General features: G+C 41.3%; 8 protein-coding genes across 10 annotated transcripts; 3 read left to right on the plus strand and 5 right to left on the minus strand.

The window, feature by feature from the left end:
* Positions 1-10,407: 10,407 nt before the first annotated feature.
* Positions 10,408-24,165, minus strand: duox (dual oxidase; the record flags this gene model as incomplete). Its single annotated transcript, XM_080027446.1, has 33 exons — positions 10,408-10,530; positions 10,635-10,763; positions 10,966-11,121; positions 11,247-11,405; positions 11,512-11,744; positions 11,879-12,032; positions 12,135-12,262; positions 12,355-12,404; positions 12,493-12,592; positions 12,715-12,945; positions 13,060-13,238; positions 13,729-13,770; positions 13,911-13,980; positions 14,083-14,258; positions 14,351-14,444; positions 14,554-14,779; positions 15,285-15,470; positions 15,763-15,965; positions 16,130-16,243; positions 16,344-16,481; positions 16,572-16,690; positions 16,824-16,999; positions 17,095-17,267; positions 17,524-17,626; positions 18,581-18,671; positions 18,857-18,953; positions 19,323-19,386; positions 19,787-19,953; positions 22,353-22,548; positions 22,719-22,906; positions 23,654-23,818; positions 23,915-23,998; positions 24,099-24,165. 33 exons carry the CDS (start codon positions 24,163-24,165, stop codon positions 10,408-10,410), a joined length of 4,581 nt encoding a protein of 1,526 aa, XP_079883572.1.
* Positions 24,166-25,242: 1,077 nt separating this feature from the next.
* duox2 (dual oxidase 2) lies at positions 25,243-27,683 on the plus strand (the record flags this gene model as incomplete). The annotated part of the gene is made up of 7 exons (XM_080027210.1): positions 25,243-25,389; positions 25,629-25,686; positions 26,004-26,138; positions 26,330-26,537; positions 26,652-26,866; positions 26,985-27,175; positions 27,571-27,683. 7 exons carry the CDS (start codon positions 25,243-25,245, stop codon positions 27,580-27,582), a joined length of 966 nt encoding a protein of 321 aa, XP_079883336.1. The 3' UTR covers positions 27,583-27,683.
* A 1,209-nt stretch (positions 27,684-28,892) lies between these two features.
* On the minus strand, positions 28,893-35,563 carry apba2a (amyloid beta (A4) precursor protein-binding, family A, member 2a; the record flags this gene model as incomplete). Its single annotated transcript, XM_080027518.1, has 11 exons — positions 28,893-28,964; positions 30,691-30,831; positions 31,012-31,131; positions 31,556-31,768; positions 31,945-32,124; positions 32,275-32,460; positions 32,566-32,652; positions 33,143-33,288; positions 33,393-33,432; positions 33,665-33,769; positions 34,301-35,563. 11 exons carry the CDS (start codon positions 35,561-35,563, stop codon positions 28,893-28,895), a joined length of 2,553 nt encoding a protein of 850 aa, XP_079883644.1.
* A 6,333-nt stretch (positions 35,564-41,896) lies between these two features.
* Positions 41,897-47,798, plus strand: fan1 (FANCD2 and FANCI associated nuclease 1; the record flags this gene model as incomplete). The annotated part of the gene is made up of 15 exons (XM_080028552.1): positions 41,897-42,576; positions 42,700-42,847; positions 42,953-43,100; positions 43,191-43,331; positions 43,853-44,054; positions 44,448-44,681; positions 45,074-45,205; positions 45,299-45,407; positions 45,820-45,939; positions 46,042-46,206; positions 46,313-46,475; positions 46,561-46,664; positions 46,755-46,949; positions 47,429-47,557; positions 47,661-47,798. The coding sequence occupies 15 exons, from the start codon at positions 41,897-41,899 to the stop codon at positions 47,796-47,798; spliced, it is 2,808 nt and encodes a 935-aa protein (XP_079884678.1).
* A 1,131-nt stretch (positions 47,799-48,929) lies between these two features.
* On the plus strand, positions 48,930-64,859 carry LOC307250989 (disintegrin and metalloproteinase domain-containing protein 10-like). Its single transcript, XM_080028281.1, has 16 exons — positions 48,930-49,078; positions 51,621-51,771; positions 53,835-53,953; positions 54,099-54,257; positions 54,837-54,937; positions 56,149-56,298; positions 56,692-56,784; positions 56,880-57,063; positions 57,546-57,709; positions 57,822-58,005; positions 58,408-58,558; positions 58,656-58,839; positions 58,950-59,058; positions 60,131-60,351; positions 60,450-60,576; positions 61,740-64,859. Exons 1-16 carry the CDS (start codon positions 49,012-49,014, stop codon positions 61,934-61,936), a joined length of 2,361 nt encoding a protein of 786 aa, XP_079884407.1. The 5' UTR covers positions 48,930-49,011; the 3' UTR covers positions 61,937-64,859.
* Positions 64,860-67,745: 2,886 nt separating this feature from the next.
* On the minus strand, positions 67,746-71,818 carry aqp9a (aquaporin 9a). Its single transcript, XM_080027605.1, has 6 exons — positions 71,629-71,818; positions 71,230-71,356; positions 70,054-70,191; positions 69,840-69,958; positions 68,831-69,048; positions 67,746-68,349 (listed from the first exon to the last, which is right to left on the minus strand). Exons 1-6 carry the CDS (start codon positions 71,728-71,730, stop codon positions 68,139-68,141), a joined length of 915 nt encoding a protein of 304 aa, XP_079883731.1. The 5' UTR covers positions 71,731-71,818; the 3' UTR covers positions 67,746-68,138.
* A 70-nt stretch (positions 71,819-71,888) lies between these two features.
* On the minus strand, positions 71,889-86,158 carry LOC307250876 (cingulin-like protein 1). Of its 3 annotated transcripts, none has more exons than XM_080028141.1 (19): positions 86,025-86,158; positions 83,587-84,612; positions 83,425-83,480; positions 82,412-82,517; positions 82,207-82,302; positions 81,972-82,120; positions 80,448-80,589; positions 80,121-80,333; positions 79,521-79,727; positions 79,290-79,394; positions 78,854-79,006; positions 78,432-78,602; positions 77,663-77,815; positions 75,940-76,029; positions 74,562-74,645; positions 74,031-74,155; positions 73,628-73,736; positions 72,949-73,112; positions 71,889-72,506 (listed from the first exon to the last, which is right to left on the minus strand). In XM_080028141.1, the coding sequence occupies exons 2-19, from the start codon at positions 84,583-84,585 to the stop codon at positions 72,428-72,430; spliced, it is 3,201 nt and encodes a 1,066-aa protein (XP_079884267.1). In that variant the 5' UTR covers positions 84,586-84,612; positions 86,025-86,158; the 3' UTR covers positions 71,889-72,427. The 3 variants fall into 3 exon arrangements, with proteins under 3 accessions (XP_079884267.1, XP_079884268.1, XP_079884266.1); XM_080028142.1 differs by having other exon boundaries at positions 82,454-82,517; positions 83,425-83,507; XM_080028140.1 differs by having other exon boundaries at positions 83,425-83,507.
* A 1,620-nt stretch (positions 86,159-87,778) lies between these two features.
* LOC307250397 (transcription factor 12-like) lies at positions 87,779-98,026 on the minus strand. Its single transcript, XM_080027469.1, has 13 exons — positions 97,871-98,026; positions 95,223-95,322; positions 94,213-94,361; positions 93,796-93,901; positions 93,618-93,682; positions 93,141-93,237; positions 92,954-93,027; positions 91,857-92,033; positions 90,810-90,921; positions 90,527-90,680; positions 88,990-89,219; positions 88,276-88,453; positions 87,779-88,171 (listed from the first exon to the last, which is right to left on the minus strand). The coding sequence occupies exons 1-12, from the start codon at positions 97,940-97,942 to the stop codon at positions 88,311-88,313; spliced, it is 1,479 nt and encodes a 492-aa protein (XP_079883595.1). The 5' UTR covers positions 97,943-98,026; the 3' UTR covers positions 87,779-88,171; positions 88,276-88,310.
* Between the last annotated feature and the right edge of the window lie 6,256 nt (positions 98,027-104,282).

Consider the following 104,282-nt stretch of genomic DNA (forward strand, 5'->3'; position numbering starts at 1 on the left):
TTGATACACTGTTATACCCTTCCTTCACAGCATCTCCAAGGTGCAGTAGGATGCGGGTATCAGCCTTCTCATGTGTGAATGGTGCAAGACCTTCTACATCTCGAGGCTGAGTGCAGAGGACTTCAGCATGATGGGTGCTAATCACTTGTTTTTCAGTGTTGAGGGATTTCAGGGTAGCAAGGAAGGAGAACAGTTCAGCCTTGTTGTCATCAATGCGAAAAAACTCTGGCCAGTTTCCAGGAATGGCACTCGACGGCTCAACTCTTCTACAAACTCCCCTTCCTCTCTTGCTGCGTGTTTCAGGCCTGTAGACTGTCAGGGAACTATTGATCCCACACAACATCCACTCTGTTGACATGCTCCAGCTTAGACAGGATGTATGGTGAGAACACCTTCTGTGCATATTCAGAAAAGGTCTCAGCAGCACCAGGTCGTAGCATGTTCACGAGAGCAGCCCCATCAAGTATGTTGACCTGTACTATGGAGTTGGATTTGTTCTGTTGTGATGGAATCAGGTTCTCCAAACAGCCCACCAAGTCTTGGTTCCAGTTCTTAGCTTGCCCATTTGTTACGATGCCGGCGGACACGCCTGGTTTTCTTGCAAAACAAACTCAACCAGACTTCCATCACACATCTGGGATACAATATAAAGCTGAGAGAACTGGGAGCAGTCACTCTTCAGGGATGAGAGCTGTTGGGACCTGGACTTCTCTCGGACTGGAGGCCGGCTGAATAAAGGGAGGCTGTTCCTTTTGATGGGATCTTTGACTGCTAAAGTAAATAACCAAGGCACGATCTTGGTCAGGGCATCTATATAGAGCTGGAAGTTGGCCTCTCTTATTGATCAAACATATATATCATTAACTCTATTTCCAGCTGCAGGACAATGGACCAGAAGCGGAATGGGGGACATGACAAAGCTCTTTCACTGCACCAATCTTCCAAGGACATAGGATTATTTCCCTCCTCCTGGTCATTTATGTAATCAGTGCAAGCCCTCTGCAGGAGAAGATATAGGCTGCTGGCTGTGACCTGATGAGCAAGGCGGGTGGGTGTCACGTGACAGGCTTTCAGAAAGGAATCGGCTGTCCCTGTTGTAGCAACTCCAGCTTGCAGAAGTGCTCTTGTCCACCCGCTACCCTCCAAGATGTGTCATCTTTATGTGGAACCCACCAAACATGAGAATAAAGTTATCTTCACCATGAGTTGCTGGTCAAGTCCACTGGATTTGTTTTGCCACTGCGTACAGAGGTTGATCCAGAGTGTTGATTGTTACCTGACCAGGACTAAGAATCTCCACTGCCTTCTTCACCACATTCAAAAATGGCGAATCATGGCGACAAGATTTGGCTTGGTCATAGAAAAGGGGAAGTAGAGAAGTGAATGTGACACTGCTCTTTGGTATTGCATTTGGTAGTTGAAGGCATGCGTGGTATGCAGCCCATGAGATGGGTTCATCCGCTTGGAGGGTGTCAGTGGCCAGCACAGTTTTCATCTGCTCGAGCCACTTGTGAAATAAACAAGTGCAGTGGGTGATGCTGTATTTATTCATTAGGGCTGAAGTAGTTTCATTAGTGTGATAGTAGTCCTTGTGTTTAACGGGCACAAGCATACTAGTAAAATGTAACATACCTGTATTCTTTCTGCATGGCTTGAGGCATCAGCTGACAGTCTACTTTGTTGGGACCCTCAACCTTTGGTATAGGAGGATCCTTTCTGAGCAGAGCAACAGGGGGCACATTGGTGTAAGTGTCTGGCAGTTGAGATGCCTTTCTCTTGGGACCTCTCTGAGTGTTGTCTGGATTGGCAGCAATATTCCGCTGAATCCCAGTGAAAGTGTTGCTTGGATGTTGGAAGAGGGAAATCCCAGTTCCATGGAACTAGTCGTGTGCACTATAAGAACTGCGATTGTGGTCAATATTGTCCACAGCAGCAGTTGTAAACAAGCCACCCTTAAGTTGAGGACGACAGACAACTTTTTCCACCTCATAATGATTACAGATCATGTTTCCAAGTTCTGTGGAGATGTCAACATGGTTGTTGTGCTTTAGTATGATTGTTGTATAACATAGACATACCATGTAGAACACCATTTTAAACCCCTGTTTGCAAAACCATTCAGCTAATATAGACAGTGTGAGATCAACTGTGAAGATCCCTCTCCATTGATGGCGAGCGTCCCAGTGTGATCCTTCCAGGACGAGGAACCGACCCATGAAATACTCCACATGTGGTAGGGCCGTACCAGTCGCCAGGATACACACATCCATTTGACTACTTCACACATCCTTTCCAATAACTGTCACAGGACCAGTTACAGACATTTTAACGGAGAACCACTGACAGTGGATTGATTAACCGGAAGTGATCACAAAACAGACCGACTAAAAGGACTATTGACAACACTCATTTATTTTGAATTGCCCATATTTTTATGTTCAAATGATGAATATATGTGTTTTGGGTGTTACCTACAACTTTATGAGTAAAAGTTGCTGCTTGCAACTTACCTTGCCTGGTACTTTCATTGTGTTAATTGTTTATATCACTTAGCTCCTTCGGAACCTAGAGTAATGTTGACTTACTCAGAGTGGGTTACACGGATAAAATAGCAATTACACCTATCAAACAGGCTAAACCGATGTATTGGTCAGGCTTTGAAATAGATATTTACTTGTAAGCATATAAGGTCAGCACACAACTCATGAACTGATTCTGTATTTCATGAAAATATGCATAACTCCGCTACTATTTGAAGGTTTTACCATAATTTTGTTCCCTGAATGCCAGATATATGAAGTTGGGCACTTTCTAGCATGTTTGAAATAGCACCACTGCCTTTTTCATCCTTGAAAATGTAGGATTAGACACCATAATCAAGATCCTAGGTGCTCTACAACCCAAGCTACTGATACTATAACAGCAAATGGCGGCCATTTTTTAAAATGATTGCCATAGCAACCATAGGATAAATGGGCGATGGCCCGATAGCCAAAAATCTTCCTTAGGGCATGCTCTAACAGTGTGCCAGAGCTCATGTTTGTATCAAAAAAAGCTAAATGCATTCAGATATCTGCTGGACTAATAGGGCTCCCTATTTGTCCATTCTATCCACTCCATTCTATTTTGAAGACTTGTGCTGGTTGCACAAGTCTAATTTAAGGCTCATAATCACCTCTCACAAATAAATAGTATGGGTATATTATACATTTTCTGAATCATCACAGTGCCTTGAGTACTGAAGTTGTTGAGTTTTGTGTCCCTGGTGTTCTTTCATTCAACAGGAATGAAAGAAGGCATACTGTTTCGGCGGAACTTGTGAAAAAACGTGTTATATTTCTGGTTTAAAGAAGTCATGTGACCACTGTGTTTGTCAGACAGACCCAGTACTGGGCTTAAATGAAAGCCTTAAAGGTCCCCTTTCCAGTGATACCAAGCATCATATTATGAAATATCAACAATATCCCTACCATGAGACTAAACCAGATATACACTGGATTCCAAAAACGCAATTTATCTTAGGGGGTTAGTAACTTCATACGCTGAAAAAAGTGATTTCGCTACCAACCCGTCACTGCTATCGTGATTTTTCTAGTACTAGGGGTTTATACCTTGACAAAAATCAGTATGAGCCTTTGTCCCCAAAATGATACCGATGGCCCAAATTTGGGGCCCTGGCTCATGGACTAAAGCTGTTAGCCAGTATGTTGGTTCTGCTCTTCAGGCTCCTGTACCTCCTACCAGAGGGCAGTAGGCTGAGCAGGTGGTGGCTGGGATGGAGGTGGTCACGGATGATCTTCTTTGCTCTTGAGAGGCATCGAGAGCTGGCGATGTTATCTAAGGAGGGCAAAGGAGAGCCAATAGTCTTTTCAGCTGACCTTATCACCCTTGATATGACTAACTCATACTGCTGAAGCTTTATACTACTATGAGGATTGTGGATCCCATCTGTTCCACTGGGATCACTACAGGGCCAGCATAGAGTGATTCCAAACGTCCAAAAATGCTAAGATATGAAGGAATTTATATTATTATTCTATATTATTTTATTTTATTCATAGATACCGAATAACTTGTGATGGCGAGGGTGGAAGTTTACAGCATCAGTAACCCACATTGCATAAGGTACATTTTCCTAAGAATTGCTGAATCACAGAAGTTGAACTTGGCTCTTGATGACATTCTTGTGGTCCACCTTTACTCCCATGTTACCTCATTTGTGGTCTCCTCCTTTTGTCCGTGTGCTAAAAGTCCTTGTACGTGCTGTTTAACCAAAGAAAGAAAGTTTGGGTTTGTCTTCCATGTTAAATTTAACCAAAGCTCCTTATCTGCTTGCCGTGTCATTCCTTAATATTGCAAAGTACATGACAAGGATTTCGTATCAGTTATTTGATACATGAGAGATATCAGAACTATGTGCGTGTCTGTCTGGTTCAGTGTGTCAAAGAACACAGACATGATGTGAAATAATAATCATGAAAGCTGTTTGCTAGGTCCTTGTTTATTTCAAATATCACTCCTTATTTTCTATGGCATTAATTATGAGAAGCACATTTATTCTAATTAGAAGGTGATATAAGATGCCTCCTCTCCCTCAGACGCTATCGTAACACAAAATGAAATGGAATATGTTCAGTGACATTATTGACATAGTTCATTTGGTTTCAAGGTGTTTGGCATTGATCTTCCATAATATTGGGAGACCTCTACACCATTTCTATGAAAATCTTGAGGTACTAAATTGCTAAATGTTCTTGAATGACTTAGAATTAGCAAGTGGACAAACTTTCACAATCACAATGCATCTAAAGTTGGAGATTTTGACTAAAACATTTCCTGGTCTGGATTACACACTACCGGACACCACAAGTGACACAAACAAATGCCATGGGCTTGCCAAAAAATAAGGTGGTCCGTTGAATATAATGTTTTTTTATTGAATGCACTCAGCCATTTTTGTAATAGTTGACAGACCAACTGTCACTTCTCCATATGACTGTAATTCAGGTGGTTTTCTTAGGGGGAGAGTTACTATTAATCAACATAATCAATGTATATCAATGTATATAATATATATCATCATCCAAACATAGAATAACAACAGGTTTGTGATAATGGTTAATCTGCATAAAATTAAGGTTTTCCCATTTATATCTCGGTTTAAGCCTTTTTAACTTCACACTTTTTTTCCTTTGCACTAACTGTAGATAACTGATAGGCAACACATTTAAGTTCAGCACCTCTAGGTTGTAAACATTCCCAGCAGACACCCTCTCATTATGCCAAATGTCAGAAATCCTAAGAATATTTTTAACTGTTAATGTAAATGTGAATAAAGTATCCCTTTGTTATCTATATAGATATTTATTTAACAAAACTAGCCTTCACTGATAAAACAAACATCTTTTCAATTATCAGTAATACATTTTGATATTAAAGATTGTGACTTCATAATCAGGATTGATACATATTGGGTAGATAAGGCTCTCCTATTTGCTATTATGAACAGGTAGATTCTGTACCCGTACCAGTTCTCTCTTGCTGTGAGCGCCAGCCCAGAGCATTTGTATAGCAGCTATACTAATGTTGACATGATGCAAGACAAAGTGACTAAGCTAAGCACTATGCTAATGCAGAGGCATGTCCCGTGCTAGGTGTACATCTTTATATAATGGCCTAATTGTTCTTTACGAAACAGTCATACATTTACCAGACCGAATCATAACCTTATTTACTTATTATTGCAACATTCTTTTTCTATCAGAGAACAAAAAGGGATGATAGATTAGATCAGCTTTTGGTCAAAGGAGAAGGAGGAGTGACCCAATTGTATAATTGGGTCACTGCATGAAAGAGTTGCATGCTGATAAGAACTGAAAGAAACAGATCATACTGAAGAAAACACAAGAAATAATTAGCCACGTGCGATACAGATACAGCCTGGGTTTTTGTGCTCTGCCCAATCATTCAGATTGCTTGACAGATGCCCAGTGACATTACTTGATAACAATTTTACAGTCGTTAAATACTTGCACGCAATTTGCTGAAAAATGCATGTACAAGGAAGTGGATCCTAGCTTCCTGTATTTTACTTTATTAAGTAAAATATGTATATAATATTTAACAAAGAGAAAAAACTAAAACATAGAGTGCCACATCCCCCTTCCTCCAGGCCCTTTCAATGTAATTTCCCATCCATCAACCAAGTTACCTTGGAATCACCCTCCTGATCACCTCACTGACTCACCCATCTCCACACCTTTTCCCACTAACCTAATCAGCTCTGAATCACTTGGCCTTCCCTACTTACGTGACAGCAAGCCATTCTCACTTCAAATAAATGACTGAAATCAACCTGCTGCCTGCAATCAAACTGTCTGCATTTAGGTACCTCCCACTAATTACGAGAATATACAAACATGTATTCTTTATATAAATCTTTCTGTATAAATCTATCCTTTCCTGGCTGGACATTGCTTACTTGTAACTGACAATTAAGTGGCCCATTGACATAGTTTGGATTGGCTTATAGATTTTATTTTTATTTCGTTTTCTTATTGACTGCCAAATTGTAATGCATATATATTATCCATACCCATCAAATTCAAGAAGCCCCTTTCAAGTTCCTCCATGACAGCTACATTACTGAAATTTCCTCATGAGTCCCATAATAATGCTGCATAAATAGACATCTGTGCAGGACTAACTTTATCACCTAAGTGCGTTAGGCAACAGGTGTGAAGCCGTTTGTATGCTGTTGGAGGGGGATAACAACCACATGTACTATCTGGACAGGACTTTAATGACTGGATAACAAAAGCAATACCATACTACCTCCCCTAGAGAAACAAAGCCTGTCCGAAGAGCGCCAATTTTTTTTTTTTACAGCTTTACTGCATACTTGAAACAAAGTTGTAAAGGGCCTTTAGTGGGTTTAGATGGAGCAGTGTGAAGTGTGATAAATTGCCTCAAGTAATGTCACTTGAGGCAGCTGCGGTTGTGGAGGAAGGAAAATTGTGGGTGTCTATTTGAAAGAAGTGGAGTTCCCAGAATTCTGTGAGCCACTTCTACACTCTGCTTGAGGCTAGAGTCTTGGGTTAGGCCGACATTAGCTGAGACTAGCATACCACATCACAAGGATGTGTGAAGGAATGCAAAGATTAAGAAAGATTATCTTTGATGCTCTTTTTGTACTTAAACTGTCTATCGTTTGTCTAAAAAAAATTTTGGAGTGCAAAGCTGAAATGGCTCAGTTTTCTTGAATTGCACTTGTGTTTATATGTCATGATTTGTAGTGTAACAGAATGGGGACATCATCTGATTAATTGGGCTTGTGACAAGGTCAATAGTTAAACCAAAATAACTTTAAGTCAGTGCTGTTAATCTTTCGGCCTTTACTCAGAAAAACGGCGTTGGTTGCAGGTTGATGAAAGAAGACGCAGTTTGAGGCAGATGAGGAGGTCTTCAGGAACAATTCTTTTATTTAAACAACAAAACTCATCCTGCAGTCAAAACGAAGCCAATAAAAAGTTAAAGTGTTGTAGCCAAAAAACGAATAGAGGTACATGCATAAAAGAAAAAGCTAAGAATTCCTGTAAGCTAAAAGACCTGTCTTTCCCTGAATTGTGTCCGTCTTTGGGCACACTCACACTAGGGCCGTTTGCCTGTTCCGTGCTGCAGGAAGATTCAGCACGATTCACCCCCCCTCCCCACTCTCCCCGCTGGCCCGTGGTCACACTGCTCGTGGCGTGGGCACGATTGCACCTTGCCTACGTCACCGTGCGCGTTTAGGATTGGGAGCGTAGTCTACTTGTAGGCTATACGACTGTTTGTGAATATTTTCATCCGGACAAATTTGCATCAAATATTCCACTTCCAAATTAGAGCAACGATAATCCTTAATCTATTGTTTTTTTTAAATGTAGCCTTGACGTAATAGGTCGCGATGGACAGTCTCATATTTGTGCAGCACGCTGTTTATTATTAATATAACGGCCCGTCATCAGACCATACATACCGGATGGTTTTATACACATCGATCGCTCCATCAAGTAATCCAAGTCAGAACTTTTTGTATGGGCATGAGATCGTTTTTAAGTGTCTTTATAAAGTTTCTTGTTAAACCTTAGTGTAGGCTACTGTTTCCTTATCACCGGGCCGCGGAGTCCCGTTGTGTGTTGTTTTGTGTTTCTTCTCCACCGCCATGCGTAAAGACAGTATTATGACAGCTGACGGGAGGAAAAAGAAAAAAATCATCTGACGAACGTGAGTAAACACAAAAACCTTTTTGCTTTGCTTTCTGCGCTCACCTATTTAGCTCTCTCCCTCTTTTATTAGCCCACACCTAGGCCTACACACACGTTAATTCTCACACATTTTATGTAGCTACAGTCCAAATGGTGGGCAATTCTGGTGCCGACTAGAAAGGCAGCGGACCTTAACGGACAATGCATCCTTAATAAATTCACGTCAGGAACGCCGCCTGTGCGCTTGCTTGTGCGCGTGTCATCTCATTAGCATCTGTACTTTGGCCACGGCACACCTCTCCCAAGTGTGCCGTGGCCAAGGGGCTGTTCCGTGCTGGAATACGGATGGCGTGGTCACACTAGCCAAACGTTTTAGACTTTAGTATGCAAATGAGCTCGGGCACGGGGCCGCGGCCCTAGTGTGAGTGGCCCCTTTAACCTGCCAATCTAAGTGAGCTGATTGGTCCTTAGGTCAGTAAGCTCCGCCTCTCCTAACTCCTGATTGGTGGACCCTAACTAACTCCAACCTATACTGTTCAGAGGACATCTGTTAATCAATCCCTGGAGGCGATATCTCGTGGGGCGCCAATAAGTCTGATTCAGTAACTTTAGGACAATCCCTTTAGCCAGGGACCAATAAATTAGCAGTTAACTCTTAACCAGGCTGTCCTAAATTGCCCCCCCACAAAGAATCATCTCGGAGTCTCCCTTTGTGTGCAATTTGAATGATCTACAGATCAGCCTGCAGGCTTCCTCAACTTAAGCAATCCACATTCCTAACTCTGGTCCCTGCAAGATGGGACCAACTCAGTGTGTGTCTTCCTGAAGCAGTATACCTTAATATAAAATGTTTAGTAACATAATACACTACATCAGGGAAATGAAGCAGGAGCACATGCCCCTCACCATAACCCCAAACTCCACGCTGCTCAGTGGCCACCAGATTAGACTTGAACTGGGCATCTGAAGTGAGTGAAAACATAACTGAGTAAACAGAGCAGGGCGTTCCTGAAAAAGAAACCATTGATTCCAGTGTAAGTACCCTGTGTAAATAGCGGAAAAACTGAGTTGTCAATTAGCAGGTTGCTTCCAGAAATTGCAACTGGCATTCCTGTAATTGCAGTCATATCAATTTCAGAATGGATCTTCCCCCATGTTCTGGTAAATGGTAAAACTTCCTGGTGGCTCTGGAGCCACTGGTGGTTCAATGTCTTAAAGTACAGTGGATGTTTTTAACTGATAACACACACTTGCACACCCAGTTGAATCCATATTCTTGATACAAATACAAAAGGTACCTTTGTGGTGGAGCTAGCTGTTTTTTTAGGCTGCACAAAGTTTAACCAAGCCACCATGATATTGACCAAGTTCATATCTGCATACACGTTTCATAAGTTATCTTGAATGTATTTGATAGGCAAACAAATATGTGCAGCGCATTGTTTAAGAGCTTTGCACTAGAATTGCATTTGTCAACTGCACTGCACAAATATCAAACACGTGAATATTGAAGTTTAAAAAAAAAATAAGAATGATAGCCCAGATAAATACTTATAACTGACGATGATAATAATTCATAAATGATGTGGCTCTTATGGGGGAAGGAGCTGTCTGGCACATCACTCAACCAACAAATCAAATTGAAGAGTTTGTGTTTATTCAAGTGTAATTTCAGTCCTAGAGCAAGAAGCAACAGAAGGAGCCAACAGCAGAATTGAGTGAATTTTCACTGCACAGAACCCAACAGTTCCTTACATAATCTTATGTCCTGCAATCAAGACATAAGGTAAATTCCTTCTGTCATGACAGTGTCACAAATGTATAGTAAAATATTAATTTATTTGTTTCAGATATTTCACACAAAAGCAAAACAAGTCAGTATCATCAACGCAAATACAAATTCACAATTATTTGAAATAAAAACACATCCTGGAAATGATATGAATTAAAATGTCACATTTCAGATAAAGTGACATTAATGTAGAAAATAATATTCATGATTAGAAAAAGACACATAGAGATGGAAAGAAAAATACATATTCAATTAGTAGGAAACAAAATATATTTTTTTTACATAAAATCAAATCTTCCATATTGGCTCTGTGATTGTGAATGGAAAAGTATTTCAGATTTTTCTCCACTATACAATGCCGTGGACAAGCTAGAAGTTCTCATAGTGGTGTATAAAATGGGCCTGGTCCCTCTTGTTTATCTGCTGGCAAGCTTTCTCCACGTTCTTGGTCAGTCCAGGCGGTCCACAGCTGAATACACCGATTTTACCAACCTACAGAAAATAATAGAAAGTTAAAGTAATGGATTGAGTTTGTCCAGGCTGGTGATCTGGGCAAAGAGAAACACGAGGTAGATGAAGATGGATTGAGGACTGACCTCGGGGTGAACCTCTTGCAGCGAGTTGAAAAAGGACAGAAATGGTGGACGTCCGAAGTGGGTGACGGAACGTAGGCCAGTGAAGAGACTGCGGTTGCACACCTTCTGAAAGTGCCGCTCACACACGTACTGTCAATATGGTACAAAGACAATGGTGCAGGGTCATTAGTGCGTTTCATTAATATTTAGTACTATTGCATATTGCTTTCTTTTTGAGAATTAAATGAGAAGACTAATAACACTCTGATCTGTATGCAAAAGTTGAAGATACAGCCCAAAGACAGTTAGCTTAGCTTGGCAACTATTTCAGTAATAGTGACGCAGATCTCACCAGCATGGTGGTGCGAAGGTCGAACTTCTCGGCTGCCTGGGTGATGTAAGTGTGGACTGAGACCAGCTCCTGAGTGTCCATCTCCTCCACCTCCCTGATGGTGTCTGACACCCACTCAAATTGACGCTGTGTTCTTGTCACCCAGATGAAGTACACCTTCAAAATAATCAGCGAACGTTGGCAAGTGATTGTTTATAGAGAGAGACTTTTGCACAAAACATATAATACTTCGGGGAGTGATAAAAACAATGCAATGTACGTGGTTTTATTTTAATCAGCACCTTTTTGCACTGCATCTTGGACTTTATGGATGACTTCATAACCAGGTCTTTAAGAATTGAGGTGAATGGGGTGACTCCAATTCCTCCTCCAACCAGAACAGATACCTCAAAGTCAATCCACTCCTGATGGCCTTCACCAAACGGGCCATCTAGGTACAGCTAAAAATACAGGATGTAGAAGTATCCGTGTCATGAATGAAAAGACAAAGAATATAGACGCAGATGAAACTATTTACACACACAAAGAAATAATGCTTGAACCTGCCTTTGGATAGGCTCCAATCTCAAGCAGGCTTTCTTCGGTGTAGAGCTCCCGGAGCAGGCTGGTCCAGGGTCCCACAGCTCGGATGTGCAGACTCAGTGTCTCTTCGTGAGGGGCTGAAGTCAGTGTGAATGGGTGGTATTCATCTGTGCCCAACATAAGGCTCGCAATGCGAACCCACTGGCCTGAACGGTACACAAAGCCCTGTGGTCGCTTGAACTCCAGATGTGTCACACCTACAAGTGTAATTTCAGGGAATTAGACTTAGAGTAGGAAAACTTAAATGTAATTACTGAAGACCAAACTCAATGATGGACAGAAATTAGGGTGACATTTCAAAGACTCTATTGTGATTTTTAAGAAGTGTCACCTGAAGGCAGCAGCTCAGCTCTGACCACTGGGATCTCCACCTTTTTCCTGCTCAAGCTGATCAGTTTGTCCAGCAGGAAGAGCAGCGCAGGTGGAATTAAATATATGTAGAAGCGGGGCTCTTGGAGGAGGGCAAAACTTCCATGAATAACCGTCTGTTGAATAAAAAAAATGTATTTTTAAAACTGCCTCAAATCCTGAAAGCCAGCTCACTGCGGGGGTTGTTTTGGGTACTTTATAGTAAGACAAGTACTTACTAGAATGTACACAACAATGTAGAGGTAATGCGTGATCCAAAATCCACGAAAACTGATGCGACGGAAATAGTGCGAGGCAAAAACATACATAAAAGAAAAAGCAAAAAGGAGCAGGACACCGGTCATTCCTAGGAAAAGGACAAAGCAGAGAGAATGTCAGAATGATAGCAAAATATAACAGCAGTAAACGTACCGCTGAAGGTCTAGAAACCAACGTTACCTGGAACAGTTTGAAAGAACCACCACGACCACTTTAGAGGAAGTTCGGACCTACAATGAAAAGGCACTGTAAATCAGCATCACAGAAAAACAAATATCACAAAATATACAAAAAACTGTCAGATATTTCAATCATTACCCGTTGTTGGGTAAGACTTTGGGGAACAGACAAGACAGGATGTTGAGGTCGCTGATGGAGAAGATGTAGATGTTGACCACATGGCCCAAACTATGGACGACTGCAGTCACAACAGAAATAGGAGTGAGCCAACACAAATGCAATGCAAAGACATCAGAACTTAGCGTTCCTTCATCACACTCTATCTATATTCCATAATACATTCTCCTCTGGTCTGCCAACCTGAAAGGATGATGGCGGTCATGGCCATGAAGCGATGGAAATCAATGGCAGCATCAAATGGGATGTATCGGTTGAGGAAGGTCTCTCGGCACAGTGTGATGAGGTTGCGACACACGGTGAGGAGCATGTAGGGAAACAGAAAGGAGATGGCAGCCGCCGAGCCACGGGAAACCACAACCCCCACCATTGAAGTCTCAGGGAGGCCTGTAGATTCGGCCTGCAACCCGTAGTCTGAAAAAAAAAGTTTTTGTATCAATCATAAAGGATCACGCCAGAAAGAGGCTCACTATTACCATACAAGTAAGATGCTGAAGATGCACATAAGTGTGATGATTTTCTACTCACAGTAACATCTTTCAAGCGTAACGCCAGCTGTGATGCCGTACACGATGATGAAGCAGACGATATGACGGCGGTAATTCTCAATGAAGCGTTTGAACTGCTGGATCTTCTGTTGGACTGGGTTCCTGATGTACTGGTCACGCTTGGGCTTCACATATACATTAGGAGTGTTGACACCAAACCTGAAAATATTTCATATTTCTTTATTTCAGTTTTTCAGTATCAAGATACTCGGTCTCAGACCAAGAGGACCTTGATTTAGTTTCAAGACTGGTCAAGACCACAACTGCTGGGTGTATCCAGCATTAACATCCACCATACCAATAAATGTCTTCCACCCCCCAGCATTGTGGACTCGATATACTCTGGTCTTGTTCATGACTTGATCTCAGGTTTAGGTGTCCTTGACAACAACCCTAACGTATTCACTGGATATTGTTTGATCAGTCCATCATTTAGCTGTGGAGATTCAAACTACAGAGTGGTTGTACAAAGTTTTTGGTAAACCAAAAACCGCCATGGCTTTCTATACAACCACGGTTCAAACTGAGGGATACTTTTCAGTGAATACTGTAAGACAACAATCAAAACTACAAATCTGTTTAACATATTTATGGTGAAAATATGTCAATCATCATTTGTCTAATCCGGAAAATGAAAGAAGGAACCAACTTTTTCCGTCTGCGTATATCTGATCCCTCTGTCTTGATGATGCTGCAAACAAAAAAATTAACACGATTGTAAGCTGGGAAGCAATGGGATATAGACATGAAATTAATAAGTGAAAAAGCCATTGTGGGTCATTGTTTTTATTGATGCAACAAGCAGTAGTTGTTACATTGGTTATTTCTTACCTGTTTGCTGGAAGGATGAAGGACACTCTCTGATCTCGACTCAGCCTTTTCTTGCCCTGTTTCTCCATCCCTGCACACACAGCAGACAACGTAATCCATCAGACAAGGTCGGAGAAATGAGGATTATAAAAAAAAGAAAAACAAATATCTTTTAGACCAAACTTTCTCCAACCTTTGACATTGAGCTGAGCAAACTGGAGCTCCTTCTCGTGGTCCCGCAGGAGGAAATGGAAGTCCTGCCACGTGATCTTCTCCTTGTCATCAAAGCCTGCAGCCTGCATCATGGCCTTGATGCCATCTTCTACCTGGCTCTTTGATAGAGTTACGTTGGAGATTTCAATGAAAGACCTGCAACACATGAAACGAAAGACCAAGATGAATCATGAGACAGGCGGAGAAAAATAAACACGGAAAAGAAAGAAGGAAAAAAACGATCAGACCTGAGCATCCGAGCAAATTCTTCTTTTGATAAGAAACCAGTTCCACTGAGGTCGTTCATGGAGAACATGAGTTGGGATTTTTCCTCAGGAGACCCTGGTTAGACAGACATATGATCAATGACATAGTGTAGTGTTGGATGTATGAACTTACTAATGAAAATCGAAACAAAATACACAAAACAGGCATAATATTTTGGTGTCACCTTTCATAAAGATAACCATGACATCGAGAAACTCTTGGAAGGAGAGATAACCGTTCCCGTCTCTATCAGCTAGTGTGAACATGGAGTCCACAAAAAGGGAGTCAGACTTTAGGCCCAATGCATCAGCAAACTCAGACGCAGTCAGCTCACACTGGAGAACCTCTCTGGCTTTCTTGCGGGAAATGCCGCTCATGTCCCCGGCGTCACTCTTGTCTATTTCCAACACCTGAGCAACAGAGGGACAGAGTCATTATACTGTACATCACCATACAGTCATCAGTAATATCACTGACCTAAGCTGAGGTCACCATCAAGACTGACAATTAGTGTTTCTGGCTGGAGGTCCGAGCCAATTTGACCTCAAACAAGGGTTGACGACATTTTGTGGCCGAGCTTTAAGCTGCTGCCGCTGGAAAATAGTAAAGAATGAGGTAACCATCCAGAGGCTGACAGTATAAACTGTCAACTCTCTTTAAGATTTCAATGTTTTCATAATTTTTCCTGGTTACTCTGCATGGACTCTTTTAAATTGAAATTGTGTAATGTGAATTGCTTTGCTTTCATTTTGGTCCAATAACGTTGTCCTCTTGTGTTTCTTGTCTGTAACCTATGTGTTTTTATTATGCTACTGCCTGTCTAGGCCACGTCACCCTTGAAAAAAAGATCTCCATTTAATTTCCATTGGATTCTCCTGGTTAAATTAAGGTTATAATATAATGATAAATAAAAACCTTAGAGAAAGCGTGTCGAATGAAAGTCTCCACAATCTGAGCCCTCTGGTCTTTGGTTAAAGCCTCCTTCAGCAGTTCCTCCTCTCTCATCTCCGTCACTCTAATCTCCTGGCCCACATCCGTCACCCGAGGGCGCAGATGCCTGACAAATGCTTCACGTTTGCTCTCGTCATCGAAAAACAGCACCTGTATGTGCAGAGAGAGAGGGGGGGAGCGCACAGGAGAAGATTAACGGGATGGGAGGGAGATAAAAGTGATGAAGATCAGGCACATCTGCAGAATCATGCCTGCATCAATGATTGGACTAGGCAAAAAATAAATAAGAGTGGAAGCAAAAAAAGGAGATAGGTGGATAAGCTTAAACAGCAAACCATCGTCAACGTGAACACGGAAATGTGGTTGTTTAAGCTTTCACAAGATGCTGCAACAGCAACACAGCAGTCAGTCTGCAGCTGAGGGGGGCAAACCAGCTACTCACCAGGTCATACTCTTTAGACACTTTGAGCAGCAGAGCTTTGTGGTGACGGTCGTTGGCGAGGAGGACGTCTAGGTAGTCCTGGTTGGCCAGCTTGAGGGAGCGGTGAACGGAACCAGATCGGTCGAAAACCTGCAGCCTTCTCTTCTCATCCACCTCCACACAGACAGGATGCAGAGGTTTTTTACGGCCCTGCCACTCATAGGCTGGAGAGCAAAAGGCAGAATGGGAAGGAAGTACGAGACCAGAATATTAGTGGAGAAAAAAGGAAAGGGAATGTCAACTATCATTTGAGTTTTGTTACTGAAAAAATATAAATCATTAACCATTAGTGTACAGGAGGACCCACTGTAAATAACAGATTGCATACCAGTGATTCCCACAGCTGGCTCCTCTCTTGTGTCACCGGCTTTTGTTCTTCTCTGGAACTTCCTGTACCTGTGCTTGCGGAGATATGCCACCAGACAGGCCACTAGAAAACTAACTGTGAAAGTAAAAAAAAAATCAATCCTGATTATCTGTTTTTACAACAAAAAAGCATTGGTGTGCAAAAAGAGATGGATTTTTTTAAACATGTTACCTACCAACAGGGAAGAGGAACAGGACAATGATGAATATACCAAAGCCAGCTTTGCTGCCGTCAAAGTAATTCAGGTTGGTAGCATTAGTGCAGGGATGAAGCATTGATGCATTCAGCTGTGTGGGTTGAGGACAAGGGTCACCTAAGGTAACAGAGGGAAACAATGTTATGCTCAATATACTGTAATGACAAATGTTTGTTTACAAATCCTATACAAGAGACATGTTTTTACCATCCTTCCAGAAAAACACATTATTCTGCACATCAGTGGCTTCTGCACTTGTGACCGCGATAATGACATCGTGAAAGGTCACGCTGCGGATCATCTGGATCTCCTCATCTGTGAACAAACTGTAAAACGCACAGCTGTAGTAAGATGGCTGGCATGCGTGTGAATCAGAAGAAATGTTATTAGATCGATCAGGATTAGACACAATGATGGCTATTTTCCGGTTTTGAAAAAGCCCTACAAAGGGGAGCTTACCCGTTCTGTTTGTTCTCAAACCAGAAGCGGTCTCCATTTCTGATGCGCTCAAACTGGTCCAGGATTATGGTGGAGAAAACTAGACCGGGACCGTCGAGAGACTCCAGCAGGCCCCCAGGGAAGAGCTCCAGTTTGGAGATGTCTCCGTCGTACATTTCTGCAACATCGCGGAGCAACTGTTGGAGCAGAACAACAGACATGCTTAAATTCACAGAACCACCGTTCAGCTTTTTTCTTTTTAATGCAGAGCCTCTTGTTGTTGTTTTTTTACCTGTGGGTTGGTGCTGTTAAGCCCAGGATTTATTTCTTCAAATGTATTGACAGGAGGCAGATCCAGAGCTTTCCTGACCTCAGTGTAACTACGCAGGCCGAAGTCTCTCCCTCTCTGGATGGTCATGGCCACCAGATCTGTGCGGGTGAATCTTAATGGTCCGTACATATAGTCTGTTAGGGTTCAAATCAGATCAAAGTAGTTATAGTTTGAAACTTGAATACATGTTAATGAATGGTATTATTGTATCAATAATAATGTTTATTTTTATTTTTGTGTGGTAATTTTTTCTTTTTCTCTATGTTTGTATATCTTTCACTGTTATTCACCACAACACAAAGGAAAATTCCTTGTATGTGTAAAACCCACTTGACAATAAACTTGTATCTGATTTCTGATACAGGCAGTGAAGAAAAAGGGTTTACTCACCTCTGAGGTCCTCCACTACAATATGGTCTTCTCTCTCTGCAATCTGGGAGGCCATTCCCATGACCAGCTCATCTACATCCTCGCTTGTCGTCACTTTGACGCTCTGGAAATGACATAATCATTCATATTTAATATTCAGATTAATATGTAAACAGCTCTGTGCTCAAACAAGTGGCAAAAACATTGCTTTTCTATACAGGAATCTACGTAAAGGGATTTTTTATTTAAAGGTGCTCCGAGGAACTCTCAGTTTGTGTTAATTCTTGCACCCCCCTTGGACAAAAGCAGTAGTGTTTTTGCTACGCCAGCTGTAGTTCCTGGGTTACTGTACCCATGACAAAAACATTAGGAAAAACTAAATAAAAATAGGGTTCTTTGCACTGATGGTCTCGTTTGCTGTAACATGTCATTTATGATCATCATAGGAAAAATTAGACTGTTTCAGAAATATTTAAAGGTTCCTCGTAGCACCTTTAAAATATTAGTAAAATATTTGGTAACACTTTATTTTGATAATCCACTGTTGACAGTTCTGTTGAATATCAACTAACTCACTGTTGACATGCAACACAAAATCTACAATAGTACAACTTATAGTTAACTGACAGTCAGTTGAATGCATGTTTCTTATCTGTTGAAAGAGTTCTGTTGAATATCAACTAAACATCTACTAATAGTGCAACTTATAGTTAACTTACAGTTAGTTGAATACATGTTACTTATCTGTTGAGATAGTTCTGTTGAATATCAACTAATTCACTGTTGACATGCAACTGCATATCTACTGATAGCTTGTTGAGTGTCAACAGTGGACTATCAAAATAAAGTTTTACTAATAACTGTAGCCTACTGAATGTGACATCACTTCCTACACTAATTTTTAAAAAGTCTGTCTTTATACTGCCACTCTCACAAGTCAGGAAATCATTATGAAAGTAGGAAAGACTCGTGATAGAGAAAGGACTTGTGGTGATAAACACATAGAATATTTAAATGGGCACACAAATCTGTTCACTGTACAATTCTTCCTTGAAGAAGTATGATGATGATGATGTACCTGACGCTTCCAAAAGCTGTTACAAAGACGCATCGCTGGTGACAAGCTGCCATCCATGTTGACAGTATTCCTAAAATGGCATTTTCTGTTTCTGTGAGAAAAAGGAGAATGAGCCAACATTTGGGGTTTGATTACATATGGTTGGTACGAACTCTATTTCAGATTGTGTTCAACACTGTGCAGTGCAGCATTTGATAATATTACACTGACAAAGTGCCTGCTTAATGTTATGAGCTTTGATTTTTCAGAACATGCAGGGGAATAAAATAATAATACCTCATGTAAACACCAGGTGGTGCCGTAGTGATGCCAAATCGTATGGCAGCAGCCTGAAACTCAGGAGAGATCCCTGGATCGACAAACTTCTGGAAACCTGCACGCATATAAATCAGAAGAACATAATACTGGACAATAAAATAACTAAACGGAACAAAAGAAGCAGAGTTAGAAGCACTCCTCGAGGATTCAAAAGCACCATATCGTCATCCAAATTGTCAAAGTGAGGCAATGAAGATATAAGGCAGTTAAGGCGATGGGCTTGTGTGAAAATTGTCCACTTAATTTTTTCAGCTGTGGGTGCTTATTCAGCAGAACAAGCAGAGACTTGGGTGACGCTTTTGCTGATGGAGCACATATTTTCCAAACACCACCAACGATAGGTCACCTCACCGCGGCTTGTGGTCACCGGTGCATGACCTGTTCTCCTCCACTTGTACACACACGCACTCTGGATGATTCTTACCTGGGTAAGGAGGAAGCTTTTTGTCTCCAAGATATGCAGGCAGCCATTCGTAGAGAGCAATATTCTGAGGTTGGAAATAGAAGGGATACAAGTTAGAGCAGCTTGTTTGCGGCCACACTTAAATCAGATTTTATGATTGAAACTTGCTTGTTTGGATATGATATGACTGACAGAGTTATTCAATTGTAAGTAGTCGGTTAACTATTGTTTTCAGTAAAAGAAAAAAAGAAAAGAAAAATTAACTAGTTTGTTGTGAGTGTGTTGAGGCCTTCTCATGCAGAGGACAGACTCAACTAATCAAACTGAACTGAAGATGATGCCCTCAACCTTAAACTAAAACCCTCAATTTCATCCATAAAATCACGACCACCTTATGCTGATGCAACCTTGTTTTTTCCAGATTGCAAATTAAATCAGCACCTGCACATAGAGAGGATAACGCAGATACTTTTTTTTACTTCTACCTGGAATGTGGCCACAATGGTCTTCCTGGCGTTTTGAAACACCTTTTCGTCTGACCACTCTGGGTGTTCCGCATGAAGCTTGAAGGCGACATAATTGTGGTAGCGAAACCAGATAATCCCCTCTGCTGCCGTGAACATGTTCTCATTGGCCCAGGCATTTCCCAACACTGAACACAAAAGATTGCGCAAATTATAGACAATTCTGCTATTCCATCATGGGATTTACAGTTTTTCTCAGTTGCTTTGGTGCTTTTCTCAGATCAGAATGAAAATTCTCATAACAATTAGTTCAACCTCCGCAACATTTAGTAATTTGAGCACATCATAGTAGCAATTTCTCCTTCCTCTGAACAAATTGCAAATGCTTTTGGACATGTATCAGTTGCTTTCATACAATTCTCTGCTGTTATAACATTGTCATTTGCTTATGTCATGTCAGTCAAAATGAACTATACTTATGGATGCTGAATAGTCATTCCCAATAAAACCAATAGTCTTCATTTCATTTCTTGAGTCATTACATACAAAATTGTTGAACTAGTTATCAAATTCTGTCAAGCAAATTTTATACCTTTTCTTTATCATAGATACTTTCCTCGCTGCATTGCAAGGGATAATATCCGTTGTGATGTAGATGAAAATATGTGGCCAGAGAGACAGGAACGTCTGGATGTGCCAGAATGATTTACCTATATATGTTCAGTTACAATATGTCCTGTTATATTGTTCACATTTGTGCACATCTCTACCAAAAGGTTTATTTTTATGTTTGTTCTAAATAAGTGACTGAAGTGTATTTTTCTTTTGCACAATGCTGTAGAATTGCAAAGAGCATATACAGTAAACATGTGAAACATACGTATTCAGTGTCTTGTACTCACTTACTCCCCTAACTACAGCAATGTGTAACTTTACTGTAGTTTTCAAATGGCTGTACAAGTAGTGTATAGTGCTGTCTTGAGCATTTTCAGGTAGTGTCACCGAGTTCTGACCTTTTTTTTGCATTGGAAAACACTGAGAGAATAAACTGTCATAATGAAAACATGACAAAGCCATTTGACTATCTTGTTCATAAACGATGGTGTCAAGACTTCTTATTTTGATGACACTGGCAGTTTCATTGACATGAATACTTGCTTTTGAGGAATAGACTATCCATTTTGAGCAAGTGACGTACTTTTGCAGGTTATCCACTAGGTTTTGCAGTTTGCACTAATTGTTTTGAGAAATGCACTAAGTGCTGTGCAAATGTTAATAGTGATGTGAGAAAAGCACCAAAGCGACTGAGAAAAACTGTAACATCACTCAAGCAGCTACACAACAGAACAAATAGACAACAGGTTGTTTATGTGGCATTGTATTGACATTGTAGTGATATTATTGCTATTAATTATCTGTACGTCATCGGTATAATTCCACTCTCCCATTTGTTTATTTGATTTATTGGAGTGTTCATTTATTTATTTATTTGAGGATGAGATCAAAGCAGTAACAACAGGAAAAAAGTGCACACCTTTAACAACAGAAGCAATAAAATACTACTTTTGTGACACCAACAGAGAAAACTGCTATTCCATTATGGGAACTAACATCACCATAGTTACAACAGAATAAACAGGGAATGGGCTGTATATAATTATGTTCCCATGGGTTTGATTTACGAGAATATCTGATAGCTAATAATTAGTGAAACTTTATGTGTTTGTTTTTGAGGAGCAGTGACAACAGGAGAACATTCTCTGCCTCTCTGCCTCCGCCCAAAATAATAACTGCAGACCACAAAAAACCAAACAAGGGTTTTGTGATCCCTGCACGTACGGCATCCTCTATGCTCTAGAAAGAGGGATTTGCAGTGGTTAGCGTGACAAGCCATATGTTAGACATAATTAAAGAGTCATAAGGCAGGTCGACAGGGAGGGCCTCTCTTGACTCAACCCTGATGAAACCAGACCTGAAATAATATTTGTAAGAAATTCTTACTGCTTGTTTTCGGATGCTCACAGTATCGATTGCCACACGCAGTGTAGAAAACAGATGCATTTTAATTCAAGGTATGGCTCAGCCAAACAAACACTTCAACATACTTAATCTTAACTCTGCATCCGAATAGTTTTAGTGTGATTTTATGAGATTTTGAGGTCTATTGTGTTTTTAATACGCGGGAAAATGTATTACTGTGAACGATTGTGTATTTCCACTTGGTAAGAGACATTGCTGTGCAGTTTTGGGGGCTTTAAAGTTCATACATTAAATGCCACTGAGCCTCACTGCTTTGAGTCTTGAACCCCAGCCAACATTTCCTCAATAAATCACACTTAACTATTTGGTTGGATTAACTGTGCTCATATAAATGGAACCTCATGTCTGATTGTGCCTTTGATTGACCTGTCCCTTTAGATAAGGATATACAGTGGGAGTCAGTTCAGGGCAGTTTTCTGCAACTAACCGCTTCCATGACCTTTTTATAAAACGCTGTCTGGTACTAATAAACAATATAAAATGAATTATTTGCCCATAGTGTTTGGTGCAGGTCAGATCTGAACGTATAAAGTACAAAACGTATTACCAAAAAGGCCTGTGGGTCCATGATCGCCAGTAGAGGGGTCAGGTGCACTCCACATGCGTCCTGTGTTTTGACTTGGCATGTTCCACTCAGAGCCTGAAGTCAAGAGCCCTCCATAGAAGCTTCTCAGGGAGTCAGACCAGGACGTGGAGGGGCCATAGATGGAGCTGCCATCCATCCATGCGGTCACCAAGTTCACCTGCATGTGTCGCATTTGTTTTTTCTCAAAATACTGCACTTTGGGAAAGCTAAATCTGGATAACAAAGCCTACTTAATCCAGTAAAGTTATTCAATTCATTTTGACTGCAGTGTGGCAAAAGCCTTAAAAAACATGTTTATTCATATTGATGAAAGGCAATAATCAGCACCTGGGTGCGAGGGTTACTCGGGCTCTGGCCTGAGTCTTTGTCCCAAGGTCCCCTCTGGAAGGGCAACAGGACTGTTCCTGTGGATGCAGGGTCAAAGACAGGGTCTCCTTTTGGGACTCGGATGTTCATAAACTCAGGTGGACACCCAGGAGTTCTTGAGTCAGAGATTTCAAAAGCCACATGATAACCTGAGAAGTAAAGAACAAAAAAAAACAATATGATTAAAAGGCATACCTTGAATTTACCATGGTTCCTTAAATATAAGTGTTACTGTAAATAGCATCAGCTTTAAAAGCAACATGACTCAATATAATTTTATGCAAGATAGATGGATTGATGGATAAATAAATAGATAGATAGATAGATAGATAGATAGATAGATAGATAGATAGATAGATAGATAGATAGATAGATAGATAGATAGATAGATAGATAGATAGATAGATAGATAGATAGATGGATGGATGGACGGACGGACGGACGGACGGACGGACGGACGGACGGACGGACGGACAGACAGACAGACAGACAGACAGACAGACAGACAGATAGATAGATAGATAGATAGATAGATAGATAGATAGATAGATAGATAGATAGATAGATAGATAGATAGATAGATAGATACTTTATTAACCCCTGAAGAGAAATTGTATTTTTTCCGTAGGAAATATGAAAAACCAAATGTTCAGTTATAACGTTTAACGTGCATATAGCACACATTAATAGGCCTATCTTTCCGATGGTCCAATATTATGCATCTCGTTTCTAGTTGTTGATCAACTTTAATATAAGCAACAATAAAATGAATACCTTAAAATTAAACACGTTTTGTCTGCATTTAACAAAGACATAGGGGAACCTCACTTTTGCCAACACATTTGATAAGTTCTGTTTTCTGCACTTCAATGCAACAGCATGCATTTTATAGTCACCAAAGAAGGTAGAAAGCACGGTCTGGTTGCGTGTTGACGGCAGACCGGATGGGCCACGGGCCAGCAGGCTGCTCAGTCTGCGGGGGTTTGGCAGTAAGGGCTCGTGGACAGGATGGTAGACTCCATCCGAGTAATGCGCGGGCACGAGGCGCACAAGGTGTGAACCTGCACGAGCGCAAACACAGTGTTGCTGGTCAGGTATATTGGCAGGCAGCTGGCCGTGGCACAATGCTGCTGCCTCTGCAAACTTTGCCAACTTACCCACAGCTCCGCGTCTGGGGTTTCCGAGACTGTTGTACCAGCCGTCACAGCGAGGGACTTCCCAGGTTGTTTCACACCGTGAATCTGTTCAAAACACGTCGAGCACATTTGCAAGGCTGTCTCACTGTAAACTACTGCTGAGTGAGTTGACTCTGAATATGAAGCACACCTGCCGCCTACTTACGTTCACTGAGACAGAGCACCAAGCCAACCGCTGCACAGATACTCCAAAGCCGTTTACGCAAATCCATTGATGCGGAAAAAAATGCTCCTCAGGTCAGCCTTCAGACAAGAGGAGCAAAGGACTTCTGAAAAGACCACGAGAAGGTAACTGACATTTACTTTGCAAGATGTTAGATGTATGATATATAGCTTACTTTGTCGGTTTAGCAGTGATTAGAAAGAAAAGCAAATAAAGTCTTAATTCTAACAGCTGACAGCTTTTGTCTTCTTGAATGAAAAGCAAAACTTTACAAAATGTTGCCACTGTTCCTCCTGGTCATCAAGTTAGTAGAATGCAGGCATCTAAAGACAGTGTCATGAATGTCTCGATCCCATCACATTTGATATAGGAGGAGAAGAAATAGGTGAGACTTACCCAGGTCAGAGGCAGGAGATGTAGTGCAGAAATGTTGGCAGGAGCAACAAGTACAGGTGAGTTATGGTGCAATACTAAAGCCAACATGTGGTACAAGGCTTATCACAAACTGCATGTGACCTGTGTTGTCCAGACGGGAATGGTTATCGCCCATGGATCACACCTCTTTTCCACAGCATTCCGGTCAATGCATCCTCCTCCTCAGTGACAAAAGGGACCGGGTGTTATAAAAGAGGTGTACGTTCCCTCAACATTCACACTTTGCCCTTTTCTTCTTCAGGACTCGTCTTTCAACTCTCCAGGTAAGACGCCTTAACCCATATTCTGTGTCATTGATTGATTTGATTTAAAACCTTTCACTTAATTTAGGTTCCAAAGAATGTATTAAAATCAGGATGGTCAGATCAGTCAAGAGCACTTCTTTGAATTACACTTAAGTGGTCACGTGGCTGTGTAGAATTGCATGCCTTAGCTTAGTGCATTAAAGGAGTCCATTTGTTTCATTGCAGAAAAGATACAAAAGTGCCATGGAATGTTTTGATGGTATTACATATAAGTCACACAGGGCTGTGTCAATCATGTGCTATGTTACACGGAACTAATAAAGTGCCATCCCTAATCTACTGGAAGGAACCAGAGCTGTTATCTGTGTATCTGGAGGAAACTGAGAAGCCCGCCACTAACACTGTCTTCTCTGTCACAGCCGTGTCCGTAAAGATCCCCAGCTAAGATGACTTTCTACGATGACATTTACCCATTCTACCCGCTACAAAGGACCTCCTTCATCTTCAGTGGCAGCTTGCTCACCATTATCCTGGTCTTCGTTGTGCTCGCAGTCAGCCTCCTTGTCATTCTGCCCGGGATACGAGGGAAGTCGGTGAGTACAAGCCATCAGATAAACTATTAGTCACTGTAGTCATAACATGGCAAAACCACATAATTGCTGTCTCCCTCTGTGCTTGTTGGGATCGGCTATTGGAAGTGCAAAATGACAGTGACAGCAACCCATTTCGCTGCTAAAACAATATTCACCTCTAAGTTTTTATATATATATATATTTTTTTTTTTTTTATGCTCCTGAAATAATTCCAATTCTGCTCTTTCCCTCCCCGTCAGAGGCTGTTCTGGATGTTTAGAATAACCATCAGCTTGTTCATTGGTGGGGTGGTAGTAGGTGAGTGTCACACTGCTGTTGAATAAATCACACATATTTCCTTCTCCTGCCACCATCATTCACCTTTGTGCCCCACACCCACACTATCAGAGCTCAACCTCAAGGCAATCTCACGCATAGCATTAACAATAGCACAAGACAACACACACCCACTCAACTGCCATTTCCCCAGTCTGCCCTCTGGTATAGGTCCCTGAGGTGCAGGAGGGCTTTCTCTTTCATTAGCTGTTAGCGTGCTGTTCATAACTGCACTGTGCCATGAAAAAGAACTTCCCCTTGGAGACAATAAAGCCTAAAGTCTCATGTCTTCTCTGCAGCGCTAAACTTCACCAACGACTGGGCTGAGGCCAGAATGACCACCAATGCCACCTACAAGTCGTTCAGCAACATGGTGGTTAACGCAGAGGTCGGCTTGCATGTTGGACTCTATGGCATTAATGTGACACTAAAAGGTGAGTCACCGATGCTACTCCTGTGTGTTGATTTAATGTTTGAAACGCTCATGTAATTTAATATTAGCTTTAAAAGCTTTAATAAACAACTTAAAACAACTTTAATTGAGATACTGTCATGCTACTCCTCTGCATAATCCTATACTAATCCTATAGTGTATAAATACATTTGCCTCTGTTTAATTTCTTAGGTCATCCGGTGGTACAGTTCAATGAGACCATTGACTACAATGAGATGTTCAGCTGGCATGACACCATTGACGAAGAGTATGAGGAAGCTCTGGAGAAAGGTTTACCCAACCCCATCCTGTACATCGCTGAGAAATTCACCCTAGGCAGCCCTTGCGGACTCATCTTTCAGTACAGATACTCCGGTCGCTATGCCTCTGCAACCCTCTGGTAACACAATAACCTCACTTGCTTATACAGTTTGAAATGTGTATTCATGCACGGTCAGTTTCAGCAGATGGTTGTTTTTTAAAAGCAGACTTTTTTTCAACATGACTCTCACAGGACGGCGTTTTGCTGCTGGATACTGGCCAACATCCTCTTCTCAATGCCGGTCATCCTGTACGCCGGCTACATGATGATGGCCACCGCTGCCTTCATTTTCTTCTCCTTGGCTTCCTTCTCCACCATCATGAACGTGCCACGTTGTGTTTTCTCCATAGGAACTGACTCCTTTGAAACCCAGTACAGCCACTCGTTCTGGCTGGCTCTGGCTACAGGTGAAAGATTAGAAGAAGCTGCACATTCAATTTGACCATTTACCATACTTTCAACAAGGGCATACACAGGCTGCGGAAACGGTATTGATTTTGACTAACTTCAAACATAATTTCCTAGGTGTGCTGTGCACCATCATTGGGATTCTGGTGGTGATGCTTAACTTTTTGGTGCCGGAGAAGATCAAAGAGGCTTTCAGCGTTGGCGTGGACAGTTATGAAGACGAGGACGTTCCTTACGGGGAGGGCTTCCTGAATACAGTTTTCCTTGATGGAGTGACCATTTCACCACAGTCATCTAAAGTCACGGCGGTAAGTTGTTGACGCTGAGAGGGTAGTTCTTCCTTTTGACACTTTTAGCAAACATCAAAGTCACAGTTTGCTGCATATAAAACGGATTAGTTGTTCATTTACAAGCAGCAATGGTGCATTATTCATCATCCTTTTCGTGAATTATTTAGAAAACTTGACTTTGATATACAGTAATGTTGCAAAATACATATTCAGATCGACTTCTGAAAAAAATGTGACCAATGCAGTATTAATAAGGCCGAGTGTTAGATTAAAATAAAATGAATCACCGCTGTTATGGCCAGCTCAGCAAATAAATCCTGAGTGCTGCACTTCAATTTTCAAATACCATTTGAGGAACTTATTTCCTCCTTTGCTGCTTGTTGATTGTAATTATTGTTGTTTGTGTGTTTCAGGAACATACATGAGGGTGTCCTGGTTGCCCCGAGGGAGCTTTTTCCAGCCTATACTTGAAAATATTTAATGTGTGAAGGGTCTAACCTGTCCTGTTTAAAATGATCAATGTGAGCCTGTGAGTGTTAAGTGTTACAAACGATGTACCTGTAAATACTTTGTATTTGTAATGTTTATTGTCATGTTGCAGTAGTTGTATATAGCCTACAAGATACTGTATAGTAGTATGGGATCCATACAATGTGTAAATATGCTGATGTAAGCATGGATCATAGGTCTTACTTTCCTGTATGTTCATTTCACTTTGATATTTTGAGTATATCTTGCAATGCATGTGTCGCCATGGCAACAACAAGGTTTTTATTTTGAGCTCAGCATGTGAGCAGTTCCATTGGTCGAAGAGGCCATCTTTTTCACAGCTTCCAACAACCGAAAAAATGTGAAAACACAAAGAGGAAGAGTGAATACCAAAGTGCTTAGATGAGTACAGTTGGTTTCGTCTTTAATGCAGACAAATGTACTTTACGTTTTGTGTGTTTGTACGTTTTTTTTGTTGTTGCGGTAACACTTCAATAAATTTAAAACAAAAACAAGCATTCAGCTGTGAGATTGTATTCTTGGGGTCTTGTGACATTACATTCATTCAGCGATGTATATTGTGATACATTCTTCTTGTACTGTACGCTCTGGTAAAGGTAATGATTACCCATATTGTATGACTTTGAGAAGTAGGTGTGTCTTTGGCCTTCAGCATCCCCATAATACACATAGTTTGGTGCCTTTGTACAGCGTATTATTATCGTCTTTTTAATACTTACTGTTATAGATTATCATGTCAGACTGTAGAATGAATCCCTGGTCAGTAATTCTTTATAACATGCATATTATACTTGTAGGAGTAATATGGCCTTCCCAACCAAGTCCTTGAGTAATCCAAAGTATTTACAGTACAAGTACAACCCCACACACATTATAAAAATGACTAAATAAAAAATAAATGTACTAATTTATCTCTTCATAAGAAAATAATCATGACCTTAAAGCTAACTTCTCTTCGACACCGGAGACTCACATACAGTACTACAGACATAGAAGTGTTCACATTGTAAGGCCATTATGACAATGTAATTCAAGATAAAACCTGAAAAATGAGAACTGGATGTTCTTTACACCGTTGCAAGCGAGAGGCCGAAAATAAAAATAAACAAAATTATAGAAAAATAAATTATCCTCGCCACCACCTGTCCCTTTCATCTGTCCAGACACTTTTTGCACAGCAGCCAGACATGCAGAACTACAGTGGGCTGATCCATGCAGGCTCTCTCTATATGTAGATGGGCGTCTCCTGCCCAGTCAGCAGTCTGAACATCACGGCCGGCATTGTCTTCATGTTGATCTGGCAAGGGAGAGGCAAGAGATGAGAGCAGCGGGCGACATTTACGCTGTCAACTTAAGAGCCCATTTACAGAGGCTGCACTCCTAATCACATCACTTGAATCCAGGCCTAATTTACTCCCCTTCTGTGCCCCCAACAGAGACAGGAGACTCTTGGATCCATTACTGACAAATGATAAGCTTTATGACTCTAATGGAGATATGATGTATAGCCTCTATACTAACACACAAAAACGAAAATCATAGTATATGTGAACAGCTGGCGAAATGTGTAGCTAATGAAAACACGAATGGTTTATAAAGAAATCTTACCTGGCCATAAACTAACCATTTATAATTAATTATTGTTTATGAGAAACTGATTTATTTCTTAGGACTTTTGAATCTATAAATTAAGTGGAACAGTTTTATAATTTTGTCAATAAACATATTCATTTTCTTAGAGTTAGATGAGAAGATTCATACCACTCGTGTGTGTGTGTGTGTGTGTGTGTGTGTGTGTGTGATAAATATCTAGCTGCAAAATGTAACCCATCACTTGTTAATTGCAGTAGTTGTGTGTGCTATAATGGATTTATGAAGTGTAAAGAGGAGGCAACTTTAAGAATAGGGAACCTATGCGGGTTAATAAGTTCCAAACTAAAAGTGAAATAGTTATGAACAAGAATGGGGAACCTGTTAGTTGGACACTGTTCACCGTGGTACGTTTAGGTCTTGTTAGGTAACTAAGAAAAGACCATATTTATTAAGTGTAAATTAAGGGAGAATTATTTGTCTTGTGGTACTACCACCTTGTTAGACACATACTCAGTAAAGCTTATTAAGAATGTTATTCATGTACAAAAACTTCCTTACCTTATTATAAACCAGTCATTAGGATGTAATTGAAAGACAATTCATAGTTAATGGCCTAGTAGATGTAGAACAAGGTCATATAGAATAAGCAATTAAAAAGTGCTTTCTTACGACTAATTACGAGCAAGTGCTAATAAGCAGCTAGTTAATGGTGAATAGGTGTACCTTAATTTAAAGTGTTACCAACAAAAACAGTGTGAGAATGAAATAATGCGTTTTTTTCTTCTCTGCCATGAGCCGTGACTTCTATGCTGGTTGCCTTGGAACGTCACGTGACTGCTCACACTTCTTAGTGGCACGGTGATAAGTTACTGTGCTGGGCCAGAAAAAAGTCTGGCACATAACCCCCCATACACTTCAGTGCAGACTTCACAATTAGGATACTGTATAACGTGTTGATTAGTGAGCTTTAGAGGTGGTTTGTAGGCAGACCTTGTTACCTTTGGGTATTGATCTCCTCATCTATTTCTCAGCAAGAAAGTGAATCAGCATATAGCTCAGCTGTCAACTAGGATTTTAAAACAAAGCGTCCATTTTTGATTAAATAAGGATTTAGGCTCTTTCATTTATAGATCTGAACTCAACGGAGTGAATTGGTTTCATAGAATTGGCGGTTTACGATGAATGGAAATTGCTTTATTTCTGGTCCCGGTAGGTTCCAACAATCATCCCTCATCTGCTGCACTACTCACAGTTGATTTATTAAATGCATTCTGTAGTACTGCACGTAACCACTGATCCGGGCTCGGAAACAATGTCAAACTACAATCTCTTATCCGTACGTATTTCTTTATAAGGTCTGTATGCAACAGTGATATGCGTGGTGCAGTAATTAGTGAAAATTGCTGTCTTGTGGCAGGAGCAGTTCTTACCTCACCCACTGACACAGACAGGGTTTGAACAATCTTCTCGTGTGCCATGGCAACAACACTCTGACCATTTATTTCAATAATTCTGTGTCCGACACGAACGCCGCCCCGCTCAGCGATGCCCCCTCGCATCAGGCTGCAGATCTGAGGATGTGAAAAATAAAAGTTTTAATTCAACTACATAGTACAGTATATTACAGTATACAGCACACCACTCACTCCTTAAACACAGCAGTTATCTTCAAATGTTGCCAACCATTCAGTTTGTGCCTCAACCTAAAGTTTAGTGTTTTTTGTTTCTTACTAATAAGGGGGCTTACTCACAATGCCATTCTGCACACTGAAACCCAGCTGGAACTTGAGATCAGGTCTCTTGATGAGGACGGTGGTGACTGGGGGGCAGCTCACAATACTCAGTTTTACCTTCAGCTGATTCTTCAGACCCTGGACCATGTATGAAAAACCATAGAAACACACACTACATGAATGGATAAAGATGGTGATATTTAATTCTTATTGTCAAAACATACAAAATAACTCACAAAAAGACCACAATCAAAAGTGAATGAAACCCACTCACAAGAATTAAAGCCTGACACAGCTTATTGTACTTGCCATAAAGAAACATGTAAAAAATTATATTGATCCAATCCCACTTACGTACATCCTTTCTGGTGCAACAAATACACATTTAACTCCTGCTTGAGTAGCATTTGCCAACAACTCGGTTACTTTAGGACTTAATTTGTAGTTGTTGTGTGCCACCCACTAAACAATAGTGCCAATTTCCTACATATATTTCCATATCTGAGTGAAGACTGAATGATTGCTGAATGTGAATACTGGAGGTCCTTGACATGCTCCCTACCTTGATGATGCCCTGACAGGTGGCGAGTGGCAGCCCCACCAAGCTAGTGTCATTGATGGACATGATCTGGTCTCCGACGCTGAGTTTTCCGGAGCGAGCTGCAGGGCCGCTGTTCAGCATACTGGCCAGGATGACAGTGGGCAGGATGGAGCCCCAGCCAGACTCCACGATCACCACGCCCAGGCTCTCCCCTTTCTGCTTCTCCACATACAGCTGGAACGCAGAAAAAAAGAGCATCTATTTTTCAATTCAATCTTACATGTTCATGTTGATATGCCCGAGTTTAGGAGATGTGTGAGATTCTGGTACAGCCATTGATGTGAAGGGGAAATCAATCAATCATTATTCCACAGTTCCCCTGCAGCCTATTCACCAAACAAATGTCGCACCTCTTTACAGTTGTCTGAGTTTGAGAAATGGACGAGGTCATCGTGGTACATTTCCTGGGAGTTGATGATGTCACTGTATTGTTTCTGGCTCAAGTCGGTGGGGTTGATGCCATTGGCCCGCAGGAACTCTCTGTAGGCCACGCTAAAAGCTTGACCGATGGACTGTGCAATGAGCTGCGCCTGTGGGAAAAGGGAAAACCAGTCAGTACAAAGGCCATCCCATTTGACAACAGCAGTCCCAGTGTTTTAAGTCACCACAGAAAGAAAGATCTGAAACAAAACTGCAGTGTAAATTGAAAACTAAACATGAGTGTGCACTCAAACACATACATCTTCAGACTCAAACACATAGCAGATCATCCTGTACTGATTCTTCCCATCGTCGGGAGAGTCAGGTGATTCTGAGAAATCCTCTGATGAGGCCTGAGACATGCGCCTGCGGGCCATCAGAACCACAATACTGCCAATGTCGGCGATGTACGAGATGGTCCGCAAGGCACTGTCCATCATTGTCTCCTGCATGGCACAAAAAAAAATAAAGACAATCGTTACTCATCGGGTCTGAAAACTGATTCACTAAAAATAATCAAACACACAAAGGGTCCAGGAGTTACCACTGACCTGTGTGTCAGCGTTCAGCACTTTGACAGCTTTAGTGGAGATAAACAGGTCCACTTCGGTCATCATTTGAGAGTCTTCATCTTGGCTCTTTGAAATACATATGGTTTTAGTGTTTTGAGTACTTCAGTCACACAATGCAAACATTCAGCTAAAATGCAGGTGAGCAAAAATAGGCATGCAACAGCTCCATCATGTGGCGAGAAAATGTTTTTGCAATGAATACAAGTACATAAACACTTAAAACTTAAAATCTAAAGTAAAAGGTACTTTGGGAGCTTGAGCTTCTGCCAGTGCTGCATAAGTGCATAGCTGTTATACCCAGAGACATAAATCGTTCAGTTATTTAGATCTGCAAAACACACCCTAAGGATTTGTTATCAAGCCTACAGTATATCTCTTTTAGTTTGATGGCTTAAGCTTGAAAAAGGCTATTTTTCCAATGGCAAAAATCCCACATCCAGATCACTATTAAATCCAGACACAGACACAGGTTTAAAAAGGGGTTCAGTTACCTCTTTGATTGACTTAGAAACCAAATCAACTACGATGCTAAAGAGTAAAGTCCACAGTGAATTACCTTGATCCGACTGACAGCTTCCTGGGCCTGGGACATGCGGACAGATTTGGTTGGATTTTTATCAGACAACACCTGAGTGCAGCCAAGGTAGTTAGCAGCGAAGATGATTCCATCGATCAGATCCTCTGGCTCACAGGGACCTGGGACTGTGTGTAAAGCAAAACAAAAGGCTCTTGTTGTAAAACACTGCAATGTGACGCAAAGGATAATGAAAACTGTATGAAATGTAAGAATATTGAGTGATAATTACCATCCTCAAAGCTGGGGAAAGCAGAAGCTTCCTGTGTTTTCTTTTGAAATAAGTTAACATGGCAATAAGTTAGACTTCAGGGGAGAATCAGCAATATTAAATATCATGGAAAATATTTGTACTAGTAGTATTGTGGCCTGCAAATTCTCTTAACTTTAGTCAGAATGAAAAACACAGAATATTAAGCAAAAACAAAACGGTCACAAACTTAAAGCGGCCTTTTCACATTAGATATTTTGTCTGAAAGCTGCTGTGGTGTGATATGTCTTCACCTGGGGTGAGTTGCTCTCCTCTGCAGGGACCAACTCCGGACACTGAGGTGTCCTCTGTTGCTCCGGCACATCCTCTGGTGTCCCTGCTCTGCTCGGCTTCTCACCCTGTTGTATACAAACATCTGCTTTAGCCTTGTTTTATATGTTTTCTGTTGTCCAACGTGAAGGATAACCCCATGGGGGAGAAGAGGGCAAAGACTATTCACTGAAAACTTGCAATTAAAATCGTACTTAACGGTGGAGTCTAGAGAACCCTTGTTGTCAAATTAACTTTTTGTCAAAATCAGTGAGTATTTCCTTACGATTAGCTACGTAAAAAAAATCTGATGTAAAAACACAGCTTAGACTGGCATGTAAATAAATGGTATGTCAACAAAGTGGACCCAACGTAGCTACATACCTGTTTACAGAGCCTAGGCTGTGTGTATTTACACACAGATAATGGATCAGAGATATTCACTGCTTTTGATAAACCAAAAGTAAGTAATTTTTGACAACAAGCGTTCTCCGGAACTGCTGACTCCACCTTTAGTTCAGTCTGGGAAAGTGATGCTGGATTGTGCAGGAACATAGGAAAACAAAAGCCACAGGGGGTTGGATATGACAAAGACCCTGCCCTCTGTTTTCATTGGTTACCTGCTGCTGGGGTTTCTCTGGTCGGTTTCTCTGCCTCTCCTCAACAGGCTCTCTCTGTGGTTCAGGTGTGTGATGAGGAGCCAGCGATGGTTTGATAACCCTGGGTTGGCTCTCCCGGCCGTGGGCAGAGGTGGGACTGGGTCTGGGAGCAGCAGGGGGAGTCTCCCTACGAGGAGGGCCCTTCTGGGTGTCTGCAGTCGCCGCCTGACCCAGGGAATGACGAGGTGGCGGAGGAGGATGCGGCCGACTTGAAGCGGACCTAGCCTTGGTCCTCACTGCCACTTTTTTGCCTTCCTTCGTTGCAGTCTTTGGACGCTGTTCGCCGCCGTTTGGGGCGCTCCCTTTGATCCCCAAGACAACATGCTCCGCGGTGTCCTCTCCTATCCCCCTCCTCCCTCGTCCTTTACCTTGCCTCTCCTTTGAACTGACGTGAGGTGGCTCACCCTTCTGACTAGCTCCGGGGATATTGTGTTTCCTTGGGACTCGAGTGTCATCTTCTCTTCCCCTTTCATCGCCTCCCTTTCTAATTCTTTCATTGTCATTGTCCTGATAAAGGCTAGCAGTCGGCCTTTGAACACTGTCCTCTGCCTCCTCTAAATCCTCTATAAATCTGGCCCCATCCAGCACCTCTTCTATGTCATCTCCGTCGCTGAGGAAGAAGTTGTTCTCCTGGCCCTTTTCTTCCACTTCCCTCTCCACTGCTCCATTCCCAGCAGCAGCAGCCGGAGCACAATGCAATGACCTCATTCGATGGCCCAACGTCTTGTGAGGCTGAGTGTCTGACTGTGATCCCTCACATACTATCTCCGGGCTATGTCGGCTAGGCCTGGGAGTAAACTGGTCGTCGGCGCCGCCGTTGTCGTTAATGTTGTCGCCTACTGCATGCTTTATATAGCCAGCATCCTCGGGACAGTACTGTTTGTAGTACCTGGTGTCCACCACGCCTTCTTGGTTTAAATGCAGCACCTCGTCGTAGTCCTGCTCCACGTCAGAGCCCACGTTGTCGTACTCAGAGCAGGTGTCCTCCATGTCCTCTGTACTGGGCTCACAGCTGGAGTGATAGTGATGTTTTAGGGGGACGGGGACCGATGGAGTCAGCTGCTCTTTGTTGTCATCCTTTGCGGTACACAGTGGTTGCTCGGACGACGCCTCCCTCACCACACCTCGCTGCCCTTCTCGGCTCTGTTTTCCCTGACCGGGGCACGGCGGAGGGCTTTGAGCCAATATTTTGGATATGGTTCCTGGACTCTTTCCATGAGCCATAACTGGCCCTTTAAGCCCACTACCATCAACCCTGTGTGAACATCAAAAGATAAATTCAAATGAGATACTTTTGAGATGCTTGCATTGTCTCTTACCACAACACCGCGAGTGCCCCACACCGTTTCACACATTAAACATTAAGCACAGAAACGATACCTGCTTCAAGGACAACAGTAGTCACTTAATAATTTACTTCTACGCCATCCGACACCCACACTCGCCATCTCATTCTCTTTTTTCCATGGTTAGTTATCTGTCATCTTGCTTTGTAGAGTTTGCTCAAAATTTCGTCTTGACGTCCTGCAGAACAGGAAATCTGCTGCAAAACAGTTTTTTAAGTGAATCAGACCGGCAGCATGCATTTTCTTATGTAAAAATCATCACCTTTTTCTACTGAAAGTATACCCTCACTTACAAACCCATCCCTGAAACATTTATATGATCTGGTCAGTGCAGGTGCCCTTTTTTATGACCCATGACATCCATGACTTATGTCCCCTGGGAAAACTGTTTGTGGAATAGTACATCATTCTGCTGGCATCTGAACAGCATCTCTAAATGGATACATACAAGGCACAACCATAGACTGTTGGTTACATATGATAACATCCTAAACATCCCATGTTTCTCTTTCATGTGTCTCCTCTATGATTTTAGTTTTTTTTTTACAGGAGCCAAACAATGACAAGAAAAGAAAAGATACCAATAATAACACTGTTACACTCAATCGTACTAGGTCATATTGTACAACAGAACTGAACTGACTAACAGGAATAAATGGTTAATTCTTCACTCATGTCCAAGCTCAATAAAATGTGAACATTTTAGGTTTCTATGATAGCCATTTCAACTTATTTGAGTACTGGACTGTTGGTCAGACAAAAAAGGAGCTCAAAGTCGTCACTTGAGCACTGAGAAAACTGGATGGGATCGTTTAACTGTTCTCTGACATTGTATAGACTAATGAATTCACACAACCCAGAAACTAGTTGGCAGATTGACTGATGATCGAAATAAATAGCTAGTTGTAGCCCTACATTTCATAGAAGATATGGAACATAGCCTACAAATGATATTCTAATAAGAATTCATCAATTCAACAAAAAATTCCAACACATTTTGCCACAAAAAATAAATCTCTATTATGATTTCAAACAAAAGGCAAATTGTGTTGTCATCCTGGTTTCAACACTTGTGATTAGTGACGACTGACTTTACAGAGCTGTCACATGATGCTCGCCGAATATCCAAACATGTCAACACCCTCATCTCAACATGAACCATCTAAGCTGCTGGAGCTGAGGGAAAATATGAGCTCCAGTGCGCTGTTTGGGCTGAAGCTTGTATGGCCATGATTTAGATTTAATCACTAAACACAATAAATCACCCACCGTTCAGCGTTGATCAGCTGATCCTGCGAAGTGAGATTATGGTATTATGAGTAGCCTATAGGCTATATTCTCTATAAACCTAATCCTCTCACATCACCTCCAATACCTCGCGGATCTAATCGTGACCTCTCCATGGTGCTGAATTGGTAATTAGAAAAACAATCAGGCTCATAATAAGCTTCAATAGAGGCTCGGTCTTTTACATTTCACGCATTTTGCACTGCCCTTGACGTAGGTAGCCTATTTCGTGGAGGCAATTTTATTATTATAAAGCCATTACGCTGAACTTGCTGCAGGAGTGGTTGTTGTGGTCAGTCCGGTTTCCCCACTGGAGTGCACGCCGCATTCCCATCCGCTTGAATATCGATACGATAATCGGATATAGCCTATGGTTTATTCCTGCGCACAGAGCCCGCAGTGATGGACCTGCCTCCCTCACACTCACAAAAACGCACGCACTCACACTCTGTTGGTTTCGCCCTTTTGGAAACAATATTATCCTGCTGCTGCTGCAGATTCACATCGACCTTGATTTGAAGCATCGAGATTGCACCATGCTGACATCCAGTTTACGGGCTGATGTTGTTCCAGATGAGCACAGCCCAGCATTGTCTGTAGCCCCGTTAACGAGAGCAACATAGGCCTTTGTGCATCTCATAAACATGTTTTAATGTTATTTTAATTTTGCCTGTATTTAACAATTATGCTTAGATAATTCAGTGTGGCACTTACCAACATCGGTGCTGTCGGCGGTCCTCCCTGTGAAAACGCCCGTGTGCTGATCAGATCAGATTGCTCTCCGGAATGGTGATTTTTGAATAAAAGCCGCACAGCAGCCCAGGAATCTGTGTAGAAAATACACCCCCCCCCCCCCCCCCCCATCATGTGCTCACCGCTCTGCTCCCCCAACAAATAAAACAGTCGTTGAGAGGCATAATGAGCACACAGTCAAGCATGGCATACGCCCGAATAACTGTCCTAAATCATCTTTATATTATAACACGTAAACAACAATAGGCCTACTTTTTTAAAATTTGTGTTAAAGGATGTCACATGATTATTATACTTTATCCATTGTATTATTATTTACTTACAAAAAAAAATACGCACACATAAATATTGTATGCAGAACAAGATGTTTGGTTTATTTTACCTTGGCTTTTTGCCTTTACGTGGTTGAGAAAATATGGGATCGATTACTACGTCCTAAAATGCGTTCTGCGCTCTGCTAGTCGAGTCTGAGAAGCGGGATTGTTGTTGCTGTGCAGCTCCTCTGTCACCGGTATGTTAGCTAATAGGCCAGGCAAAGTAACCCATTTTTGGGCCAAAAAACAGACAAATTGTAAAAGAATTTTTTTCAGCTCAGATAATTTCTATGAGGTGTCCAGAACAACATACTAAAAGTCCTAAGAAATCCTAGTTGAGGAAATATGTTTAATTCTCATCAATCCGAGATGTGTGCCAATAAGGCGAAACACCAATAAATCCCAATAGGGCTATTTTTTTCCCTTAGTCCTATCAAAATGAAACTTTACACAATGAAAGTATCCATGAAAATAAAAAAAAATTGTATTACAAGTTTCTTTGAAAATGGATTTTAATATGCAAATGAGCTATACACTAATCGTACATGCCCAAAATAAACCCAAATAGGCTTAATTTTTTCCTTTACTCCTACCACAATAAAACTTTACATAGTGAAAGTATACTTGAAAAGTCACTTTTTTTGTATTACAAGTTTCTTTTTAAATGAATTTGAATATGCACATCAGCTCCACACTTATTGAATATCCAATCATCCTACTGCCAATGGGTGATGGCAATGCTGCTTTTAGACTGGCCTCAAACCTGAAAAACTGCCTGGCTTACCTGCCAGGGGTGCCTCTCATGAATTAGATTTGTCTCTTCAAATGCCACTGCACGCAATTTGATAGCACTACAACCAATCAGAGCAATGAACAATGTGCCGTATTAAGCCCCGTTCATTTAGCGAACAGCGGGATTAACTGTTAAATTTAACTTTTGCCGTGGTCGTCTGCAAAACAGAATATTCCTCTTACTTGCTAATGAAAGATTGAGTGCCGTCTTCCAAATTGTAAAGGGTCGAGGCCAAAGCCGTCTCAAACTCAAACAACATATCCGCAGCTATCTTTGATGTTTACTATCACGGCTTCGACGGTGCACTGTCGTCATCCGTTTACGTCCGCCCCAGAGCACCATACATAGGGCTCTGGCCCGCCCATATCAGATAGAACCAATTGAAATGTAGCTCAGGATTTCTTGACATATTTAATGAGCTTCAATGGAGAGTGCCCAGACCAACAGGCGCAGCACATTTAACTTGCCAGCGCCTAGTGGCAGGTCTGGATTTCCAGGCTAGTGCCATTCCCTTTCCTATGCCAAATAGACGAGACGTAGAATCACAGCCTGAAATGGCATGGAGAAAGAAGAGATTGTCACACACCTTGGGACCAAGTAACTCCTTTGTCTACTTTATGCACCATATCCGTCTTGTTTTTGTTGCTTTCTTTGGTTCTTGTGCCATAAACGGCTCCTGTGCATTCAGATCAGCATGATGCAACAAGAGTTCTGACAAGTCTGTGTCATCACCTACTGAGACTGTGTCTTTTGTTCTGGCAGAGGCAATAGCAGTTTGGACAATGAGCACATCTGCATCGTGCTTTGCATGGTTTGTGATATTCCATTTTTATCTTTGAAAATTGATTTTAATATGCAAATGAGCTATACTCTAATCAAATATAGGCTACCCAAAATATATTCGCATAGGCTTCATTTTTTCTTTTAAAGATCCAAGTGACTGCTGCAGATATTGCTGCAGTTGGTCGCATACACATTCAGTACTTTATGATTCCTCCTATACGTGAGCCTATTGTGTATCAGCCACTGGCTCTGTTGCCAGCAGATAACAAAACATCACAGCTGGATGTTTTGTGGAAGACAACCCTCCTCCTTCACTCTCAAAGGCCATCATGGTCTGGTATGATGCAGATCCTGCATCTTCTAGATGAACACCCTGGGAGAGCTTCAGTAACATTCCTTCCAATGATTGATCTTGATCCCAGTGATTAATCCTGCATATACTCAACATTGAGGTTTGTGGCAACTCAAGCTCTGCAGTATGATGTGACCCCTGTTCTGACGTTCGACCAACCCCTTCTGGAAAGCCTTGACCATTATAAGTTAACTTCTAATACAAATGTTTTACTTTTCATGTAGACTTTCATTGTGTAAAGTTTTAATGTGGTAGGAGTAAAGGTTCAAATTAAGCCTATGCGGATATAATTTGGGTAGCCTATATTTGATAAGTGTATAGCTCATTTGCATATTAAAATTCATTTTCAAAGAAACTTGTAAGACAAAAAATGGTGTTTCACAAACCATACAAAGCACGATGCAGATGTGCTCATTGTCCAAACTGCCATTGCCTCTGCCAGAACAAAAGACACAGTCTCAGTAGGTGATGACACAGACTTGCTAGTACTCTTGTTTCATCATGCTGATCTTAATGCACACAAGCTGTTTATGGCACAAGAACCAAATAAATTAATTGATAGCTGTCCCCAGACAAATGTGCAACATCACATCTCTCTTCCTGAGATCCTCTGAGATTGTCTTTCCCTTTTGGCAAGTCTGATCTGTATGGGTTCACTTTGGTGGGCCTACACTGACCTGGTTTGATCTCTGTTTTATCTAGTGCCACCCAATTTCTTTATTACATTGGTCCATTTCATCACAAATTTGGCCCACCTGATTACCAATGCAGCTCAGGGTTCACAAAAGTTGGCAAATCATTTTTTTAAATCTGTTTTAACAATTGATTTCTGGAAAAGAAAAATGTTTAATTGATAAACAAAAATCTGTTATTTCATATAAAAAATACTGGTATTGATAAATAAAATTCATAAAGGCTCAAGGGGTTCACATACTTTCAAGCAGCACTGTATGGTGCATAAAGTAGACAAAGGAGTTACTTGGTCCCAAGGTGTGTGACAATCTCCTCTATCCATGCCATTTCAGTCTCGTCTATTTGGCATAGGAAAGGGAATGGCACTGAAAAAGTAAAAAATTACACTAGCTAAGGGAGGGGTTAATCTAATTCATGAGAGGCACCTGTTATACCCCTGGCAGGTAAGCCAGGCAGTTTTTCAGGTTAGAGGCCAGTCTAAAAACAGCATCACCATCACCCATTGGCAGTAGGATGATTGGATATTCAATAAGTGTGGAGCTCATGTGCATATTCAAATGCATTTAAAAAGCAACTTGTAATACAAAAAAAGTGACTTTTCTAGTATACTTTTACTATGTAAAGTTTTATTGTGGTAGGAGTAAAGGAAAAAATTAAGCCTATTTGGGTTTATTTTAGGCGTGTACGATTAGTGTATAGCTCATTTGCATATTACAATTAATTTTCAAAGAAACTTGCAATACAAAAAATGTTAATTATCATGGATACTTTCATTGTGTAAAGTTTCATTTTGATAGGACTAAAGGAAAAAAATAGCCCTATTGGGATTTATTGGTGTCTCGCCTTATTGGCACACATCTCGGATTGATGAGAATTAAACATATTTCCTCAACTAGGATTTCTTAGGACTTTTAGTATGTTGTTCTGGACACCTCATAGAAATTATCTGAGCTGAAAAAAATTCTTTTACAATTTGTCTGTCGAAAAACGCTATTTTGCCTGGACTATAAGGTTTTGAGCCATTTACAGTCTTTGTGCGAATTGTTTGGCCTTTTTCTTAATGCACGTGTGAAGCGCCAGAAGCTACACACGTGTGACCATTTAAAATTAAGTTTTTCCTTAAAACTGAACATTTAAGTGACCTAAACAGAGTCATAGTAGCCTATCAACCCATGTCGAGTGTGTAACAAATAATAGGCTTCTTAAAAAACGAGCAAAACTACTTCAATCTGCACAATGACCGAGAGGGCTAACAAAGACGAACTCAAGCGAAGATTGTCATTGTCCAAGAACAAGAAGAAAGGCAACGCCAAAACTGGGAGCCCTACCACCACCACCACAACACCCATCACCTCCTTCTTCCGCAGCCAGCCTCCGCCTAAGCTGGCCTGCCCCCTGTGTGGCCAGATGGTACCGAGATTTAAGATCAATGAGCACATTGATTTGCAATGTCAGAACTTTGAGAGGGGAGACAGCAGTGCCGCCTCAGCAAGTAATAGTGTTGTGCCAAGCAACCAGCTGTCACCCAGAAGGAATCCCCCAAAGTCCCCAGAGCCGGATCCGAACAGGGGAGAAGAGGTCAAAAAAGAGAGTAAAAGCAGCCCTTATTTTAAAAAGAATAACTCTCAGCTGCAGGCACCTCAGGAGATGAACTGTAAACGTGTTGTCAGGAAGATTGATCTGGGAAGTCTCTCCTCCAAGTTATCTAGGAAATGTCATAAGGTATCTGAGAGGGAACACACGGACGATAAATGTGCACATACCGATTCTGAAACGGCAATTCATTCTTCTGAGACGCTCGGCAGCAGCTCACAGAAAGAAAATCTTTTGATTCAGAGTTCAGAGGACAAAAAAAAAGATTGTGTTACAGTCATCGACCTGACAGCTGACAATGCAGACACTCCAACAACAGCAGTGTCAGATGTGTTGTGTTCAGACAAAGAGCATAATCCTACTCAGCACAATGAATCTAAATGTACCCAAGAACTGACAGCTCCAACGCTGCGCTCTTCTTCTTCTTCCTCCAAACTCACAAAAAGAAAAAAGGAAACAAAAACTCCCACTGTCCGGGGGTCTGGCTTCGGTAAGAAGGTGAAATATGAGGGCAGCAGCAGCAGAGAGCGTCGAGAGGACTTGACTAGTGAAAGTGTAGCAGAGATGACTGATTCGGACCTGCTTAAAACCGAGGTACCTAATGCTCCTTCTGACCCCCCTTTGAGTTCAAAAACATTGAATACTAGTTCTTCACTTGCTGATGATCCTGGTGCTGAAAACCCCACAACTACTGAGCAGACCGTTCAAAGCTTTGATCCAGCACGGCTTCCCTACTACCTCCGTAACTTCCGGACCGTACTGCAGGCGGTCCTGGAGAACGAGGACGACAGAGCCTTGTTCGACCAGGATGATATGTCCCTGGTACATGCGTTTGAAAGCCTCTCGGGTATGTTGAAACATCACCCATTCATTCTTGTTTCATTTACTGTATGTTAGGCCTCGTTGATCACATTGAATTCTTTCCCCCTTCTCACAGTCATGGGGCAGAAGCTTTACGTGAGACTCTTTCAGAGGAAACTCAAGTGGCTCCAAGTGAGTAGACTGGATTATGGAGAGATCTGCAGTGACCTGGGACCTGTTGCTCAGGAGCTGGTTCAAGATGGTTTTCTACAGTCAGGTAAATGATCTCTATTAATACATGTTGACGCTGTTTGTAAGCTACTATATAACTGACAACAATTGGAACCCAAGGGCCCTCAAACTCTGGAACAGACATCTTGAAATTTGTCTTTCTACCTCGGTGACCTTATGTCTTGGAGGTATTTTTCTAGCTTTTAATGTTTACATTGTAATGTGGTTTAAAAAGAAGATGTGCATATCCATGTGCAGTTGCTGGTTCTGAACAAAAATGAGGAAGGCCAAATTGTGTGTGTGTGCTTCTGCACTATAAAGTATTTTTCGGAGCATTGAGCTGTTGTGCGAATACACTTTCTTACATTGTATTGTTCCAATAATTTTTTGCACCATTATTTTTGTGGAGCACAAGATTATTTTCAAAATGTGCTATACAAATGTAGTATTTACATGTGTTAAAGAATGTATATTATCCTACTGAAACACCACATCTCCTCAAACATGAATGTTTTTCTGGTTTTATCCTCATAATGCCGGCCCTGTATTTGGTTTTCTACATCACAGAGAACGACCTTCAGGACTTAGGGGAGGCTCTGGATCTCTTGCCCGCTCCTGAACTCAAAGGCCTGGCTAAGACTTTCCACCTGGGTAACGCAGGGACTCAGAAGCAACAGCTGGTGGACGGGCTTCTCCGTCTGAGCAAGCAAAAATCCCTCTTCTCTCTGACCCCTGCTCAGAACAACATCGGGGCGGTCATCCTCAAACGGTAATATGATCACGTCATTGCTGTAAATTGTGTTTATTTGCAGCAATACTAGTTTTGCATGCAGTTATCTCACACCTGTGTTCTCTATTGCCTCACTCTCCGGCTCAAGAAAAGGTGTATAACATAATACATTTAGAACTCATCAAACCGTGGTAAATAAACAAGTCCCAACAAGCGCACAGGGGCATTTAGTGATTTTGCAAAGTGTATCTTTACACCTGCTCCCCATGCCTACCAGTGTTTGAGCTAAGCTAACCTGGATGAGTAACCTTTACAAATGTTTCTATATCAAAAATGCACGCACAGTTACAGGAACTGTTTCTGTCACCTTTTCTTGAGCCAGAGAGTGAGGCAGAAAGCTAAAAATATATATTGTTCTATTCCTTTAAAAAGGGCAAGGCAGCTGGCAGGCTCCTGTGTGCATCTGTGTCGTGGTCCTCGGGCCATCTTCTCACGCATCCTCCTGCTCTTCTCTCTGACGGACACTATGGATGAGGAGGAGATGGGGGCTGGAGGGCAGGGCCAGCTCTTCACCATCCTGCTGGTCAACTCTGGACGCCTGGCCTTCCCCGACTACACAGTGCAGCGTGCAGCCAAGGTGTTTATAGACAGAGAAGATCTCATCAGGTGAGGGTCTGGTCTGCCAAGAGAGTTAAAGGTGGAGTCAGCGATTCTAGAGAACGCTTCTTGTTGTCGAAATCCATTTCTGTCAAAATTAGTGATATCTCCCTTCACGATCCACTACCTGTCTGTACTGTGTGTGCGCGCTAGTGAAATACACAGCCTAGGCTTTGTAAACGGGTATGTTGCTAGCTACTGTGGGCCACCTTTGTTTAGCTTCCCTTTGTTTACATACAAGTAAAGGGAACGATGGCGGTGTATTATTAACACCTGATTTCTTTTTCAGCGTGCACACACTACAGACATGTAGTTTAAACCTTTAAATTAAATGTATGTATGTATTTTGTCCATGCGGGATAGCCAGTAATAAATGCTCATGATTCCATCCGTCACACCAGATATGAGGCATCCATGCGAGCCCTGCAGGAGATAGTCTCCGCTATGCAGGGAGGTCAGTGGGAAGAGGCCATGGAGCTTTACACTGCTGCCAAAAGTGCCTGGCAGGAGCTGAGGGAGAACTATGAGCTCAGGTGACATAAATCTTTCTGTTTGCTTCTGTCTAAAACAAAGACACGGAGTCTGTGGACATTGTTCAATGTTAACATTGTCATTGTGTTGGATAGTCACCAGGAGGAACTGCCTGTGTTCCTGCGCAGCTTCACTACAGGATGGGCTTACACTCGCATCTTATCCAGAGGGGTGGAGATCTTGCAGAGGCTACGTCGCTACGAGGTTTGTCCGACCGATACCCCGAGTTGTGGCGTTTGCATGATGTTTCAGGGCAGCAAAAAAATGTCTGAAAGAACGAAAGCAGTGTCAACAATTGACGGTAAAAAAAATTATACTTGTCTTTATTTTGTCCATATCATTTATTTAAAAACAAATCAAAACGTCAATAGCATACCGGATGATGCACATTTATGTTCTTCATTCTGCTGCTGAAGCACAAATGAGCTCTATACTTGCTCTTGGTGATTAGACATCAGCCACGACAAACAACCTTAATTCTCACATGTACTCAGTTTCTGACCTGAGTAAACACACACACACACACACACACACACACACACACATACATAAAAGTTAGGCGTACATACAGTTTGTCACAGTTAGAGATGTCACAGTCTTACTTTTTGTGTAACAGGAAGCCGTAGAGGAGCTACGATCCTTACTGCTGCAGACCATTTACTGTCCCGACAGCCGAGGGCGGTGGTGGGACCGACTGGCACTGAACCTTCACCAGCACCTAAAGAAACCAGATCAAGTGAGCAACAGTATCTGTGTTATCACGTTTGCCTCTTTTAAGACATTTCCATGTTTTATCTACTTGTGTCTTTGACTGTGGTCGTTCTCCCATCGCCCCAAGGCTATTTGTGCGATCAGCAACGGGCTGTCGGACCGCCTGGTGCGAACTGGACATAAACTTTCTCTTCATCAGAGAGCTGTTAGGATGAAAGAGTCTGCCAGCTTCAAGAAGTATCGCCTGCAACTTAAAGACCTGCCCACTGTCCAAGTACAAGACGTCAGACATGTGAGTTTAGTAGAATAAGTCAGCATTTTTGGTTTTCTGAGATTTTTTTTTGAATGTTTGAATTGTTCTGTGTATGGAAAATAACAGATGGCACTTTTGTCTACAGGTGACCATCCGTGGACAGCTGTTCCCTCATGAGGGGGGAACGGGGAAATCGAGGTTTCTTTTACCAGCAAATGGAAAGGGGGAAGAGAGTGCCAATGCCACTGTAATATGCTCTGTTGAAGAGCTGTGTTTAGCACATTACCGCCAGCTAGGCTTTGACCAAGGTAAGCAGTTTTGCATGTAGTAAAAATATTTCGGTCTCCTTTTACCTCCGTCCTTACCATTGTCTTTACATTGATAATATTATAGGGATCCATGGAGAGGGATCAACATTCTCTTTATTGTTTGCTCTTCTGCTGTGGGACATCATTTTTATGGAGGGTATTCCCGATGTTTTCAGAAATCCATACCAGGTAAAGGAAGCTCTATGTGCGCAATATTCTTGGGATGTGTGTGCATCTTCTCTACCAACTTGTGTAACCAATCTTCTCGTCTCCTCACAGACATGTCCACTGGATCTTTACACTGACTGTTTCTATGAGAACAGGGAGAAGGCCATCGATGCTCGTGTGGAGTTACTGAGCGAAGCAACTGTAGAGACTTTGCACGACATGTTGGAAGATGTTTGGTCTGCCCAGGAGGGTAAAGTGTGTTCAATGGTCAACTGGGAGTGTTTCTCATCTCTCCAACATGCACAGGTATTTACTGTCACTCTTGTAAATATAAAAACTCAGTTGCAAGTTTATTGGGTACACCTGTAAAATGTAATGCAATTTAGTATGATTTTTCAAGCCATAAATTCTACACCACTGACAACTAAAACCTGAACCAGTCAAACCTGGACATTATAATTTTTTTGACTGATTGAAGTTAACTTCGCTAAAATATATTAGAAACTCATTTCAATAGAATGCAGACCAGAACAAAAAAAAACCTATAACAGCAACCTCAATAATAAACATGAGGTCAGTATGTTTGTATATTAAATATACAGTACAAATGTTACAAATGTAAAGCAATGTGTTCTCACATTTTACCATACTACACTGGGAAAGATATTTCAGACTATGCACTAATAGGCTTTAATAAATAACGAGTATTAGATGTTTTTTTTCTACATGTGTTAGTGTAGGTACTAACATTGTTCTAACATAACCTCCTTTTACTCTGTTTTCAGTCTCTGGTGTCATGCTTGGGTGGAGCCTTCTTAGCAGGGATAATAGCACGAATGTCCAAAGACTACAGACACTGTCGTGCAGGTTTGCCTGATCTGGTGGTGTGGAATACCTCAAACAACACCTACAAGGTGAGATTAAACATTACATCCTTGCTCTTTGAATATGATGCCACTCCTTGGCATCTGACTGTTTGCAGCAAGCAATGTAACTTGGGATGTCTTTTGGTTGTAGCTGGTGGAGGTGAAGGGACCCACTGACCGGCTGTCCCAGAAGCAACAGATCTGGCTGGATGAGCTGCAGAAACTGGGGGCTGACGTGGAGGTGTGTCATGTGGATGCTACTGGAGCCAGAGGAGCTCGTCTGGAATAAAAACACAAAGAAAACTGTTATAAGACTTTGCTGCTAATTTATTTGAGTGTTGTCAACATTTAAACATCAGCACACACACAAATCTGGGTAACTTTTCTGATTCTGGTCATCCTCAACAAATGTTTATGTTTATCTCAAAAACTCAATGTATTTACGATATATAATAAATGTAATCCTGTATCAATGTAAAGAATGTAGTGGAATCATCAGGGAAACAGGGAATGGAAACAGGAAGAGGTGCATCATGATGATGATCATCACTGCCAAGATCAGAAATAGCTTGCTTACAGAAAACCAGAGCTGGTACATGACAGGAAATAGATCTAGCAACACCTCACTGATGGTGTTGCTGTTTTCTCAGGGTCTCTGGTTGCAACGAAAAAATACAATTCAGTCGGCTGCTTATAAATGCTTAAAAATAGAATGACCAATCTGTTATGCAAGTAATTATTTTGGCCACTGCTCTTCCACCAAAAAAAAATCACGATTTTTTAAAATAAACACAATAAAATGTATAATTCTACCAGACAAAGTTTTGAATCTGAAATGTATGATCTGTTGCGAAATAATGGTGTTGACATTGGAATATTATAAGAAAATCTTGGTATTATTTTTCTGTTTTTGGGCTGGCATACATTACATTACACCTAGTATGGTGAGTGGTTTTCGGACTTGACATCATTTGAAAAGATAAAATAAAGATAAATATAAATAACTCAAGGAAGGAATCGTCCGTGATGTCCATCGCCAATCAGATGACAGCCCCCCTCACTTATAAAGATGCAGAAATGTATGTAAAAAGCAAGGCCCATTTCCCCTTTAAAATGGGTTAAAGTGCAAAGTTAAATTACCAGAACTATACGTGAATAAACTAATACATTTAGTTAGCTAGTTTTAATGTATTTGTTTATTTTGCTGCATTTAATGGCATATTAATTCATTCATTGAGTCATCCCTTCATTTATTTCTTTATTATGCCAGTTGCAGTAATGTATGCCTGGGCGTGCAATAATCGGCAGTAATGTATGCTGGGCCTGGTCGCTGGATAGTGGGCGCATTTGGGGGAAGGGATGCCAAGCTGTGCTGCGCCTGACGTCATGACGTTGGACAGAGAGGAGGCGATGAAGAGGAAGGTGCAATAAACCAAACACACAGGGCGTCTGCGCCTATCTAAGTAGGACAATAAAGTGACAACGGCATCAATGCTTTAACAATGGATTTGGCAGATATGCTTCTTCTCAAAGTTTTCCTCTCCGTGTGCTTGCTCAACTGCACCCAAGGTGAGTGAGGCGTCTTCAGAGAAAACCATAACAAGTTGCATTGAATCCGTGAAGCAGCAGCAGAAAGGCAGATGCTAGCCAGTAAGCTAACGGAGGGGATCAGCGGGGCCTGCTTGTTGTGAAGAGGACTGCACCCTTTTTGCCGTGTTACTTAGCGACATCAAATAGGATGAAACATCTTGGAATAGCACTGTCCGATTGAAATAATCCTATATTGCTGAGTTATTTCTGCGTGTTGTCACTGTTTTTATTGTCAGATTCGGGTCGGTTTTGTTGTTATCGCCCGAATAGCGCCGACAGCCATTGTTATGAGGAGACGGGGACGCCGACTGGGTTGCCCACCGTTAGCTCTGTGCTAGCTGGCTTTAGCCACTAACGTTACCATTTATGTCACAAAAGAATTAAAGTTAACCACTGACATTGTGTGACCAGCATCATGTCAGGTTTTCTAAATTCATATGACACAAGTTTTCACGTTTATTGGTAGGCTATCATTTCGCTGTGTGTGCTGGTCACAGGTCAATTCTGTGTGTAATTGCAATTCAATATGATTGAAACCACAATAAAAAAACACTTTATTTTATATTTTTAAAATAATTTACCTTTTTATATTTTTGGGGTGAACGAAAATAAAATGCCGTTTTGTCTTATGATCATATTGCATCGTACACCTGCCGTATGCCTTTTTAAATGTTGTACCAGGAGAATACAAAGCTATTTAGGACTCAAATGAGGGTTTCAACGAGTCGTTAACAAGTCTCAAATCCAATTATCTGTGGATTTTGAAGTTGAAGATAGTTTTATGAAGTTTAATTCAGTCTTTTTTAAATGTGTTCTGGAGAGAAATGTTTATTGTTAGCCCTGTAACTAAACTACAAAACCAACATCGAACCATATAATACATTGGAACACAAGTAGCCTACATCAGGAACTCCAATTTATAGCATTTATAATGATCTTGAAAAGGTATTAAAAACTCTTCAATTTAACTTGTTAAAACCTTCAGAAACCCTATGGAATGTACTTGTATTGAAGTCTGAGTCAATTGTGGGATCAATGTTTATCTTTTGCAAACGTAATATTTTTAATTTCTTGTCAAACTGTCAAAAGTAACATCACAACTTTTTCACACAATAGCTCTATTTCGCAAGGGGGAATTAATATTAAAAGATGCGATTGTGCCTCTAAGTGCATATACATATGTCTTATGTGGTTTTGTTTGAGTTTTTGGATGATTTTGAATGTTTTTTTATGATCACACAAATGTATGAATGAGAATTTTTGTTCAGTGTTTATCGGTAAAAATGAATATAGTTCAGAATAGTCATGGCCTTCGCTTCTCATAGTCACCTCAATGAAAAATGTAATGGTAGTTCCTGAATATTTCATACTGCACATGAACAGAGAACTAGCTGAAGCCTGCTCTACTTACTTATCCATCTTTAGTAACACTGAATCCTGTAATTTTGAGCTCTCTAGTAGGCGGGGATGATTACCTGTCAGACAGTACTAATTACATATACTGTAATTACTGAAAAAAAAATGCTTTCTTTTGGTATATATGTTATGGGGCAAAGATCTGATATTACAGATATGCATGTATGCTCGGTGTGCTGTCTAAACATAGAAAACACTGTCACGTTCAGATGGGCTTAAATTGCCTGAACATAATAATTACTATGTTTTCTTGAAATAGGAGTTTGGCAGACTGCTTTAGAGTGTGAAGCAGTTGGTGAAATGGGTGGAGGTACACGCAAATCCTGTTCTCTTCAAAGCCCACCACCCACTCTTCTGGTGGCGAAATAATAATGCCGTGACGCTGGGGGCTGTTGTTGAGCACAGCTTCACAACTGGCAGCCACTTGACTCAAATGGATTTAGCTAGGATTTTAAAAACGCAACCCTTACTGGTTTTTGCTGTCGGTTTCCATCATTTTAATCCTGCCTGTCAAATATATCTGCCTTATCGTCCATTCTCTGGCGACTGGATTATCCTATCATGCACCATGCCTCAGTTATTTACTGTAAAACCTAGCTGTTTCACACACGTATATGTCACATCAAAAGACCAAAATCAGAATATTTAATGCTGGAAATATATTGACAAACATACAGAAAAAGGCATTTCAGTTCATCTGCCACGTGCTAAGAACAGCCAATGTGAGAAGAACACTAGGCTGTTGCAAACCTATGGACAGTTGGAAGTTAGTATTTTCCCCCAGCATGGTAGTATACATTTTTTTTCTTTTATTTTGTATATTTTTATATTACTTTATTATAATCTTCTTCAATAGAATTGCTGTGTAATAATGAGCTCAGGCGCATCTCTATTACACATTATTTTTGGTTTAGTTTTGTACAATGCCTACACATAAAACCACTAGACAATGACAGAAACATGGTGTCCAATACACCTGGCAGGGATGGCTGTGTTATCATTTCCTTTGATTCTATACGGATATGCATTTTATGAAGTTTTTATAATGTTTTGTATTTTCCTTGTTTTTGCTGATGACAGGACTTCCTCTGTTCCTTTCACACAGGACACTATAGAAATCCCTTGAACAAGTACATCCGTCACTATGAAGGCCTGTCCTACGACACAGAGCTGGTGCACAGCAACCATCAGAGGGCCAAAAGGGCACTCTCTCACGAAGACAAGTTCCTTCATTTAGATTTCCACGCCCATGGAAGGTTTGTCATTTCTTCCAGATATTAACCTGAAGGGAATGTATGTCTCGATCTGTCTATTTTTATGTCTCCTCACCCGCCTCTTATTTATTAACCTTTCTGTTCATATATTTATATCATTTCAAAGCTCATCTCATTATGCCTACATTGGTTATGTAGTTGTCAGTTGTAGCAGAGATTTGCAGTTTGTTGTTGAAAATGATTTACATTTTAAAGTTGCTCCGAGGAACTTTCAGCTTTTGTTAATTCTTGCACCCCCTTTTGACAAAAGTGGTTTTTACTACACCAGCTGTTGTTCTTGGGTGAAGAACCCATGACAAAGGCATTTAGAAAAAATATATAAAAATAGCATTCTTTGCGCTGATGGTCTCGTTTGCTGTTACATTTCATTTATGAGCATTAGAGTAAAATGAGACTGTTCCAGAAATATTTAAAAGTTCCTCATAGCACCTTTAATCCTGTTTAATGAATCCATAGATCTGGTCAGAGGATGTTCAAATATCAGCCATGGTTCTTTCGGTGGTAGTTTCAAAGGTCTTCATTAGAGCTAAAGCAGCAAATCAATCGGTTGATCAACAGAAAGTCACCTCTGCAAAAATAATTAGACATTTCTTTTTCCAGCTTCTCATTTGTGGGAATTTTCTGCTTTTTCTTTGTCTTATGTGATAATAAAACTGATTATGTTTGGGCTCCATACCAAACAAGCTTTATGAATACATACATTTGGGCTTTAGATTATTACTGTAGGTATTCTTTTTAAAAATCTGTAATTTTATAGAACAAACAATTAATAAATCAAGAAGATTAGTAGATGTCCTAGCATTTGCAGCCCTCGTGTGGGTTTCTGCTTGTTTGTGTTTGTATTAGTTGGTCCTGTGGCGGATCTGCTGTCTCCAGGGTGTGCAAGTACACTTGATATTCCTGGAAGGGAACCCCCTTGAGATATAGAAGAAATATAGGATCAGGATATATAGTCCGTGTCATGGTTGTTCTTCCAGCACTTAGAAGAGGTGGTGTTGCTTGATAGAAGGTGTCTAAACTCGCCCATGACAAAGTCTGGACCATCTGGCTGGGAGCTTGGGCGAAGGCTGTTTTTTCGTCCTGCTCGTAGCTAGGCCGGCTGTTTACCAACTCTGATGTTGCTTAATAGGGAAGAGAACGATGCTGTGCAAACAAACACAAGAAGAAGGAAAATGTCTGTTCCTTTGAAAGCCAGGGTTGTGTCGGCCTCCTTTTCCCTTTGAATTAATGACAAAGCTGCAGACACAACTCAAATACTTTCACTTTTATTTGCAGCAGCCGCGTTCGCCTTGCCGCTTTCGTGGATGAACGTGTTCTCGGATAGAATTTTAATTTCACATTCCCTCCGCCTGAGATTTAGACATAACGGAAACATAAAGGTGGTTTAATAGGTGTTGCTCTGTACAGGACCTGATTTCTTTGTGTGCCTTCCTGTCAAGATCGACCCATATTTCAATCTTGATTCATAAAAATTAAACAAGGATATATACATTTATACACAATCTATTTATACATTTAACTCCTGTTCCTGACTTACTGAACAGTAACACAATACAGGCGACAATACGAAAATCATGTAGGTGTTACATGAAACCCAAGGGTAACTGTACCCTCTTTGTTAACCTAACATGTTTGAATTAACAAAAAAACAACACTGTGTTTCAAGTTGTCCTGATTTCCAGTTCCCATTCTCACAAGATGAAAAGTGCCGTTTCCCTTGTGCAACAGAAAAGCGGCATAGATGTTTTTCCTCTCTTCCAAACAATGCACTTCATTTCACCCTTTTATTTTTACCCCTCATTTCCATTTTCCTTTCTACTCAAAAGCTGTGTGAGTATTGCTTGCTTCCCAAAAGTGAGTTAAATTCAAAATAAATCCACACCCAAACCTATATGCTCACACTCAGAGGTGAATAATATCAGCAGAAAGATGGGGACAGAAACCATCCTCTTTGCAAAATACATAACACTGTTATCCCAATTTCATAACCTGTGTGATCACTTTTGTGTTGTTATTACCCATTGTTTCACTTCTTTTGATTTCAGGCATTTTAATTTAAGGATGAAGAGGGAAAACAACTTGTTTGCCCCAGATTTGAAGGTGGAAATGTCTGGAGAAGAGGTTCCTTATGATACGTCTCATATCTACACTGGAGAGATATATGGTGAGACTCTTTTCTCATTTGAATAAACCAGTTCTAATGCAACACTGCAATCATGTGGTCAGTGTCATTTTTTTCCAAACCATTATTTTATGTCTACATGATCCTCTTGACACCTTATACCTTTTTGTAATTTGTTTTACCCCAGGTGAGAAAGGCACCCTGACCCATGGCGCCATTGTGGACGGTAAGTTTGAGGGCTTCATTCAGAGCTACCATGGCAACTACTACGTGGAGCCTGCCGAGAGATACCTGGGGGCCAAAGACGTGCCCTTCCACTCAGTCATCTATCACGAAGACGACATACGTAAGTAACCCAAGCAACTTCATCAACACAAACGCTTTGACACTGCATTTTCACGTAGCATGTGTGTAATTGGATGCAAGTGTATCATGTAAATATGTGATCGGCAGAGTGCAAGGCTAGGGCAGCTGAGCTGATGCAGGCAGACTGGTGTGATGATCTGCCCTCCAGGGAGCACACAGATACCCGGGGTGCTCATTAGCAGAGTAACACGATCTTTTCTCTCAGGCTACTGGCTCATTTAAGCATTCTTTTCTTTACACATGTTGGTACTGATAGTGAGCTTACTTTTTTTCCACTGGCACCTCTTTATTTCAAGTCATCTTTGTAAATATATAAATACACTATATGCAGTGTGTTTCTGAGAGGCAATTTACACGGAAATACGAGAGGAATCGCTAATTGAGGGAGCGTCGGAGAAAGTTGCGGCTCACATTGCAAAGCTAGGCTCAAGTGGCGTGTAAGTACAGCCATTAGCCGATCATGAATAGCGCCAGAAATAGAGTGACTCACGGGGGATAAGTAGCTAACATTGTCTCCCTTTTAATCCTAACAGTGTTGTGTCTGCCTCTCTCCGCTCAGACTACCCGCACAAGTACGGCCCAGAGGGAGGCTGTGCTGATAGCTCAGTGTTTGAAAAGATGAAGAGGTATCAAGCCTCCGCTGTGCAGAAGCCACCCAAGGTAAACCTCACCTACACATCACAGTAAACCGTGACAGTATTATGAAGGGATATCTTTTTGGGAAACATTTTTCCAACTTATTCTGGGTTACGAGATATCCGATGGATTCTTCTTCTCTTTTTGTATGTCTCTGTGTGCAGTTTGAAGCAGTTTTGAGCAGTGAGATTTTCCCTTTCTCAGCTCAATCAATGAATGTCTAAACGATTAATTACTTGACATCTCAGTAGCGGGGGGAGTTATTTGTTGAAAGTTTTATAATTAACTTTAAATTAAGATTGTATGGAAAGATGTCTGGTTTCCTCTTTTGAGAATCTAAAGAGTAATTAGACCCAAGGCTGAAAATAAGTGTTTTGCTTGAAAGTTTCAGACCCGTTTTGACAACACTTTGGTCTTGCAATGTTAGCAATGTCCAAAAAAGCATTCTCTCTCTACTCCCTCTCCATCATTTGACAATAACCTTTTCAGGTTGGGCTCAGTGTTCAAACTTACACAAAGCATCCCTGGTTGGGGGTTGTCAAAAAGGGAGGGCCTCTGTTGCAGTGATGTCACATTGTCTTAAGTACACCTGTACATTGTTGCAGCAAAGTTAAACTAGTAAAGCAAAAACAAGATTTCCACGGGGGTGTTAAGTTAAAACAAGACGCCTGAAAATACACAAAAATAGCAAATGTCCAGTTCAATATTCTACTGATGGAAGAGTTTTTATGTTAAAACGCGTAACATTATCAAAGCACTTAACATTTAACAAGTAAGCTTTGGTAACTTCATTTTTTTTACTATTCAAACATTTGTTAAAGGTGACAAAATAGATTTCTTGTAACCTATTTTTCAAGTTGTACCACTTTTTCTAATTCAAACAAAGATGCTAACTGGAATGAACTTGTTCTTTTTTTAATTATGTACTACTTGAGCCAATAGTAAAATACATTTTATTAGCTATATTAAAAATAAAAATAAATGTTCTCTAAACCAAAAATTCCTTTTTAATTGTACATTCAGTGTGCTTAGTTTTTTTTTCTACTTTCTTCATACTCTTGTATGTGATATATTTACAGTACATGTTCCTCAGCAGAGTTGCAGTGCATGAACATACTGCAGCTGCAAAAGCGCAGCCTAAAATACTAGACATTATTTATTTAGCCACTGTTTGGTTACAAATGCTTTATGTATGTTTTATTCAACCGTGTGCTTCCCTGCTCTCCCATCTCCAGGAGCTCTACAGTGAGGCGGGCTCTAATGACCCGGTGCTGCTGAGGAAGAGGAGGATGGCCCAGGTGGAGAAAAACACCTGCCAGCTCTTCATCCAGACCGACCACCTCTTCTACAAGTACTACAAGACCAGAGAGGCTGTCATTGCTCAGGTAACACACATTCACTGTCACTCACTTGGCACATGTTTACTGTGATGCATTCGATTTACACAGTATTTCTTGATGTTGCTCTTGTTACTTAAAGGGTGGTACGAGGAACTTTTGAAATATTTCTGACAGTCTCATTTTCACTCTGATGATCATAAATTACATGTAACAGCAAGCGAGACCATTAGTGGAAAGAATGTTATTTTTGTATAGTTTTTCTTAATGCCATGTCACGGGTACGCTCAACCAGGAACTACAGCTGGCGTGGTAAAAACACTACCGCTTTAGTCCAAAGGGAGTGCAAGACAGTGAAAGTTACTCGGAGCAACTTTAATATATTTCTCTTTCATTCAGTTGTGATTTATCCATTTTTTATGTTATGTCTCACTCTCTCAGATTTCCAGTCATGTCAAGGCAATTGATGCTATCTACCAGGGCACAGACTTTATGGGCATTCGCAACATTAGCTTCATGGTGAAGAGAATCAGGGTGAGTCCTGTTAGCTACCGAAGTCTTTGTTTTGATTTCAAGTGTACATTTTGCATTTGGTCACTTTTTCTGCGCCTCATCATCCTCTCGTGTAGATAAACACGACCAGCGACGAGAGGGACCGGTCCAATCCGTTCCGCTTTGCCAACATCGGGGTGGAGAAATTTCTGGAGCTGAACTCGGAGCAGAACCACGACGACTACTGCTTGGCTTATGTTTTCACCGACCGAGACTTTGACGACGGGGTGTTGGGTCTGGCCTGGGTCGGAGCCCCCTCAGGTACTGAAAGTCAGTCCGTGTGTGTGTGTGTAATTTGTAGTCAGCAACTGCAACAAAAAAAACAACACATCATATTCTCTGTAGACCTGTTGGATGCAAAAAATCACAGGAGACATCCAATCTTGGTAGAACATGAAAATATTCTAGGAAAGCATCTTTGATTTACAGTAGAAGTTAGCTGTCCCTGTTTTTTTGGAATTGCATGTGCTTGTTGATATGATGATTCCCAAGTGACGTAGCAACTAATATGATTTCTGTGCTACATTATTCATTTGATATTTTAATGGAAAATGGGGTAGGGACTGATCTGGATTTCTTGATTACGTGTTGAATAATAAAGCTCAATATGTTTTGGGCATTATTTTATGTGCATAAAAGACAGATTGTCCCTCCTAAATAAGTTTTTAAAAATCCTTCAGGTTTTTTGTAGCTGTCGTCTGGAAGAAGGTACTATGATCCGACCTGTGCTTTTTCATTTCCAGGGAGCTCCGGGGGAATCTGTGAGAAAAGCAAGCTGTACTCAGACGGGAAGAAGAAGTCACTCAACACTGGTATAATCACTGTACAAAACTACGCCTCCCACGTTCCTCCAAAAGTCTCCCATATCACTTTTGCACATGAAGTAGGACACAACTTTGGCTCTCCGGTGAGTTACTTAGATGTAGCACATTTATGCACGGCGATAAGGAATGGATTAGGTTTATACACTTTGTCCCTTCCTCTTATAACCTGTGAATTTGTTTTTTTCTCACTCTCAGCACGACTCTGGATCTGAGTGCACCCCAGGAGAATCCAAGAGCCAAGACAAGAAAGAGAAGGGCAATTATATCATGTATGCCAGGGCTACATCAGGAGACAAGCTGAACAACAATAAGTTCTCTGTCTGTAGCGTGCGCAACATCAGCCAGGTGCTGGATAAGAAGAGAGGCAACTGCTTTGTTGGTACGTTTCACTGTTTTTGTTGGGACTTGAGACATACATCTGAACTGTCCAGCTTGAGTTTCTTATTTTATTTTATTATTTTACTGATTGAATGTTGGGAATTAAAATAGAAAATAAATTCTTTTTGAAGCCACACAATTACTTCAGCATGCCTAAACAGCTTAATATACTACATGCTGTTGTTCAAAGTCTCATGCATATCTGTTGTGCCGGATAATAAATGCAGAAATATAAGATATTAATGTAGGCTTTCAAAAAGTGTCCTTCTACACCCATATTACTTTACTTTTGTGCCTTTGCTCGAACAAGCTGATGGTCCCAGCACGAGAAGTTAAAGCACGACACATCATGCTACATTTTTTGGGGACCAAACGTTGTTTATTTTTCCTTTCCTCCAAACAGAGTCTGGCCAGCCCATCTGTGGCAACGGCCTGGTGGAGCCAGGAGAGGAGTGTGACTGTGGATACAGCGATCAGTGCAGGGACCTTTGTTGCTATGACGCCAACCAGCCCGACAACAGGAAGTGCAAATTAAAGCCCAGCAAAGTCTGCAGGTAGATAGTGGATGTTGTTGTTTTTCTCGATTTTGTTTATTTGGTTTCATAAAGAAGATCTGATTTCTGGACTGAACACTACTCTTTTTGCCACCAGTCCCAGCCAGGGTCCTTGCTGCACTCCTGAGTGCTCTCACAAGGGCCGCAACGAGAAGTGCAGGGAGGAGTCGGAGTGCGCTCACCAGGGCATGTGCAACGGAGTCAGTGCCCAGTGCCCCACCTCTGAGCCCAAGGCCAACTTCACCGCCTGCCACGGAGAGACTCAAGTCTGCCTCAACGGAGTGAGTTTCCAAGGACTTCACACCTGGAAGAAGTGTTTGTCGTTATGGCAGATCTCTATTCATACCAGTCAGTGTCTGATCTCGCCTGTCCTCATGCTCCTCCCCCGCAGGGCTGCTCCGGCTCCATCTGTGAGAAGTACGGGCTGGAGGCCTGCACGTGTGCCAGCCAAGAAGGCAAGGACGAGACTGAGCTCTGCCACGTGTGCTGCATGGAGAAGAGTAAGCCATTTCCCTCTTTTTGATATGATTTTTTATTATATATGTATTAGTGCTGTCAGTTTAACGCGTTATTAACGGCGTTAACGCAAACCCATTTTAACGGCGTCAATTTTTTTATCGCGCGATTAACGCTCTTCATGGCCTAGCAAACGTTGTGGTTTTTTCACAACTGAAACACCACAAACTATTCATATGGCTCGCCATTAAGTTACTGTTAAGTCAACCGGAACATGTCCTACAGCGTAACTTCACATTAAAATCATTTAACTGGCAAAACGGCTAAACGTCAAGTAAATTTTGACTTTTATTTTGAAGCAGAAACCGGAAGCTAGCACTTCCTAGCTCAGCAACGCGACCTTCACTAGTCTTCCGTGTGTGACTCAGGGACTACGCGGAAAAAGAACAGAAAAGAAAGCTTTTCATTTGCAAAAGTCCTACTTATAACCCTGCGCCCCCACCAAAAAACTTCATGAACGTTAGTGGCAGCCGCCAGTCATTCATTTTCACTTCAATTTTCGCTATCAAGGGTGACTTAAGCCTCGGCTGCAGCAGCGGCATACCAACCAACCACCAGCACTTAAGTGTATGGTGTGTCCACTCCACAAACAGTCTGAAATAAGTCGCGGATGAACGACTCCCAAAACATTTAGGCAGCAACCACATTAATACTAATTTGTTTTATATAGGCTATAGCCTATGTTGTTATATGGTTTGGTTTTTAAATAAAAAAGGAAGTTCCAATTATGTTTGTGTGCTGTTCTAGGGGTGGGGGGATCTACATTGTTGTCTATTTGCACTGAATTGGAAATTATGATATTTTAGAAGAAATACACTGAATTACAAGGGTGTAGAGAATGGGTGTGAAAAGAGCATTACAATGAGAAAAAATAATGGGACAAAAAGAAATCAAGGGACATTTAGGCTAGAATAGATAAAAATGTGCGATTAATCGCGAGTTAACTATGACATTAATGCGATTAATCGCGATTAAATATTTTAATCGTTTGACAGCACTAATATGTATATCTTTCATTTGAATTGTGTCGACTGTCTGGGATTTTTTCCTCCACAGTGAATCCCAACACGTGTAGCAGCACAGGATCGGAGCGTCTGACTCGTTTCTTCAATAAGAAAGTGACCACGCTGCCCGCCGGCTCGCCTTGTAACGACTTCAAGGGCTACTGTGATGTATTCATGAAGTGTCGCCTGGTGGATGCAGACGGACCGCTGGCCAGGCTGAAGAAGGCCATCTTCAACCCTGAGCTCTATGAGAACATCGCAGAATGGATTGTGGTAAGTGTCAACCTCTTTATTCTTATTGGAGGATTAGTTCTCCTGTTGTTCCTGTTGTTTTGTATTGATTGTGCTTGATTGGTGCTTCTCTCCTCTAGGCCCACTGGTGGGCAGTGTTACTGATGGGTATTGCCCTCATCATGCTCATGGCTGGCTTCATTAAGATCTGCAGTGTGCATACACCGAGCAGTAACCCCAAACTTCCCCCTCCCAAACCACTTCCAGGTGAGTCCAGAGATCTACAAAGACACTTATTTATTTGTAAATATTGACATAGCTTTAGAGCCATGTGTGCTAACAGTTAACCTCTTTACCTGATTTCTTTATCATTGAAGAACCACCTGCTATTCGAAAAGAATTGTTGTTCTGAAGGTGTCTGTGATATTTCTTACATTTTCAATTTCCAGCAATCTTAGGGATTACAGCAGTCAAAGTGTTTGTGAAACTCAGTTAAAGGCAAAAGTGTCAATTTAGGACCAAAAAGACAAATTGTACCTGCTGCGACAAACCTGCTGTTTGGAGTGTGTCATTTTGTGAAACGAGACAGAATACACCTGTAAGCTACTTTGCCCTCTTTTACACTAGTGGATGCACGCTATCCTCCACTCTTGAGGTTATTTGATGCATAGCTGTGCTAGCACTTTGACCATAGCTGTTTTTATTGTTTTGTAAATCGTGCAGAAAGATGACAATAGTTAATGACATGCTCTGCGTGTAATGATTATATTGTGGTGCTGTGATTCACCAGGCTTTCATCCTATCAGACGTCAGGCCTTTAATGCCCCCGTGAACCCAAATCCACAAAATCCTTTTAACTGTTATTTTAGGGAGTTAGTTGCATGATAGTCAGCATCCGAAAAGAGTTATTTAAAGGCATATTTATCAATCCAAATTTAAGATATTATATTATATATAATTTTTATAAACTTTACTGAAATTCGGTTTAGATGAGGCAGGCTATGCTCTTGTTCTGGAGTATTCTGAACCAATCGGCAGTCCCTGAGTGAACATTCTATGAAAACAATGACTGTGGCCATGGAGAGCGTTCGATAGCGCCATGCCCACAGTCCTGACAAACGGTCTATACATTACTTCTTTTTTTTACCCTAAGTTTTAAAATATTTATGAACAATGATGAGGCACCCAACTGTGATATCATACATGATTTTTTACCATTTAAAACCCGAGGCTTTAAATTGATAATGTACAGTCTGACACAGAATGTGAACACAATTTTACCAGACTCACTTCTCACAGTGTTTTAACGCAGCGTAGGCACCAACAGTGGTACCAGTAGTGTCTTTCAGTGTAGCTTTTGGTCTGGAGCAAAAATCAACCATCTTGTCTGCTAACGAGCTCAATTAACCGTCTCCTCCCCCCCTCAACAGGCACTTTGAAGAGGCGGCAGAGAGCGGCGCAGCAGCACGCTAACTCCCAGGTGCAGCACCAGTCTCAGCACCCGCACGGCCACGGAGGCGGTGGCGGTCAGCGGCAGCCCGCCAGGCAGCCGGCGAGGCAGGCACAGCCACAGAGGCACCACCGTCAGCCCAGAGAAAACTATCAGATGGGCCAGATGAGACGCTGATGAGAGCCCACCTGCATCCCAGCCACTAGCCCCCCCTCGTCCCCCCAATGCCTTGGCTCCTCCTTGTGCCTACAGTGGGAAACAAAAAGCGTCACTCCATCCAAAGAAAAAGCCTCTGACATGGTTGTTAGTCGTCATCGTAATCGTCCTCCCATCGACAGACAGAAAAAAACAGACACGTGATCAAAAACAGAAAAAACACTAATCTAGCAACTCGATTTGGCTCTTTGTGGAGTGGACTCGGACCATCAGCCATTTCCAAAAAAAAAATGCAGTGTGATCTAGCATCTTTTTTTTCCACCAGTTTTCTTTTTCTTTTTTCTAAGGAGTGCCAAGGAGTAAAAGGAATCATGTGTAGCTTTAGTACATTCTGTGATGTGTTTTTTGGTTCTATTGCGCAACGTCTTCTTGAGTGACATGCCCGTGGCTGCTGGTGAATTGTCCCGTGCTTTTTTTCTTTTCGCCATTCTAGCCAGGAATGAGAGACACTCGGTTGAGGATTTTGCGGCACTTTTGTGATTTACTCATGTCAAACTGGCAAAAGACACAAGGCTCCGGTCTCTGGTGCAGACAGTCCTCTGCATGTCACTGTAAATATTTAGTGTATCATAAGTGAAAACAAACTATTTCTTCTACTGTAAATGTGTAATTCTTCACTTTCTTTTTTTTCTTTTTTTTCGGTTAGTGCTCTCAGGACTCTTAACACGTAATCGAAGGAAAAATGATGGTTGTGATGAGTTCCTTGGACGTTGCTTGTTGGGGATTTGACGCCACCAGGTTCTCTTTGCAGTCGTCCAGTCAGGTGGATCTCATTCACTTTTCGTTAGATAGCTAGATTTGAACAGCAAGGTCACCATATCCCACTTTACAGGCTTTCTCCGTTTTTTTTTTTATTATTTTTTTATTGTCTCACTAACATCATGTTTTGCTTATGTTGTGTAACAAGCTACAGGAAAGAGAAGATCAATTAGTTTGGCACACACTGTATTGTCTTACTGATTTGTTTTGTTTATTGTTTTGATAATGAAGAATGAATAACCACTAACTGAAGCTGATGGCGGTTCTACCTGTTGGGATATGAAGTCAAAGGAAATTGAAGTCTGCCGTGGCTTAGTTTAGCAGTGAGGGTGTATCATGTTACAGCGTTAGTATACATGAGTGTGAAAAATACATTGAAAAATGACTCCGGTGTGGATGTACAAAGAAAAAAAAAATTGTAAGATTAAATCATTCTATTATTCTTCAGATAGCGAATCTAAGAACTTTTCAATGTGGGCATGCAGACACATTTATTAAATGTGATTTATTAATTGACCAAGGTCTGTAATATGTGTATGTCACTCAACACTATTTACTTTTGACAGCTATTAATGCGAGTCTTAAAATCAAGTGGAAGGACCAGTATAACGCAGCAGTAATGTCGCACGATTCACACATTCCTCAGTGTGTTCACTAGTTTCACAGGAGACAAAACGGCTTTTTATTTATTTTATTTTTTCGCGTTTCTAAATAACTCACCTGCAGTTATCTCTCCCGGTCAGATCTCATCATCCCCTTAAGAGCCTATGGGTGCTGTCCTGGCCTCATTGTGCGTTTACATCAGCGTGCCATAAAAACCTTTCTACGGCTGATCTTTTGTGCACAGCTTTTATAAAGATACAGGAAGCAACCTGTAACGTTTCTGGAGCCACTTTAAAATGGAAGAAATGAAGGAAAAACCTGATTGTCTTTGTGTGGGATTGTTGGACCTCAGGTGTTTTCCTCCTCCTCCTCCTCTTCGCTGTAGCACAGTGTTAGGGGACACTTCGGAAAAACAATAACGTGAACACTAACCGAAATGGATTTGGTTATGGAGTTGTGCTATGTTGGGGGCTAAAATCCCAGGATTTATTTTACAGTGCAAACGTTTCACCCACCATTTGGATTTGGAACGTGGGAGAAAAGTTATGCAATTATGCATAACACATAAGGCAGAGGACATTTTCTTTGTGCTATGATTTTATTTTATCCTGGCATTATAATTTCTAAATGCATGCAACACTAATCAAAACTAATATCTTACAACACTGTCCTGATGGTTGTAATAATCACATGTGCTCTGGAGGGGACATTTAAAAAAAAATGTCTCAGTCAACATATTATACATGGCAGATGAATTCAGCAAACAGGTCGGTCGGTTGCTATAACTTCTCATGTCTGTACAAAACGGAGCTCTTTTTAAAATTCCATCTCCGAGGCTGGATCACAACTGGTAAGCCTTGAGAGACTTGTAAACTTGTACAGTACTTGGAAAAATTTGCATTTCATTTGAAAAATGGAAAAAACTTACATTTTGATACATTCTGTTTCATTTTTTGTATTCTAATTCCAGAGTAAGTTGTTCAAAGATGTTCATATGTGACCAACTTTCCTTTTTAATCTAAGTTATTTATGTTCTTCTATGTGCTAGTTGAAAATGGGAGTTTGCTTCTGATACTCTTCTCCACCATCGTCAGTGGGTAAAAACTGTTTTGGGGTGATTGGAGTTAAATGTTACATTCTCATTTTTGTCTTCGTTATCCTGTGGCATGGTTTGGGTAGAAGAGCAGAAGAATAATGCCTGTAAATTTACTTTTGTTTTAATTTCGTAGTCTTGGTAAAATAAAAGAAAAAAGTTTTTAGATAAACGTGCACTGAAAATGTCCAAATTGAGTTGAAATGTTGTAGGTGATGTAGGCCGAAAGAACACAAGATTAAAAAGTAATACTACTGTCGGATTTTAATGTTCACTGTGTTTTATACAGTATCGAAATTTTTTGTTCACTTTGAACATTTTTACTAAAAAAAAAAGGAAAAAAAAGATTTCAAATTGTATTGTGCAAAGAGATGTAATTTTTGGAGTACTTGAAATGCATTAATTAAAAGACTCGTTCAAAATAAAATAGACCCCTGTTTACTGTCTGTAATGTGTGCACTCTTTGGCTTTTTCTATTGCTTTGGGGGAGTTTCAGTTGTAAAATACTGAGATGTGATACATATGGAGATCTGTTCACACATCACAAGTCAAACATGTACCTTTGAACATAACATTTGACCATTTTACAGTTTCTCCATCCAGATCACTGCTCAATGAGTAAAGGTTTGCCAGAGGTGCTGGACTGAGACTCTTGAGGCTGAAAGAATTTCAGTGGAGAAGCAACGGCACGCACGATCTGTGCGTTGATAATTTTTTTGGGGAAAGTTTCTCAGATTCTCAAGCGTCGACTGTTAAACTCTGACTACTAACGTGCCTCATAAATGAATTTTGCATGGATCCGAGTGTGTGAATTATATTGCTTCTTTAAACATTTTGAGATTTTTATATTGTGTATTTTAACTTGTTTCTATCATATAGCTGATTAGATAATAAGGTTCAAAGTTGTTAAAAAAAATTACATCCCTCAAATCTATTTATCTATTATTCATCTATCTAGTTATGGCATCCTCATGTTTTTATAATGTTCTGTTTGTGTTTGGATGGACTGATAACAGTGTGAAGAAATTACACAAATCTCCTGTTTGCTTGTTGATCTGCCTTTCCTCTAGTGTTGCATCCGGAATTTTGTATGTGTTGTAATATAAATTCCTCTATACTATTGTTGTGGTATAGTGCCAGTGTTTCCCCTGCTGTGAATGCAGTAGATGAGCATTCACAGCAGAGGGAGCAGCTGCTGTGTGGGGTCAATGTCTGGCCAGGGGTTTTGTCAGTCAACAACATTAGCGCCACACACTCTCATTTTATCCAACCTGTTCCATAGAACAGTTTTTACAGATTACAGCCACAACCAAGGAACTCAGTAATGCTTTGTTTATGTGTGTACAGTTCACAGAGGGAAATTCATCTGCTCAGACCTGTGCTGCACACAGAAGCAGTTTATTATCATCACAGTATAATCCATGTGTTTGTTATTCATTGCCTACTTGCTGATTACCTTTTGTTCCTCATTAGTGTTTTTGATGATGTAACAGTCGGATGAAAAGTGTATTTCAGGTCCCGGAAAGCTCCCCGTTTGCATGTGCAGTGGAATGTGGCCTGCAATTGATTTTCAATGTGGATCATGAGCTGCACTTGCCCACAGCGAAGGCAGTGTGAGTTCAGGGTCAATATCTTCTACATAGAACAGGCGGTGAGCTGCATATAATGTTTACATCGTTTTGTATTAGTGATACTGCATTCTGTTTCCCCACAGTTCTCTTCAAACTGATGTCACTCAGTGTGCTAGCAAAAGAGGGGACAATGTTACCCAACCCTGGTCAATGTTGTGCATTCAGACCTTCAGCTCTGTGCAAGGAGCTGACGTCATAGCAGATGAGCGAGCAGTACTATAGGCCTACACCTTTTGTCTCTCCGTCAAAGCATGATTGTAAAAAAGTTTCACCGTCCTGAAAGCTGAATAGAGTGGCTAACAATCGTGTCAAGGAGCAGCTGAAACACAGAAGCAGCAGAGAATACAACTGGCCAGTTCATTGTCCTGCATCAGATTAGGCCCAGTAGATTTTCTGGGCTCCTACAGTTTGTCTCATGAAATTCTGCAAAAAATAATATGACTATAATCATCACAAAATCATTTCATTTTATCTAACCCTCTTGTGCCAATGTTGAGCTGCAATGCTCCTTTTTAACTTATGTTTTGTGTCTGTGTGATGTCACAGGGAAGAGGAGAAATGCACTTTAAGAAGTCATGCTGAAATTTCCCGTCAAAGCTTTTTCAAAGGCTGGCCTACAGGTGAGGGACGAAATAGAAGAATCACATGCAAGTTCACATGTTCTCGTTATTGAGCAGCCAGTCGCTCTATACAGAGTGATTTTCCCCCCTATCGTCCGTAGATTCGATCATACAAACTGACATGGGCCCTGAAGCCGATGTCACAAAAAGTCGCCCCACAGCTCTGTAACTCGTCTGTCAGACACCTCTCTACTCCAGTGCTGTTTCTTCCTCCTAGCAGGTTCAAAAGCAACTTCACCCGCGGGTTTGCTGGTGTCAGTGACCCTCACTGTCTCTGAAGCTTGCTTAGTATTATTATTGAGGTGGCGATTTGTTGCATTATTTGGCCTGCAGCCACAAATGATGCCCGAAAACAAGTGGTGGAAAGTAATTAAGTATATTTACTCAAGTACAATTTTGAGGTAACTCTACATGAATATTTCCATTTTAAGCTTTACACTTTATACGTCTACTCCCCTGAAGATTTTTATTTTTTTTTGCAAATTAGGATTTTAGACGTTAAACACATAATTAGCCTCTAAATGAAAAAGATTTGTGATGGACTAAATTGCAATCGCAACAGTAAAATGCTACAGAGATGTTATTACTGTAGGCTACATCCCACCCTAACAATTCAATTAAATGATCCATCTTGTGTCGGTAATGCTGTAAATCTCAAACTATAACTAAAAGATTCACATGTGCTATAACTGTCCTCTTTCATTTCATCAGAGTATTAAAGCCTATTCGGCATTTTAAGGGATGTGTGAGTAAATATGGAGTGATGGTGTAAATGCCGAGAGGAAAACTGCATTAACAAACACAGCTTAACTGCAGTTTTCATGATAATAGAGTCTATTATGAAATCGATATTCGTAGAAACTTTATTGTAGACAAAACAACAGTGAGTAAAATACAAATATGAATAATGAAAAGGGGTTTTGCAAAATAATAAATTAAATATAAGTTACAATATAGGTAACAAAACATACATTTTAAGTGAATATACAGATAATATCACCACAACCAATGAAGGAAATGGGAGAGAACGTAAAAGGAGACCTGCAGGCATGTTGAAATCCAGTACAATTAGTTTAAGCCAAGTGAGGGGTAATATCTATAATACAGTATTTACAATGTCCTGTATATATGAAAAACCACTTGAAGCACACAGGCTGACTGAGATTCCCATGTGTTTAGGAAACATAAAACCTAAAAAAAGTTAATTTGCAAACGAGAACCTCCAGTGTTTGGTTTGGACGACTGTTTCAGTATTTGCTTACTTTCTATATTTCTACTCACTGCACAGTGCACAGACCAAAAACAGTATCCCGAGTGCTTAATTAGCTGCAGCTTTTCTATCAAAATCTATCGTACAGATGGAAGCTGTTTGCTGGGTGTTGGTCACCTGACTGACAGCAGAGCAGCTGAATGTGACCAGTTTAGCCCTGGAGGTTAATGTCTCTCTTTTTTTTTTTTTAGCTCATGTTGATCATCTCGTATTTGTCCTTCAGACTGAGGTCTTCGTCATCTTCGTCCTCCTCCTCCTCTTCCTCCTCCACCTCATGGGGTTTCTCTGGCTCGTCATGGTGGTGATGCAGCTGAATGAACAGGTAGTAGATGACTGCCGCAACCACTCCCCCCACCATGGGCCCTGCTACAGGTCTCCACCACCAGTAATCCGCAGTGCTGGAAGTATAGAAAAAAAAGTAAACGAGAGGAAAGAGCTATTGTTAATGGTATCTCTGGCAGTCACACAAGCAAGCTGACGCAAAGGCCACTGTGGGCCACCGGTGCCATCACTGGATCATTCACAAGTATCGACGGCATCTGCCAATTGCATGTGACATTATATAACACTGTGGTCCGTGTTAGATGGATTGCAATTTATGACTTCACACCTAACATTGTGTGCAAACTATCCATAGACTCACATAAATAACTGGGTAAGCAATAAACTGTAGGTTGTTTTAAAAAAAATATGATGTGTTCTCTTCACATGTGAAATATATTTGTTCTGTAGTTCTCAGTAGTTCTCATAGTATACATATTTCTTGGTTAATAGCTTTTTAACAACAACCTCTTATCTGACTTTGTACAATTAGACACAAGGCTTTGGCACAAGACCCATACATAAACTTAATGTAAGGTTTTCCTGCTGTACAGGTACCTGAAGACCTCTGTCCCGTATCCTGCTACAAATGTAAAGAGTCTGGGCCCCAGGTCTCTGGCGGGGTTCAGGGGGTAGCCGCAGTTCAGTCCCATGGACACGCCAATGGCCATGATGATCAGACCAATAGCCAGCGGCTCCACGCCTTTGGGGGCTCCGATGTTTCCACCATCGATGATCGCCAGGATACACAAGACCAGCATGCCTGTCCCTATGACCTGCAGGAGTAGAAGGTCCTTGTTTTAGTGAACTGCAGAGTTTGACGATAAACTACCAACACAGGTGACTTTAAAAAAAACATCATAACAAACCTTGGTGACTTTTAAAAAATATATATATTTTCTTTTTCCTCATTACCTTTATCTGTTTTTCCTTTTGTTTCACTTGCCTTACTATTGTAAATGTGAATGTGTTTGTTTACAGCCTATTTTAAAGTAAATATAAAATATGACCTGTATAGTAATGTATTGGACACATTGCAATAAAAATGTTTAAAATTTTTACTGTAATCGTTTTATCATATGACTTCTTCTAACTGTGCGATCTTGATTCGTATCACTGAAACAAATTAGTCAAATTCTCTGTTTCACTGCTACAATGTATTATTCAAACAAAAGGTTTTAAGCTGCTGCAGCTTGTACAGCCCAAGTATTACACAGATAATCAAAAGAAAAACATCTTCATAATAGGATCAAACTGATTAGACTTATCTCTCTGGTGTTCAACAGTTTTAAGCTGTTAGACGTGTGATTTTTGAATCGCTCCACCGACTTAAAAAGACGGAAAATGGCTTCAGCTATAGATTTGGCCTTTCCACTGAATGCCAGGAAATGGGTCATTAGACCCCCAAAACCAAGCAAAAGAGGGGGTGTTCTGAGACTAAATGGGGCCAATCAATTCTGCATTAGCTACATTTGCCTGACTTTGCAGTGTTTAGAGCCTGAATGGGAGCGGCCATGCACGATGGAAGGAGGGGAGGTCATTGGGTCAGGAGCAAACCAGAGCCCACCTGATCGATGAAGCCGCCGAGGACTGACAGGTGTCTCCCAGGGTAGGATGCAAAAATGTGACCTGTTGCATTGATTCCCGTCACTGACAGAATCCCGCTGGTGAAGTCCATGATAGCATCTGCGAGGAATAAGACAAATAGAAAGCGTATTAATGTTTAATGTTTCCGGTTAGATATGCATTTGTCAGGGGACTAAAAAGTCAGGTGTACTCACCGTAGTACAATCCAAACACAGCAGCGGCTCCAGCAAAGGCACCAAGGAACTGAGCGAGGACGTAGATGGGAAACTTCCAGATCTTCAGTTTGCCCAGAATCACCATGGCCAGGGACACAGCAGGGTTCACGTGGCCCCCTGGAGACGGAGGGGACAAAGCGGAGAGAGGGAGTGAGAGAGAAGGGTGTGTGGGTGGGGGTGGCTGGCACGTCATCCTCTCCATCATTAGGGTGAGGCTGGCTGTCACATTTACGAGGGGCAGCAGAAGGAGAGGGGCCCCCGGGGCGGTGCAGGGTTTTGTTATGCACGTTCACGAGCAAAGAGGCAATAATAATGGTCCCATCTTAGAAATTCAACCAAAAAGTCTAAAAACCAAAGGGAGCATTATTCTGTTCCCCTTTGAATCCAGCTGTGCTCGCAACCTGACAGATTTAATTCTTTTGAAAACCATGTAAAAAATCTGTCAGTGGTCTGTCTCCATTAAATCTTTTATTTAATTTTGTCTCCTTTTGATGTATAATTGGAAGAAGCTACTGCTCGGATGAGGCAAGCATTCTCGTTTGGACTGGGGTCTGGTCTATGTCATGGACAGAGCCTATGATCAATGGACTTTGCAGGACATTTAGTGCCCAGGGTTATGTATGACCGCAGAGAGGCTGTGCACTGGTGCTAACAAATCAATGCTCGGTACACATTCATCGAATCTGGACAGAGAGCTGGCACGTTCTTGCTGACACTGACGCAGAGAAGGTGGCACGCGGCCCCAACCAGAGGCCGCAAAGTTATATTATCACAAGCTGCAAGCCTCGTGAGTAACAATGTTGTCATTACAAAGCAGGCTACGTCAGGCTGTTTATTATTTTAATGCATCATAGAGCCTGCAGTGGGAAACCGTAGATAAACCCAGCAAAAAGGGCTGAATATGCAAACAACAAACTGCTTAAACAACATTATGGAAACAGATATTTTTCAGTTGATTTGCCAAGGTGACAACACCCAGTTGATCAGGAATTGATCTCAACAATATCCATTTAAAAAAAATACATTGAATTCTATGGAAATGAGTTAAATTCAAAGCAACACATCAAACGCCACTGGTGGGCTCGTGTGAAATTAGTTCTGCTTGAGTGGAAATACACGATTGGGTGCAAAAGTTCCTAGAAAAACCTTGTTTACCTGACACTCCTCCGGCCACGTACACAGCCATCATCAGTCCTACGGAGAAGCCAATGTGGATAGTGAGAGGTTCACCCAGGGTGTTTCGACTGAGGGTGGTCTGAGCCACTGAGCCGCAGCCAAACAGCTGACAAACAGAGAGGGAGAAAATTCGATTTTTTTTTTTACATACTGTACATCTGTTCAATCTCCTTTCAAATATCACATCAGAAAAAGGCCTGATATGGAACTAAAACATTAATGAACATAAGATTGACAAGTCTGGAGCTCAAAACTTAACCGACTTATTTAAGCAAGTTCTCCGACTTTAAACTACTTATACTATACTAGAGCAATATATATTATGTAAAGTGGAAGAAAAAAACACATTCTATAGGCCTACATCAAATTGCTACTTACAACCAAGACAAACGTCCCCAGGAATTCTGCCAGGAATTCCTTGAATATTCCATGTTTTATAGCACAGCGTTGCCTCATGCTTCTCTTCTGTTGTATTTCCATGTGTCACTGTGCCAACTGTGCTGCCTGAACGACTAGACTTCCAGCAGTGTAAAACCTCTGGAGTTGATCAGAGCCCTGGTGTCATATCTCCACCTCTTATCATCCACAGCCATTCACTACACACCATTGATCCATTCGCACAAACCATCACACGCCTCTGCAACCTCGACAACACACAACGTTTCACAGCTGAGGGGACTCAGGGCAGGCAAAATGATTGACAGGGACACATTTGTAATGTTTCTCCATTAAAACGCAAATTAAAATCTGAATACATTTTTAGGGAATGCATTTTTATAACATTTATTCATTAGTTTAACATGTGCCGTTTGCACCACATTAACTCACACAGCAAAAAGGAATAATTTAAGGGACAGAAAAAACTATTTGAGTACAGGTAAATAAGCCAGTTTGTCTATTGCACAGTAAAAAACAAAACAAAAAAAACATCAGTTTGTCAGATAGTGTAGTAATAAATGTCACCACAAGAGGTCAGCCTTGGCAGCAGCGAGGTGCCCTGCTATTCACAACTAGAAAACATTAGAAAAATCACACCTGAGAGCCGTTAATGGGATAATGTTGAATTATGATATAGAGCATATTCTTCACAGTGAATCCTTAGTACTGTCCACAAGGAGCTGACAATGGACTGCATTTTGTTTTGTTTGTTTTTCATCACACGTCAGATATCAGTCAGTCAATCAGATCCAAAGTCGTCCGCCTCGTTCGCATCGTCCTCCAAAACCCTAATGAGAGGAGGGGATTTCTTCCTACGCCTGTGAATACCAAAAAATAAACAGTTACTAGACAACCTGATAACATAGTGACACTGTAAACCAATCACAGAAAACTCAGAACACAGGAGTAGAGAGTGGCTCAAAGTCAAGTCAAAGTCAAAGTTTTTTATTGTCAGTTCTGATATATGCAAGACATACATCAGAATCAAAATGGCGTTTATCACTAGCCCACTGTGCAATAGCAACGATAGAAAAAAATAAAAAAATATCTAGAGTAGAATGAAATAACCATAACCTAAACAATATTTACATTCGATACATTCTAAATACTAAGCAGTGCAAAGGATTATTTTTTTGTACAATATAAAGCAGTATGTATAAAATAGAATAGAAAGTAAAAAGTAGATAAGTTAAATTGAAATGTCCAATGTGCAATGTGATAAAAAAAAGATTTACAATGATATGTGCAATATGCAGTCACCTCATCTCGTTGCGCAGTGTGCTGAGCTGGCCGTGTAGCTGCTCGTTGGCCTCCATCTGCTCGTCCAGTTCCCTCTGCAGCTTCTTCTTGGCGTTTTCCAGACGCTCGATCTCCTCCTCCGCCTCGTCCATCTGCCTCTTGGTCGTCTTCACTCTCTGAGTCAGCTGTTCAGGAGTTCAACAAAGAAGTGCCCCGTTGAATCACACACACACGAGACAATGTCCAAAATGCTGCCCGGAACTATTACTCCATTTAACTTTGCTGCATGTGTTAAAGGTGCACTACAGTTTCAGAGGGCAGGGGGATTTGTTTACTTCCACATCAGCCTGCAGTTAGTTTACAAAACATATTTACTCTACATGTAATTCCTTGTATTGAATAACTCGATCATCATAAAATCAAAACTTTAATTATTGTGAGGAACCTGGAACCAAACGTAAGACTAGAACGTGTTTGTAAACCAAACTGTGGGCCCTGCTGATCTGTAAACAACAATAGTGAAACAGTAACTTTCCAGGAAGCTTTTTCTAACTTCAAACAGTGTTCCAGGGATCACATTTTACCTGTGAGGAAAGCTTGTTTATTCAGTTATAAGAATATACTGTACCTTCGAAAATGTTCACTTCTCTGACACACACAGAGTTACATAGTGCACATTTACAGGACATTGTCTATATACCTGGTCTCTCTGGCTATGCAGGTTGGCGGTCTCCTCGTCCGTCTGCATCTTCATCTCCTTCACCCTGCGCTCCAGCTTGCGGTTGGCTTGTTGCAGGCTGTTGTTGTCTCTGAGGGTCGAGAAAGGCACCAAGAGATCACTCACACATCCCTGCTGCGGCTTCCTGTAACTCAACACCTCACCTAGTGTGTTTGGGTACCAGAGATACTCTCACTCTTACGGCCGCATTGGAAAGTGATATGAGTGTGGGGTTCGCTTGCTCGAAACACTACCACTGTCAAGTATCTGATGGGAGCCATTATCCAAAGTGTCTTTTGAGCGTTTTTTCCCTACACTTAAATATAAAGTCTGTGAACAGTTATGACTGTCGTTTTTAAAAATAATAATAATTTCAAGAGCTCACCTCTCTTCCCCTTGCAGCCTTTCCTCGAGTTCCTGGATGCGGCTGTTCAGTTTGGAGAGGAGTGAATCCTGGTTGGTTCTCTGGGATCCCTCCAGATGAGTCACCCTGCTCTTCAGGTCTTTGTTCTGGCACAGGAAATGAAACAGATGAATGCAGTAAATTAGGCGCGATTAAAAATGGACCCTGGAGGAGTTTTTGACTACTTGTTTTAGGAGGAATGTTTTCATACCGCAGCTAAAGCAAAGCATTATGCTAACAAAAAAACGGTTAAGGTAAAAAGAAGACAGACTAATATATATATATAATCTTTTTATAAATCATATGACTTGAGTGTGGAATTTCAGTCAGATGAAAACAGATGGCCGGATATGACTTGGAGATTATAATGCGCCTCTCTGATCGAGGTAAGTGTCAGTAAGTGGGATATGTGCGAATATTTTTGTGCCAGAAAAAAATATTTAACTCTGTTTTGTTAAGCAGGAAATGCGTTGGGGCAGTGTATGTGTCAATAGCAGTCTCAGGGGCCAGTACCTGTCTCTCCAAGCTTGTCTTGTCACACTCCAGGTCCTGCCTGACCGCTCTCTCCTGATTCAGCTCGTTCCTCATTTGATCCATCTGTCAAACACACCCGATCGAAAGGGAAACACTGTTTTTAGCATTCTGCTGTTGTTCTGCTCAAGTACTGCACTTAAGAACAATTGCAAGATAGTTGCAAATTACTGGGCTATTTCCATTTTATGCTACCTATCCTACTACATTTCCAAGGGATTATAATGATCTTCTTTCTCCGCTATAATGTATTTATCAGAAAGTTGCTGTCCTTGCTAGTTGTCCTTGCTTCTACACAGATTTAGATTTTATTTTTTAACATAAAGAAAATTTAATTCAATACATTATTAGAAAGTTAAGATGAACCGGTGTTGTCTTGTGACCTCTTACAAAGATTAGTTTACTTGGAGCCTCTTATCTTGTTTCAAAATGTCAACGAGTACGTACATACGTATACAGTATATGTATTTACAAAAAGTAGGTACAAAGTTGATTCTTAAAGTACATGTTGCTACTAGTAGTTTATTAATAATGGACTTTTACTTCCAGTCAATTTAGGACTGAAAGTAGTTAAGTGTAGTTAGTTAACAGAGGTAAGACAAGTGTGGCTAAATAAAGGCTTGCACTGAACGTATGTACACTGCCTTCCCTCTTGACAATAAACATGGCTGTTCCTTTTACTATTTTTTTCTTTTTTTAAAGGGCAGTACCAGTTGACAATCCCTTTCAGGTTAGATGAAAATTCTCAGCTTAATTTGTTAAAATGAGAGGAAATGCTGTCTGGTCTGAGCAGACCCATCAGATCTAAAGGCTTCCTCCTTTCTAATAACACCCAGAGGCCCATTGGAGGGCGTGTGAGCGGCTGCTCACAATAGTTAGCAGTTTTTTTGTCTTTACACAGCACCCACAACAGGGTTTTGGTGTCAATTAGTCTGCACCACTTTGCTCCCATGAATGGTGGCCTACTTTTCCAGGCGCACTGAGGAAGTGAGGCTCTTATGATAACATCAGATATGCAGAAACATATATGAAGTCAGCCGGGCTCAGACATATTTCAGGGCTGTTACGAAGTGAATGTTAAGAAAGAAAAACAAAAGTTGTTTTCGCAGTCGGGGCTGTTAAGACCAATCAGTTTGTCGGTCTATGAGTGGAAATCTTTGCACTCAACCCTAAATCTGTTTCTGATCAACACTGTTGTAGGGCAGAGTGTTGAACTGTTGAAACTGGGGACAGGCTGTAAATCTCTCATTACAAGGTTGTATCTCTACAGCTGGGAAAATGTATGAATTCTATGAGCAAAATACAAAGTGAGAGGTTTGTGTAGAAAAAAAAGAATTGAGAGGTGAGGGGGTAAACCTGCCTGCTCTTTGGTTTTGTCCAATCGTTCCATCAGGCGGTCACCGCTGCAGCGCTCATCATTAAGATCTTCTTCTAGTTGACCGATACGCCCCTAAGAGTAGAGGAACATGTGTGTCAAAACATATTCAGCTTAACACAGTACATTGCATTACTCTGTGGTGTAAACAAGTACAGAGGACATCATGAGTGTATCACATTGAGGCTGTGGTTAGAAAACCGACTCTTATTTTAAATAGGGTATTGTGTAATAACATGAAGAAAAACTGTGTGAAATAATGCACTAAGACAAAGATAAAAACAATTGAGAAAGCCTGTGATGCTCTTAGATTTTGTGTAATTGTTTTCTGCTAAATGAAGACGTGTCAAGTGAAGATTACCCAGAACACCCAGACAGGTCTGATAACTTTGTACAGTAAACATAAGCTTCCTCAGCTGATACGCAGTGTCAACACAGTGAGCACACTGCTCTCACTGTGTAGTGTTTTGTCATCAGCAAGACAAACAGTGCTGATCTGTGGGATGTTGTTGCCATGGCTCTTTCAGCACCCTTATAGTTCACAAGAACAAGTGAGTGCAAATACTGGCACCTGCACAGATAAACAACTCAAAGAATGCTATAAACTGTATGCCTTAATGACCGTGAGGACAGTTACTAATCCAAAGCTCCAGATGAATGTCAGCAACAGCTTTTTAATAAACATAAATACAGTAAGTTATTATGAAAGGTACAAGTGTTGTTGTCATATAAACACCATTATAACTCCACTTTGGGAAGATTTGTTTAATTTTAAGCTGCGACTAAGGAGGAGATCAGGTCTGAGCTCCAAACTACTTTGTATCCTTCAGCGTACATTGTATCCAACCCTTACTCGGTTTTACCCGAGTAAGAGAAGTTGTGGTCAAAATACTGTCATGTCCTTGTAGAATAAAATAAAAAATTAGATTTGTTTTCTTTTTGTTTCTCTTTTCACCCATCAGCAAATGATTTATTAACAGCCGTGTTGATGCAAATCCAAATCAGTTTCTAGTACATTCTGCACTGTGAAAATGCATGCGTGTTTATCTTCTGACACAATCTTCATCGGGCATGTCGCCAATTTTACACATCAACAGTTTAGTAGTCAGGGTTATACAATTCAGCCTGTGAAAACAGTTGTGTAATGTCTTCTATGGCTCTGGTGAGTCATTTACTGAAGTTTCGAGAGCTGGTGATGGCCTGAGTTGTTTTAGGGGAAATTGAAGAGCCACTGTTTTTGGAGTTAAAGCTATATTTTGTGACTTCTGTCTTACATGAGGTAAGCTTCCGGTGATCGGGCATGGATTTTATACCTTCTGCTGTTTGTCCAGGTTTTTTCTCAGCAGCAGAATCAACAACTAAAACATTTCTCTAAACTACTGGGACAGTGTCAGGGAGCAACACCAGTTTGTAAACACTGCCATACTGAGAAATACAGAGAGTTTTGTGGAGCCGATCGGCTCGATCAACTTTGTGTCAACTCGTTTGGCGATGGCTTGAATGTAACCGACATTCATATATATGAAAAAAAAGTAACGCCCTACAGCTTTAATGTGAACCTAAAAAGTGGGAATTTGTATCTCTGCCGCACCGATTTTCAACGTTTCTTTTAAGTCTGGCCCTTGCGAGTACCATGATATTACAAAAGTGAAACACTATATTACAACCTCAAATTTTGCTACGCTTACTAGGCCCAAAAAACCTTTACCTCCATGAGTTTGACCTGTCGCTCTCTTTCTCCCACTGTGGCCGCGCTCCTCTCCTCCAGCTCCTCCACCTTCTGCTCCAGCTGCCGGCCCCTCAGCTGGGCCTCCTGCTGCTCCCTGTGACACCTCCGCACATCCTCCTCCAGAGGAAGCAGCTGCACACACACAACCACACACGGGCACATCGATAAGGTAACGTACAAAGCCTGCTACTCAATGGTCAATCATTCAGACATTATTAAGCGAAAACAGAATCTTCAAATAGTCAGGCAACATGTCTGAGTGATTCGTTCATCTTTCATCGCAGAAAAAGAAAATATTACTTTTAAAGGTACAGTCAGAGATTCTGGGGGCCACTTGTTGTCAAAATCGTTTTATTAACTGAATATCTCCTCATGATCCCCTACATAGGCTCTGTAAACGGCTATGTAAACAAAGGATATAGTAAACAAAGGGGGCCCACCTAAGCTAGAAACATACCAGTTTACAAAGCCTAGGCTGAGGATTTTCAGTGCACACACATTGCAGTACACGTAGCGGATCGTGAGGAGAAATTCACTAACTTTGACAAAAAAAAAAGTTATTTGAAAACAAGCATTCCAGAATCATTTATTCCCACCTTTCAGATTAACACCCTTTTAGAAGAAAAACAGTGAAACTAAGGGTATAAACCTGCTTTTCCAACCCATTGCAGACTTATATTTTTATTGGTGACCAAGTTATTTGAACCCACGTCCACCCAATGAATCATAGGAACAATGAGGGCCACACCTCTTCCTGCAGTTTTTTGGCTGCCTGTCGGGACTTCTCCAACTCTGCTCCCTTTTCCTGCAGCTGTCTGCGCAGCTCGTCCAACTCCCTCTGACTCCTCTCCCTGGCCTCGTCCACCTGGTTCTGAAGCACATCTGTAGAAGTCTCACACTCCTCCATGATGCTGTTCATCTGCACACCGCCATAAACAAAGACATTGTGCAGTGAGGTAGGTGCCACTTTGGGTCATGAGGCAATGTGGCGTAATGATCTGTTTTGAAAAAGACCGTCGGAGCGAGAGGAATATCCTCTGTTTCTGCTGTATCTGCTGATTTAATAAAACAATTCTGGTCTCATTTGGCTCCTAAATAAATAAATAAAAGCCCCCTCCCTCCCCCCCCCCCCCCCCCCCACAGTAAAAGGCCCAGGTCCACCTCTCTCACCTTCCTCTGTAGTTGCTCCACCGCTCTGTCATGCAGCCTCCTCTCATCCTCCAGTTCAGTCTTAGCTCTCCACAGCTCCTCTTTTTGTTTCCTCTCCTCCTTGAGCTTCTCCTTCAGGTCCCTGTGCTCATGATTTAGCTTGGTCAACTTACTCTGGGGGGAGGGAAGGGGGAAGGAGAAGGAAAGACTGTGAGCTCACACAAGCACGGCTCAAAATAAATGTCTAATTTCATGATATCAGTTGTGATTCAAATATTTTTCAGGATATTTTTAAATTTTTTATTTGAGAGTTCACGACGGTGTAGAGAGTGAAGAGACATGGGACGAGGGACGGGGGGTGGCATGCATCAAAGGTTACAGTAGTCACTTGGTATCATCTTAGGACAATAGGCCGCCACAACCGTCCTCTCTAAAGATAGCAGTGACCTCACTTCACCTGCACGTCCTCCAGGCGAGTGAGAAGCAGCTGGTTGGACTGACACATCTCCTCCTCATTCCTCCTCACATCTTTCAGTGCTTCCTCAGTCTGCTGCTTTTCCCTCTGGGGACACCAGGAAAAACACATGGATACACATACAAAGAACAAAGCAGAAGAGATCACATAAGTAGGAAATATATTGTAAAAAAGAAAAGAAAATGCTAATAAGATGGCCTCCATGTTTCCCACCTCCAGCTGCTTGGCTCTCTGTTCCAGAAGCATCTCTGTGGTCTGATTGTCCTGGATGGCCTGACTCAGCTGATCCACCTTGGTGTCCAGGTCCTGCACCTTTCCTCTCAGCTGATCTCTCTCCTGGCTCAACTCCTTTAGCTGCACCTTAGCCGCACCACTCTCCCCCTCTGCTTCCACCTTCTTTTGACCCAGCACAGCATTGCTCTGGGGAGACAGGGTGGAATGCAAATAGTTGATGAACATGAGAGGTCAAAACAAACAACGTTTAAGCTTTTAGAAAAAAAAAGGAAAGAAAAATAGAAAAGTCTCCATAGGGGAAATAATAAAGGAATCGAGAGAGCTGAGTCATGACTTGATGCAATTGTAGAAGCGATGTTTGTATCATCAATGCAATCATTACATGTGAAGAATTGTATCTACTTAACTGCCATTTGAATTCTGAACTATGTATGACCTCCCTGATAAAAATAAATGTATATAATAATAATAATAATAATAATAATAATAATAATAATAATAATAATAATAATAATAATAATAATAATAATAATAATAATAATAATAATAATAATAAAATAAAAATGTCTCCACTTTTACCTCTTTAGCCAGCTCTAAATCTTTGAGCAGCTTTTCCAGCTCATTTTCATATTCTTCCTTCAGCGCGGCCATGTAGCTGTCGTGAGTCTCCACCTCCTCTTTGAGCGCCCCCTTCAGGGCACTGAGCTCCCTCTCCCTGTGGTGCAGCACCTCCTCCTGCTCCTCCTTCACCTGGAGCATCACCTGAAATTCGATGCGCATCTGCGACATATCCTGTGACCGACAACCGACAAAATGCGAGCGTCACTACCTGGAGTCTATAGCCAAGGAAAATGACAGCTGGCTTTGATTTGTGAAGTGTACCTTGTCTCATGTGGTTTCGCTTACCTTCAGAAGGATTTCTTTGTCTGTGTTTATGACCTCGGCCTGGTTGGCTCGGTCCAGCTCATCGTGCATATCGGAAAGCTGCTGCTGAAGGTCTTTCATCTCCGTCTTAGATCTCCCTCTCTCTGCCTTCATCTGAGTCAGCCTGACAACACACCCAAATATATAGGGATAAAAAAAACTGATATTTGATATCAACAAAATACGTCTGCTTACCCTACTTTAAAGTTTTTTAAAAGACGCCTGATAGAACTAGATCACACCAGAACAATGTGTGCACACCACTTAATCCAGATGGTACTTTGACTCTGCTTTTCGGTCAAATGAGCTTCATCAGATCATACGTCACAGTTCACTTGAATGACCTGAGAGTAGGAGCAGAAGCCTAATTTAAAGAAAAGTGGAACATAACACAGAGCTGAAGTGCATGGCTATACTATCTAACTGTTTCATTAACCATCCAGTGAGAACATTTATCTGAATTCGAATCAACACTTTGGGATCCTTGTAGGTGTCAGACTGGAAACCTACAGGGATCATTTAAAGGGATAATTTGAATTTTTTTAGAGTAAGCATATTGGATTTCATTATTTCAGGAGTTAGCAGAGTAGATAAATACCATTGTATAAGCTTAGCTTTTTTTCTTCCCAGTGACTTCCTGAAGTCAAGAAATAGTTAGCCAATATGCAGACTTTATGCTAAGCTAATTAACTGCTTGTTCCAGCTTCATATTTACTCTACAGACATAGGTGGCGGTATTCATTTTCTTATTTAACACAACAAAGTAAGTCATAGAGATTAAGACCCTGTTTCCACCTGGCATTAATATGTGGTTTTTAGGATCCGATCGCGCTAACTACAGGTGGAAACACGCTCAATGCGCATTGAATGCGCATTGAAATTATCCACATTCGGAGGTGGTTTGAGACCACTTATCCACATACCCATTAACAGTGGAAACGCGTATGCGCATCTCATACACATTAGGCCCCGCCCACTCAACTGCGGCGAGTGACTGGGCGGAAACGCGTACTCATTCACGCGACAATTCACGTCATAAAAGTGCACCGTTGCAGGTAAACAGACAACAGAAAACAGAAAACATTGAAGATGGAGTGTATAAGCGGAAATTATGTACGAGCTGATTTCCATACAGCGCGGGGAATTCGAATCCGGATCGCAAACGCGCATAGAAGACGCATTGTTAAGGCCAGGTGTGAACAAGCATATTACATTTACATATAACGATCGGATTCCTCAGAACCACATATTAATGCCAGGTGGAAACAGGGTCTAAGAGATCATGTTGCTTAAGAGACAGTTACCTTTTGCTTTTGAGTTTTAACCTGACACTTTGTGAGAATTGCAATGAGTAGCCTACTTGATAACTTCTTTCTGGATGAAAGTGGGGTGCGTTATCTCTATGACAGCCCTCTTCAAGCTGATGAAGATTTCTTTCAAATGTGTTACACATTAACATCCTTTCATTTTATTCTCTGTTGAATGACTTAAAGGTCTGCTCCTTACTCCTGTTTGGTGGACTGAAGTTGTGCCTCGACCTCAGCCAGCCTGTCCCTGAGGTGGCAGAGCTCTTCCAGACTTTTCTCCAACTCTTCCTGAAGTTTCTTCTTCTCTGTCCTGGCCTTTTCACAGGCCTTGGCCAGAGTCTTTTCATTCTGCAACATAAAGATACCTCATCAGTCAAAGGAGTAGGAAGAGGGTTTTTTTCAGATGAATCGGAAGGATGGGCTGTACACTTCACCTTGATCTCGGTTTCCAGTTTTTGCTTTAACTCGGACACTTCTTTTTCCAGTGCTGTCTGTTTCTCCAACAGGAGCTTCACCTCTGCCATATCGCCCTACACACACAGACAACAACACGGTAGCATTGTTAGTTTTTAGACAAAGACATTACATCGTGATGAGCATTGTGGCCAACACTGGCAAACATCTCATCCCAACACACACTTTATCCTGCTCTTCCACATTATCAGCAGTCTTCCACTTGACCTTGTCGGCCCTTTCAAGCAGCAGGGCGACTTTCCTCTGTGTGGTGGACTCATCATCAGTCGTCCTAAAAAACGAGAAAAAAAAAAAAAAAACGTTTCACAAATACAGTAAGAAGCACTGAATGAAATGTTGTCTGTTGATAAACAAATAAACATCGAAATTTGAAATCTGTGGCCTAAAAGGAAAAACATGTAAGTCTTTCTCACTGGACCTGAGGTACGCAGCGGACTGTTGGAAAAAAAAGGCCTGCTTCAGCACATATTTTTAAAAAGGCACCGATGGATCCTAAAAACTTTCCATGTGAAGAAGTTATTTTATCAGTGGAAACACGTACATGCCCTGCATTCCTAACTGCTGCGTGAGAACACACAGCTGGAGCAGAAGCCCCTTATCTGACTACACTACATGACCACACCTACGAGCTAATGCCTAAAAGGTGGCTGTGGGGTGCAAAAATAATAAGAAAAAGAGATAAGAAACAGACGTTTGTCATTGTAGAAAACTAGTTAGAAAATGCAAACTAATTTATCCGCTATTAAAAGCAACCAAGGTACTAAAGTCAGTGGTGTAACCTAAAGAGCTATCCAGCTGTTGTTAAAGTAGCTATGAGGAACTTTCAGTTTTTGTTGATTCTAGATTTTTATGACCAGCGCCCAAGCGTGTGTTGGGGGCGCATGAATTTGTTTAGGAAGGGAGTGATGTATTTATATGCGACCGCGTAGGCCTACTAATGATAATATGACAACGGTGAAGCAAATTGAACTTTGATTTAATACCGTTCCCACAAGCTCAGATTTGTGTAAAGGCAGTAATAATGTCTATTTAGGGATAGAGCTGTTTTTGCAGATGGTCAGGTTTGCTGTTACAGATCATCTATGATCATCAGAGGATACATTTGAATGTTTCAATAAAATGTTAAGTTCCTCGTAAGATGTTTAAAAGGTGTAATACGTGTTGCGGGGGGCACTTACCCATCCTGCAGGTAAGTGAACAGTATTTGTTTGGCTGTGTCTACTGAGAGCTCTTGCTGTCCTTTCAGAAGATCAGGAGTGACCTGGTTAGGGAATATACAGCGGATGAATACACCCTTTTTTAAATGAAAACCTGTAGTCCTAGCGCGCATATCTCTTTACCTGTGCGTCTCTTTCGTCCGAGTTCCCGTTCTGGACACTGGACGATCTGGAGGTGACGGAGTTACGTTTCTCTGCTCCGTGAAGTGCTCTGGCTGCCTGTGGAGGTAACGTGTCTTTCCCGGTATGTCTCTTGAGAAGCGTGCCGGTCTTGTTCTCCTCCCTCTTGCTCGGCACAGGGGCCTCTCCACCCAGGAGTCTGGCCCTGGCCGACCCTGGAGGATAGACCGCTGCCTGGCTCACTGCCTGGCTCGCTGCCTGGCTCGCTGCCTGGCTCTCTCCCCTGTTGTTGCCTTTCAGGGACGAAGCTCTGCTGGAGGAAGAGGAGCAGGTGGAAGAGTCCGAGGTGCGCCCGCTGTCCACGCTGCGTGACCTTCGACACTTTTCCGGATCAAGCCGGTTCCTGGGGCCTCCCCTCCCCCTGCGCGGGCTACTGTTGAACTGGCTGATCAGCTTCCCTACGGACACGAAGGAGTCCGTTGTGTCCACTGAATCCGGGGACTTCGCAGCAGGGAGCTGTTGACCCGAGGGAGGGGCCTTGTTCTGGTCCGGCTCACCCTGGTCTGGCTCTAGGCTCTGGGCAGGCAGAGGTATCCTGGGTTTGTTGTTGGCATTAGCGGTCTGGGTCATCTCGGGAACAAGGCAGCTGTTTCGTTGTCCATGTCGGGCCACTGAATCCCGCGAAGGTATACTAACTAAGTTCAGGTTGTTGCTTTCAGGGTCATAAGGTCTCAGCAGCTCCGGGTGTTGCCGATAATGAAGCCCGGAGGAGGAGGACGGAGAATCCACCATGGACCTCCTCACCATGCCCGGGTCGTACCCCGCCTGGTGAGTGATGACGGAGATGTCCCGATGGCTCTCCTGGCCGGAACTGTTCAGAACTATGAAGGGTTGACCTTTAATGCCTTGGACCTGCACCCTGACTCCAAACAGGTTTTCCTGGCCGCCTCTGGGACCGTGTATCCTGACATCCGGAGAGCCACTCAGCCTGTGAGATTCCATCGTGAGGCTGGTGGATTATGAGATGAACTGGGGGGAAGACAAACAAATCAGCATGTTAAAAAAAAATCAGATAAAAAATGTTTTCTTACCCTGCCTGCGTGGGAACATTTTGGGAAGGAATGGTGCGTCAGGCTGGTTGAGCTGAACCAGGGTGTTTACACAACATTGAAGGAAGGTCTGAGCCACACCAGGACACGGTGACAGACATGCAGGCAGCTCCGCACACAGCTGCACTCAGCCAACGTAAGAAGACAGGACAAATGGACACTGAATGGTGACGAGAGCCTGATATTGCTGTGCAATGAAAACAGCTCCTTGTGTGTGCTCATGACAGCGTACTATTGTGCAGCTGACTCAAATGCATGACGACTACGACAGACCGAGGTTCCCGGGGTGTCGTCACCCCCCCTCATGGTATGACACTCAAGGGAAACGTTTGTCAACAAATGAGTTACTGTGAGGTCAGAACACACGAACACAAGAGGTGTTGTGCAGCAGACTAAATAGTTTATTCTTAGGAGCTGCTCACTTTAATCACTAACAGATTGTAATAGGCCTAATTTTGAATATTGGTTACTACTTTCTATTAATGAGGCTCCATTTATTAAATATCTTATAAGGGCATTGTTCATGGAAATAAATACTTTACTAATGCCATATAGATCTCTTGTAAGCCTTTAACAAGAACTTTTGGGTTGCCAGGTTGTGGAAAATCCTCCTCCAGCATGATACTTGCTTTAGCCTAGCCAGATCCAAAATTAGTTTGGATAGTCAAATTATTTATCAATTTCGATCTTCCTAAGGTTTTTAAAGGACAAACCAAGTAGCATGTGCTGTAGGAGGATGTTATACAAGCTGGCAGCCCAAATTATTTTCTTATTAGTAGCTTCTATGTTACATGAGTAAAAATATTTTTTTCTGACATTAATAACGATAATAACTACAGCTTTTAACCACTTAATAAAGTGTGCTATGTCAGAATTTTTTTTTGTCCAAATCAGGTTCATATGCATTGAGCCAGTATAATAAAGGGATTTCCTTTTTTTCTTCTTTTCTTTGACAACTCACTTTTTAACTTCAAGTTTGATCCCAAGGCTATGGAATTGTAAACGGATCTGCGTTCATCCGGTTTATCTTGCTCACACTGTTAACTTTAAACACATTAGAATCAACGAAACAAGTGCGTTAAGCAAAGGGAATATATCAGAGAAAGGTGAAAGACCCATTGAAGTATTATGGGAGGCAGGGAGGGACATAATGACAGATACACTGAAGGTTCGAGAAAAAAGTTATAGGCTACATTTACATTCTCAAAATCGAGACGAAGTCATCCCTATTTGCCCGCTACTACGATACACGTCGCTACAGAAGCGATAACTTGTTTCTTAGTTTAAGGTAACATGGTTAATTAAGCTATCGATGTGTGAGCTGAAACTTACCCGCTGAGTGTCCAGTCTGAGTGTTTAACAGCCTCCTCCTCCTGTGTCCGCTCCCAGCGTCCTGCCTCTGCCCGGACACGGGCTCACTCACTGTCCCGCTCAGAGAGGCGTTCACTGTCCCCTCTGTGTCAGAGATTCAAACCATATGACTGCTGCTGCACATTAGGGCTTCATCTGATCAAATGTAGGCTATGACTCTGTTGGAAACTGACAATGAATAGAACAATAGGATCATTTATCAAACTGTAATAGTCAGACAATAAACCAATATAATCCTGTACCGTGCAAAGTGGAACATAGGAGTGGTCTTTGGAGAGCTGGAGGGATGATTGGAGATGTTTGTGTGTTTATAAACATAGTCTTTATTTAGTGGGCCCACTGTTAAAGTTTGTCTCTGTTCCTGTAAAATGTCTTTGTTAAAAGTGACAAAGGCTAGTTTAACTTTCTGTTGGATTGATCTCTAGTAAAATCATTTTCATCTCAGGAAAATGGTGAAAAATGATTCAATCCCCCATCATTCAGACACGCCCTGCACCAGGTTGCATTTTTGTATGATGGCCTTAATATGTGTTTCTGAATGCAAGCTTTTCTTGTAAATAGACTACTTTATTGGAGAGGTGACAGGAAAGAGCTCACAGAAAATGAGGAGAGACAGGGGACGACGACATGCAACAAAGGTACCCAGACTCAAACCTGGGATGTTACCATAACATGGTTGGCACCTTAGAGCAACCTCAATTCTGGAAAATCATTGAGATTGTAACTTTGTAGCTTTTCACCACATGTGCGTCATGTTTGGTTTTAACTGTCACGTGTTAACATTAAATGGTATCATTTTCTGTTGTTGTTATCAGCAACCACCTTAATTTGATATGTTTGATATGTACAGTAGGTGAGCCTTACATTCATTAAAGAAGATACAGACACAAACGGTTTGAAAAAAAAACATTTATTGCTACATTATAATTTTGACACATGCCTGTAGGCTACTTCAAACTGTACACATACTGTACATGTTATGATAAGATTATTTCAGATTATTTGTGATTATAATGTATTAATTGTTCAGCAGTGTGATAAGCAAACAAGACATCCATTATTCTGTAACACATTGCTCAGAGCAGAAACTGTGGCTACTCCTAGTAAAAACTGCACAAAATTAAAGGGGTTTCTTGTGTAAAATTAGAGCAACAAATGTAAATAGAGACATTATGAAATTCACAATATTTGTATAAAAGATAAGTTACATAACTTAAAAAAAATGTAAACATTCTATGAAAACTCAAACATGCAAAGAGCTTTTGACTACATCTGTAGAACAATAAAAACACTGTGAAGAAGAGGGACTCTGTCCACCCAGTGTGTCATTAAGTGTAATCCTGTTAGCAGTGCTATAACACATCATTTGTAACAAATATACAAATATCAGATGACGTCCACACATTAAAGAACATTCTTGGAGATCTGTCCATTCACAGAATGGTCAAACTCCTGCAACGCACACACACACACACACGCGCACACACACACACACACACACACACACACACACACACACACACACACACACACACACACACACACACACACACACACACACACACACACACACACACACACACACACACACACACACACACACACACACACACACACACACACACACACACACACACACACACACACACACACACACACATAAAAACACACACAACAAAATAAATCCTTTTTCTGGACAAACATACATGGGAATGTCAATCTAAGCTCAGTGGAAATCGGGAGTCTACGTGGTTAAATAGTGATACACTGTTAAAAGTCGGTCAGACATCTCCAGCTCGGCAAAAAAATCCAACTGCAAATGACGCCTTGTCTCTACTGGGTCTCGTTCTCTCAGATATATTCAAACGAGACAGATTAATTAATAAATATACAAAATATATACAAAAAAACACCTGCAGCTTACAATGCATTTGTCTGTTACAAGTAACGTTTAGGCACAAAGTTAGAAGTCCGTTTTGGGAAGTGAGGAGATGATTGTTTGACTGCATCACACTTTCACGACCGCAGACGCCAACCTCGCCGCAGCTCGGGGGTCATCCAAATTCAGAGGAAACGTTGAAAACAGCTGGATGCTCCTCACTCAACATCTGCACATCGAAGAGACAGTAATTAATCTTTTTTTAATAATAAATATGTATTTTCTGTTCGCTGATAATCGTATACAAAACATGCATGTATCTATGTTACACACTTTGTGCTGGTTTTGACGCGTCCATTATCAGATGCTCAGATGTGGCCCATGGGGTTCCCTGGGTCTGTCAGACTGGGGAGGAAAGTCAGATGCATGGATTGTGGATCGGTCATGACCGCAGACGCCTTCTCCTCCTCTCTCCTCCTCAGACACGCTGCCTTCGGGTTCAAGTTCCTCTCTGTGGGATCCAACAAGCAACAAACCGATGGGTTAGCAATGATGTGTGACTACATAAACAAACCTGTGGTAGCATTTGAATGATATTGCTTTTTCTGTGCCCCTGTGTAATGTGTAATAAAGAGTCAGGTCATTCAGTTATGTGGAAACTGATGCAAAACTCCTCATTAATTCTATTTTACTTATCATTCTCAGTGCATGACAAATGAAGTCTAATGCTGTCCCCAACAGTCTCATTTTAAAGACAGAGTGGAGAAGATGCCAGATTCAGATACTTCTGCTCATAGGGGCTTTCAAAAGGCAACTGTGTGGCCCCCACGTTTAAATTTGTCAGAAATATAAACGTTAAGTATAGGCAAGACATAACATAAGACCATTTACTCTATAGCTAAACTGTGAGCAAAACATCTTTAGAGTCATATAATCACCCTCCTCTTTTCTCAATTGACTCAACAGAGAGACAAGTCCCCAAATTTTCATCTCCCTCTGATGTGGAAATGGGATCATCATGTGTCAGTGAGTGAGTGATGCACTGACCTCTGACTTGTTGTTCCAGGCTGAGGATGACTGACACGGCCTGGTGCAGCACCAGCAGCTTGGTCTGGGGCTTCTCGCTCTTCAGGTGCAGCTGAGTCATGTGACCCAGCTCCTTGAAGGCCTCGTTGATGTCCCGCACGCGCAGACGTTCGCGGGCATTGTTGGCCATCCTCCTCTCGCGCTCTCGTTCGGCTTTCTGCTCCGGGCTAAGGTCCTCATCCTCATGGATACTGCAACAGGAACAAGGGATACAGGATATTCTTTTAAATTGAATGACTTTTTTTCTTTCTTTTTTTTTTACTTGGTGTGTGTTTTTCAAGCTTCGGTTGATCACACATAACAGGGCTGTGTTGAGTTATACTGTGGATTTCTCTGCCCTCTACTGGTCACTGAGCTGACATCATGTTATGGACTCCAGAGGTCATCTGATATTCTCTCATTTGTTCTGTGAAAAGGGCTTACATAGTGCGTTGGCAACAAGCTTCTGTGACCAAGTGGAGATTTATCAATAATTAATCCATGAGAGCAATTATTTATGAAAACGTTTTTTTTTTTAAAGAAAATCTCTACTGGGATTATAGATGATCAAGAGATGCACCCTTTGTGTTTTTACATCTTTATGTCCAGCTGGAGGGTCATCCACATATGTCAACATCGATATCCCTCAACTCCATTATAGATCTATATAAAAAGAGAACATGCACTCAGGCATCAGAGCTGATGTCATGAAGACGTTACCTTAAGTGACCCCTGAAACCAGAGACACCAGGACAAACATTTCTGTTAATCTGTCAGGGTTTTCAAGATGTACAGTCGGACCAAAACTGTGTTGATGAATTGTTGATTGATTGATGGTTGAACGTCAACTATTTTGATAAATGATGATTATATACAGTATACATTATATTTTTTTATATTTAGGTTTAAGAACTCTTGTTCTTGACTTTGGCCTCTAGGAACTTGTAACAGATTTCTTTTTTTAACATTTGAATAGACTAAACGGTTACTGCGACTAGCAGTTACAGTCTCAATCAATTGTTAATGTAGTCCCTAATTACAAATTATACAAGTGCAGTGAAGACTCGGCCAATACTGTATTTAACTCTTAATGGCTAAAGAGACGTATTTTGGCCCCCCTTGTTTGGTGATTTTTTTCATAGCCCCACTAACAAAAGACACATTTCTATCATGGAATTGATTTACTGCATGTCCTGCCAGCCTCATCTATTGTTCCTCATTTCATTTGCTGCAACTTAAAGCCACATGGAGAAGAAATATGAGGCCAAGCTGAATGGACTCGCATGGACACAGCTGCCCTTCACAACAGGGGGTCTGACATGCATTTTAAGTAAGTGAAATCGTATGTCAGGAAGGCTGTTTGAGTTAGGGACTTTTATACTTAACTATTACACTGATGTACAACAAACCAATTCTATGTCAGACCTCGATTCTATCTTTTGATTGCAGGATATTACATGATACACATAAACATTTCAGCAGACCATAATGCTGTTTCTTTAGCGGGATAGTATTTTACCTATTCCTTGCGCTGTTTTCGTCGTGTGTTTTGGGTTCACTTTCGTCATCCGATCTGGGGCTGTCAGAGCCATGGCTGTGATTGGTGTGCATCATCTCTTCCCTCTCCCTGCTCTCCATCTTTAGCTCCAGATTATCCGGAAGTCCCAGACCTCCTGTGGGAGATCACACAACATAATAATAAATACATTATTTTAAAAAAGACAGTTGAAAGATGCATACTAAGCTATGGTGAAATGTATGAATCCAGCATTAGATGGATGAGAGGAAAGACTCGCCTCTGCCGATGCTTTGCATGGCATGAAGCACGGCCCTCTGTCTGGCTGGGTACGGGTGGCCATTTTGCGTGCGTGTCTGGAAGGCCGAGTGGTTGTTGTTCATACTGACAGCTTCAACCTTTATGACACACAGGAGAATGACGAGATAAGGGCAATATTCAATATTCACATGCTCAGGACAGAAAGCCTGGCTCGCTCGGTCACACACACACACACACACACACACACACACACACACACACACACACACACACACACACACACACACACACACACACACACACACACACACACACACACACACACACACACACACACACACACACACACACACACACACACACACACACACACACACACACACACACACACACACACACAGTTCAAAACTCTTAAGATCCAGCCATTGACAAATGGATCTCAAACCCAACATCTGCCCTACTCATTTCCAGGGAAACTCTGGGTAGATCTCTCGCACAACAGAATTCATTTAATCTCAGACCATTTTACAGTAATCCTTCCGTTTAAGCGACTATGTAGTCCCTAAACATACCACTAATTCTCTCCAGGAAGGATTCCCTTCCCTTTCCTTCTAACCGACACATCATTTGGGGGAAAAAAATGAAAATGAGCGATTTTAATACCCCCCTCCCCCAAAGGATTAGACTAAAAAAAACCCTCTCCCCCTGCATATACAGTACTTCCACTCCAGCTGGGTCAAAATCCCCTGGTCTGTTTAAATGGAAACAAGCTCGAGTGGGAGTGCACGATTTGCAGGCGTCCCTCGTCAACCCCGGCCGTGGAATTAGACTGGGCACATACTGTACACTCTCCATACATGGACGACGCATCACAGCGCTCTCCCCATTGTATTCAGTTTCCTATTTAAAGGACGACAACCTTTACATGAGGCAAAACATGCAGACACGGCGAGCGGAAAAATTCCTGGCACCAAATACCAGAACACACAACATAAAGCACACAGACACACAACATGGAATCCCCCCCCCCCCCCACTCCTTCCTTAGAACCCTTCAAATAATGTTTGTTCACCATGGCTGGATTGTGACAGGTGAGCGGTAGAGTGCTGGCAGATCCCTGGTGGCCTAGGTGTGTCTGGTGCAGCAGGGTGTGGATGTCAGTGGGCAGGCCGGCCGTGGGGCCCACAGCGTGGTTCCTCAAGACATGGATCACATCGTCCAGTCTGTCCAGACGGTCCTCAACTTGAGACTGCAACAGACAAAAAGACAAAATTGTTAGTGGTTTAGAAAGATTTTTTTTTACATTAAACAAAACAAGACATGGCTATAGATGTAATAAAAAAATAAATAAATAATATTAAAATAATATCAAATTGTAATAATCATCAACAATAAACCCCTTCTGTATACTGGGAAGGGGACAGTCCTTCAACCGGTGGAAATGGACTATGTACATCCATCCATCCATCCATCCATCCATCTAATTTAATGTCCTCAGAGTTAAATGAAGATTTGGCATTTGGCTTTTACAAATTGCAGCTCTAAAATGAATTCTTCCAAAAAACAAGTTTGTGACAAAAACATCAAGTGAGTCTCAAAGTAACAAAAACATTTATAGCCTACTGTAACTTGAATGTCATAAACCTCAGAGGAAGAATAGTATTTTGGTAAATAGAGCCAGGATCCGGCTAGTTTAGAGTAGCTTAGCATTAATAGTGAAAACAGAGGAAAACGGCCAGCTTGGCTCAATTTCTTGGCCAGGGGGAAGTGACTTCATGGTGTCTTGTCGTGACCTCGAAGCTGCCAGGCAACCGGTCAGAAGAAAATATCCTGTAAAACCATAACTTGTATATATATTTTTTTTACATCTTTATATTTTGTATATATATATATATATATATATATATATATATATATATATATATATATATATATATATATATATATATATATATATATATATATATATATATATATATTCTACTTGTCTTACTTATTTTATCACAATTTCATCCTTATTATACTGACTCTTGAAATGCTCTCATGACTCTCATGTATAAATAATTTATACAGTATATCCATCCATCCATCCATCCATGCATTATCTCCATTACATTACATAATAAATCATTTAAACGTTGGGCATGTGATATGAAACTAGGTCTTTACCAGTGATATAAGTGAAGACTCATAGTGCGGTGAGACTGGGGCCTGAGCTGAATTTCTAGGCCACATGTTGGTACCTGAAAAGAAGGAAAACAATCAAATTAGGCCATTAATAAGACATCTGTTGAACAACACAGTATGGAATGTAAATCATGATTGGCTCTGGGCAGCAGGCGTTGGTCCAGTTTACCTGCAGGTTCAGCCGCGCTCTGCAGCGGGGACGGAGACCTCACTGGTGTGGACGAACTGGAGGGGAAGCTGCTGCTGGTGTGATCGGGGGAATAAATCTGACAGAGGACAGAGGGGGAGGGGGAGAGAGGGAGGAGAGGGATGAGGGCATGGATCATTTTAAAAGCACAACTTGTCATTTCTTCGCAAGGTTTTACAGCCGCTGCCACAGCCTTTGGAGCAGCCTCGTAACCCGAATTCAACTCATCAATTCCGGTTATTTTACTAGTCAGCAGCCAATAAAAAGTCCAGCAGCAAAGGAGTAGCCCTATGTTAATACGCATGCTACTCTGTTACTGACAGGAATTAACAACTATTCTCCTTATCCCACTGGGGCTCTGCGGACTTGTGCTTTAATGCTCTGGTCTGTCTGACTGTTTGAACACATAACAGGTCATAGAGCTGGTCTAATGGGATTAAGGTGGTGCATAATACTTACAGAGGCCAGAGCTTTGCCCAATGTATCCCCAGTCTGTGACCCTCCGGATGCATTTCCATGGTTCCCTGAGAATGCAAAAGAGGAAAAACAGCCATTGAGAAAATATTACACTGAAGAGCAGTCAGACCAGAGCTGCAATGTAAGCAATGGATATTATTTATTTTCTCCATTTCCTCACCTGTTGAATTATCTGAGGCGGACGCTGTGTTGCCACGGTGAAAAGTGGACATTGGTGGGAGACCCCTGTTCATATCAGCAGACATCACTGAGTGTGGAGAGTAGTCCTGAACAGTGAGAAACACATTTAGTCGTCTGTTTGTGTGTGTGTGTGAGTGTGTGTGTGTGTGTGTGTGTGTGTGTGTGTGTGTGTGTGTGTGTGTGTGTGTGTGTGTGTGTGTGTGTGTGTGTGTGTGTGTGTGTGTGTGTGTGTGTGTGTGTGTGTGTGTGTGTGTGTGTGTGTGCGTGCGTGCGTGCGTGCGTGCGTGCGTGCGTGCGTGCGTGCGTGCGTGTGTGTGTGTGTGTGTGTGCGTGTGTGAGGGGTGGGTTAAGAAATTGCTGCGTTGTCAACATCCAAGGACCTGGCGGTAAATCTCACCAGGTGACTGTGACTGTGTGCTGGCTGCAGGCTGCTGTAGCTCACCGGCTGTGTTTGGTGGGTCGTGGCTGCTCCCAAAGCCCCTTCATAGCCCTGCTGGTTCAGCCCATTTACAGCATTCCAGATGTCGGGCGAATTGCTCGTCCCCTCTAAAAAAAAAAACGGGTAGCAATATGTTATAGCCTGCACTGGGATAGAATCTCAAGCAGCCGGTCAAGTCATCCAGCTCACAAAGAAACCCTCTCTATTAATCAAGCAGTGGCTAGACACTGATCAAACTGGTGTGTAAACAGTTTCATGCTCCCCTAAGGATTATTTAATTGATTTGAATAATTTGGTCAGTTCAAATTTACTGTGGTTTTTGACCCAAAAACCTGAAAAACTAATGGCACTTCCAATCAGCCTCAGCTGCACTTGGTGTTTTGTGCCAATTAGCAAACGTTTCTATGCTAAGACGCTAGATGGTGAACATGCTAAACATTATACCTTAACATCAGTATGTTAGCATTGTCATTGTGACATGGTGATAACATGATGATTGAGTTCTTCAAAGCACTGCTGTTCCTAAATACAGCAGCATAGACCTGAAAGCTCCAATGTAAACTGACAGTCTTGGGTTGTATACAACTAGCCTATTGCTTTATTTTATGGGCATTTGTTTTATGCTTGTTTGATCAGGACGGGAATCAGGACATTTTCATTATTTGATGACATAACATAGAACCTTAAAACCCTGAACACACAGTAAGAGACGGCCAATACAGCCGACCTGACTTGTGAACATTTCACTGTTACTGCTTCATGTTAAATCTAGGCAGGCCATTTGCTTGAACCATTTATTGTATTAAACTAAAACTTGATGGCTGTTTTGGTATCCTTGGAAACTGGAATTTCCTTTTGGTGCCACCAAATGTATATGGGACAATGGGTTTGATTGTACATTGAAGCACAGCAACATTTTCTTGTTACAGTGATTTCCACTGTAGTCATTCTGGTTAGTTTGGGCTCACCAAAGAAGGTGCTTGCGAACACATTGCTGGGGGCCTTGATCGATGGATGTAAAGTTGAGTTGTGGTTGATGTCGTCATTAGTGGGAGACTGCCCGTACACCTAAAGAGAAGAGCTTGTTTAAAGGCATTGTCAAAACCTCAACTTTGAACCCTTACATGGTGTACACAAACAATGGTTTTCTATGCGTCTGTATCACTCAGACCATCCTTACACAAACGTGAATAGTGCGTGAGCGTGAGCTGTAGCAACAGTATTACAAAAACAAAGCTTGCAGAGAGCTGATGCACACTTAGAGCTATTGCGATAATCCATAAACCGCAGATCCATGCACCTCCTCATCCGGATTTAGGAACCATTCACCATGAGAAATCCCTGCCCTAATCATGATCAGGTTCGGCTGGCTTCAGAGGACTGGGATACAATTCCCCTCTCAAATAAAAATGTAATTACAAGCCTTCTCATGCTTTGTCCCCTCAGTATGAAATAAAAAAACAAAGAGAACCAAGTCTCCGACTAATGATCCCCTTCTGTAGGAAACAAAATATAGTAAATAGAAAACAGATCACCGTACATTAAACTAATGATACTGTTGGCTAATGTTTCTTTCTTCTCTCCTTTTAATTGTGAAGCACAGTGAAGGCTCAAAAACTGCACATATGCACATATGCACACACAAACCACACCGACACATGCTCACTCACTCCAACACACCAAGAGGTCTGGGCTGCACCTGCACCTCCCTCGGCCGCTTTGATGTGCCCCAGGAAATGAAAATAAACCTCCCTGCGCAGCATCAATGGGGTGTCAGTTACCCGGACGACAAGTTCTGTAAAGCAGGCTAATAAAGACTCTCTTGAGTACGCTCGTGCAAGCACACTGGCAGGCCTCGCACGCACACAAAGACACACTCAGGTTAAGCACACACGCACACACACACACACACACACACACACACACACACACACACACACACACACACACACACACACACACACACACACACACACACACACACACACACACACACACACACACACACACACACACACACACACACAAACACACAGCCGTGACCCTGGCTGGCATGAGTCCCATGGTGATAGTGGGCTAGGCCAAACAGAGGAGCCCCTGCCGACACTGGGCCCGTCTGAGCCGCCACAGGCAGCATATGGCGCAGGATAAAGCCAATTGTCCTCCTTACCATCAGCATAGCAGGCGACCCGTTAATAATGGTCACACCCCCGCCCCAGCACGCCCTCTCTGGCCCCCGCTGGAGAGGGGCCGTCACCATGGCATTCTCTTTTAGCATAGCATTGATTTAGGAACCATAAATCATGATCATTACAATGATAAGAGACTTTGTTCAGCAAATAAGGACCACAACTAAGACAGAACTGAAATGCTGTAAAACCATCATGTTTGCTTGAAATACTCATTTTAAATGTGTCTTTTTATGGGGATCTGTTTGTTGAATGTTTTGTATCTAAACCATACATATAAGCTTGTACAAAAGGGGGGGGGGGCAGCTACACTGTTTACCCATTGTAAATGCACACAGCATTTTCATGCCAGATGAGTGAAATATCAACTTGCTATTCAGGGCCTATGCTGTGCTCCACCATGGCCAACTCCAGCCACATGCAACCAATTTTCTGCCTCTGTGATCCACGATGTCTGGATATGGTTAGTCTCACAGAGATCAAAGCGGCCTTTGATAATGGCTGCAGTGGTGGAGGGACTGCTCCAACATAGCGGGGTTAAATCAAATAGAAATAGCAGCAATCTGCTTCATGTCAAGATGTTTTCTGCTGCTAGGCTTGACTACATGGTGCTTAGCTAACAGGAAGCATGAGTCTCTCACTTGTGCATTTTTAACACGAGTTGGGAAACCACAAGTGGGTGAGGTGTTTTCATGGGAACTTAACTAAATGCTGACATTATTTTAGGTGCCAAGCACAGCGAGTCCTCATGCATGCTGTGATTTGCATGTTATCGTGATTTGTATTGTCATAAAATGACCTTCTTATTTGTGAACTTGGTTTAAAGGGGACACAAATAAACAAATGACAAATTGGCAAGTCAGATTTTAGAATAATAATGTTACACAAACTCTAAGTTCCTGCATTAACTCTAGTTTCAAAGGTAAAACAAGAATAAGCTCATGTACACCACTGTTCAAGAAAGTGACGATGACAAATTCAGCACAAACTATATACACACATGACCTCCCTAAAAACAAAAAAAACCCTCTCCCCCCCTGTTTCTCACTATGACACACACACAGAAAGACACAAATGCAAATCAGCAACATGAAACAACCTTAAATCCCAACAAATGTTCTGAGCACAGTAGGAAAAACATCAACTCTAAAATGCCACACCAAAAAAAGATATATCCAAATGAAAAAAATAATAATTATAAAATAATATGCGTAAGTTTTATACAGATTGCCCATGTGAATGAATGTAATGCCAATGAGAGAACACACTGTTCAACTGGAAAATATAGTGAGTGAGCAAAAAAAAAACACACAACATCTAAGGAGACAATTAAAAAGTGTAACAGCATCAACACGCCTGACAGTGTAATGTATCCTCTTCAAAAATCAAACATAAACATAAACATACATTTAAAGAGATGTACTCACTGGTTTCATGTTGTAGCAATACATCAATGAGTTGTTGTTGCCTGTGCCGGAGACAGGATGAGCACAGTACATAACTCTGTCTGGTTCAATGCAAGACTTCAGGCTCTCGTCTCAGTATAGTCCACACACAGCTCGTCTCTCCGTGTCTCTACTCATGTGCATGTAGTCCACATGCACTCCTTCCCCTAACCTACCCCTGCTGGTCATGCAGCTACCCGCAGACAACTTATGCAAATAAGGGCTGGACCATTCAAGGCAGCAAAGAGGGGTGGCCTAATAGCCTTATACACACTATTGTGAGCATCATGTCTTTTCTTTTTAGTTAAGTTAAAATGTAATATGAGAGATAATCCAGTTATATAATACACACAACACAGTAAGGCTGTAGTGTCTCTGTTGACTATGAAGGAGCCTGTTTGTGCAAAATGGCATCATGAAAATGAAACTAGTCACAAGCAGGGAATTCCCCACCCACGCATCAACCCAACACCTTGACCACACCAGGGCAAAAGAAGCAGAAGCCATCACCAGTGTGGCTTATACATGCTGTTGTATGTATTAGCTGTCATCCCCATTCCTGGCTGTCATCCTATGTTGGTGTACAATCATATGCAAGCAAACCCCACCTCAGTAGAGTGAGCGAGCAGTGACGCCATGCAGATAATCTCCTGTTAGATAGGTAGAGGTTCGCAGTAAACAAGGGATACTGCAGCCTTGTCTGACCCACATTTACAAATAGAACGAAGTCTTAGTTTGTAGGCACGTGCGGTGAGGAAAAGCTCCTCCAGAGGCCGGGTCAGAGGTTATTTATACAGAAGTCTGTCTGGGTGATCTGTTAACATAAAGCACGCCAACAGTCAAACTTCCTGTCTGAGGTCGAAGCTGCTGTTGTGCTGACCTGGTGCTGAAGTTGACCTATTACATGAGAAAATACAAACTAGTCAGGTTTATGATCTCTGGAAAATGTCCTCACAAACAAACCGCCAAAATTCATACTCTCATTTTAAAATACTGCAACAGCCAGAATAGACATTGTGTAAACAGTACATGCAGCTGACCTGCTGTATTTTATTGGAGAATTATCTTTGTATTTCATAAATATGATTTTCACCGGAGAGACAACAAAATACTAACCAGAAACAACATTGCATTTGGCTTGATGCAGTGTGGCACAGTGTCCTAGCAAGGTATTTTGTCCTAGTGAGGCCTCAAATGAATCAAATTAAATAATTCCCATTTAGACAACACCAAAGTCTTTGCAGCAAACACATTGTCTACTAACCCTAAATGTTTCTCTGCCCAAATAAACAACACTTTGGAATCCTTCCCTGACATCTAATAAATGCAGCTTAACAAACTAATGTCAGAGCAGGACAACAAACTCTTTGGTTTCAATCCGTCTGAAGGTGAGCTGCATGCAGCTTCCTTAAAGTCAAATTTTAATCCCAACTATCAAGCCAGTCTTAACTGGGTTAGGAGGTCAGTGTCTGTAAATTCATCAGTGCAAGCTTTGTGTTTTTCCCATGGTTTTTCCTCATGTTGCTCTTCTCTTTTAGTTATGATACAGGTTCAAAAGAGGAAATGTTCTCATTGCTGGTCTGCTAAGCCATAAATGTATTATAAAATCCTTTATTGTTGCAAATAATCCAGGGAATGACCTTTTCCTCTGAGAGAGATTAGTTATCCTATCTGACAAAGCATGCATATCACACACACACACACACACACACACACACACACACACACACACACACACACACACACACACACACAGGCACATCTTGGGCAAAATTATCCAAGAGCAAATGTATACAGTCCCCTAACCCTGAACTTTGCATCAATCTTAGTTAATTGCAGTCTTGTCAGGAGTGCGATTATTCAAACAGGTAATGCAAATGTTAATGAGTCCAAATTTGCATATCTTTATTTTCCCATGGTTGAAATGTCATTGGTTATAACGCTCTACAATGAAGAATGTCACTCCTGATGGCCCTCTGATATGCTGCTAGCCATCAAGAGGCCAAAAAAAAGAGCAACTAAAAGGGACAGAGGCGAAATAAACAAGGTGCAGTGCTCAAAATAAAATACTTTTTGTATGAAACAAACAAATTATTTTTTTTATTTTTGCTGAATATATTAGCAATGCAAAATGATGTGCTTTAATTATATTATGTAAAGGAACACCTATATTAATTTGGCCTACCAAAAGGCAGTCAAAGGAAACAATACAACCCTTTGCAGTCTAAAGTCATGGTTGTGCTTTTTTACTGCAAGATATGCTGGTGCTGTGCATACTACGCCTGCAACACACATTTCAAGTGTCGTTGGCATATTGCTCATCGTCATGCGCCTGATTTGACATGGCTTAAATAACTATCTTCCTGTCAGTGATTGGCATTCACACAAGAAGGGGTGAGTGGGACTGGGGAGCAGATGGTGACATTCCACATGACCAAACTGATCAATCAGCATGCTGAGACGCAGGTGCTGCACAGGCGGGCAGCACCACCCCATCTATTTCACCATCTACGGGGCACAAACACATGGGCACCAATCGTGGCACCCTTAGGGTCTGAATGCTCCTCTGTCCTGCTGTGCCAAGGTTGATGACATCAGAATTTCCCATCCGCTCTCCCACAGGACGCCAAGAAAAACAAGGAAAGAAAGGTAGAAAAAAAATCAACACTGTATGAATTCTGCATTAACAGCCTGGCCTGGGAAGGGTTGTGTCGGTGACGTCAAAGCCAGGGACTCCCATATTTCTCTGAGCTGATAAACCAAAAGGAAAAGCTGACAAAGGTACCTTTTTTGCCCTAACAGTATTGTTTTTGGGATGTAATATCAGTTGTAAAAGAATTCTCTCACAGTGTTACCTCATCCTTATATTTAACTTTTACAGAAAAATGACAATAGCATTGGTTACTTATGGCTGTAAATAAATATAATTTTGTTAAATATCATTCCATTAATGGATTGGTCTAATTTATTTTTTTATTATTATTCATTTATTTATTATTATATCCTTAATTTAACCAGGAGGGACCATTGAGATAGAAAATATCTTTTTTAAGGATGACCTGACTGAGACATGCAGCATCATAATAAAAACACATAGTTACAGTCAGAAAACACAAGAGGACACTATTTATGGAACCAAAATAAAGCAAAGTAATTCACTTTACACAGCCATCTTCATTTAATTGAAATCAAGGTGGTGTAACTGAAGTAAAACAACAAATAAAACATGAAAAACAATCCACAACACAAAAATCAGTTCACTTTTCTTTTGTCTTTTTTCTCACATATACTGTGTATATATAGTGGAAAAAGTGGCCAATTCTCACAATTGAACATTTGCAGGTTTCGGGTTAAGACGTGATTGAAACAATTAATTTCCTACCAAAACAGTTACCAATCCATTTCCTGTAAATTGAATAATCATTGACCAATGGTTACAGCTCTGATTACTTTCTACATTTCTTGGAAGGGCACTTGAGTGCTTAAATTAGGAATTACGATCAACAGCAGTGCGGATTTTACCAGACCAAAATAGTTTGGTTTATGCTCTGCATTAAGCATATTACGTCGCCCTGCTGAGATTATTTCTGGCCATGAAAAACACAACCGGCCAACCAATCGGGGCTCATTAATACTTGGGGAAAAAAGACACATCTAGTATTTGGTTTATACTGAAGCAATTCATACAGTAAATATCTATGGCTGAGTCCCTCCAGAGGATGTGAGGACATGTGACAAGTGGTTTGGCTGTGGTGTGTGATACCTGCTGGCGTGACTGCGTGCTGAGGATCTACTGTATCTTCAGGGATAAGAGCAGTCAGCTGATCTGATAGTCTGACCTGAGTGCTGCAAGAAGTGGGGGGGTAGTAAGAGGATTGGAGACAGCTATGGTGCACATGTGAGCCAGACTCACCGTGGTGACACTGACCCACATTCACCGAAACCTGCAAGATGAAGCACTTCAGGTCACTGCAGGACTCACCAGTGACCTGCTTGATTTCCAGGGAACAAACATCTCTAGAAAACAACTAATTGAGTTGTGTTTAAAGGGAAATAAATTGGCTATTAAGTTCTGTGTTTTTTAGCTATGATACTAGCATAATAGGTACATAATTGACCATTTAAAAATATATATCGGAAAGTATTTCTGATCATCCAGACTGTATGGTCCTTGACCACTTTGTCTTTACATGTTTCTCTTTATATTATAGAATGTGTGTCTTGAGTATATTTAAGTATTTGGGAGAGAACTTACATAATCAGGCAATGTAAGTCAACACGTATCTCAGAACTAAGTAGGTGACTTTGAGCAGATTGTAAATTGCCACCGTGGCTACTTTGGTAAGAGTTGTTGTGTGAAACCTTAGCATTTGAAGGAATGAGCAAGGGCAAAGAGAGCTGAGATGAGACCTTCCAGCCCAAATCAGAAGTGACAGGAGATTGACAGTAAAATAAATCAGTCAAGAATAGCCAGCAAACCCAAGGTCAAAAATAGAGTGAGAAAACAATGACTAACAGGGAAACATTTTCTCAAGATTTAGATGAAGTGTTGCTGTTCCGCACCTCTGGTGCTGTTAACAAGCCTGCAAATGACAGGTTTTGATGGATGTGTGTGTGATACGTTATGAAAAGAGGGAAAAATTTGGAAGAATATCTATAGATTTCTCTATCAAAGGCAATACCATCTCATCCTTTTGGCCATCTCATTCATAATTTAAGTGTTTGACTGTAAATTAATTTAGAAAATGTTTTACAATTTACCAGTGACATCTCAGCTTTTCCCCTAGCAAGACCAAAACAACTATCAAAAATCTTTAAACTTCTGTTTTACTCCTGTTTATAGTTTTCTTGTTTTAAAGAAATGTGTTTATTTTATTGACGTTTAGAATGATAAAGTCATGTTTTACTTACAAAGCTCACCCACAAGAGTGTGTACTCTGCATAGAAAACCAACAATTAAAACCGGAACCTCAATAATATCATAAATAACATGTTATATTTATGCTCTGCTCCATTGCTGCTCCATGCCAACCTGGCGCCTCACCTCACATGGCCTCATAAGTTCACTAACTGTGGGATTTGTGGCTAAATTGAGCTCTGAAAAAAAAAATGTCTGCATGTTCATCTCTCATGTCCCAAAGAACCGCTAGAGCTTTGATCAAACACCAGATGTATACAGTAAGTTAAATCTCTTTGGTTTTTTCAGTGTGAATGTGACATAATTTGACCTTTCGCAAAAGGTCAAAAGTGACATTGCAGGCTCAGTTTCCCCAAAATATTCTGAAGGCAAAATATCTGGTTTGGTTAATCAAAGCATTCAGTGTCATGTCAGAGGTATTAAACCAAAAAGTCAATCAAAAATGTTTCTCTTCACACTGTTTTTGTCGTCCTAAAATGCAAATATAAAACAATATTGAACATATACTGTATATATGTTTTTTACGGTCTCAGCTACAAGACGATATCATCTCATACTGATAAATAAACACTAATAATTAATTTTTATATATTTTTATTTCAACTTTTATCATTTATCTGAAACATATCTGTTCTGTGATCTGTAACCTGTACTTGTTTAAACTTTTTCAGATGTAGAACCTTAATAGAAAGATATTTTCTATTCATACCAAACTCAATTCTTCAGAATAATGTCTTTGTTCAAGTTCATCAGACAGTAACCTCCCTTCTTGTGTTGTAGGTTGTACTATTGTATATGAGAGGTGCACAATGTGTTCTTATGGACTCATCATTCCTCTACAATATAAAAGCTCCTGTATAATTTTTTTGTGAATTATGTTCCTGTAAAAAAAATATTAATACCAGACAGAGGTAATGACACTGCACTCATAAACAAATATGGCCATTTGCAGATTGTATATGAAATTAAATAAGCATGGTGACATAAGAAGCGACAGTAATTAGGCTTTTCTCAATCTTGTTCCATCATCTTCCTTCTTAATGTAATAGTGGCATTTTTAAGAACAGGAATTAATATCCTGGAGTGCAATAATAAACATGTTGTTTATAGATCCTGTGTCCCAGTAAGAGAACAATTGACCCATTATTAATCATCTATAATGAGGAGTTGTTAATCTACAAAGTTTGCATTTTGTATAAGAGCATGGAGCATTTTTATTTCTTGTGTTAACTTTGTACTCCCTATTTATATCATTGAGGACAAAACTTCTGAGAAGGCGTCAGTCCTCAGCCATTCCGACCATGTTGGTGCATTGGACATATTAGAGAAGCTTTTATCATCATGCTGCCACAGTAAAGGTGCAGTGTGTAAAGGGAATTGACGTTTTTTTCAGAAAAGACTTGGTAGAAATTTAATATAATATTAATAAGTATGTTTTAATTAGTGTATAATCATTTGAAAACCAAAGTTGTTGAT

The sequence above is a fragment of the Ammodytes marinus genome (genome assembly GCF_949987685.1).
Source record: "Ammodytes marinus genome assembly, chromosome: 5".
In the NCBI taxonomy this organism is placed as follows: domain Eukaryota; kingdom Metazoa; phylum Chordata; class Actinopteri; order Uranoscopiformes; family Ammodytidae; genus Ammodytes; species Ammodytes marinus.

Excerpts from the sequence above, each read along its gene's own strand:
- LOC307250989 (XM_080028281.1), top strand. The coding sequence starts at position 49,012 with ATGGATTTGGCAGATATGCTTCTTCTCAAAGTTTTCCTCTCCGTGTGC. Across the intron at positions 60,352-60,449 it reads ACATCGCAGAATGGATTGTG|GCCCACTGGTGGGCAGTGTT; the intron begins GTAAGTGTCAAC and ends TCTCTCCTCTAG. Across the intron at positions 60,577-61,739 it reads CCCTCCCAAACCACTTCCAG|GCACTTTGAAGAGGCGGCAG; the intron begins GTGAGTCCAGAG and ends CCCCCTCAACAG.
- aqp9a (XM_080027605.1), bottom strand. The coding sequence starts at position 71,730 with ATGGAAATACAACAGAAGAGAAGCATGAGGCAACGCTGTGCTATAAAA. Across the intron at positions 71,357-71,628 it reads TGGGGACGTTTGTCTTGGTT|CTGTTTGGCTGCGGCTCAGT; the intron begins GTAAGTAGCAAT and ends TCTGTTTGTCAG. Across the intron at positions 69,049-69,839 it reads TCGGCGGCTTCATCGATCAG|GTCATAGGGACAGGCATGCT; the intron begins GTGGGCTCTGGT and ends CTACTCCTGCAG.
- LOC307250876 (XM_080028140.1), bottom strand. The coding sequence starts at position 84,585 with ATGGAATCTCACAGGCTGAGTGGCTCTCCGGATGTCAGGATACACGGT. Across the intron at positions 74,646-75,939 it reads TGGACAAAACCAAAGAGCAG|ATGGATCAAATGAGGAACGA; the intron begins GCAGGTTTACCC and ends TGTGTTTGACAG. Across the intron at positions 72,507-72,948 it reads ACACTGCGCAACGAGATGAG|GCGTAGGAAGAAATCCCCTC; the intron begins GTGACTGCATAT and ends TGGTATTCACAG.
- LOC307250397 (XM_080027469.1), bottom strand. The coding sequence starts at position 97,942 with ATGTACTGTGCTCATCCTGTCTCCGGCACAGGCAACAACAACTCATTG. Across the intron at positions 93,028-93,140 it reads GAGCGCGGCTGAACCTGCAG|GTACCAACATGTGGCCTAGA; the intron begins GTAAACTGGACC and ends CCTTCTTTTCAG. Across the intron at positions 90,681-90,809 it reads TCATGCCATGCAAAGCATCG|GAGGTCTGGGACTTCCGGAT; the intron begins GCAGAGGCGAGT and ends GATCTCCCACAG.